This window comes from Dasypus novemcinctus, chromosome 16 (assembly GCF_030445035.2).
Source record: "Dasypus novemcinctus isolate mDasNov1 chromosome 16, mDasNov1.1.hap2, whole genome shotgun sequence".
Taxonomy (NCBI): domain Eukaryota; kingdom Metazoa; phylum Chordata; class Mammalia; order Cingulata; family Dasypodidae; genus Dasypus; species Dasypus novemcinctus.
Window position 1 is genome coordinate 58,299,488 of NC_080688.1, and position 144,179 is coordinate 58,443,666.

A 144,179-nucleotide genomic window follows, 5' to 3' on the forward strand; every position below is an offset into this window, starting at 1 on the left:
TTTAGATAAATAGGGTGAGGGCAGCCTGTGAAATTCTTGAATATCAAGCTACCATGAGATTGTCTTTTAGCTGAAGGAGGATAAAGATGCCTCAAGAAAGAAATGGAGAAGTCAAAAGAGTGGCATTAAGTGAGGAGCAGAATGCCTGAGGAGGTATGATTGAGTCCTGGTTATGAAAATGAAGGAGGTGCGATAGGAAGGAAAGAGGCAAAGGTGAATAGTGATAAAGATGAGTTTTGAGCTGGAAGGGTGAGAAGTAGATGTAGTATTTGGAAATCTGTTTTCATGCTCTTCAATAGCACCCTAGTAAAATGCAGATCCCCTCTGGGTATAAAAGGAAGTTGTCTTCAGATAATAACTTAGTCAGGATTCACTTAACAGCAGCTGAGAGCAAAGTTCTTTGAGAATAGTGGATGGAACAACTGCCTGGAGCTGCGAGGGTGACAGGGAACCCAGGGACGGGGAATGAGAGAGGGAAATGAGAAAGTGATCTGAAAGGAAAAGGAAGAAGGGTAAAGTTCATCTCTACTGATTGCTGTCAGCGCCTCTGAAGAATGATTGGCCCATTAAGCTCTACCTGTAAGAAGCCAGTCAAGATGCTTGCGCACAGAGAGTTCAATAGTTCAGCTTTCCTTTCCTGTGATTTCTACTTATCCTGGGCCTTGAAAATAGTTTCACTGTAATTGGGGAAGCCATGGTACAAATATTTTGGGGTTCTGGTACACTTTGCATAATTTTTGAATATAATATAATTTTGAGCAAAAGATTTAAGAGACTGCAACTCCCTTTATATCTTATGGTGAATCCTCAGAATTACATAAGAAAGAGTAAATGAGCTCATTTAACTAAACATTAGATTTTAGATGATATTAATAAGGAGGAAAAGTTAATGTGGATAGGCTTGACTAATTTTTGAGAGGGCTCTACCTTTGCCAGATGTGTGAGTTGGGATCTTAGTTTTGTCAATTACAGTCCTTAAAAAATTGTTTTTTTGAGGGACTGAGAACTAAATAACATGGTATATCTAAAAAGAAAACATTTGTGAACAGCAAAGATATATATTTATGACACCTTATTAGTACTACTTTTGTGTGAGACACTAAAATATCATGTGCTACCTCTAACACATATGCACCATAAATTGTCAATCTCAGACTTAGAAAAACAGAATTCATAGTCCATATTTTAAAAATCAACTTTGTTATAAAAGTAATGCCTGCTTATTATAGAAAGTTTACTACATAAAAAATAAAAAGTCATGTTTCTATCACTCAAAGCCAAAACATTCAATGTGTTTCTCTTCAGAAATTTCCTGTGAAAATGTGTAGTTTGTTTGTTTTACATTGTTGTGATCATACTTTATATAATTTTCAGTTCTGACTTTTCTATTTAACACTGTAACATAAGGATGTTCTCATGTTATTTTAACCTTCTAGAAGCATCATTTTAGTGGCTTCATAGAATTCCAACCATTGGATGCGTCATAGTTTGCTTATAATTCTCATAAGAAGTGTAGGGGATTTGTGATTTTTGCCATTATTGCTTGCTCTTAGGTTATAGTATTTTAATTCTTATGTTAAAGTACAACTGAGTTTACAGGCACAGAACTAAGAATGAGGTGGATCATTATGTGAAGGGAACAGAAAATGAGGTTCAAGACAAACAGTTTTACTCTTATTATCTTGATAATGCAGAAGAATGAGTTATCTCATTCAGTGGTCAATAAACTTTGCGTGTAAAGGGCTAGCTAGGAAATATTTTAGACTTTGCAGGCCACACAGTCCCAGTTGCAACTACTTGCCACTGATACATAGTAGAAAAACAGCCATAGACAATATGTAAACAAATGGGTGTGGCTGTGTTCCAATAAATCTACTTGTAAGAATAGAAATTGGGCTGAATTTGGTCCTTAGGCAGTAGTTTGCTGACCCCTGCTCTAGATTATGGTTTCAGTTATCTATATCACTTTGAGTGCACTATTTAGACATCAAAAATGTGGATGTCAAGTCAGACAGATGTATCATTTAAAGGCATAACCATGGTCAGTTCCTTAGAGTGATTTTCTTTTCTTGTTAGAAACTCCAGAGAGAGGAGTGTATTTTACAGTCAGGGGCAGTCTTCACTTATTTATTCTATGTAATCAATACTTTGTAGCACTCTTTGTATTCTAGGTACAGTTTTGAATGCGTTAAACATATTAGCTTCATTAAGCTTTGGTAAAACTGTGGCATCCAATGTGGTAAGATTACTTATCTCCTCTCTTCCATCCCTTGAAAGTCTTTCCTTCTGTTTCAGTACATCAGTGTATTTATTTTATCCTCTTTTCCCAAACCTAGGTTGTTGATAGGAGAGGATAGCATGGGTCATTTATACCAGCTGAAGTGAAAATAAGCATCAGGAGATAGCATACTCTAGCTGAGGGATTTGGACCAATAATTCTTTCTTCTTAATCTGCAAAATAGGGGCATTTATTATATGGATGATTCGTAAAGCTCACTATAAATCAGACTCACCATGCGGGCTTTAAAAATATCTCTACAAAACTGGAAATTTTAGGACTATGACCCCGGAATCTATGCTTAATATGCCCACTTGTTAGATTCTCTTGAAGCTAGCCTATTCATTCTCAACCTCGGTTGCCCATTGTAATCACCCAAGAATCTTTACAAATACTGGTACCTTAGTCACACCTGTAAAGATTCTCAATTCATTGGTCTGGGATTTATATCTTACATTGGTATTAGAGCAACACCATGTTCTGTATTGTGGAGAGTAGCAAACTGAAGAAAAAGCATTCCCTGCCTTTGAGTAATTTGTCATCTTACTGGATAAAACTTTAACATGAAACATAAGGTAGTAAATGCCAAGTGTCAACTAATGTTCAAAACAGCAAGGCTGATCTGTGGACAAGTGGTAAACAAGAAAACTTAAGAACAACAGTGCTTTTCAAAGTGTGAACTGCAGGTCACCTGCTTCAGAACCCCTGGAATGTCTGTTAAGAATGCAGATCCTGGGATACATCCAGGCCTACTTAATCAGTCTCTCTGGGGTGGGACCTGGGACTTTGCCCTTTAAACAGGTTCACCAAGAGTATGATATGTGTACAACGTTTGAGCACCATCGATGCAGTAGGTGCAATAGAAGCTAGGCCTTATAAGACAGGTTGGAGCTATGCAATAATAATATTAGTTAACATTTAAGTACCAGATACTATTTCTAATGTTTTACATGTATTGTCTCATTTAACCCCCACAGCAAACCTGTGAGGTATGCACTTCTATTATTATCCCCATTTGACAGACTAAGAAACTGAGGCATTGGAAACTTAAGCAGCTAGTAAGGGGCAGAATCAAGATCTGGAATCAGTCTGACTCCAGACTGTTCTCTTAAAGCACAGGGGGAGAAGAGCACATTAATTCTGACAAACTCATTGATTCATATAAGCACATCTATGGATCACAGATAAGTCATACATGGCCTGGAAGGTAAGTTTTTTGTGTGAATTGCTGTTAAAAAGCAGGAGAGAATTATGATCCAGTCTCTAGGCACAAAAGAGAGTCCAGCTGACCCTGGGGTGCTGCTGGGGGATGGAGGGAACATAAAGAGGTTGTAGTTCAAGGCCCGGCTGCAGGGTAAGGCTTTCCACGACGTAATTATAGGTCTGCCGAAAAGCATCCTGAGTCTGGGTAATACTTAAGAATACAGATTACTGAGAGATTGCGGCTACCCTCTTTGAAGAGGTTAAATGAACAGGCTTCTGCAGTCTAGAAAGCTGAGGGCCAGCATGAGATATGACCAGCTTCGGTATAGATTCAGTGGAATCAAGAAGGTAGACTCACATTCAAACACCAAATCTTGGCACAATTTAATCAGCCACCCCTTCCTCTCTCTTTGGAGGCTAGAATCAGGTAAACTTAGGGTACAGAAAATGAATTTTTCCTTCAGAGGGCTGAAAGTAAATGTTTGCAAGCATTTTTTGCCTAAATATTATATTTTTGTGGGAATCCTGGCAGTCATCAAGGCAAACAATGAAGGGCTGGGACAGGCGGGGCAAAGGCAGAATTCTGAAGAATGTGGGCAGAGCCACAGCAGCAGCAGAAGAGGGGCTGGGACTGTGCCAGCCTAGACGGGCTGTGCTGTCCTGTGCTGTGCAGCAGCATGCAGCCCTGCCACGTAAGTCATCTCTGAACCCCTCAACGAAAGGGGTTGAGGAAGAGCCAAATAGCCTTGACAATGTAGCAGACACATTGAAAACTTTCATTCATTGTTCGGAATGACCCTGGTTCTTCTTGGATGTCACAGATAGACCTCTCAAATTAACCCTCAGAATACTGAGGAAAATCTGTCTTAAAGTCTAGGTGAGAAACAAAGCACTTTAAAACAGAAATTAGATCATTAAAACAACATTAAAGTCGGGGTAAATAAAGTGAGTTTTCCCTTCAGAAGGCAAACTTGGTTTTGTCTCGTCAGGACTATAAACAGTATCTGTAGCCGTGTGTGGTGGATGCTTTATTTTAGGACTTAATGCAAAAAATGAGATTATTTGTTGTGAATGACTGAACCTATGAACACCACCGTAGATCTTGGCTTTTCATATAGATTTGAAGCAACTTATGGAAAGGATGGTTTGTGTTGTTTGTGGAGATGAAATAACCTAGCTGACCATTTGATATCTATGTTTCAGGGTACCTGGGCAGCTCTTCCATCTTCTTTACAGGCAGCAAAGGTGGGAAAACTTGGATAAACTCCAGGTATCTAATTTCATCCCACTGTATGCTCTAAGTGGCCCTTGCTTGAATTTTCCTGATCACGGACATTTATGATGAATACTATTGCTTGTTTTGGTCACAATGTAATAATTTCATAAAATATTTTAACATCCTGAAGAATTATTAAAATTAAGCTGAGAAATTTATATTTAAGTATATAAATATGTAATATAAATCTGTTATAAAATTTAGTAAATTACAATTAAGTCCTATCTTTGTCCTTTCGTTTTTTGATTGGTTTCTAATACTTTTTAACTTTCTAAAACATTGTATTTACAATATATTCACTGTAGTAAATTCTTCAGGTGCCTGCATCACATGCCCTCAGCTCACCTCTGATTTGAGACATGGCTGTGCCTTGTGGAATGTCAGATTCCAACAGATATACACGGCCTTTCTGCCTTCTGTTTCAGTTAATTTTCCAAAGCCTCTGGAATCTACTTGGCTGGAGAGAGGCAATCCTCACATCATGCAAGTGGGAAACAAGGAGGGGGGGCCCCCAGCTTCCGACACTGGGTGGTAAACCCTGGAAGTATATTGTGTGCTTCTCATGGGGTCCAAGGACTTCCATGGCCTTCAGCAGTGACTTTGATATCGCACCATTCTTTTGGCTCCTCTTCCTCTCCTGTTTCACTCTTCCCTGCTCCCTCGCCCCTGCTTCTCATTCCTTGGATCACCTCCCAAATAAGTCTTTTTCTTAGGTTCTGCATTTAAGGGGATGCAAATTATGACCATAACTCTCTCTTTACGTGGGCTCCTGCTGTTAATTTTAAGTTTCTCTTCAGTTTGGGCCAACAAAAAAGTCTTTTGTCTAAATTGGATTTTCTTAGCTGTTGATATTTTTCTCCAGCTCCCCAGCTGTTCTTGCTCAATGTCAAATTTGTTTCATTTTCCTGTAATAATAAATTTCTTCAAATTTGGTGGCTTAAAACAACACAGACTTATCTTAGATTTGTGGGGATAAAAAATCCAAACCTGGTCTTACTGACCTAAATGTAAGGTGTCAGGAGGGCTGTACTCCTGGAGGCTCTAGGGAAGACTCTAGCCTCTTCTAGAAGTTGTCTGTATTCCTTGGCTCTTGGCCCCTAACTCCATCTTCAAAGCCAGCAGCAGAACACATTCCTGCCTCCCTTTTATAAGGACCTTTGTGATTACACTGGGCTCCTCCGTATAATGCAGAATAAGCTCCCCCATTTGAAGATCCTTAACTTAATCACACCTGCTAGGTCCTTTCTGCCAGGTAAGGTAACATAGTCACAGGTTCTGGGGATTAAGATGTAGATCTCTCTGCAGGTGTGGGGGCATAATTCTGCCTATCACACCCAGGTATGCTGAAATTTTTATTTTGTATATCAAGTTCTATTTGTGAAAATTTTCAATTTGTGAATTTTTAAAAAAAGATTTATTTTTCTTCCCCCCCCCCTTCCCCCCCCCCCCCCCCCCCGCCAGTTGTCTGCTCTTTGTGTCTATTCACTGTGTGTTCTTCTGTGACTGCTTCCATCCTTATCAGTGGCACCGGGAATCTGTGTTTCTTGTTTTGCGTTATCTTGTTGTGTCAACTCTCTGTGTGTGCAGCACCAATTCTTGGGCAGGCTGCACTTTCTTTCGCACTGGGCAGCTCTCTTTATGGGGCGCACTCCTGGCGCATGGGGCTCCCCTGCACAGGGGACACCCCTGTGTGGCATGGCGCTCATCAGCACTGCGCGTAGGCCAGCTCCACACAGGTCAAGCAGGCCCAGGGTTTTCTGCTCCTCAGGGGTTTTCTGCTTAAGTACTTCACATCCACATCACTTGCACTTCATGGTTGGGGTGGGGTGGGGTGGGTTTGGGATCTCACTTGTTGACTCAGAATCACAATTTGACTCAGGGTCAATCAAAGTTATTGATTTTATGAGGTCGAATCATGTTCTGCTTTAGGTACACAATAGGTTTAGTCCAGGGAAGAGTCAAGTCAGCAACAAATTTAGATGGAGTGGAATACAGATAAGGAAAGGCAACATCTTTGGACTTGAAGATAAGCTTGAAATCCAGCTCTAGTGTCCACTAGCCTCATTTTTCTCACCTGGTAATTGGGAAGTTACATAATTTCATCTCATGGGGAGGGAGCAATTAAGGAATGCATGAAATAGCATATAGACAATGTGTAGTACAGATTTGTTACATTGGATGAGCTCAGTGAATAGTTGTCATTTTAGAACGTCACTCCAGCAATTCTCCTCTATTCCTTCTATTTCACAAATTTTTCCCTCTCTTCTTGGTCATTTAATTCGACATGCAAAATACCATTATCTCTACCATCGAAACAAGGTTCTCAGTTAAGTTCACTTTCCCTTTAAGATACCACACCTTTCTTTGCCCTGTCCCCCATTCATAATGATGTTGTCCAAAGAGTTACCAATGCTCTCTGTGCCCAACTGTTTTCCTCTTCTCTCTCTCTCCTTCCCTCTTTTCTTCTCTTCCCTCCTTTCTTCCCCTTCCCCTACCTTATTGAATTATAAGTTAAGTATCATAAAAATCACCCTTTTTATATGTACAACTTGGTGATTTTGGTAAATAAATGTTTGGAAAAATGTTTTGAATAGTGTAAAAGACTTGTTTGTTGCCTACCTGGATCACTTCAGATCTCTTTTACCAGGTTTGTGAGTCCCTCCCCCAACTTCAGTGAGCTTTGCTGTTAAAAGTTGGCACCTGTGACCTTGAGAGGCTCACCCTTGGGTTTTGGAGATACCTTACTGTTATGTGATCTCAACTGCTGACTCAGCATCCCAAAGGAAGTTAAAATTTATTAAATTTATGGGGTCAAATCATGTTCTGGGACTTCTATGTCACCACTCTCAACCCTGAAACCTGGGGCAGCACAGTCAGTGGCTGGCTGCTGTGGGGGTATTAAAACCCAACTCCTTCATGTCATGATGGGAAAAACCCTGAGATGTGAGTCATTCTCCATATTCCAGGGCTCCCTGTGGGATCAGGCTGAGGCTGCAACTTGCTTGACTTCTTCCTCTTCTTTATCATTTTCCCTGTTCCTTTTCCACTTTTTCCTGGGAACCTTAATAAATCACTTCTACTTAAACCCTTGGCTCCAAGTCTGCTTCTGGGAGAAGGTGACCTTGACAGATGGCCAGGTGTCACAACTGGTCATAGCCACAGGCAGGATTGATGTTATAGGCATGGCAGTGGCAGACAGTCATCATAGCAGACCTGGAAGCAAAGTTAGACAAGAAGTCAATATGGGGTTGTGAAAATGGGAAACACTAGGGAGAGAGGGGGAAGGCCAGGGTCTGCAGTTACTCTCACCAGGATTGAGACAGATGGCATTTTAGCCCTACGTACCAGCCAGGTCCACCTTCTCTCCAGAGGTACATCATTTTTGGTCTTCTAGGACTGGGCTCTGTTAATGCATAGCAAGATCACTGATGGAAGGTGTTCTGTCCTTCCCTGCCCAGCAACAACATGTGCTTGTATTTGGTTCTCCTCCAAAGCTCACATTTTGCCAGTGCCTAGGGATCTGCGGAGTTTTTAGATTCCCTTCATTACAGTCCTCTTCCCTTTCCCAGGGCCTGCACTCACTGATGTTGGCATTAAGAATTACCTTGTTTTCAGTAACTTATGAATTATCTGGGCAGTATTTAGTAATTACATGAAACAATATACAAAAAAGCAGAGGAATAGCACTGCTGAGAGAAGCACAGCCAACGGGGAGACATGAAAAAATTAAATACCCACACAGCAGGTTGGTGGGGGCTCTGTTCACTTGGATAAAGCCCAAGGGCATCGGATTAAAATGCAGTAGAGGTCAGGGTGGGACTAAGTGGGGTTCAGTAGGTTCTGTTTAACATGGCCTGGCAGTGTATGACTTTAACACATTCCCCTGTAAAATAATTGCCATCAAATTGAGTGAGTAGTTAAGGAGTTAAAATTCAGGTTTATAGAGCACTTGCTCATGGAGAAAATCTAATTACATTAGGATTTTCACTATTTTCTGTCTGTTGAGTTGTACCCAAGAGTATATTCACTAGATTTGACCCTCTAGGTAGTTTACATTTTTTGATTCTCTGCACTATTCCATTTACATTTGATAATTATTCATTACATATTTATTATTAGTCCACCTGTATACATGTAGCATCTTGTGTTCATAAATTGTCAACCTTTGGAGGCAGAGTCCTGTCTGAAGAGTCTCCGACTTGTCAGTTAATAATCATTTGTAAAGATTTATCAGGCACATTTTCAAATTAATGACCAATCTTCATTATGACAATTGGTCCCTCTCCCCACCCCTTTTTCGGTAAAACCCCTCATTTGTAATGAAGTGTTTGGATATTAATGGGAAGGGTGAGTCAGGTGGAGCTCAGCAATGTTGACAGTGTCAGTTCTACCTGGAGGCCATTCTGTTTACTGTTCACACAGAGGATGCAGGGGAGTGTGGGTGGGCAGGTGGCAGGAAGGGGGGCTTGGGCGAAAGGAGAGCGGGCTGATAGATGATATATCAGGCTAGATTGAATCACAGTCATGGTTTTTAATAAAGAGAACCAACCGGACACCTGCCAAGTATTTGGGCAGCATTCCCCTTCTGCAGCTGCAGGCTCCGGAGCAGCAGCTAATCCAGCTGTGGGCAGTCGGGACACAGGGCACCTGCTTGCCTGTGCGGTCAGGTCCTGCAGCATCTCTTTGACAGACCCGGCTTGGCAGTGATGAGAGAACGGCCGTCTGAGATCCATACCTCCCTTCTGTGTCACAGCATCTTTCTGGAGCTTAGGGAGGGATTTGTGAAGCAGTAGAGATTCTCTGACGAGGTCAGGGCAGAGGGGAGTGAGGGGATATATCACATCATTGTGGTTGTGCAAATAAAGAGCCCGACAAGGCCGGGCCCTCATTACTGCTGCAGGATATCAGGGGACTGCCAGCTGCTTCCTCAAGCTCCTCAGCACTGCTCTCCTCAAAGGTCAAGGATTATTTGTTTTGTTGGGTTGGTTGCCTGTGAAAGGCCACGCTTCTCCCTGCACCATCGTATCCACTCTCCCTTTTCGTGTTGCTTTTGTCTTGGCTTTTTCCTTCTTGGCAGTCATTTTCCATGTGGTCTGGACTCTTTTAATGATGCTAGGGGAGGAACTCAGGTAAGACGGAGCAGAAATCAGACCCCGTTTTTGAAAATCAGGGAACAGAGGAGGAGAGGAGCCTGTATGTATTTTGCTTTGTTTTGTTTTGTTTTGAAACTCCTATGTGTATACTCTGCCAGTATTTACATAGGTTAACTGATCTAATTTTTAAAACAGTTAAATATTTCCCCCCATATTAAGGGTGAATAGACCATGACAAGTACCTTATCTATGACCCTCTCTCTTCAGGTCTTTGGGATTAAAAATCCTTCTACTTACCCACTAGTTGATGCCATTTTCCAGTGCTCATGTGTGATACAATCTCACACAAAGGGATTCCCTGCCTGATGCTGGGGAAGCTTTATGATGCAACTGAGTTGCAGTGAAGCAGATGGGACCTAGAATTAGGAGGCTTTGGTTGGAATTCTAGCTCTGCCACTTATTAACTGTGTGACACTGAATAAGATAAAACAAGTAAATGGGAAATAAATGGGTCCATGCAAGATAATCAGTAATTTAAAACAATCTGTTGCTGTATTGCCACAGTAAGTCAGTCAACAGTTTTAAGTTTCAGTTCCATTACCTGTAAAGTGAAGTTAGTTTTGTGTCTGAGCAAACTGAGGTTGAGAGATGCTTGGATGCTTAGTCCTTGGCTTGCTACAGACCTGTAAAGTAGGTAAAATTGAATGTTGGCTTTCTCATTCTACCCTTTTTGAAACTGGCACCCTCCGGACAGTCCAGTATCCCCATGTCCTCTTTCTTGCCTTTCTTTTCCATTTTAAAAAGTTAGATTTTTGCTTGTACTGTTTTTGTTAGCCACCAGTCTGCCTTTCCCCACCCCAGGCTGCCAGAGCATGAACAGGACCACACAGGACCCTTGAAGGCACCGGTTCTGGGTCTCTGGGGGCAACCTGGGTTGGGGATATTTATTTCTGAAGTTGTGGGGGCAGGATGAGGAGAGGGAGGATCAGAACCCCTAAACCAGGGGTTCTTAACCTTTTCTGTTCCATGGACCCCTTACAAAGTCCACACTATACTGTATATTTTAAATAAATATATCACATCTGCACCAACACATCCCCACAAGAATAATGTTTTTTTTTTTTAATTTTTAATTCAAGCTCACAGACCCCCTGAAATCTTTCCACAGACCCCTAACGGGTCCCATGGTTAAGAACCCCTACCCTAGACTCTCTTCCCAATGGCCTTATGCTCACAAGGTACATTTACTTAGCTGGATATGTGGACAGAGGCCAATTCCAGGGCAGGTGAGAGTGGTCAGCTATGCAAATAAGGCCGGAGCTCAGCAAAGAAAAGGGAGAATTAAGTTGCTCTTTCTTCTCACTGGATATTGGGAAATCCCCACTGTGTGACCTCTAATAAGCCAATTTCCTTCACAGGGCTCATTTCTCATCTCTAAAATGCACAAAGTATGGTCTAACATGTTCTAAAATCCCATTGGAGGCCAAGGGTTCATGACTCTGATTTTAATCTACATTGACACATGGCAGATCGTAAACTGATTTCTTTCCCTGTGGGTCATAACCATTTAACCTGGTGATTTTCTTCCAAGAGATCATTGCCCTTTCCTTCCCCACTCCCAAAGATCTATCTATAAAAGAGTTTGGGAATCTGGATTGGAAAATTCTTTGTGACTTAATTTCATACTTCCACCTTTGCCCCTATTGTCACCCTCCAGACCTCATCCTGACCCTCGCTTTGGCCATTCTCAATGCTAAGATGCTGAAGAACCAGAGTTTAAAATCTTGGTTGTTTTGATATAGTTTTGTTAATTTTATTTCTGTCCCATCTACTTCCAGGTACCTTGGAGGGTACAATGACTCGCCGTGTACTCTATCGTGCCTTTTCCCATTCATTTGATGAACATTTCTCCCATGTACCAGGTTCCATCCCAAGCACTGGGGCTCCTGAGATGGAAGACACAGCCCAGTTCCCAGGAAGTTCACTCATGAGTACTGAAGTGTCCCATCAATCTACTTCCTTACAGCAATAAGCTTAGGATCCCTGGCAGAGAACACCAAGAAAGTCACCTAATTCAGCTTGGTTATGTGGATGGGGAGGGGAGGGCCTGCCTGCTTGGGCTCAATATGAAAGGGAGCTACAGCAGGTGCTGTCAGTGCCCATCCATTATCTCCTTAGCCCTCCTTGGATTTGCTCAACCCTGTTCATGGCAAGCCAGAGATGGCAGGGAGTTAAAGCCACAGAAAGAATTCTCAAAATGATGAGGAGCAGAAAGTTTATAAAATCTCAGCTTTAGCCCTTTTTTTCCCCACTGAATTTGACCTTTTCCAAGGATTATGCATAAGAACAAGGGCTATTGTAAAGAAGAACCATCCATGGTCTTTAATAGCCATTGGGGAAGGTGATCTTGGGAGTACCAAGCCCCTTTTGGTGCCCCTGAATCACTACGGGTGACTCAATACCACATGTAAGGCTAAGTCTAATGGCCAAGACTTTGATACCAGGGAATGACAGTTCCTAACAGGTATGTGGTATTCACTGAGTGCTAGGCATTGCTCTCATGCTTCACATGTGTTACCCCATTTAATTATCCTCAGACATCTCCAGGAGATGGGTATCAATATTTATTCTAATTTTTCTGGAAGATGAAACTGAAGGATGGGTAAGTCAATAACCTGCTTAAGATCTTGAGCATTTAATTAGGAACTGAGGCAGGACTTTTTTTATGCTTCCCCAGTACTTGTTATTAACACTTTGCTCAGGATAAAAAGGTCCAAACATAATGAATTTTTAAAAATTTATTGAAGCATATCACTCATACATAAGCATACATAAACAATAAGTGTATAGTAATAGTTGTGAACTTAGAAAACAAACATACATAACATCATACAGGGCTCTCATAACTTACCCTATCATGAATACCTGGCATTGTTGTGAAATGTTTTTAACTAATGATTTAAGGGCATCCTCAAATATTGCTACTAACCAAAGTATCTTACATTTGATATATTTTCCCCCAACCTACCCTATGTTATTATTTTAATATCATTTATACATGAACATACATATAAGTGTACAGTAAAAGTTGTGATCTTACAAAGTAAACATGCATAATATCATATAGGGGTCCCATACATCAACCCACCACCTGCCTTGTTGTGAGACATTTATTACAAATTACGAACAAATATAGTCAAAATATTACTACTAACTATGGTCTTAATTTGGTGTATTTTCCCCCCAGCCCACCGTAATATTCTTTTTAAAAAATATATTTTTATCGCAGAAGTTGTGAACTTATAAAACAATCATGCTTATGTGCAGAATTCCCATACAAGATCCCTCTATTAACATACTACATTGTGGTAGAACATTTGTTTAGATTATGAGATAATATCATCAGACTATTACCACTAACCATGGTCCATAGCGTATATTTGGCACCCTGTTTCCATACTTTCTTATTATCAACACAGTTCATCTTTGGCATAGATGCATGAATATTACAGTATTGTTGTTAACCATAGTCCATAGGTTACTCTAGTTGTATTTTTCCTATGCTTCTTCACATTCCCACCACCCTGCAGTAGTGACGTACATTGCTCTAGTTCACAAAGGATGCATCGGTGCCATCAACCCAATTCTCATCCACCTCTGGGTTTACTGTATTATCCTGTCCGTAGATTATTCTCTAGCTCTCTTTTCAATTGACATTTACATCCTTAGACTATCCTTTCCAACCACATTCTCATTTATAAACCACCTGTTACTCACTATAATGTGTTACCATCGACTCTATACATTTCCACACTTTTATAGTAAAGTTAATTAAAACTTCTACATAATTAAACATCAGTAGTCTATCTCAGTCCTCCTCTTATCTCCTTTAAGAATCCATCACCAACCACCACGTCTTGAAGTTGTTTTAGCACATTTTCTTCTAGACGCTTTACGGTTCCTGCTTTTATATTTAGGTTTTTGATCCACTTTGAGTTAATTTTTATGTAAGGTGTGAGATAGGGGTCCTCTTTCTTACTTTGGCTTTGGATATCCAGTTCTCCCAGCACCATTTGTTGAATGGACTATTCTGCCCAAACTGGCAGACTTGTCAAAAAGCACTTGACCAAAGATGTGAGAGTCTGTTTCTGAACCATCAATTCAATTCCAATGGTTTATGTGTCTATCTTTATGCCACTACCATGCTGTTTTTATGACTGTAGGTAGGTAATATGATTTGAAGTCCAGAAGTAAGAGCCCTCCAACTTTGCTTTTCCTTTTTAGGATGTTTCTGGCTATTTGGGACCCCTTACCCTTTCAAATAAATTTGATAATCATACTTTCCATTTATTTAAAAATTTTGGTGGAATTTTTATCAGGACTGTGTTGAATCTGTATATCAGTTTGGGTAGAATTGACATCTTAATGATATTTAATCTTCCAATTTGTGAGCATGTAGTGTTCTTCCAATTATTAAGGTCTTTTTTATTTCTTTTAACAGTGAATTGTCATTTTCTGAATACAAGTGTTTTACATCATTAGTTAAGTTTATTCCTAAATATTTGATTCTCTTAGTTGTTATTGCAAATGGAATCTTTTCCCCTCGCTTTCTTCTCAGATTGCACATTACTAGTGTCTTTTAAAGTCTATTTCATCGAACAAAGTATAGCTACTCCAGATTTTGTTGCTGTTGTTTGTTTTGGCTACTGAATGTGTGGAGTATCTTTTTTCCAGGCTTTCACTTTCAATCTGTTGGTATTCTTGGGTCTAGGGTGAGTCTCTTGCAGATAGCATACAGGTGGCTCATATTTTCTTATCCATTCTGCCAGTCTGTGTCTTTTGACTGGGGTTTAATCCATTAACATTCAATGTTATTATTGTAAAGACAGTTCTTATTTCACCCATTTTGACCTTCAAATTTACTTATTTATTTATTTATAGATTTATTTTTATTTATTTCTTTCCCCTTCCCCTTGCCCCAGTTGTCTGTTCTCTGTGTCCATTCACTGTGCGTTCTTCTGTGTCTTCCTCTATTCTTGTCAGTAGCACCAGGAATCTGTGTCTCTTTTTGTTGCATCATCTTGCTGCATCAGCTCTCTGTGTGTGCAGTGCTGCTCCTGGGCAGGCTGAACTTTCTTTCACAGTGGGTGACTCTCCTAATGGTACACACTCTTTGTGCGTGGGGCTCCCCTATGTGGGGGACACCCCTGTATGGTACAGCACTCCTTGTGCATGTTAGCACTGCTCATGGGCCAGCTCCACACGGGTCAAGGAGGCCCTGGTTTTGAATTGTGGATCTCCCATGTGGTGGGCAGATGCTCTATCCATTGAGCCAAGTCTGCTTCCCTCAGATTTATTTTTAATTTCATTTATTATGCCTTTCATTCCCATAAGATCTGCTATTTTTCTATGTATGCTTTCAAATTCTTTGTGCTCATCCAATGTCTTCATTCTTTTTTAAAGATTTATTTTATTTATTACTGCCCACCCCCATTCCCCCCATTGTCTGTTCTCTGTGTCCATATGTTGTGTGTTCTTCTGTGTCTGCTTGTATTCTCATTAAGTGGCTCTGGGAACCAATCCTGGGACCTTCTGGAGTGGGAGAGAAGTGACTACTCTCTTGAGCCTCCTCAACTCCCTGTTCTGCTATGCCTTCTTATTTTCTCTCCTCTGTGTCTCTTATTGCATCATCTTGTTGTGCCAGCTCTCATTGTTGGCCAGCACTCCTGTGTGGGCAGCTTTCCTGCACTGGGTGGTTTTACCACGCAGAGGGGCACTTCTGCACGGGGTGTCATTCCAGTGTGGGCCGGCACTCCACTGGGCCCGCTTGCCTTCACCAGGAGACCCTGGGCATCGAACCCTGGACCTCCTATTAGGTAGACAAGAACCCAATTTGGTTCAGCCACATCCATTTTGCCCAACATCTTAATATCCTTAATCTCTTTAGTCATCTCATTGAATTTATTGAGGAGATTTGTTTGAACCTCATGATTAATTGTCTCACCTCTTTTATGTCTTCTGGAGGTTTATCTTGTTCCTGTAACTGGGCCATATCTACCTGTTTCTTGATATGGGTTGTAATTTTTTTGTTGATGTCTTGGCATCTGACTTACTAGATACATATATTCTGTGTGTAGTTTCTCTCTTTAGTTTGGGGCTTTCTTGCCCTTTCTTCCTTGCTGCTTCTGTAGTAGGAGCCAAGGATGTAGTTGGTGCTGTGAGCTGTGGAGCTTAAGCTGCCTGCCTTGCCCTAGGAACCAATGAAGCTTCTCCCACATTTCTCCTTTGCCAGGGGTAGGGACAGAACCATGGCCAGGTGTAATAAACCAAGTCATGCAAACTTAGAGTGTAGTTCCCAAGGGAGACTAATGAAGCTTCACCCCACTGGCCTCCCCTGCCTCGAGCTGTAGGTGTAGGCTGCACCCTGTGCTGTGCAGGTCCAAAATGACTGCAGTTGCCCCAGTAGACTTCCAACTTTTCAGTTTGTACCAGCCAAGTGTACCTGCTGTTACTTGGAGAGACTGGTACAGGGCCAGCCAGGTTCTTCCCTGCTAGAGGTGGGGCTGAAGCCTAGGCTAGGGCTGCAGTACAATCTAGGTGGAAAGAAGCCGGTCCCTACCACCACTGTGATTTTCAATCAGCCTGGCTTCCCCTCATGCCAGGGGTGGAGTCAGAATGGCAGCTATTGGCTTATTTCTGGCTTGGATATGTTCAAACTTTCGCTCTACTTTAGCCAGCTGAATTTAATAATCAGTAGCTGAAGTCAGTTGCCAACTATCACTTCCTCCACCATTTTTGGGAAATGAAACTTCCAACTCCAGCCATAGAATTACTCCTGAGGCTGCTTGCACTGCCAGAATAAGATGAGCACTGGCCTCTGCTGCATGGTCTGTATTTCCCTGGATTGGCTAGCACAGGTCCCCCCAAGTTCCTCCCTGCCTGAGGTGGAACTGGGGCTTAGGCTAGAGCTGCAATCCTATCTAGATGGAAAGAAGCCAGTCCCTACCAGCACTGTGATTTTCAGTCCACCCTACTTCCCCTCCTGCAGGGGACAGAGTTAAAATTGTGGCTACTGGCTTTTTTCTGACTTAGACACATTCAAACTTCAGCTGTTCTTAGGATTATACTTCAGCCCACCAAATTTACTGATCAGTAGCTGAAGTTCGTGCCCAAACATCTCTGTCTCCCCTGTTTTTGGGAAGTGGAGCTTCCAATTACAGCCACAGAATAGTTCTCAAGGAGTCTTATGCCAGCAGTTGAGTGCTCTACTTATAAATCTTCTCTGCAGATAGGCAGTCTTCTCCATTCATTCTTTCAAGGATGTTGCAGGATGCTCTTCCAGTTTTCTGGAACCCCCAAACAGGTGCTTTAAATAGTGATTACTAACTTCCCTATAGCATGAGCTGACTCTAGGAGCTCCTTACTCTGTTGCCATCTTGCTGGTTGGACATTGTATTGAATTTTTGTTGTTGGTGATATCAGCAGAAAACAAAGCTTTGAAATTTTGAAGAAAGGCACACTTACAAGTAGGTAATTTCTCTTGAAAGGAACTTGTGACACATTATTAAATTCTCCATTTGTTTATCATCTATTTCAAAAAGTATAATGAATGAGGACAGACCCACAATTCCTTATCTATGATTCTAAAATCCAAAAAGCTCCTACAGGGAAGTGGATATGTCTTGCTCCTGCCTACCATATAAGGAGGTTCAGGGTTCAATCCCCAAGGCCTCCTGGTGAAGGCGAGCTGGCCCATGCAGTGAGCTGACCTGAGCAGAGAGCTGGCACTACAAGATGGTGTAACAAAAAGACATAGAAGAGAGACAATAAGAGACACAGCAGACCAGGGAGCTGAGATCACACAAGAAATTGAGCACCTCTCTCCAACTCTGGAAGGTCCCAGGATCAGTTCCTGGTGCCACGTAAACAGAAGACAAGCAGACACAGAAGAATCCACAGTGAACAGATGCAGAAAGCAGATAATGAGCACAAAAATGGGGGGGTTGAAATAAATAAATAAATCTTTTAAAAAACAAACAAAAACCCCAAAAAGCTTCTGCAGTGTTTTGAAGCTAATAGTACCCCAGAAAAACATGTACTTAAACTTAATCCTTTGCTGTGGGTGTGAACCCATTATAAGCAGGACATTTTGATTAGGTTATTTCAGTTAAGGTATGGCCTACCTCAATCAGGATCCTATTGCTGGAGTCCTTTATAAGCAGAATGAAGTTTGGGCATAGAAAGAGAAAGTCACAGAGGGAGCAGCCAGAAACTGAACATTAATGGAAACTGGAAGAGAAAGGGAGACACCAGGAAATGCTACCATGTGCCTTGCAATATAACAGGCTAAGGACCAAGGATCACTAGCAGCCAGCCCCAGAATACCACATCTTTGGGAAGAAAGCATTGCCTTGATGATGCCTTGATTTGTACTTTCTTTTACCCTCAAAACCATAAACTAATAAATTCCCATTGTTTAACCCTGTTCATTTCATGGTATTTGCTTGAATATTCAAGGAAATTAAAACATCTCCCAAAACCAAAAGTTTTCAGTTTGTGGCAAAATGGTTTGACAACCATGCCTGAGCTGAACTTGAATGGAACTATTTATGGCTTTTATGTAACTCTGAGTGAATATATATATTTCTGTAGAAAAATTAATATATTTGACTATGGGTTGCTGCCCCAAATCAAACTGTGGATATTATGTGGTATACTGTATTTGCTCAGTAGTATCTTCCTAAAAAAATCCTGAATCTGATACATATCTGACCCAAGGATTTCAGGAAAGGGTCACTGGATCCATATACATAGTATAAATAGTATTGGCTGAGGGATCTCATTGCTTACTGTGTCGTGCTAAGGAGACTGAGTGTATGTATTTTGTCCTCGCCTGGAATGGTGTGGCCTGGTTTGGAATCACTGATCAGATCCTATTAGAGAATGATGCTTTCCTCACTACCCTTCCTTCTTTACCATAGTTCACAATAGCCTTCACGGTGCTGCTCTTTAGTGCTACTGAAATGCCAGATGGAAAATTTTAGTAGCATCTCTAGTTTAATTGGGATGATTCCTGGAGTGTTTTCCTTTTGTACAAAATCATCTATACATAATCTGTTCTAGAAATTTACTAAGGGTTGCAGGCCACCTCAGAAATACGTAATTTAGACTTTGTCTTTTAGACAAACTTTCCTTTTTGATACATTTACCTTTTTGGCCCTGATTCATTTTCTTTTCCCTGCTTCCATATATCCATATTTTCTCTTTACTCTCTCTCTGCTCATTGCCTCTGCTTCCAAAATTTGGGAGGATAGGAAGGATGTCATCCTTTAAAGGAGACAGAAGAAAAATTCCAACTTCAGGAAAGAATAGGGTCAGGAGCTGGGGGATTAAGCAGCACTAAGATGAAATGTGAGGGAGACCTCCCTTGCCCCATATTCACTGTCAGGCTTCTATCCTTTGAGCTAAGTCCCTAATTCCTTTCCAATGGAATGGAAGTATAGAGCAGGAATGACAGGGGTAGAGCCTTAGCAGAGAGAGGATATGACACAAAAGAATTTGGTAACTGCATATTTGAGGAAAATTTACTCACAGAAAACCAGGGAGGGAGGCAGAGCCCGAATTGAAGTCAGAAGACCAAGCACTGTGTTGCTCTGTAAACCTTCAATCCGGTGTGCTTGAAAGGTGTACTCAACTCCTATCGTGCAGGTCTTCTTCAGGTGCTGATATCTGCTTCTCCCCTGAGAATTCCTTGTTATAGGCATACTTTAGTCAGATTCATGAGTTGGGTTCCACATGCCTTTGCTTCACATGTAGGAAATGCAGACACATGCATATGGGCCCTGATTTCTATATCTGCATTGTACAAAGCACAGGCCATTGTTGGGTGAATATATCTGGATTATTGGCTTAGGTATGGTTTCTCGTTGTACATCTGGGAAAAGAGAGTATGTCATTTCATGAATACTCATGGGCATAATGGCCTGTGGGCTCCATGTGTGGGCCTTCATTTAGACAAGTACAACTTCAGTTCAGGTATGATTGCCTGAAGAAAGAAGGTGGGGAATAAGTATGGTATATGGTATTTGAGTTCTTTTTTTTTTCAGATGAGCATGGTAAGGAGACATTAAGATGCTATAATCCTCTAGGTACAGACAGGTTTCCTTTGTCAGATGCAATGATTTGGAAACATGGATCCCAGACTGGTAACTGAATTATCAATACTGAAAAGTCTCTGATTTCTACCACTTTATATTTCTAAGGCTATGGATAGAAGTTTCCCCCTCCCACTCCTTGCCCCCCCACCCCAATTTGAGCTTCTTTTGTAAAATGGGAAGAACTCTAAAATCTTTATGCTACATATTCTAATAATCTAAAATAAAGGGCTTGAAATCTGGGCAGTCAGTTCAGGCAATTAGAATAATTATCTACCCCAAACTTCATCACTATGATGACCTATGTCCTGACTGCCTGGGACAGTCTTGATTGATTTCTGTTATGCTGGTATAATTATTAATAGAGACATTTTATTCTCAGAGGGTTTTAGTTAAGATAATAATTTACATGGTTACACTATTGAGAGTGGACAATTTTCCTGGTCAGATTCTTTCTGAGTTCCTCACAATTGCTCTCTGAATAGGGGCACGTTTTGGATGCTTTACTGAGTCCTATATCCTATTTTGTTCTCTTTTCCTTCCTGCCCTGACAGGTGATAAATAAGTAAAACAAATGGTCCCTCAGGAGCTGTTGTCAAATTTGCTCTTACCCAGCCCCAATTTGAGGTGTTTTTTTGTTCCTATCCCCATAACTCAGGCCTTGAAAGCTGATAGATTTCTGATTTCTTCCTTGAAACATGACATGATGAATAAGACTGCATACTTTACTGCAGGGGCAAAAGGAGAGAACTATAAACAGGAACTATTTTGTACAACAGGGAAATTATTTAACAGGATTGGGGTTTTGTATGGAAAGAAGTAGGTGCCCCCTGTATGATGATTTTAGGAGTTCAGGGAAATTTTCTGCCCCAACATTCTACTGGATGACCTTGAAAATTTCTTGATCTAAGTGTTGAAGAACACTTTCTTCAACAATGAGAGAACTGGTTTGAATTATAAACAATTCTGGGAAAGGAAAATGACATCCAAACTGAGCTTTTACCCAAAGCACCCTAGTCCGATGAAAAAAGAAATAGCTCAGATTTGGGGAAGAGACAGTTCCTCTCTGCTCTGAGTTGGTTAGGGGCACATCTGAAAGTCCTGGAACCAATTCTGGGCATCTCAATATAAATACTAAAAATGTCCAGCAGCAAATTACAATATGGTCCCTTTGGGTATGTGTATTTTATTTTTCTAGCTTTACTAGTCAAGTTGCTACCCTCTTATCACTTAGCAGATCAAGGACTAGGAAGTTTTGAAGAAACAGTGGAGGGGATGTGAGAAGGAAGAAGAGATGAAGAAGAGAAGATAAGATGAAGGTACAGGAGGAGTTTTGCTCCAGGGCAAGTGCTCTAGTTACAGAATTGGGTGGGCTGGAACCAAGAGGTCTGCCTAACGTACTGTATAGACTCTCCCACTAGGACCTCAATATATTTTTTGAGAATATTTACTTTTCTTTTTATTCTACTGTGTTACCCAAATAATACATTTATCAAACATTTTCCATGCAATAATTTACTTAATTCTCACAAAAACTAGTAGGAAAATTCTGTCCACATTTTACAGGTTATGAAACTGAATTGAAGCTCAGACAAGCTAACCTGCTCAAGATCACACCATTAGTTTGCAGGAGAGCCAGGATTCAAACTTACATTTATATATTCCAAGCTGGTACTTTTTCCGCCTTTTGTTATTTTTTTCCTATTAACTGTATATTCTCATGAAGTTCCAGACTTAAAGAACAGTTGCAAGAAATAAAACACCAAAAAAAAAAAAAAATTCCTGTAAACTCTACCCAGATTTCCCAAATGTTAACATTTTGCCATATTTGCCTTATTATTTTTGCATTCTCTATACATAGTCTTATTTTTTCTGAATGACTTGACAGTAAGTTGCAGATGTAATGCCTTTTTATACCCAATACTTCAGTGTTTCCTAAAACTGGATTCACTTACATAACCATAGTAAAATTATTAAAATAAATATATTAACATTGTTGCAATAATATCTACTCTACAAAATTCATTCAGACTTTATAAATGATCTCAATAATGCCCTTTATAATAAAAGGATCTCCTGGATCATATATTGTATTCACTTGTTATGTTTCTTTATTCTCATTTAATTTGGAAAAGTTCCACAGTCTTTCTTGTACATGACGTGAGGTTTTTTGTTTGTTTTAATAATACAGGTCACTTATTTTGTAGAATGCCATTCAATTTGTGCTTGATGTTTTCTTGTGATTCAAGTTTGCATTTTGGACAGCGATACCACAGAGGTGACCTTGTGTTTTTCCTAGTGTGTTACATCAGGAGGCTCATGTGTGGTTGTTGCTCATTATGCTGGTGTTCAGTTTGATCCACTGGAAAAAGACTATTTTTTCCTTTTATAATTAGTAAGATTCTTGCCAGGAGATACTTTGAATCTATATCGATATCCTTTTACTCTTCCAAGTTTCACCCACGATTACTAGCGTCAATTTTTGATTCTTTCCTTAATCAATTTTTATTATGACGGTTGTCAAATGTTAATTTTATTATTCCAACACTCCTTCTACTTTTAATAGTTGCTCATTCTACTCTAAATAAGCACTTTCCCTTCTTCCCTATCATCTAATCTGTTTATATTAAGGAGTGATTCATGGATTCTTATTTTATTTAATGAGTTATAATCCATTACTGTTATTTGCATTTAAAATTTTGAAGTTCAAATTGTCTTAGATTGGCCAGAAGTGTCACTTTGAGGTAACTCCTATGGAATAGGCATTTGTCAAGTCCCCATCATTCTTTTTTTCTTTTTTTTTTTAAAGATTTATTTATTTATTTCATTCCCCCCCCTCCCCTGGTTGTCTGTTCTTGGTGTCTATTTGTTGCGTCTTGTTTCTTTGTCTGCTTTTGTTTCTTTGTCTGCTTCTGTTGTCCTCAGCGGCACAGGAAGTGTGGGCGGCGCCATTCCTGGGCAGGCTGCACTTTCTTTTCACGCTGGGCGGCTTTCCTCACGGGCGCACTCCTTGCGCGTGGGGCTCCCCCACGCGGGGGACACCCTTGCGTGGCACGGCACTCCTCGCGCGCATCAGCACTGTGCATGGGCCAGCTCCACACGGGTCAAGGAGGCCCGGGGTTTGAACCGCGGACCTCCCATATGGTAGACGGACGCCCTAACCACTGGGCCAAAGTCTGTTTCCCCCCATCATTCTTTAAGCACCTGCTTACTTTCAAGATGTTCAAACTCATTTTGTAATTTCCCAATGCCAGCCCTAGAATCAACAATTCTTCAAGAAGTCTGGTTCTTCTAGTGGATAATGTGTTAGAAACCTGGATATGGGCAGTAGGTGTGTAGAGGCTGCACTCATAACCCCTGCACCACCCCTGTCCCACATCAATCTGTTCTCCACACTATTGCATGAGTGGACTTTGGAAAATGCTGCTATGGTCTTATAAACTACTTGCTTATAGGAAGTCTCCTTCGTGTCTCTCTGCAGCAGAAATTAAAGATCCTTAGTATGCTTCCCGAGACCTCTCTGGCCTCTCTCCACTCTGTTTCTACCTTACTCCCACTGGTCTTCCTTTGGTTCCCTGAAAGTTCCATGCTCCTCCTAGGTTGAAATTACAGTGTGTTTTCTGCTCTTCACTATAAACTCCATTTTCACCACTGCATCCCTGAAGGGTCTGGATCATAGTAAGAGTTCTATGTAAATTTTGTAAAATGAATATGTACTCCCAAACCATAGGCATGTGTTGATTTAAATACTTCTACCTTGGAAAAGCCCAGGTTTAGATTCTTTTTATTATTATTTTTTAAAACTTTACTTCAACTTAAAAAAATAAAATAACAAACAAAAGGAAGCTTAACAAAATATGGAAGCATTACTTTACTAAATCCTGTCCAAGCACTCTTATTTTATTTAATCCTAAAAACAAACAATGAATGAGCACAGATTGGTTAATTGGTTGAATGAACTGATCAAGGTCTTCTTGTTAATGAAGAAAATGAAAAAAAATGCTTGATCATATTCACATCTCATAAAACCAGACCCCATATTCTTTTTCTGACTTTTAGCAAAGGTTAAAATTTTTTTTAATTATTGTCTTGTAAAAGCCATGTTGTTGTTATAACAATTAGTTGCAGAAATATGAAAAAAGTCCAATGTAATTTTTATTAATAAATTTAGAGAAATTTGTTGCTTTGTATTTTCAATAATAAGGCAAGAAGAATTTGACTGAACAGGCATTTAACTTGAAAGAGATATTGATAATATAAGTGATAGATCTTTGAGGAAACAATTAGTGACTCTAAAATGAGGTTTTAATGGATAAAACTTGTTTATTAACTTAGTTGAAAATACTGCTTTGGCTTTCATTGATATCAGATTCCCATGATTATTGTTAAAAGATCCTAGCATTACTTTGGATCAATAACACCTTAATTAACCATGTAATAGTCTAAGTAGACTCAGTATCCAAAATTCATTGTGATTTCCCTAATACAATACTTTGCCCCATGACAAAATAGTCATGAAGTTATGCCCATCACTCAAGACTTTATTTTGTTCACTCAGCATGCTACATTGCCCAGCATTATACAACAATTGCTTCTGATTCAGGAGGGGACAGTAGGTCTGTACTATAAAATTGGCAGGAGGGGACAGTAGTAGGTCTGTACTTTACTTTCAAAGGCTTTTTAAAAACTTGTTATGTCAGCACTATCCTTATCTAAGGATTTTTAATTTTCTTCTAGACCAATTTTTAATAAATTATCAATGTACAGATGAGAAATAAAAAACCATATAAGAGGTGATTAAAATATAATGGAACATTTTTCATTTCTACAAGTAACCTGAATTTCCATGGCAAATTACCAAATTTTACCATTTTAAAATAAGGAAATGTATATGAAGTTAGGAAAGAAAAATTTGCATTCGAGATGAAAATTATACATATGCATAATACCCATAAGAAAGACAATTACTTCAGCTTTACTCACTGGCCAGTGGGCATTTGGCTGATGTGCAGAAAACCTGGTTTATTAGCCAAATGCCATGTGATGAGGATAATTTAAGGATTAGGAACTTGCTGAGGCATTTATTTCCAGGCAGTGTGACTAGGGCCTTTGTACTTAAAAGTGTTGGAATTATACTACCTAAATTGAGAAATAGGCTTTCAGAGAAAACCCTGATGCAAAAATGGGAGGCAATTTCCTATGTTTAGAGTTACTGCTACATTCAGATGCTTTTAAAAATTTGTGGCATAACAGTATGTGGTATGCACAATAAAGTGCATAATGTACAACAGTATTATGAGTAAAGTCCAATGAATACATATAATCCTATGTATCTACTACCCAGAAGAAGATATAGAGATTTTCTAGTGTCCTAGAAGGTTCCCTCATGCCAATTTCCAGTTGATACCCCCCAGCCTACTGCATAACCACTATTCTGGCTTCTTTCATATAATGGGATCATGCATTAGACATTTTTTTTAGAAGTTACTGGGGATTGAACCCAGGACTTGTACATGGGTGGTAGGTGCTCAACTACTGAGCTATATCCACACCCCTACAATTTTTTGTCTAGCTTCTTTCATCCAACATAATATCTACGAGAGTCATGTACATTGTTGCATGTATCAGTTGTAGGGTTTTTAAGAATTGATATATAATGTTGCATTTATATGGAAATATTGCAAATTATTTGTTTTCTTGTTAATTGGCATTTGGCTTATTTCCTCATTTGGTCATTATGAATAAAGCTACTGTTAACATTATTATACTGCCCTTTGGTGATTGTATGCATTCATTTTTCTTGTGTATGTCTAGTAGTAGAATTTCTGTGCCCAATGGTAGGTGAATGTTTAACTTTAGTAGGTATTACCAAGCTATCTTCCAAATTTGTTATACAATTGTATATACTTACAGGCAATGTGCAAGAGTCCCTGTTGCTCCAATCATTTGGTATTGACAGTCATTTTAAGCTTAGTCATTTTGGTGTGTGTTTACTGTTATCTTTGGTAAGCTTTGGCTTTGGATGCTCACATGGTCTTTGCCTCTTTACCTCCACCCTCAGATTTAGCATCTCCTAATCTGCGAGCTTCCTATTTGGTACTGGCCACACTCTTTGATATAATTTTTCCCAATAGGTTCTAGTTTATGTTTATTTGGAACTGCATTCCACCTATGGCACCATGCTGATTTTGTTTTTATTACTCTCTAAGCTCTAAAAGCTTTTAGTCATTTGGATGTACCTCAAAAATAAGATAGTACACCTAAGATGTATAATAACCATAAAATAATTACAAACAATATATATCAAAATTACATATAGAAAAAATTTAAATTTGCCACTGCATGCCAGCACCATCTGAACTTGATGTTGCTAATTTGAGGTCACTGAAAGGAATGAGGCTGATGTTATCAGAGCTAAGTTGAATAGGATCTGGGGCTTAAACCTGGCTAGGCTTTGTGCCACTCACCTGAAAGCTTGTCTCAATGACAGGAGATGGGAATACTCCTTTGATATTTTCAGTTCCAGTAGTAGAATTAGAAGAAAATGAGAATGACCGTCAAGACTAAGTCATCTGGGATGTATAAGGAAAATTTGGTCAATTCTATCTCATGGAGAATTGAAAATCTAAACCAGAAAACACAAGTTTTCTTGCTGGGCATTATCTTAGTGTCCACGTTTGTTTTATGTCTTAGTAAGAAAAGCCTATTGAACAGGATTGATTTTGTCTTTGCAGACTGGGATCTTAAAGAGCCTTGGTGACACCTTAATGTTCCTGAATTCTCAGTGTTCTGTACTAAAGATAGAGACAGAAAACACAGAGTTCTCACTGAATCTATAATGACCCTAGAATTCATACTGGATTTTTAAAGTAAAAATTGTTCCACTTTGATTTTCTTGCCTTCTTCTTTCTCTTAACCCATTGAATTGAAGAAAATTTTAAGTTTGCTGGCTCTGGTTACTTGAGTTCCAGTTCATTTGTGGCTTGTCTATCATTTGGTAATAAATGTACTCCCCCAAGGAGAGAGGCAGACTAGAAAAATAGAGAGGGAAATCATAAAATGATATAAGAATAGACAAAATCGAGTATGATTTTTTATGAATCACTGAGGTCCACTTTATTAGGTAAATGCAACAAGTACTGAAGTTGTCTATTCCTGGAGCTGACAGAGTTGGCTTGACCAAAGCAGTGTATTGTTGAGAAAATGATGTGAGATTTAAAATACAAAGGCCTGGGTTCCAATTCTAGACTCTGTTGACATGGGGCATGGCATCAACTTATTTGTGAACCAGTTTCTTCAGCTTAGAATGGGACAAGAATAATGATATTTAAAGATTATTGTGAGACTCAAATCAAAAGATGGATATCAATGGGCTGTGTGACCTGTGAACCTTTATCAAATGGGAGCATGGAGTACATGAGGGGGTGGGGTAGAGGGCAGTGTCCTTACTGTGCTCATTATTGATCATATACATGGAGATGCCATGATATATGTTTTAGTAATTGGTAGGTTATGTGAAGTATCCTTGAGCTATTTGTTTCATAAGAAGCAGCTGGGCTCACCTTCCCACATTCCATCTTAATTACTTTGATTATAATTGCTTTGGTTATAATAAAGAATGTGAAACTCACCTGTTTAGGGGTTATATCCGATGTGGGAAACATTACCTTTAAGTTAATCTGATTAAGCATAATTCAGGTGAGAAAAACTGGCCCTCAGTGACTTGCTCCAAGGGCTGGGGGAAGCCCCTTGTTTGTGCTTCTAGTCTGAAACTGATGAAAATAGGAGGGGCTGATTTCCAGGAAAGGAGCGAGGGAGGTTTGGTGCAGTGGAACGAATGCTGGCCTGAAAATCTGGAATTTGGATTTCAGCAACAAGGAGGCAAAATGGCCTCACCTCCTTGGACGTCATTCTTAGGAGTGAAATGGGTGGGTATTCTCACATCCCCCATCCTTGTTTACTCTCCCATTTCATGCTCTTATGGTGTCTTATTTCCTTCCATTAAAATCTACTGGGAAAGCATTTGAAAGTCATTCACTTTAGGTACAAACGGAGTTTCCCTATAAAGTCAAGGCAATGAAGCCCTTGTAGAATGCCAGACATTAATCAAGGATGGAGGAGTCAATTTGGACGCATAAAGGAACTTTCTGGTAGCCTGCAAGCACTAGCCAACAGTACATAGGAAGCAATGCTTTGTTCCTGTACTGCCTTCTGGCAGGGGTGGAAAGAGAAGTCTGGGAGAGAAATCACAGTGTGAAGGTCTCACAGGTGCCAGGAAAGGCTGATGAGCAGCAGGGGAGAACAACCCAATCTTCCTGCCCAGGTTGGCTGGTTTGTACACTAACTCCCTCCCTGTGGATTTCAGGGTACTTTATTTAGTCTAAATAACCTATTTCTGAAACTCACGGTACTCTGTAATTAAACAGAATAGTACAATTTTAAAAAGCGAGAAGGCTCAAACAAGTATGTGCTGTCTCTGGACCAGCAACCACTGCATCACTTGGGAGGTTTAGAGAAATGCAGAGTCTCAGCCCCCAACCCCCCCGACCCATTGAATTAGAATCTGCATTTTAACAAGATCTCTAGATGATGTGTGTGCACACTAAAGTTTGAAAAGCACCAAATTCATAGACGGAGACATTTATTCCCCAGTAATTAAAATCCCTGGTGAGTGTCACCAGAAGCCCTTTATTCTAATTTAAGCAGTTCTTCTTGCAATACTGTTTTCATCCTCTGGCTACTAATATACAGTTGTCAGATCCCCAGGTCCGTTCTGAATCACTGTGGAGCCCGGCTATACATATTTAGTTCTTTTAATGCTTGCTCATAAATCAAGTCCTCCATCCTCTTAATCAATCCACAACTCTCTGCTGAATTTGCAGCAATTTGTCAACATCTTTCTATATCTGAGAAGCTCTAGACCTGAATGTAATTTTCTATGAGGGGACAGAAGTATTACTTACAGAACTTAAAATTCCTTCAAGACGTACAGTCGAAGCTGATCATTAAAGTGAAGGCAGTGTATATACAAAGAGGAAACAATCAATTAGAAAGCTGATTGATGGTGACGTCATCAGCATGATGGTCATTGGCATAAAGGCCAGTTCAGCAGAGAACTCTTAACTCCGACCACATGTAGACTTGGTTGGTGCTTGGTGCCAAGGATCTAAAAAGGTATAAGGTGGGATCTGATCACTTGGAGCATTTGGATTCTAGTGAGAGAGAAATATTTGCAATAAAATAAGCAATAGAAAGCCACAAAATAGTATATGCATTAACCAAATAAAGGCTATAGACCCAGAGGAGGGAGGGGGATTGCTAGGGACATGGGCAATTAGGAAGAGTTTCAAGGAAACCTAAAGAATTGGTAAAAATCTAGATTAATGCAGAAAAGTAGAAAGGACTTCCTGGGAAGAGTGAGGAGAGTAAAGGCATGATTTCAAAAAAGGAAACATCCATTTTTTCTTTGTATACTCTCCACCCCACTGCACTGAGACTGAACATTTCTTTTTCTCTCTACATTTTCTGTATCTTGCAAATATTCTATAGTAATTGTACCTTACTTTTATAACAATAAAATAAATGATAGCTATGAAGCAGAAAAGCCTCAGTTTATATGTCCTTAAATCATACTCTTTCGTACAAAAGAAAAAATTTATGTTTGCTGAGGAAAAAGCAGGATCCCTTCATTGCCCCTTTCGCCCCCCATCTTGGCTATAGGCAGGGATGGAGTGAACAGTTCCCAACAACATTTTTCCAGTGAAAGTTTTGCAATAAGTCTTAGGAGACCTGGGTTCTACAACTGGATCTGCTGTGATCAAGTTGTGACATGTCAGTATCATGTCCTTCTTCAATTGCTAAATGGGAATTATATGACAATCTCTCCCTGCTTCACAAGGACCTTATTGGTGTGATAAGACTTTAATCTGGGACCTCTGACACCCTGAGTTAAATATGCCATAGACCATATAGTTTATTGTTCAAATCCAGGCCCTTTTGAGATGGAGGGAATCTTTATTAATATGTATGCTAGAAGAGCAAGCATCAAGTGCAATTACTGGGGCCACCTGGCTGTCTGGTCACCCCAGCTTGTGTCAACTAGGTCTTCGCTAGGACTTTGTTCTGTGGAAAAGATGGGGAGTTTTGTTTTTTGCTTTTGTCTACATCAGAATAGCCTGTTTGGCTTCATGAGCAGTAGAATTTTATTTTCCATTTTAAGTGGCTCTGCCCAGAAGCAATGCTTGGTTGGGAAGCACTCCTTAGTGTGTGGGGTGAGAGATGGGGATTTGCTGGAAATAATGATTTTAGGTCTCCTTCTCACCTCTGCTCCTATAGACTGGGTTAGAACTGCTCTCAAGGCCACAGAATAGATTGATGCATATTCTAATTCCTAATGCCTGCAGGGCAATAACTCAGGTTGATTCCTTCAGCTACAATAACAAGGTTTGTTTTATTGCAGTTTGAAGGCTATTTGGGGCCTCAGTAGCGGAGCAGGTCCCCTGGCTAAAATAGGCTAAACATCTGCTATGACCCCCCTCCCCAACTTTCTCCTTAACTTTGCTTTACTGTTATTACCCTCAGGAGGCCACTAAGCATGAGTTCACAGGAAGAAGAATGAAAGTGACATTTGTCCCATTATTCAGCACATGTAGACAGTGTATTATCCAGGAATTCATCCTCCATCCTCAGGAACTTAATGTGAAATAATATTAACACATTAGACACATAATGTGAGGCTGCATTAATTAATATAGTGTCCAGATCTCCTACAAACCCTGGTTCAACTGTGCTTCTGTTACTGAGATCAAACATGGAGGTGAGTAATCCACTGTGGGAGGGAATGTGGCAGTCCAGGGGTCTGGGCTCATCAGATGAGCGTCTGTGCTCAGAGTAGAGAAGAAGAGAAATGTGGGCCTAATCTTCTAGAAGCTGACAGCCTGCCACAGGGAAGGGTGTACATTTGTATTAGTGATGATGCAGGGCACACAATGAAAAGAACATAAACGATATCTTCCAGACAAGTAGAACTGAGGACAGCTTAGCCATATGTGAATTATCTTTAGAAGAAGCTGATTAGGGGTGGAGGAGCTTTATGCACTGGGTGAATATAGAGCTGTGAGGAAATGCCAGTTTAAGGAGTCTGTGGTGCTTTATAATTCTTGGACTGATCTGAAGTTCTCTGGCTCTCCTCAACCAGAAACAGGTTGGAACCAATAGCAACTCCTTGTTGCAAACGTTAGGTTACTATTCTCTAAACATGTATTTTCTACTCTGTAATGTGGCACCTCATTTTTATATAGTGGTATCGTTCAAATGTCAAGAATGTTTCTTGTAGTTATAATTTTAGTGAACATCCATTTCCTCCTTCCTGACTGAGCTCTGGTTTTACTCAGGTTACTCCTTCTCCCTTGTGCAGCTTGTTATCCAAGGGAAGCTGACCCCATCCTCAGGACCAGAGGAGCGCTGACTAGTTAAGCTAATCGTGGGTTCTCTTGCTGGTCATTGATTCGGGAATGGATATACGGCCCAATTCTAGCCTGTGAGACACAAGAAGAAAATGGTTGGAGGCCTTTGCAAAGATTCTTGCCCTATGAGAAAGCAAGAGAGCGGACGACTTTCTCCAAAAGCAAATGAGGAAATTTGGCCTCAGTGATTACCTGAATCCATTACAGGGCCATGAAGAAATCCAGCTTGATGAAAATCCATAGTCAGAAGAGAGACTCACGGAGAACTGGAGCAGGAGTCCCGATTACACCAAATATGAAGGCCTCCCTGACTATGAATGCCCAGAAAGTCAATAAAATTCCTTATTGTTTAAGCTAATTTGAGTTGGATTTCTATTGCTTACACCTGAAAGCAGCCTAACTGATATGCTAATCCTCTGAGAGTTGGTGACTAGGGACTTCATTCACCAAAAACGTTTATTATTGTTATTAAAATAATAAACTTTTACTTTGAACTAATTTTAGACTGACAGAAGAATTTCCCAAAATAGTAGGGTTCCATTAATCCCCTCACCCAGCTTTCTTAATGGTAACATCTTATATGGCTATAGGACAATTATCAAAACCAAGAAGTTAATTTTGGTATGTTACTTGTAACTAAACTACAGATCTTATTTGAATTCTATCGGATTTTCCACTAATGTGTTCTCTTCTCTTCTGTGCCAGGATTCTATCCAGGATCCCATTTTGGATTTAGCTAGAATTTCTCCTTAGTTACTTTCAGTCTGTAACAGTTCCTCATTCCTTCTTGCTTTTCGGTATGTTAACACTTTTAGAGAATACGGATCAGTTATTTTTCATGATCATTGCTCTGCTCAAGTCTGGTTTTCAGAACTGAATATTCTACCATTTTTGATGCATACATGCCTGTAAATTTCTCAGTGTTTTTGTTTACTTTGGTAGTAGCCTCTACTCTACTGGAAGTATTTTCCTTTTCATGATATTTTAAAGGTGTGGCAATCAACACAGTGCAAGAGCTCAATTACAATTGTAATTGTATAAAAAAAGGGATGCTATTTTAGTTATTTTTTATTGCATTTCTAATGATCTTTTTTGGCTGTCTTCAGAAATTTGTTGGCCCTTTAGGCCATAAATATCATACTCAGCAAACTTTCATTTAATACCCACTATGAACAAGGAACTGAATATTTCTTGTGAAGGATACAAAGATGATATACATAGTTCCTGCTCTTAAGAAAAACAAAATATTGGGCTACATCTTCAGAGGACAATAAATAGTGCCTCTTAGATCACTTTTAGCTTATTTGACCAAAAGTCTACAACTGTTAATTTGATAATCAGGGGGTGTACATGGGCCAGTTGCTTAAGGAAGAAACATGAGCCTTGAAAGTAGGGGAGGTGTCTTTAACTTCATTCTAGAAAAACATATACAAGAGAATAAGACATCTCAGCAGTCATCAGAATCAAGAAAGAAGAGGAACACCTGTCTGGCTTTCTTAGAAGATTTAAGCAGATGAAAATGTCTTCATATAAAACTTCACAATTTTTAAAATTTGGTGTCTTGTGGCTAGATGGACAGACTTTCTTTAATGATTATTTTCTATAAGAGTCATCCCTAGACTATTGAAAAAAATATGGAACCAACATTACTATAACCATTGCAAAGGCAAGGTACTAGTGAAATGCACCTTGCAAAAAGATTGAACATTCTAATTAATTAGAATTAAAATGAATATGCTATTTTCCTTAGAACAACTGTCATTTTCTGATGCTCTAAAATTATTGTAGTTAAAAAAATTAGAATTTGTTCAGAAATAGCTAAAGCATGTGAAGTTTGATCTGTAATGCTTTGTAGCCAATGAAACCGTGTCAGGTTGCTGCCATTGATTAAATGTAGTAGCAGAGCTGGAGCATTTAATCAATCATAAAAGCCACTTTAATGCATTGTATCACTCCAAAGCTGGAGCGATTAGTGCAGTTGCACTGCGGGCCAGAATGCAAATCATGGAACAAAAAATAGAATGGAAAAATAATGACTTTCTTTTTTTTTAAAATTTATTGAAATATATCACTCATACATAAACATACATAAACAATAAATGTATAATAGTTGTGAACTTACAAAACAAACATATAAAACATCAAACAAACATATATAACATCTCACCCTACCCCCAATAACTTGCATTGTTTTTAAACCTTTTTAACTAATGATTAAAGAGCATTGTCAAAATATTACTACTAAGCAAAGCATTTTTCTCCTAACCAATCCTATTATTATCTTTATATCATTTATATATGAACATACATAAACAATTAAGTGTATAGTAAAAGTTGTGAACTTACAAAGCAAACATGCATAACATCATACAGGGGTTCCATACATCAACCCTCCACCAATACCTTGCATTGTCATGAGATGTTTGTTACAAACTATGAAAGAACACTATCAAAATCTTACTACTAATCATAGTCCTTATCTTACATTTGGTGTTTTTCTCCCAACCCACCCTATTATTATTTTTTCAATATATATATTTTTATGACAGAAGTTCTAAACTTATAAAACAATCACGCACATGTGCAGAATTCCCAAACAACACCCCTCCATCGATTTGCTACAGATAAAATATTATCATCTGATTATTACCATGTCCATAGTATACATTTGGCTCACATTTTCCATGCTGCTAAGTATCAACACAGTACATCTTTTGCATAGATGCAAGAATATTATATTATTACTACTAACCACAGTCCATAGGCCACTCCAGCTGTATTTTTCCCATGCTTCTCCACATTCCCAACACCCTGCAGTAGTGATATACATTTATTCTAGCTAACAAAGGATACTCCTGCATCTGTACCATCAACCACAGTTCTCACCCACCTCTTGGTTTACTGTCCTATCCAGTTCCTAGATTATTCTCAAGCATTTTGTCAATTGGCATTTACATAACTAGACTACCATTTTCAGTCACATCCCCATTTATAAACTAGCTGTTACTCACTGAGTGTTACCATCCACTCTATACATTTCCACAATTTTACAGTAAAGCTAATTATCACTTCTACATACATTAAACATCAGTAGTCTGTTCATTCCTCCTCTTATCTCCTTTAAGAATCCACCACCTACCACCAGGTCTTGAAGATATTTTCCAATAATTTCTCCTAGAAGTTTTACGATTCTTGCTTTTATTTTTAGTTTTTTGACCAATTTTGATTTAGTTTTTGGATGAGGTGTGAGATAGAGTTCCTCTTTCCTTCTTTCAGGTATGGACATCCAATTATTTCAGCACCATTTGTTGAATGGATTGTTCTGCCTGAGCTGCATGAATTTGACAGGCTAGTCAAAAATCACTTGGCTATACCTGTGAGAGTCTGTTTCTGAACCATAAATTTGGTTCCATTGGTCTATTGTGTCTGTCTTTAGGTCAGTACCATGTTGTTTTTACCACTATGGGTAGGTATTATGGTTTAAAGTCTGGAGATGAGGGTTCACTTTTCCTTTTTATGATGTTTCTGGCTATTCAGGACTCCTTACCCATCCAGAAATTTAATGATCATGTTTTTAATTTTTTCTTTAATGCTGGTGGAATTTTTATCAGTATTGTATTAAATCTGTATATCAATTTGTGTAAATTGACATCTTAATGATATTTAATCTTCCAATCCATGAGCATGGAATATTTTTCCAGTTATTTAGGGCTTTTTTGATTTGTTTAACACTGAGTTACAGTTTTCTGTGCACAAGTGCTTTACATCATTGGTTAAGTTTATTCCTGACTATTTGAGTTTTATCTGTCATATTTTATTTTCACCACTCTTTTGACACTTTCAGTTACTTTTATTGATATAATCTTCATTTCTAGACTCTCTTCCAGGCCCCTCTCTCCTGTCTTTTCTTTTCAGACTCTAGCACACCCTTTAGTATTTCCTGAAAATCTGGTCTGCTTACAAATTCTCTCAGTTTCTGTTTATCTGTTTATCTGTGAATATTCTAATTTTGCCCTCATTTTTGAAAGACAGTCTTGCTGGATGTAAGATTCTTGGCTGGAAGTTTTTTCTGTTGTAGTATCTTAAATATATTAGACCACTGTCTTCTTGCCTCCATGGTTTCTGGTGAGAAATCAGCACTTAATCTTATTGGATATCCCATATTTGTTATGTATTGCTTTTCTCTTGCTGCTCTCAGAATTCTCTCTTTGTCTTTGTCTTTTGACATTCTGATGAGTATGTGTCTTGGAGTTGGTCTCTTTTGAATTTTTTGGATGGGATTACATTGTGCTTCTTGGACAGCGATATATATGTCCTTCAATAAGGTTGGGAATTTTCTACCATTATTTCTTCAAATATTCCTTCTGCCCCTTTTCCCTTCTCTTTTCCTTCTGGGACACCCATGACACATATGTTTGCAAATCTTTTGCTGTCATTTAGTTCCCTGAGACCTTGTTCAATTTTTTCCATTCTTTTCTTCATCTCTTCTTTTGTATGTTCACTTTCAGAAGCCATTTCTTCAAGCTCACCAATCCTTTCTTCTGCCTCCTTAAATCTGCTATTATATGACTCCAATGTTTTTTAATTTCATTGATTGCACCTTTCATTCCCATAAGATATACTATTTTTCTGTGTCTGCTTTCAAATTCTTCTTTGTGCTCATCCAATGTCTTCTTAATATCCTTAATCTCTTTAGCCATCTCATTGAATTTATTAAGGAGATTTCTTTGAACATCTATAATTAGTTGTCTCAACTCCTTTATGTCATCTGGAGGCTTATCTTGTTCCTTTAACTGGGCCATAGCTTCCTGTTTCTTGGTGTGAATTATAATTTTTTGTTGGTGTCTTTGCTTCTGGCTTACTAAAGTATTTTTTCTGGGCAGTTTTTCTCTTTAGTTTAGGGCTTCTTATCGTTTCTCCCTTGCTGGTTGTATAGTAGGAGCCAAGCACATAGTTGGTGCTATAAGCTATGGAGGCTCAAGCTGTTCTCATTGCATCAGGGACCAGTGAAGCTTCTTCCAACTTTCTTCTTTGCCAGGGATAGCGACATAGTCACAGCTGTGTGGAATAATCCACGTGCAGGCCTAGATTGTGGTTGCCCATAGAGACTGATGAAACTTCACATCCCTTTCTCCCCTACCTGGGGCAGGGATGGAGCTGCAGGTATGGGCAGCAATCTATGCAGTGCAGGTCCAAGATGACTACAGTTGCACTGGTAGACTTCTGATTTTCAGTCTATGCCAGCCAAAGTTCCATGCAGTCACCTATAAAGGCTGGTGCAGGGCTCCTCAGCCTCCTCTCTGACAGAGGCAGGGTTGAAGCCTAGGCAGGTGGCAGGCTGATCTGCATGAAAGAAACTGAATAATGACTTTCTTTTATCTCTAGGTCTTCGCATTTCAAAGTGTGCAAATGTATGTAGTCCTGTATGCATAATGTGGTAACTTTAGCTATATAGTTACCACCAAATAACCATCTTTTGCAATGTGTAGCTCTATACCCATGTAAGTGGACATAAACAAGTACAGTAGTTTGAGATAGAAAATAATAATAATGGATTTTTGAACAATGAAGTATATTTTATGGTGTGTTGCTTCTCATGAATGTTCCTTAATCCTGACCAAATGAGAATATCTAATATCGTTCCCATCACAAGTTATAGCAAAGAAAATAAATCACTACCCAAAGAAGAAGAAGGAAGAGGATGAGGAAAATATGAGGGGTAAGTGGCAAGAAAGAGAAGAAAAAAGAAAAGTACTTAACAGGGCTTCTTAACAAGGAGTCTGTGAGCATGAATTGAAATTCAAAAACCATTATTTTTGTGGGGACATGTTGGTGTGGGTGTGATATTTTTATTAAATAATACATAGTATAGTGTGGACTTAGTAAGGGTCCATGGTTTTCACCTGACTGGCAAAGGGGTCTCTGTAACCAAAAAGGTAAGCTTTGTGTATCATAGAGTCTCTGTGTTGATTACTCAACTGCCATTGTAGTGTGAACATAGACAATACATGAATTAATGTGTGTGGCTGTGGTTAAGAAAATTTTATTTACAAAATAGGCAACAATCCAGATTGGTCTGCAAGCTGTAGTTTGCCATCCTCTGCGCTAGAGCATTATATGATTGAATACATAAGAATAGGTAATGCAATGTATATCACAACTTCATCAATTTTTAAAAAATAAAGTGTAGAAAGAATTAAAAACAACAACAACAAACCCCTGACTTAACAGAATATTCATTAGAAGAGAATGAGCCTCTTTAACATCCAGTAATACAAGCTTGGGTCTAGGCAGCAGCACAAATCATAGTAGAGTTTATATAGGCTCCATATCTTCATGTTTGAAACTAGAAGTATTATCAACTGAGGTGCCATGTTATTTGTATAATAGATTTGAGATAACGCAATAATCGGTTGTGTGACTCACCATGTGGCCTGGAATGATCTAAGATTAAGAAAAGTAATATTGATTAGTAATGTTGACCTTATGACAAAAGAAGACAAGGGGATGGTCTATTTGTATAGACGGGTGAGGGTTTTATTGGTTAGTTCTGCAGAAGAATGGTAGTTAATGCCATAACCATATGGCATGCATCAATTGCCCATTGTTTTATTACCTACATACCCAACACACAGATATACATACACACACAAATAGCTTTAGTTAAGAATTTATTAATTTGTTTATATCATATTATGTGTTCAATTAATTCTTTCATTGTTTTTATTAAGCCTTAAGTTTGAAGAACCATGACATGGTTGATGAGGAAAAATTCCTGAAAAGATTGGATCCAAATTGACCTAGAAATTGAGATCATGGCCCCCTAAACTGGCAGAGCAGGCAAGTATCACCCTGACAATAGCCCCTTCTTGCATCATTCTGAAGCAGTTACTGCCAAAGTGTTTACACATTTGCAGAGTCAAACTGAAGGAGAATCTGACGTCCCTGGGCCTTTATCCACAAACCTCCAGTTTGTGTTGGACAATCCTCTTGCTTACCTTTAGCCTTAATGTCTTGATATATCATGGTTCTTGATTATTAATTATACCCTCGATTCTATAATACTACCCTGCTTTGTTATTTTTCTGGGTGTTAGCTTTGATTGGATGATGATAGTCCTACAATAAGCATTGTATAAACACTCTAAAAATAATTCAGATTTGAGGTTTTGTGCAAGTTCTGAGCATGATAAATGATTTGTTTCCAAGGAATTAATAATATTATTGAGAAAGCAAGGTTAATGCACATGACAGTACATTTTAATAGCTATATAATAGACCAAAGACGTGTGAGTTGTGGGATAAAATTGTTGTAAGAGATGAGAGAGAGTACAGGGAAAGTGTGGTCAGTGACACCTGGGGGGTCAGAGGGAATTCCAGGGAGGAGGTGATCATTAAGTGCTGCCTAATTGAAATAACCTGAACAATTGACTCAGGGAATCCATAGAGGCACGTTTGAACTCGAGAAGCCACCCAAGGTTTCCTGTTGAACAACAGGGGAACAAAGACTTAGGGGGTCATCAGGAGCATAGCTGTGCCAGAGGTCACTTTTTCGCCATTTAAGTTCTGAGAGCAGCATCATGGCATGGTAGCTGTTAAGATGCATTTCTGTTGATGGCAAAGGGTGGTTTCGAGGATGCTGAGGACACTCCTGAGAGAATGGGGCCAGGAAGGACACTTTTCTAGGACCTGGGTATACAGGGGGGCCATCCTGAAGGCACAGTTTGAAGATAGTGCGGGGGCAGGGGATGGGCAGGGAGAAGCACCCAGGCTATAGAAGACTGATATCCTCCCCTTGACACTTCACAGAGGCTCTGGCTGTCCCTATGGCAGTGGCAGCTGTTTATTTCCCAATTTCCACCCTCGATCTTTTCCTTTTTGAATTAGATTTTCCACATTTTAGCTAGATACATGGCTGTACAAAATAAAGACTAAAATTTCCAGACTTCCTTGACTTAGGTGCAGCCTTATGACTAAGTTCCTGTGGGCTGGACTGTGGTTGTGATGATGATTTATTTACAAGAGTGAGGTCAAGGACAGCCCTGAGAAAACGCTCAGCCAAAGATGGTTCAGGGTCTCCGACTCTGTTTTGCTATCATGTCAGCTCTCGACTGATTAACTGGCTTTAATATAAGGGAGAAGTACACCACTACTTCATTTAAGCCACTATACGTTATGGCCTCTTTCACTCTGGAGTTGTTGCTGAGAAATTGGTATATTGGAGGGGGCTTACTAAAGACTGGTTGATTATTTGAAATAATTGGGGAAAGCCGTTTCACATAGGTGCACAGCATATGATTTGATCACATTTTGCTTCTGAAGTGTTTGGTTTTGTTCTTGGTCTCAAATATAATTCACTCAGCAGGAAGGAAGTCTGCCTTGTGGGTCCATCTATATTTTTACCTTATTTTTTCAGGTTGATAGTGGAGTAAGGTTCCATAGATATATGGCTTTCTATTTCAAAGTGTTTTGTGTCACTACTTTAGTTATTAGAGGAATGCAGCTGCTTATTTTATAATCCTTATTTTGGAAGCTCTTTTGAAATTGGGTTTTAAAACATTCAGGCAGAAGACCTTTTAAAAAAAGGTTATCATGCTTCTGCTTTGAAATTTCAAAAAACAGGGAGAAGAAAAGCCATCACTTGAAGCAGCTGTTGTGTGGGGCCATCCATGTCAGCCAGGCCATCACAAACGGGTGACACGGAGGCTTGTTCTCGGTTGGGTTCCATAATTTCATTTCCCTGACTTCATTAACACCAAATAATTGATCACTGTGACATTCAAAAAGATGTGGGTGTTAAAATCAGAGAATACAAGGCTGGGTGGTGTTTTCAAGCGAAGAAATGATTTTTGAAAGTCACTTAGTGTTAGCTGCTGCTTTGTGTCCACTGCTTTTACCACCTTCTGCTTCCAGAGCCATTTCTGACTGAAGCAAAGATTAGCAATCTTGTAATACTGTCTTTCCATGTCACCAGGGAAAGCTTTCATGAAAGCTCTGGACTTTGAAGTAGAAAGTGTGATCTCAGTCAGGTTTTAAAACTGCAGCCTCTGAGCAAATCAGGAATGGGGAAAGTCTGAGAGAGCAGTTCCTGGGTCATTGAACTCTATCAGAAGCAAGAGAAGTGGCTATGCAAATAGTTCAATACTAGCAAATATCAAAATTCCCAGAAGAAAACATTTTTCCTTCCCACTTCTCACTGAGCTAATAAAATGCTCTTTTGTTTTTGTTTATTCTCTCACCTTTCTTCCTTTTCTATCTTCCACCATCTCTCCTTTCTTTTGCTAAAGAAACACCACTTGCAAAGTTGCATGAGGCTAATAGGATATGAGGAAATCAGGGTTCAGTGACCCCAGAATGCCGTGGAGTAGAGGAGATATGCAAGCATGTCTCAGAGCCGCCTACTCCTCCTGTCTCAGAAGCAGCCTGGCTCAGTCTCCACTCACTCGGCAAGGTGCCCAGCGAGATTCAGTGACATGCAAGTATATCAAGCAGACTTCCTAATTTATGTGTGTGGGATTTGCAAACTTTGCTGTAATGTATTCTGAAAATTTTGCATCCTTTCGACAAGATATATTAAACCTCAGGCCCTGGGCTGTGATTGATCCCAATGCAGGGGTAATATGTTAGCGTGTCGCACAGTATCTGACAGGCCTTTATTATGGATTTTTAAAGGCTAGCATCCTGGGTGAAAATTCTCAAAGGTCATTCCTGGAAAAACAAGTTAGGCTTTTGGATTTGGGTGTGAATTGGAGAGCTGTTTCTGTAGCTCACAATGTGGGCCATGCATCTGTTCAAATGCATGACGTTGACTCCAGCTGTCTATATCGAGATTGGGGGTGCCTGGTGGAGAGAACTGTCCTACCCAAAGGTCATGAGATTCATTTCCAAGTGGGAGAAATGGATTTTCTTTTTGCTGTACTTGTAACCTAAGCCAGCCCACTCCAAATAAATATCCTTGGAACCCAGAGGGGTGTTGATAGACCATGTTAACATAAATGTCGCTTGGGAGAAAAGATGGGAAGTAGGCAAAACCTAAATTTCGTTTGTCCATCTACTTAAATTCCTTATCTTCATATGTCTAATTGATGTGCCAATCCTAGATATTTCTACAAAGATGTCAACAAGAACACAAATTGTGACTGTTAACAGGGATTTAATCAATGCCTTGAGGATTAAAGGCCTGAAATCTCAAAGGAATGAAACTGTAATGATTGAATGAAAGCCTATTTGGTTAATGTTTTGGGAGAGAAACTAGGACACACACTGATAAATCATACTGCTGAGAGGCTTACGTCCTGGCTGGCTACCGCAATTCCTCCCCTGGGATAAAGAAAACAAAACACTGATAGCAGATCAACTGTGCCAACTGCCTGTGAGGATATCATATGTGTTAAAATTAATTTAGAGTGACTGTCCTGGATCCTTTCACAAATTTGCTGAGTTACCTTAGACATATTATCTCCTCATTGATACAAAAAGGGAGTTAGACTGGATGACTTGATCTAGCAGCTTGAAGTTGATTTCTTTTCTCCCTGACTCTTCTGGCACATGGGAAAACCAATGGGAAAGTGAAGGAGGTAGTGAAAGGGATGCTCTGGAGAACGTTTCTTAGTATATGCCAGGCTATGTAAGAGGGAAAGATGTTTTACTCCAGGCTAGTTAAAAGATGTTGGTCCCCCAAAGCCCTTGATGTTATGACATTCCCACTCAATACCTTGGCAGAACTGATTCTATATTTGCTCATTGGATACAGTTTTGTGGATCTGCTGCAAACTGTTACTCTTTGCAACAGATGGCATTCAGGTATGTGGCAGAATTACCCCATTTTATTTGGGCATCAATCAAATTTCAGGAGAGTGAAATGAAGTGATTTGGAACAAATAAGGAATTTTTCCCTATTCCGTCAGGTACAAATGTTAAAAAATTGTTTACTGGAAAATATTGTTAAAGTTATAGAATATTATGAGGAAACTTTTCACATTGAATATTCACAAACTCAGGAACTGGTACAAAGCTAAGCAGGCATGTCATCATTGTTTAGTGTGGAGGAGGAGAACGCCAGAGCCTGGGACAAAAGCTACCAGTTTTAGGCCTAAAGGAAACCAGCACTGTCCTCTGTAGTGTGGTTTGAGAGGCAACGGTAAGTCCCCTCAGTACAAGAATTTGTGAGTTACAGGATTTTAAGACAGCAAGGATCCAACTGAGTTCTATAAGACCCATGGGATAATGTTATGAGATAAAACACACAAACATACCTTAGAGCATTGTTAGATACATGGCATATGCTCAATCCTTTCTAACTTTCAGCACAGTCTTAGTTTGCCACAGGGATGCTATGAAAACACCACAGAAAGGGTTGGCTTAAAGAATAGGATTTTTTTTTTTTTTTAATTTCAGGCATCTGCTTTATCTTTTTTTTTTTTTTCCTCTCCCCTTCCCCCCTCCACCCTGGTTGTCTGTTCTCTGTGTCCATTTGCTGCGTCTTCTTTGTCCGCTTCTGTTGTTGTCAGCGGCATGGGAATCTGTGTTTCTTTTTGTTGTGTCAACTCTCTGTGTGTGTGGCACCATTCCTGGGCAGACTATACTTTCTTTCGCACTGGGCGGTTCTCCTTATGGGGTACACTCCTTGTGCGTGGGGCTCCTCTATGCGGGGGACACCCCTGCATGGCAGAGCTCTCCTCTCGTGCATTAGCACTGTGCATGAACCAGCTCCACACGGTTCAAGGAGGCCCGGGGTTTGAACCGTGGACCTCGCATGTGGTAGACGGACACCCTAACCACTGGGCCAAGTCCATCACCAAAGAATAGGAATTTATGGTCTCATAGATTTGGAGGCTAGAATTATCAAGGGATTGGCAGGCCATATTTTGTCCAAATTATATAGCATTCTCGTGGTGGCTTAATCTGTGCCACCATTACACTGTGATTTGTCTCTTCTGGTCTCCTCCTCTGGTTTATACTGCCATGTCCAATTTTCTTTGCTTATAAGTACTTTAGTCATTTTGGGCTAAGGTCCACCCTCATTTAGTTTATCCACACCTTAAATGATAACATCTTCAAAGGTCCTATTCACAAATGGGCTTACGTCCACACCTGGGCTCACGTCAACTAATAACATATTTAAAGTTCCTATTGACAAATGGGCTCACACCCACAGGACTTGGGTTTAGGATTTGAACTTGTTGTTTTAGGGCACATGATTCAAACTCCAACAATCATTACTATCATTATCGTTAGATCCACAGTGTTTTATTATTATTTTATTATGTGCCTTTCTCCCTACTTGATTGGAGTTCCTTGAAAATGGGAACTGGGCTTGAAAAAACAAGATATTCCTTAACATTATATGATTATCTAACCTTGGGTATTAACGATAAAATGTAAAATGGGTTTTACTTTACACTTAGAAATTTTCTTCTGCAGATGTTTTTCTCTTGGGCAGTGATAGAATAATCTTGAGGAATGACAGTGGATTACTATTGTAAGGGTAATTAAATAGTGGTTCAACTTGCAATTGCTATTCCAGATGTATTATCTTGACTGGAGCAGGTTTTGGCTTCTGTTTTTCAGCTAGTGAGCTTGAAACTATTAGTTTTGTTTTCTTTCTTATAGCCTAATAAGTAGAGAACACCAGAAAAAGTTTATTTCCACCTGGCAGGGATATCAGTATACCATAAATATCTTGATCTGGGCTATATCAACAGATCAACTATATGTCCTAATTTAGTCCTCAGGAATTTTCTTCATTGTGTAATTCAACAGGACAACGTGCACAATATTTAAAGGGCCTATGTGGATTTTGGGCTCAGCATACACATTAAAGCATACTGTTCCAGATAATTCCCCCATAATGCTTATAGCTTCGAGCAAGAGAAGGGTCTATAAATGGTCCAACTTGTAATATAAGCAGCACTGCTGCTTGGTCCTCATGACCCAAATAATTCAGTGGTGCTAAAAGCATCTGAGGCAGATCAGGGTGCTCTATGGTCTCTGTCACAAATTCAGTAAGAAATCACAGTGGAAGTCTTTAGAGTTTTGGAGCAAAGCCAAGGCCTTTTTAGTAAACAGTTTCCTTTTGAGAAGTAGTTCTTAGCTTGCTAAGGACCCTGATAGAGAAGAAATCATGGGACAACAGATTGCATTTGATGTAAGCATTTGGTGTAACCTGATTTACCATGTCATAAAGTCAGATGAGTCCAAAGGCACTTTATCAACAGACTGTACTATTATTTAGAATATTGTGCATGGTAGAGACCTTATGGCACAAAGCGAGCTGCTGGAAATGATGCCTTGCCCAGCAGTATGACTAAGTGGCTGATGTGGCTCACAACCACTGGGATGGCACCCCAAGAAACAACCATCTATTTCCTTTGGCTTTGAATTTCTCTAAGGAGCTATTAAAAGAAGATTGCCATGAGCTTTGCCTTTCAGGGGCAGATGTGGGGGTGAGTGGGTTAGGGCCTGGATCTGTGATTCTTAGGGAAATGCATGATATGCCATTATTTTCCTATGAGTTTAGACATATGAGGAACTGAGCTTAAAATGGTTAGATGAATTGCCCTAGGTGACAGTATTAGGCTGGTATAGCTGACCCTAAAGTACAAGTACCTCTCTCCTCATTCAATGCACTTTCCACTATCATTCTTCTTCCATTGGGAACCATGTTCTCACACTCCTTTCTTTTGTTTACTTTCAAATGCAGCCAATTGCTCCCAGATGTGTAATCACAGCATTTCATAATTGGAAGAAACTTTGAGCTCATCTTGTCCAAGTAAACTTTTGCTGCTTGAATGCCTTCTGAAATAGCTATTGAAAAAAAAAAAAGATCACCAAGTCTCTGAACGTTTCCAATAGCAGGGAATTCATCACTAACTCAAGCAGAATTCCTCAGTGGAAGAGGTCTGTGAGGGAGGGAAAGGTGAATAATCCTTCCTTGTAGGAAACTCTCTCCCATATGGCAAGAAGTTTTGCACTCCAAGTATCATTGCTATCCTTAAGCACTGCAACAGAAAAAAATTTAACACACACATTAGAAAACTTCACAACCAACTTAATCTAGGACCAGGGAGTTCTGAATCTTAGAAAGTTCTTTTATAAATTAATATTAGATATCAAAATGAGGGAGGACTTTCTTAACAAGACAAGCCTCAATGAGAAAAAATCTCAGTGGAAAAGATTGGCAGCTTTGACTACATAAATTTTTAAACAGTCAGTATGTCAAGACCCTGTAAATAAAATCAAGTGGTAAAACGCATTGCAGGAAAAATTAGGGGTCATGTCTGAACAAGAATTATTATCTTAAACATCTATCAATTTGTGTAAATGCGTGCCACAATAATAATATAGGCCAAGATCACAAACATCTCACAAAACAAAATGTAAATGCAAAAGAAAAAAGTAACGATATCCAGCCTCTTTGATAACATAAGATATAAAAATTAAAACAATGAATTTCATGTTTTTAAAACTAACTTTCAAACTGAGAGAAAAATGAAAACTTAGGATTTGATGCTGATGAGCAGTCCAAGAGTCATGTTCCCTCATGAACTGCTCTTAGAAGTGTGACAATCTCTCTATAAAGCAGTTTACAAATATGTATCTAAAAAGGGTCAAATAGTAATACCCTTTGACCTAGAGATTACATTTATGTAAAACTATCTGAAGGAAGTAATCAGATATGCTGTTAAGGACTTATATTCAAGCGTATTGCTTTCAATAGTGGCATATAGGCTTAATTCAACATATAAAGTAGAGGCATGATTAAATTATGATTCATTCATGTGATTCATCATACTAATATATTTCTGAAGAATACTGAAAGGACACAGTAAAGGTTAAAGTATACTGTCAATTGAATAAATAATACAAAATTCTATATATTAGGTAGGATTCTAATTTTACTATATTTATGTGTATAAAGATTAGAAGAAGATATAAATAGTATTTATTTCTTTTAGCGAAATAACTGCTTATTTAAATTTCATTTTGGTATTTTTCTATATTTTAAATATTTTTTACAGAAATATGATTTACCTCTTCAATAATAAAATGTAAACTATTTAAAACTAAAGTTATATTGAGCACAAATTTACCTCTGAAAATCTACTTAATGATCTCAGTTTTGCCTCCTGGATTCACATGGGAACACATGGAGCTTGTTCCATATCAAAGCATGTCCCTTAGGGACTCTTAGGGACTCACGTGGTCAGATCTAGGACAGAGCTCTCTCTAAGGTAGCGTAGTACAGAGGAATTCTAGGCTTGAAGATCTCTTAGACGATGCCTTTACATAGTTCTCAAGACTTAAAGAAATTCTCCACCCTCTCCCATTTTCCAGGGAGTGATTTACTTTCCAATCCCAAATTAACGTTTCTGTCCTCCTTCCCGCTTAGTCATTGCTCCGTGTTGCTCATCCACATCCCTGGTTTGTCTTCAGATGGTTAGTCTTATGTGTTAACTTGGCAAGGTGATAGCACTCAGTTGTTGAATCAAACACTGACGTAGGTCAGTGCTTTACAAAATAAAGGTATTTTGTAGATGAGGTTACCATCTATGATCGGCTGACTCTAAGGAGATTACCCTTCATACTGTGTGGACTGGCCTCATCCAATCAATTGAAGACCTTCAGAGGTTTCTCAGGGAAGAAGAAATTCTGCTTCAAGACTGCAACATCGACTCCTGCCAGAGTTTCCAGCCGGTTGGCCTGCCCTATAGATTTCAGATTTGCCAGCCCCCACAATCAGGTGAGCCAATTCCTTAAAATAAATCTCGTCATATGTACGTATATATAAAATCCTACTGGATTTGTTTCTCTGGAGAACCCAGACTGATATACTCCTTTTCTCCTCAGAATTTCCCAGCCTATTTTTATCCTTATCACTCTTCCTTTTTCTCCTGCCAGCTTTAGGATAATTGATTTCTGTTCATTACTTAATTTACATTATAAAGCTCCAGAAATTGGGAGATTGGAGAACTGTAGGAAGGTACAAGAAAATATTAAGAAGACAAAACCTGAGTGATAAGACTATGATCCTACAGGAAGTAATAATTTTTATCCTGAGACAGTAGTTCTTCAAATATTGAAGACAGCTTTCATTTCCTTTTTGAGTCTTTTTTTTTTTAACCCCAAACATAACAGTCTTAGTCCTCCCAAAAAACCATCTCAAGGGCTAGTTTTACTTTTGTTTTATTATTCTGTCATCACTTTTAGGGACAGGCTTTCATTTTTTATGTGGTTTTCAGACTGGTCAAACTTTCCAGTTGCACCACCACCAGGTTGGAGGAAAAACATGATCACATATTTTGATCACCACTGTTTTGCTTTGACCTATGAGATGTGCTCCAGGACCACCAGCTTACGAGCCTGGACGTGTCCTCATCTGCCACCTATGTCTGTATAATTCTCCACATGTCCTTGTAAAGGCACAATATCTGTAATCTTGCTTTGCATCTAGAGCTTGCTACTGACACATTTTTATTTTTGTTTTCTTGTGAAGCCATTTTGCTCTTCCTTATCCTGTCTGAATACTTACCAAAGAGAAGTCCTGCCTCCCCCACCCCATGACTTTCAGAGAGTTATTTCGACATTTTGACAGCTATTTTATTAGTAGTACATTTCTTTATTTCCTCCTCCGACTTTTGTAAAACTCTATGGAGCATTGGAGACCCCTGAATCAATGGCCCTGATCTTCATTATTCACCAACTTTGACAACTGTCTCGTATTTTTCCCTTCTCCATCTGGCCCAGAGCTAACTTGCTCCTTGTCTCGCTGGAGCGTGGGGGGCCTTGGTGTTCTGCAGGCTGACAGGTGAGATATACAGTGAGAATAGCGTAGGTTGAAGGAGATGTTGTCAGTTGCAATCACCCCACCAGACCCACACTTGCTCATCAAGGGCTGGTCCTGAACGCTTCACCAGCTGCTGCCTTCCAGTCCCACGGCTGTGCCCTGGCTGCCCTGAGCTGGCAGTGTGGGTAGCAGAGCATGGATGCCATGGAGTTCTTGAGATAATTCAGAGAAAAGGACCAGCAGTCACTTAGCAGAAGGTTATCAAATACAGACTTGGAAGCATTCTGAGGAAAGGTAAATAAGATACCAGGTAATTCTTAACCTCTACTTGAGAGGTGGGGCCCAGGGGAAAACACCTGATTCAAACATTTTGAGAGAAAGTTGTTAGCCTTAAAAACCATTAATTGTTGGTAGCTGCTATTTCTTTTTGATTTTGAAGCTAACATTGCCCAAGGGGAAGATCTTCCTTTCCCCCTCTCCAGTATCCTGGTATCATGTTTACTTGATGTATGCATTATGGTTAGAAAAATAAAGCAAATACAGTTTAAAATATTAAAGAATGTGTGTACACTTTACTGTATCTCTAATACAGTGTTTGGTCAGAGAAGGTGAGTCCATAACGAGTCAACAGAAGAGACTAATAGACATTGTTCCAGGTGCTGGCCCTGTTCAGGTCCCCAAATGTTGCATTTCTCCAACACCTAGTTCAAATACTACCTGCTCTTTGAAACACCTCTCCATTAATTCAATCAGCAGAAGTCACTCTCTGAGCTGGCCATAGAACAGGTATTGTCTGTGATACCTCTTGCCTGGTAGTTTTGGAAAGGGTAGCTTGCGCTTAACTGTGCTTTCAGTCTTGATTCTGCCTCAACTGTCTGTGTGACTTTGGGGAATACAATTGACCCCCTTACTCTGAGTCCTCTTCTCTCAAAGGGATTGAAAAATTTGCCCCACACTTCTGGTAGGGCTGTTGTAATAATTCAGTGATATGATGTTAATGTAATTGCTTTGTAAGCTGTGAAGAATTTCAGAAAATGTTGGTCCTGAGTATTATGATAGGTCATTTCTAAAGTGTGGACATCTCTTCTTGCCAACCATGCAGAGAAGTACATGAAAACGGGGGTTAGACATTCTGAGTTTCTGTGTCTTCAACACCACAATGCCATGAGCATAGTAGGAAATTAAAATGTTTATCGGGGGTCAGACAGGAACTATAATTCCCTTTAAAAATTACCGAAGTATTGAGTCATAGTCATCAACTCCCTTTCTGAAAAATGATGATTTAATTTATAATGTAATTTTAAAGCCTTTATGCTGTAGAATTTGTGAATAGCTGCTCTTTATTGCTTACAATAACAATTCTAAGAAGGGATACTATAAAATAATGGGACCAGTTAAATAAACTTGCCAGAAATGTCCATATATAAATGTTTTACTATATCCCCCTATGAAAGTTATTCAGTTTTTCTAGAAGTCACCTACGTTTACCATACCCAAATATTAGTAAAATTCAAAACAAAACAAATAAAAATTTTTTTTAAATGCTCAGGAACTGTAGCAGTTTGATATAGTTATGAATTCCAAAAATAAATATTGGATTATGTTTGTAATCTGGTCTCTACCTGGGCATGATTAAGTTATGATTAGGGCTTTGATTGGGCCACGTCATTAGGGCATTGAGTCCTCACCCCTTAGTGGGTGGGGGCCCACAGATAAAAGGCATGGCAAATGACAGAGTTGAGGGGTTTTGATGTTGAAGTTTTGATGTTGGAGTATGATGCTGAAGCCTTAAGCTGGAGCCCCAGGAAGTAAGCTCACAGAGGAAAGAGAAGCCAGCCCAGGAAGAAAGGAACCCTGAGCCCAGGAAGAAGCAAGCCCTGGGAAGAAAGGGATCTTGAACCCAGAGAGAAGCAAAACCCTGGAAGGGAGGAACCTAGGAAGCCTGAACCCTCACAGAACTCGCCAGCCATCTTGCTCCAACATGTGAAAATGGACTTTGGTGAGGGAAGTAACTTATGCTTTATGGCCTGGTATCTGTTAAGCTTACTTACCCCAAATAAATACCCTTTATAAAAACCAACCAATTGCTGGTATTTTGTATCAGCACCCCTTTGGCTGACTAATACAGCAACCATAACTCTGCTCAAAAGTCTTCATTTTTGAAGTGAAGACTTCATTGCCAAATTAATCAGTCTTCCAATCAATGGTCCTTCCAAGATGGCCTCAACCCACCTTTCCTCTCTTACTACCCATAAGAAGTTTTCTCATGATGAAGTTAACTCTAGACTTGTCATGAAAAAATGTAGGAATGAAAGCTAGCTTCTTTCTTTTCTAGGACTTTAACAATTGGCTCATGTTTCCTAAGTTTCAATTATTATTCTATGAAAATGGCAACACTGATATCTTCCTGTCTCTGCGTTTTAAGAATTAAACCAAATAATGTATGTTGAAGTGTCACAATTTGGGACACATAGAGGGCTCCTAACAAATGCTGGATTCCTTGCTTTTGCATTCCTTATTTAAACTCTGTATTGCCATCATATTCACTGGTCCTAGCATATTCAGTGTCTACCAGATTTCTCTTTGTCTATCTAAATCACTCAAGTTTCAATGAAAAATTTAAGTTAGATATCCTCGACAAAACCTCTATTGTATGCTCTAGCTAAAGAGGTCTCATTTTCTCTAAACTTCTTTATTTTTTTTTATTTTTAGGACTAGTCAATTATTTGCCCTTTACTGCCTCATATGGTTAAGAAAAATAAAATTATTTTTCCTCCCCTCCCCCCGATGATTGTAAATTCTCTAAAAAAAAGTGATTCCTCATGTATTTATGTATCTCTAGCAAGGTGACTTAACTCATAGGGAGGCAGTACAGTATAGGGGAAAGAGCTTTGGCATGGGACAGACCTGATTTCTAGTTACAAAGTGGACAATACCTCTGAAAGATGATGTGATGGGCAGAAAGACAGATAGATAAATGATAGGTAGATAGATATGATAGATAAGATTTTCAGTTTCCCCTGTTAAGTACATATCTATTAAGTATAGAAATATATTTTTCATTATGTGCTTAGGTAAGCTTTGATACAGCTTGTTGTGAGTTAATCAACAGGGAATTGTGAGTTCAAAACTGAACCAAGAACAGCAAGTAGCAGGCAGCAGCAGTAACCCTTCAGCATAACCAAGATGTTATGCAAGATGACGTGTCAACCAAGAACCACAAGCAAGGAACTATCGCAATGATCTTATGCATCTCCTGGGACACAGATGTCAAACAGTGTCATCTTGGGTTTCTCTCCCATCCTCCCTCCTAATATCTAATTCTACTCTCAGAATATGTCCTAAATCTGTCTACTTTCTTCCATTTCCACAGCTACCACTCTACAGGAAGCCACCATCTCAATAATCACCTATAATCCATTTTCTACAGAGGAGCGAGAATGGCTCTTTTAAAATATAAATCAAACCAGGCCACTAGTCTGCTTAAAATGACCAATGGCTTCTATTTCAAATACAAAATTTTAAATCTTGCCTTACAAATCTGCTTTCTACCAGAAGACAGTCAACTACATGGGGATGGTGGAAGATACTTCTCTGATAAAATATAACTGAGTGCTGGTAATTTGGGAAATGGTCATGGGGGCCAATTGGAGGCCAGTCAAAACTGTAATTTGTATTAAAAAGGAAGATTCATTCTAGACCTTCAGGGTGGATGAATTTTTTTCCATACCAAAGAGCTTGGACATAGTGACTAAAATGGATTGGTGGGAAACGGACTTGGCCCAGTGGTTAGGGCGTCGGTCTACCACATGGGAGGTCCGCAGTTCAAACCCCGGGCCTCCTTGACCCGTGTGGAGCTGGCCATGCGCAGTGCTGATGCGCGCAAGGAGTGCCCTGCCATGCAGGGGTGTCCCCCGCGTAGGGGAGCCGCCCAGCGCGAAAGAAAGTGCAGCCTGCCCAGGAATGGCGCCGCCCACACTTCCCGTGCTGCTGAAGACAACAGAAGCGGACAAAGACACAAGATGCAGCAAATAGATACAGAGAACAGACAACCGGGGGAGGGAGGGAATTAAATAAAATAAATAAATCTTTAAAAAAATAAAAATAAAATGGATTGGCAAAGAGAATTTCACGAGTAGCGTTTAAACCTGGCTTTCTTGCCCCAAGTCCTTCTCACTCTGACTCAGTGAAAGCCTCAACTGTGATTATAAAAAGAAGTAACTGGGATTTTGTGTATGTCTCCAAAAGGCATGAATGAATAAATAATGCAATGTAGAGAGACCTTCAGATGGATGTGCATTGTTGGTTTTGTATAAGATACATATAGCTTCCTGATAATTTCAAGAAATTCAAGAAAACTTGTGAACATTGAGGACTTTTGGTTTTCTGAGCTTGCAAATGCCTGTATTTAGTCATAAATGACCCCTGCTAATACGCGCTTGTGGCAGGAGTTAGAATTCTGTGCCCACTTGACCCACCTCCCACTTCTCAAATACACCAAAAATCCTTCCTTGATGGAAATCTGGAGTTATTGGTTGCTCAGTGACCTGAATGTTCTATCAGATCACTTTCTAGATCTTAATGTCATCAGCATTTAAAAGTTGGCTTCTCTTCTAGCCAGAAACTGCAACTTGGGATATCAACATTTAATATTTTATGGATACTTATTATAATAAAGAATGAGGGAAAAATACAAGCACAGCATTACTCTCCAAGGATCACAGGGTATAAATAAGCAACTTGGCTTACAGGAGGAGAGAAAAATGAAAGTGACATGTTTAGAAAGGAAAAGAAGAGAGGATTTCTCAGTGAAATGTGATCATAAGACCAGAATTACTGACCATATATTACTGAGTGAATCCTACATATCCTTATCGTCTATATATATTTAAAGCAGTAAAGCAGTATAATTAAGTAATGAAGTATTAAAATAATGTAGAGCTGTCACTGTCATTGCCACTGCTGGAAAATAGTCTATTTTTCTTTTAAAGAATTCTTTCACATATTTTTGTTTTGTAAAGTAGACTAAATCATGTTGAGGTAAGGCATATCAATAAATATTTTGAACTCCTACCATGTTTTCTTTTCTTACATATACTTTGTAGTAAATAAAAAATAACAATACACTTTTTTTTTTTTTTTTTGCTTTCTAGGAGTTTGGTGTCTTGGAGAGGAAATAAAGCTTCATAAAACAAGGCAGGGTAGCATCATTTTTCAAAGTAGACTTCAAATACTCTAGCATTTTACCTTTGTTGGGAGTATTATTTGTCTTAAAAGAGAGGAAGAGAATTCAAGGTCTGGACACAATACTAAGGTAGGAGAGAAGTTATCTGTGGGGCACAACAGAATGTTACTGTCTACCTCTCTTCATTGAGCTCATTCCTAAAGCTCAGCTTCCTGAAGGGATTACATTATTCATTTCTACTATTTGCATCTAAAAGTATCTTCCTAAAATATGCTAGGAGGTAATCTCTTGCTCCACTCCATGCCAAGAACTATTCTAGATAGTTTTCTTATTCGATCTCATTTAATCTTCACTATGAAGCTATAAGGATTAATGAGCCCAGAGTAACTCTAGGAAGAAAAGTTGATTGCCTACGATCTCACAGTTAGGAAATATGAAACTCAAGCTCTCAACTAGGGAGGTACCTCTTCTTTCAATATCATTGAATGTATTATTGCACAGATGAATACAATGTCTTTTAGCTAATCCACACCTCTATTTCTCTCCACCAAGAATTGGCCCTTTTATCCTGGTGAGGAAAGCTCATTTACCTTAACTCCTTTACAGAGGGCAGTGGTTCTCAGTGTTCATCCTTGGAGGTCCAAGGCTGCACACTTCTCCCTCTGGGACTGTTTTGGGGAGGAGGGGTTATAGTCCTTTTGTCATTAACTCCTTTTAATCAGAGAAGCTACACTTTTGTTTGTCTTATATATTGGGACTCCTTGAGTTTTTATTTAAATCAAAACAAAACAAAACTATGTAGCTTGAAATGTTAAAAACTCCCTGATATATAGCACCTTTAAATAGTACACCTCCTCATACTCACTGAAACACAGTCCAGACAAAGCTACCCATAAATGAGCAGTTCGATTTTTAATTTAGTTTGGGGACACGTTATGGCGAACCTTTGTGAAAAGCAGAGACAGTAAAATCAAAGGGCTTGGGGTGAAGAATTTTTCTCACTTTCCGGTCTACTGTAGGTTGGCCTTGGAGCCCTGAAGGCAGGGTATTGGTAGGGCCTAGAAGAACTGGACCATAAAGAGCACCGAGAGGATGAGGGAGGGAGAGCTGGGGAAGGAAGCTCCTTTACCCAGAGGCCAGTATGGATTCCTGGGGAAATTGCAGCCCAAATCCAGCAGCTTGAGTGACCTGTCTTGATTTGCTCCCAAGCAGGGCCACAACAGAATGCAGCACCCCTGGCTTTCACAGTGGGAAGGGTCCAGCTCTCTGAATTAGTTTTCATGGTTTCCTCTCTTCTTGCTCTGGAGACTCTTTCTCCTTAGTAAATCTGATGCTACTGAAGTGGTTGTGTTATTTTCCATTCCCCATCAGGAGCTCAGCTCAAGATTTATTCCAGTCCGTGTGGCCAAGCCGCTCTGCAGACAGTGTCAATCGGAAAGGTCACCCGCTGATAAGCTGCCAAGCAGCCAGTTCTTCAGGCCAGATCTGTGGCCAGATCATTGAAATGTATTTGGCCCCTCCTCAGGGGCAGAAGCATTAAAGCTAAATGTTAGAGGCATGGAGGGATGGCAGCTAGCTTGCTGGGCTTGCAAAAGAGCTCAGGTTGGGCATGAAAACACTGCATACAATCACAGAATTAATTTTCTTAGCAAAAGTAGTTTTTAAGAACAAAAAGAAAATGAAATTAGAGTTGAAACTCCTCTGCCTCTATAATCGGACCCATCTTACCTAGCCAACCTATAGTCTTTGCCCTGGGAGCCTGTATACATTTCATTCCAGTTTTAAAGGCAGCCCCTATCCCTTTGTTTACATGAGTGACAGGCTCAGAAAATATTTGTGACTTGACTCGGCACTCTGTATGTTTGTTTGTTTACTTATTTATTTATTGCTTTCAATGGCAAGGCTATAGATTTTTTTCTGATTAAACTTTCTTCCTTTCACTTATTATTATTGCTGTTATTATTATAAAAATAACAACTATTATTTAATATGAATATTTATGGAATCATATGGCCTAGTAAAGATAGAACTACTCAGGTTATGAGATTCGTATCTTAGGACATGCTAAGTCCCCAAGTTGCAAATATAGCTGATATTGTGCAGCTGGTTGGCTGTAGCAGAGAAGTAGTAGTATATGGGATCTCCTTATCAGAGCTGTGAGAGATGGTTGATATCATCTTTTCCAACTGTCTGAGGTGATTAATGAGTAAATGCCTTCATATATGAAAGCAGAATATCTGCCTTTTATTAGTGGGACATAGATTTGAGCTGACTTTCTAATAATGGAGATGGTTAAAACTAAGAAAGCCACAGTCTGTCAAACTCTTCTTGTGATCAATACTTCATATTTGTAAAGTGACTGTTTGGGATTTGCCAGGACAGAGCAAAAGGGAATAGAGGTGTAGTGATGAATCTGAACCAAACTGATGAGGGTCCTAATTTATAGACATTCAGAAAAGGTCTCCATACATGAGAGGTGAGTACAAGGGAGTTTGAAGGCCATGTAGCAGGGACTCAGGTCAGAATACTTGGTGTTTGCAGCAAGTCTCATATTCTTAAAAGAGTGTATGAGAACAAGGCTAGGGTTGAGTACCAAAGAAGTGAGGGCACATTTATAATTAGTGCATCATCGTAAATATATATGTCCAGAGTGATGAAAAAGACACTCTGTTGCTAGGGCTGAAGTATATGAAGGTATTCATCAGTTTAGGATTCCCCACATACTCACTGCTTCTCCATATGCTGGTAAGGTACAGTCCTAGAGATTGTGCTGTACAGTGGTGTGCTTAATTCCACAGAAAAGACAAAGATAATCATTTGACTTTGATTAACCTGATATTTCCCAAACTCATCTTTAACCATGGATGTCATGTGTGTGTATATGCACGTGTGTGATATACATATTAATAACTCACCGAATTAGTATGTAACCACACATACTTTAGAAATGCTGATATAGAAGACCTGTGTTTTAATTAACTTCTGGCTTATATCTAGAAGTCTAGTCCTTGAAGGGAGCAAATAGCTTCAGCTATGGGGATTTTAATGCTCCAGGGGCAAGGGAATAAACAGACTGTTGCATGAAATGAATAAAGGCACACATGCAGGAATAAGTATAATTTCTTGCATATGCTAAGGAGAAGATGCAAATAAGGAAAGTAAAAGGTGATTGGGAGAAGGCAATGCTTCTCTACTGAGTTTGTAAACCTTGTAGTCATGTAGTCAGATGCATAGGAAAGAGGAAGAAAGACGATTTTGAAAATGGAATGATAAGTGTAAAATTGTATTAAAGGGTGATCCATTTGTAATGCCACATAAGACGGACAAGAGGAATGGGAGGTGGAAGATTTGGCAGCCAAATGATAGACAGACTGAACTTGAGTGGTAACATTGGGAATGGAACTGAATGCAAAAAGGAATGGATGTTAGGCCAGATATGGTATCTACTGTGACAGGTCAAGGAAAAGGAAAAATTGAAGATAATTTTGGAATTTAGAGCCACAGCGATGGGAGAATGGTGGGGTTCTGTCTTCTATAACCATCTGGACTTGGAATATGTGTAACGAATAAAAAGAGGAAAAATTATATTTTTGTAAGGAGGCTAGTGAAGGTAAATAGGAATATCATTAAAGTCCAGAGTCATAAACATAATTAAATGTGTGTGTCATCTTTGTAAATTGCCATATAAATGTTTTGTGTTGCTTTTGATTATTCACGGTTTTTTTTCTCCTATTACAAACTATCTGCTTTGACCATATATGTCAGTACCATGGAGTAAGAATTATAGTCAGCCTCTTCATCTTTTATAAAAGTAGATCTCTTTCTCTTTTACCCTTTGGTAAAAGCTGAAGATGAAATTTGAACATTATAATCAGAAATTCTCTGTGCTTTTCTGGGGGTAATGTTTCAAACATGGTAAAGGAATTTATCATCTTTGGGATCTTTAAAGAATTAAGATTCTTCTATATATTTACATCCTACTTATATAATTAATAAACTGAAAGTTTATGAATATAACAAATCAGAATTCCCCAACTATCCAAACATTGATTGAGAACTTAATTAACTATTTCATAACTGAATACATCAGTTAAATGCTTTAAGTGCTAAATGCTTTAAGCTGTTAAAAAGATTCAAACACTCATTATATAACATTTCAGAAATGATCATGGAATTATAGCAATTTTATTTATTTGCTATAGAGGAGTTTTGACAGGAGGGGTCTGCTCCATAGGTAGGAGCTCTGCTTTAGTGAGGTTTTGGGGGCTTCGTGATCTTGACTAGACACTGCACCCCAGGTATTTACCACGTTGGCAAGCTGTTCAGAAGGCAAGGAAATCTTATGCTGTGATGGGGCCCCAAAGTAGTGTGAGAATAAAAAGTATTTGAATTTAGTCAAATAACTGAACAATCAAGAATTTACTTTTTCACAAACACTAAGTATCTGATTGTTTGCAGATACTCAACTTTTTTGCTAAAAATAAATGGTCATTTGATTGATGCAAAGGTACTTAAAAGCACAAGGGAATTTGTTTATTCTCATAAGAATGGGTCTATGACTACGAATTGCATAAATTGAGAATGGTAGGTGAAGAGCAGGTAAAAGTCATCCAGACAAAAGAAAGACAGTTGAAATGATTGTGTGGTGGGAGTCCGATATGCATTCTAGCTCTGCTGCTACTTCTGGTGTGACTTTTGGTATGCCACTTGAAAATTCTGCATCCAAACCCTCATTTATAAGATGGGAAAATACAACGACCTTACACAGCAGTGAGGATGATTATATTAGGTAATAAATACAATAGTGCAAGTTAAATATGTCATAATTCTATGCTTGGGGTAACTAACTTGTAGTAAGTTATGACCAGATTAATAATCATAACAGCTGATGCAACTTCATTTCTCCTTATTCAATTAGAATTCAAAGTGATTAGAGTGAATACTTACAATTATTTGTTATAAAATAAATGACTTCTGTGGAGGTGGAACAATCAGAACTAGCTTCACTTGTTCTTCCTATTTGCTTTTCTAGATGTCATGGACTTTCTAAGAGTGTTCCTTCCCTGAATGCTGTGAGTTTCTATGCATCCCAGGACCTCCATCGAAACTAGAGGAAGTCTGATGAAGGGAAACAATTCTATTCTAAGAAACTCCTCAAATTAAGGCTAAATAAAAACATAAATAGCATTGAAGTTTGCTACAGAATTACAGTAAGAGATATAGTTTGAACATAAGTGCCTGCTCTTACATTTCTATGATCCTATTCCATGTTGAAAATTTGGAATGGAAATCATCATCCATCTTGGTGATTTCCTTAGGAACATTAAAAAGGTATCATTTAAAACAAAGGAAGATTTAAGTCCTTTTAATGATGAGTTCTTGTTTTCAGGAAACAAAGTGGCATGATGATAAGTTACTACAAGTACTTATTCATTTGCCAGTTTGAGGTTTCTGATAATTAGCTGCCATTTACAGTTTTTAAATACTTAAGATTGCAAGTGAGAAGACCTGTGTAGGGCTCAGTGCCTAGTACTACATATCTTTCCTCACATATGCCTCCTGTCCTCCTCTCCCATTGATGCGGTCCACTCTGCCTAGGTTGTCCTTCCAAGAATGTTCAGATAATCACAGAGGTGCTGGGGAAAGACTGTAGAGTATTACAGGGCCTTGTAAGAACTGTGGCTTTTACTTTTAGTGAAAGAGGACTCATTGAATTGAGCAGAGGAATGATATGATCTTGATTCAAAAGTGTACCTTTGGCTACAATGTAAAAAACAGGCTATGAGGAACAAGGTTGGCAATGAAATGACTAGGTGGGAAACTATTGTATAAGCCTAGATGAGAGAGGATGGTAGGTAGAGTTGGGGAGAAGTGATCATCAGACTCTGCATATATTTTGATGGGAAAGCAAATGAATTGGCTAGTAGATTGATTGTGAGAGCAAGCATTGGGAGTAAGGATAAGTCAAATAATTTTGGGTCAAGAAAATTAAAGAGTGGGTTTGCCATTTACTGAAAAAGGGAAGGCTGGGAAGGAGGAAGTCTTAGGAGGAGGAGGATGTCAAGAGTTTGGTTTTAAACTTAAGTTGGAAATATCCATTTTATATCCAAGTAATGTTGTCTGGTAGGCAGTTGTATATGTGAGACTGAAATTCAAAGGGTATGGGGTTTAAGGAGGACTAGGCATGGGTAGGTGGAATGCTATTTTATATAAGGTATTCAGGGAAGGCCTTACATCTAAAGCAACATTTAAGCACAGATTTGAAGAAAAGAGGTAAATTAGAAACTGGAACTGTTAATTTTTACTTTTGCAGGTTATATATGGGATTTTGTAGGCACTTGACTAGATGAGATTGCCTAGGCCACTGGTGTAGATAGAGAAAGAAGATGTCTTCTCTTGGGTTCTCCCACACTTAGAGGTAGGAAAAATGAAGAGGAATCAATAGAGGAAATTGAAAAGGAGGAGCTAGTACACTGGAATGCCAACAAAGAGACAGCAAGGTCTTAGAAACCAAAGGCAGAAAACACTTTAAGGAGGAAGGAATGAGGCACCATGACAAATGCTGGATGATTTTGTAAGATGAGAACTAAGAACTAAAGATGAAACCTGATAGCATAAAGATCATACAGGACAACAGATATTCAGTGATGAAAGGCAAAACATGAGAAACATTTTTTAAAAATATTTTTCATTATTTTTTAATATCTCAACTTTTAAAATTTTATTTTAGTTTTAGTTTTTCTAAATTATTATGCATTTTATTTCTTATGTTTAAACCTATCATTATTATTAATTTTCCTATTAATTGTATTTGGCAATATTCTTGGCTTCACTTTTGAAGAAGTTTTGGATCACAGTAGGGTTACAACTGTGGCAGGGGAGGATCATTGGTGTGGGTGTCAGTGATGGGGGACACATGGGAGGAAGTTCACCTATGTTTGCATATAAGGCACATAAATGCATTCAAGTATTTATGGGACATTGTCAGAGTGGGTGGAGATTCACACAATAACTGAAAGACTATTGAATTCCCATTCTATGGAGCTCTGCCACCTTCTCTAATGGAACAGCAACAGTCCCTCAAGTGCAGGACCATAACTAGTGAAGAAGGATGGTCCATTGATGGGCCTTTGATATTGACAATTATGCTTATGAGCCTTTGCTCTTGAAATTGCAACTTAGCCTAGTGCAGTAGGGTGCCTACGAATTACCTTCTAAGAGCTTCCATGTTGCTCAAATGTGGCCTCTCTCTAATACTATAAATACATTACCTTCCACCCAGCATAGGACATGATTCTGGGGATGAGCCTCCCTGGCACAAAGGAATTATTACTAGGCACCAACTAGCAATGCAACTGGAAAAAGACCTTAAATAAAAGGGGGAAAATGTAAAGACAAATCAGTTTAAATGGCTAAGAGACCTCAAAGTGAGTCGGGAGGTCATCCCAAAGGTAATGATTATGCAGTTCTCAGCAGGATCTCATAGACTGCCAAAGTAGTTATTACTCCAAATAGTGGGGCTCCTGAGGGTTCTGGAGATACCCAGGTCCTATGGTCATGGCAGATAGCTCTGGAGTTTGGTGCCTCACCAGGGGGCCCTACTTTGGAGTTTGTGCTCCCAAGTGTGACAGAGTTGGACTCAGATGTGACTTCTTTCCACATGCCTCTTCTGTCCTTTCTACTGGACTTATATGCTGGAGTTGGTAGGTGTACATCCAAAAGACTTGAATCTTTGGGCTGTCCATGTGCCAGCTGGGCCCTGAGCCTTAGTGGGGTTGCAACACCTACTCTCCAGTTCATTGGACTCACCCAGGACAACTAAAGCAGGTGAGGATGGACAGTCACCATACCAAGAAAGCAAGAGAGTCTACAACTGCAAGCAAGACAGTCCCATTCATCAGCCATATGGGATCAAAACCCCCTCTAAATTAGAGGGGGCGTGGGCATCACCATCCCAGAATCCTCAGGGTTGGGGAATAAAATATGGACTAGAGTAGACTTACTGGTATTCTACTATAGACTTATTTGGATTCTAGCAATGGAAGAAATTATATCATTGATGTGGAGACAGTGGCCACTGGAGGTGCTGAAGGCAGGGAGAAGGAAAAGGAGGTATAATGTGGGAGCATTTTGGGGACTTGGAATTGTCCTGAATGACATTGCAATGACAGATGCAGGCCATTATATATTCTGAATTGAGTGGGAGAGAATGTAAACTACAATGTAACTATAATCCAAGTTAGTGGCAATTCTCCAAAATGTGTTCATCAATTGCAATGAATATACCACACTAATGAAATAAGTTGTTTATGTGGGGAAGGGTGGGAGGTGTGGGAAGAAGGACATATGGGAATCCCTTATATTTTTGTGTGTAAAATATTGTGTAATCTAAGTATCTTTAAAAAAATTAAAAATACATTAAAAAAAAAAAAGATCTTTGTGACCTTGACAGCATGTATTTCTGCGAAGTGGTAGGAATGAAATTTAGACTAAGGACAGTTCAAGAAAATCAAGAAAAGGAATAAAAACAGGAAGTATAGACAACTCTTTCAAGTTTTTCTATAAAAAGGAAAGACAAATGAGATATTAGAAGAGGGATTTACGTTCAACAAAAAAGGTTTATAAGATTGTGTGGTATTGAGTGTACTGGGTTAATGATGGAAATGATCTAGAGGGGTAAACATTGTTGCTGTATTAGAGAGAAGGGATGATTTCAGGAGTTAAGTCCTTGCGTATCTGAGTTGGCCTAAAATAGAAACTAGACTGTTCGCTATTGTTCCTTCAAGGCATAGCACATGGACACAGATGTAGGCAGGCTTGTAGGCTTGGTGTTGGGAGTTTATAGAGGTTCTTTGATTGTTTCACTGTGTTCTTCAGTGAAATATGAAGGAAGGTCATTAACTGAGACTGAGGATGTGGAAGAGCTCTTGGAGAGATATGAGAGGAAAGAAAAAGATGTTAAATACTCATTTAAGAAAAAGAGTTAATTCATAACTTTGCCAGACTCCTCCCTTGATCTTTTAGGCATCTCAGCATAGCATGCTATGGCTGGCCAACCCAGGTAAATACTCCTTTTTGTCTGTGTAGGATGCATGGTAATCATTAGTCTTCATCTTTGGCTCCTGCATTGCAAGGAATAATTTCTCTTTACATCATTTTGTATCAGGGCTAGATTGAGAGATCTAGGCTAGTAATTGGTATCCTTTTGAAATGTTTAAACAGTGAAAGCAAGGAGAAACTTAATTTAATGCATCATATAAATTGGCTCCCAAGCAGCTGCCTGACTGGCCCACTCCTAAACAGATACAAACCCAAATGCCCACTCCCACTGAGAAATGGTTGAAGTAGCATGGAGGCATGGTGTGAAGGAGGTACAGTGGGCCAAGAATCAAGAGATGCATATTCTAACGTGGACTGTGTCACCACCCCCTTCTTCTACCTCCAACTGTGAACAAGTTCCTTGTCATTTATGGTCAGCACAATCTCATCTATAGTTGGATTACATAATCTTTAATATCAGCTCTAATTATGAAACAGAAAAATAATCTGATAATCAGTTGTGTGTTCATTACCCAATATGCTAGAGCTACAGGAAGAGGGAAAATAACACACTGCAGAACAATGGTGCCCATTCCTTGTATCTGAGTCAGGTGCTGGGGACCATCTTTCCAGCTGCTGCCAGCCTCCAACACCAGACACATTAACTCATTTAGCAGATCCAGAGCAGTTAGGTAACTTCAGGTGTCCATTGCCTGACCCCTCTGAGATGCTTACCACCAGTAGGAATGTCCTGGGCTCTTTCTGGGAGAGAGAAAAGTCTCTTCTGTTTCTAGGATGTTCTTGCCTGGAAGGTCAATTTTAATCTTAATTTTTCCATTTTTGCTAAACACAGAAATCTCTGGCTTCTCCAACTGCTCACAGAACTATATATGCGATCACAGATACATACTCCCGTCTGCTCCATGTGTGTCTGCCTCTTTCTCCTCAGTGTTTTGCTGAGGAGAGCTTGCATCTCTAGCCAAATGGATAGAAGCATTGGCTATAGTTGGGACATGACCCAGGTATGACATAAACTGTCTTTTACCTCTTGATGACAGTTGTATACTAGTGTCATAACCTACAAAGGGTATGTAACATATGCTCCATAAACTTGCTGCATTGTAGTGAATTGAACTGAATTGATTAGAATCTCTAATGTCCCACAGGACCAGCCAAGTTCTGGGTAAGAAGCAATAGTCTCCTAGATGATTTTGACAGACCCTAACAGAAATAGAAATGAACTAATATGTGTCAATTGACCTGTTAAATGGAGTTATTGCCACTGAGCCACACTTTAAGCCTTAAAAAATGAATGTCCTATGCCTTAGTCCAGATAAGCATTCTGTGTTAATGTTCCCTTTTATGTTCTTTCTTAACCCAAAACACATGATTCTTGAACAATACATTGTAACAAATAAGGCAATCAACCATCTTCAATTATTTTGTCATTTATGAGGATATAGGTAAGAATGAGTATGAGGGACCAGAGATAATTCCTCAGTGATTATTCTGCAAATGAACATTGGCTACGTTACAAAGGAATTAATGTGAAATTAAATATTACAGTAAGGCTATTATCAGAAGAGGTCACAGTGATGGATGGCCTATTTAAATGAGACCACCAGAAGGAATTAGAACCCGAGACTATTAATCCCAGTCAGTTTGCAATGCACCTTTTTTATACAGATTAAACTATATTTCAGTTGATAAATCAGCATCTTGTACCCTCTGAAAAGAGGCCAATTTCTTTTCCTTTTTTTTTTTTTAATGCATGCATTAGGGCCACTGCTAGGTGGACACAGCTTACAGAGAAGATCCCAGTAATGGGCACAATGATCAAGACTAGAGTGATGGTTGATCGTTTGGTTCATATTGCCGGAACTCTAGCCTAACACTCTTTTCTCTTAGGATGAAAGCCAGCAAATTTAAGACTGCCAATAATTGCAGAATTATTTATGAGTTGATTGTGTTGGCACCAGATGCAATCCTTGCTCCTGCTTCTTTTCCTTAGAAATTCAATTGCATTTTCCAGATATGATTTTCAGTGAAATATTTCTGGAAAAATTATTATAGTTTATATAGAACTTCCAATGAAACAGTGGTAGTTGTGTACCTAAAGCAGATAAATTCCATGCTATTTGCACAATTGAAAATGGTTGGCTCCAGAACATGTGATGGAATAGAATGATGGATTACACAGCTGGGAGTGTGGGCAGGTAGTTTAGCCTGACACTAACCAGCTCTCTGACCTTGGACAAATCACTAAAATTAAAACATACAGCATAGTACATCTTGTATGATAGGCTCTCAATGAATATTGAGTATATGGTAGAATGAATTTAACTTCTGTGATTCCAGACTGCCTTCTAAATTATATGACATATCTTGCATGGATGAAAAAGGTGACAGCTAGAGTTGATCCATTTGCCTCCAAAAGTGAGCCTGCTTGTTCTCAGCAGTCTCAATAAACGCTCTAGATGCACAACTTCCTGACTTCATTCAACATTATTTAGTGCTTTAAAGCTTTTCAAATGCTCCCATCTCTGAGTCCTGGGAAGAGTAGGCTGCATCAGTATTTGCAGCCTAGGAAGAGTGGGCTGCATCAGTATTTGAGGAGGAAATACAGGAGCAGAGCCTAGTGGCTTCTGCAAAATCAGTGTTAATCAACACACTTCTGGGGCTAGAACTCAGGTCTCTAATACCTAGGACTGTATTCTATCTTGTAACCCTACTTATAGGGGTTGTAACTGTTTTCTTGCACAGGCAACTTAGGGGCAGATACTATTTCATGAAAAAAGCAACCAAAGGGCATTATGCTTCTACCTTGAAGGCCATGGACCCCTGGAAGGAGTACTCCTTGTCATCACTATTGCTTGGATGTGTTCTGTGTCATTTACCATACAGTTGACTGATCCACTGAGCAGTGAATGGGCTGGGGGAAGGAATGGAATTGGCTTAGTCCCAAGAAGCACCACACTGTAGTTGTGGCATGACCCAGTTATGTCATGAGCAGCATGTCTCAGAGAGGGAAATAATCTGGAACCTGGCCAGGGCAGGAGAGAAGCCACATGGTCAGTGAGCCCTGGATGCTCTGGTTGCAGCAGGAAGCAGCTTCCTAGCCAGGTACTATCTTGGACACTTGCAATATTGCCAGAGCTAAGGGCAGGGCTAGCTGGTACAGAGGAGGTGACTCTAAAAGGACTATTATACCTCTCTCCACTAAATAAATATGACATCCACCTGAATGAATGCCTGAGATTCCTTTGTCAGGGAGAAATGGCTATTGAGTCTGTAGATGAAAATTAGACTTAAAGTACAAAACATATAGTACAAACAACACATTGTAGATGGAAGTTAGACTTAATGTGCACAACCTGTAGTACAGAGAACATCTGGGCAATTTACAGGACTGATAGCTTTTACTTCAGAAGGGACATCGGAGTTGGGATTCCCAGGGGAGTTTGCACATGCTTGCAAACACACACACACACACACACATCTATATGTTCTCTTGCATTTCTTGTTTTGTTTCCTCTGCTTAGAATATTACCATGGTTAATTTCTAGTCATCATTCAAGATAGGGATCGGGGTTTACTCATCTTGTGAAGCTTTCCCTGATTCCCTGTCCTGGCTTCTGGGCTGCATGTTGCCTCCTCTGGGCTCCTAGAGCACCCCACACATGCTCTACTGTAGCACATATTATCTATATTTTCATATTCTGTTCTTCTCAGTCATGCTCATTCATACCATGAATAGGGAGCATCATTTAAAAAGAACTTCCAAGTTTTTAAAATTAGTATTTGATTTATTAAATTTACAAATTCAGAAGCCTAGTTCTGGGAACATCTTCTTTTTGGTACCAACTATCCTACTGCTCATCTCCCTAAGTCAGCTGGGTCCATGTCCTGCAAGTATATGAATATAGCTGCCCTATGAGTGGATACCAACCCCTTCCCAAATTGTGATTCTGAAATTCCTAGGATTCTAAGGCCTAATCCTGACTACTTTACCCATGCTAAAGTAACTATTCAGTATTTAGATCTGCTAGATCTCTGTCCTTATACCAAACACAGCTATTCCAGTAGTGAACTCACCACACTGACTACCCTCACTCTTCTTCTCTGGTTAGGTAGGCACTGTATCCTCTCTCAGATTAATCATAGTCCAGGGGCTGAGCTGGTTCTAGAATGGTTGTATGAAACTAGCTCTTTGTCTCACACATGATAACAAAAGTCCCATTCTTGGTACTCACAACACTTGCCTGTCATGGGACCACAAGCCCAAATCCTGGCTCTGAGTCTTTGTTTCCTTATCTCCTAAATTGAGCTTCTGATCTATGTCAGAATACTTTTCTGGACATCATGACCAGCCTATGTGACATACAGGTCTTTTAAACTAATCTCAGTACCTTAACAACCAGTGAAGGAGAGAGAGAATTGGTGGGAAGGACTGGTCTCATGGTAGGGAGGCTAATTTTCAATTGATTACCATATTTCCTTGATTCTGAAAAATACACTTGTTTTCTACATTTTAACATTTCTGGAATCAAGATGTCCTGTAATGAATGATTATATTCAATGTGGAATATTTCTTCTTTTCTTTCCTGAAAAACATTTATTGAATCAGTTGCATGCTTTACAAAATTGTTGGAGTCTAAGAATGGACAAGTACATGATGGCAAATATTTAATTTATGTTGATTCACTAGCCCTAAGAACATCAGAGGATGTTGTACTGGTGGGAAAACTAAAATGGGTAGAGATGAAAAAAAATCAGGGATTAGCTAGGAGCCTGGGGCTGTGTTTTCATTTTGACTCCCAATTCTGTTCTAACTATTTGCTCAGAGTATCTTGCTTTCTTCCTGATGCAACATCTTGCATGCCCCAGGGTACTTTCTTGTGTTTGAGGTTGAGGTTCCAGGCATCTGTGTCTGAATTCAATATCCTGCATTTTTCTTGTGAACTGAGCCTTCCAAAGCACAGGTAATTGAGCAACAGCTACAATTTTTACAACATTTTTTGCATACTTCCCATGTGTCAGAAAAAGGGCTTTACCTAGATTTTATAATTTAATTTTCACAATAATCCTATGAAGTAGTAAATATTTTCTCAGTTTTAGAGATAGGGTAGCAAGTCTAGAGATTCTAAGTAAATTACCTATTTTCCCACAAGGAATTTGTAAGGAATTTAACTATAGGTCAGCCAGGCTCTGAAGTCCATCTTGCTGAATGATCATTATCCTTACTCTCAATAGATTTTATACCACCTTAATTAGATCTTGTTAAGATGGATATAGTCTCAATCACTCCCATATATGCACACTATATAAACCATTTATTAGCAATTTTATTGAGAACAAGCTTAAATCAGGAGACTGGAGGAAAGAATAAAGAGCACTTGGGCTGCGGGGAGGCAGAGAGCAACCCATAGCGAAGGGAAAGGGTTCAGGCAGAGAGCCTGTGACCACCAGTGAGGACCTTCAGCATTGGGTCAAACCCATATGTGTGTTAACAGAGAGGAAAGCCATCGCAATGCCTAAAGCCAAGGAATAGGGAGGGATTCTGGGAGGTCATCTAATACCTTCCTTATCTCAGACAGCTCCAGAGTTCAGCCATTCTGAAAGCATTTGTTCAGAATTTGAAATGAAAATGTAGCTGCTTAGTCTTTAATAGAAGACAAACATAATGTAGGAGCCTGCGGGTGGCTTCTGAATGAGGTATCTTTTTTTAATGCATCGTACCAGGGGGTGAACATATGTTTAAAGGGGCTTAGATGCACACAAAGTCTCTTGTTCTTTGACCTTGACTAATGCTAGAGAATGCTAATCCCTACCACAAGAAATCATCACCCGGATCTATAAATAAAGGAAAGGGAAAATGAGAAATATTTTGTGGCAAATCCTTCAGATTGATGAGAGAATAACCACTTGAACTCAAGATGGGATGCTGAAATCCATAAAGTATATATAAAATGCAAAAGCCATTCTTCCTACCCTTCCTTTATGGACTGCTTGTCCATGGGGTTGCTGTGAGAGAAAATAGACTTAGGGAAAACAAAGAGGAGCTTCACTCTAGGCTTCTAGCTCCACAGGGCTTTAATTCCTTCTCACAGAGACCGAGACCAGAGTGGACCCTTTTGAAGTTCAGATTAATCTAAGAAAAAAACTTGAAGCTTTTAACAAGACCTCTAGATGGAAAATCCTGTATCAGGAATTTTTTTCTCTTCTGAACTTCATTGCACAAAGCATTTGGAGACAGGGGAAGCAGAGAGCATTATTAACTGGAGGAAAAGTGATGACTTTACCTTTTTTGTTCATTCTTAATAAATTATGAGCTTTCAGCTAAAATAAATGGTGCTTGATATCATAACCATCTTGCACTTCATGTTAACTCTCTTTTCTTGTTCCTTAGCTCCTTATGGCCAGGTTCTTTAGTGAAGACTAGCTTGTATTTTGCCATGAGGCAATTAGGCAATTTAGAGTTCTAGGCAACGAAGATCATCCCCTCAAACCAGGAATGAGGAAATGGATAGAAGTGAGGTAATTGCTTTTTCTCTGGTCCACTGAATATAACCATCATTGACTCTAGTCTGGATTGCAAGTTTTGGAGGAGATTTTGCCCAGTTGTGTTTGGTAAATCTTTAACAACTAGCTTTCCAGAAAAGAAAGAAAGAAAAGGAAGGAAGGAAGGAAGGAAGGAAAGAAGGAAGGAAGGAAGGAAGGAAGGAAGGAAGGAAGGAAGGAAGGAAGGAAGGAAGGAAGGAAGGAAGAAGGGAGGGAGGGAGGGAGGGAGGGAGGGAGGGAGGGAGGGAAGAAAGGAAGGAAGGATCCTGATTATTGTGCTTGTTAATTTCCATGATACAGTATACCTCACTAAAGTTTATTTGAAACTATCTCTAGTTTAACAATTGGCTCAGTAAGTCCTGAAATTTTACCAATTATCAAACCATTGACACTCTTTTATTGCTTATCAGACTTTCTTGTCAAAATCCTGTCAATCAAAATTGGATCATTCTAATAATCAGCAAAACGGGCAAAACATTTGAAATGACACCTTGCTAAAAAAGATAGATGGCAAATAAGAATGAAAAAATGCTCAACATTAATGTTATTAGGGAATTGCAAATTAAAACAACGAGATACCACTACACTAGTTTTAAAATGGATAAAATAGAAAGCACTGACAGCACAAACTGCTAGGATGTGGAGCAACAAGAACTCTCATTTATTGCTGGTGGGAATGCAAAATGACACAGTCACTTTGGAAGACGGTTTACCAAGCTCTTACAAAGTTATATGTAGACTCACCATATGCTCCAGTAATCATATGCCTAGATGTTTAACCAAATGAATTGAAAGCATATGTTCAAACAAAACCTGTATATGAATGTTTATAGCAGCTTTACTTAAAATTACCAAAAATTGGAAGCAAACAAGATATCCTCCAATGGGAGAATGGATAAACAAGCAGTGGTACATCCATACAATGGAATATTACTGAGTGATTAAAAGAAAGGAACTATCAAACCACAAAATAAAAAAGGTCAGTGGTTGCCGGGGGTTCACGGGCTAGGGGTGGGAATGAAAGGCCAAGCATAGGACATTTTTAGGTAGTGAAACTATTCTGTATGATGCTGTGATGTACATGGACCTGGACAAAAGTGAACCATAATAAAACTATGGATTTTATTTAGTAAGAGTGTTTCAATATTGGTTCATCAATTAAAAAATTGTGCCATACTAATGCAAGATATTGAAGACAGGAGAAACTGTGGGGGGAATATAAGGGAATTTGTACTTTCTGCACAATTTTTCTGTAAACCTAAAACTGCTCCCCAAAATAAAGTCTATTATTAATAAAAAAAGAAAAAAAGGTAGTTAACATACAGAGTGACAAGAACATTGTGGAACCTTGTGGAAAGAATAGATAAGGATTTTTGGACCTACCGCTAGCCCCCCAAGGATGAAGCAGCCTCTAACTTGAGAGTACAAAGGTGAGTAGAATTTGTTCAGTGCAGGGTGGCTGGAAAGCAATCAAGGCAGAAGTTTCAGAGTTAGTAAATATATGGACATAGAAAAGAAATTTAATCTTTTTCAAGACGCTCATTATGGATGGGACATAGGAAGTCAAGAGTGAGTGGAGGGATATGAATGGAGATACATTGTGAAGGATATTTTTAGCCTTATAAGTTTTTTTTTCCCCCCTCAGGGAAATCATTAAGGGATTTTTGTTGGAGAAGTATCAGATCTGAGCCTCAGAAAAGTCTCTTAGTCTGTGTTGAGAAATGCATTAGAGAGAAATAAACAGAAATGAGAGAGCCTAAACAGGAGGCAGTTATAATAAACTAAGAAGAAGAATAGTATTTTGAGTTAATTAGGGGCTATAATTAATAGAATTGGTGAATGAATAGATGTGAAGAACAAGGGAAAAGGGGGACTCAAATATGACACACAGGTTTGTGGCTTGGGCAACCAGAAATTGATGGGGCCATACCAAGAAATAGTAATACAAATAGTGGAAGAGCAAGTTTGGGGAGAAGAGTGAAAACGCTACTTTGGCCACACTAAGGCGGAGGTTTCTGTGCGAGAATCACATGCAACAGATTAGATACTTGAATCTGGAACTTGGTAGAGACATAGGATGAAGTAAGGAATTGGGAATTATTAACATCTAACTGTTTTTTAAAGATACAAAAGTAGATGAGATCTACTATGAAGGACAAGCAGAGTGAGGAATGAAGAGGGCTTCAGTAATAACCTTGAGGAACAACAAAATTGTAGGCTCAGGTAGAGAAAGAAAACCTATAGTGGAGGTAGAAGAGTCTATTGAAGGAAAAATCCAGGAGAATGTGGTAAGAATAGTATGGATATAGAAAAGGAGGAAGTGGGCAGCCGAATTCCTCCTAGGCTGAAATTAATATTGGGTAGATATATTAGGTAATAAGGATATAAAGGAAAATAGGGCAACAATTACTGTAAGATGGTTGAAGTGATGGGCAAAAGGATATAGGATGGAGAGTCAAAGAGGAAAGTCAATGAGAAAATAGGAGTCTAAGAAGTAATTCTCAATGAGGTCAAAATATATAGGTCAAGAGGGAAAACTGAGCAAGTGCTAGAAGGGTGAGGCCTGCGGTCAGGGTGGAAATTTTCCTCATGTTTACAGATCTAAAAATTGCACAACTCATTCATAAATGAATTCTTATTGAAAGCAATTCAGGGAATACAGAATTGTAGCAGATAAAACATTGAAGTATCTCCTCATCCCCATTATCAATCCTTTTCCCAAAGTAATCACTTTTGGCAGTTTAGTGTTTATTCCTCTGAAATTTTTTCTATATATTTAGATATATACACATGGCTGGACGTCATTTATTTTTACACAAATGGATCATAGTATTATGACTTTTTTTCAATGAATAATATTTATTAGTGAACTTTTCACATCAGTATACATATATATATAATAATAAGTATATTTACTATGTATTTGTTTAAACAATTGCACATTTGTTTTAAGGTGAAACAACCTGGGTAATGATGGAATTCAGGATGAAAGCATGAGAGGGGAGTACTGAAGATACCCTGGGGGTAAGGACAAGATTCGGATGGGCCAAAGAATGGTAAGTTCTGAGTTAAAGGTTTCAATAAATTAGGGTAACTATCAGGAGCATGGTAGATACCAGTAGTGAAGAGGCATTGACGATTACTTGATTTTGTCTCTTATATTTTCACAGTGATTTTCTGGAAGGAACACTAGAGAGAGTAGAAGGAGGACATTAACTTCACCACAGACCCAGAGGCAAAGGTGATGAAGAAGGGGAAACGTAAATTTGCAATGTGTGTTTTGCAAATGTCCTCCAAGCAGTGAGAGGCATCTGTTAAGACCTGGGAGGGTCAGAACAGTCATGAAGGAGTTGAGGATGATGGGGTTTACAATGGATGAGAGGCTTCAAGGAAAGGCTTGGGGTTGGGAAGAAGAAGCTCCAAGCAGCGAGAGGTTGAGAGAAGAGACAGGATATGAGCAGGAGTAAGAGAAGTATGAAATGGAGGGTTTATTTGGCTTCCTGATTTCCGCAGTAATTAGTTCAGGCCTATGTCCTGGAAACTAATTAGGGAGAGGGGCTTCAGTTTTCTCAGGATTTATGCATGACCTGGAGTAAGGATGCTCTTTAGGAAGTTATGGTCCCAGCCAAGAGACTGGCAAAGGAAACCAGTCCCTGAAATATCACCATGCATAGACAAAACCCCTCTCTCCAGTGGGTGGCAGCAATGAGAGCAGCACAGCTTCCATACTAGGGTTGAGTGGATCTCCCTTTCCAGGCTCAACTTACTTATTTAAAATGAATGGATACACTACATTATCTGTAAAGTCAAAACCTATGATTCTATGTATGTGGCAATTTGATATTATTGATGAATACCAAAAAGAAATACTAATTATGTTTGTAAACAGGTCTGTTCCTCTGTTCTAGTGATACCCTTTGATTGTATTAAATTCAGAGGTTTCACTTTTACTTGATTAAATTATGATTAGGGCTTTAATTGGGCCATGTCAGTAGTATGTTGGGCTTGGACTCACAGAGAAAACTACAAGGCATAGGAAAGAGTTGGAGCTTTGTTGCTGGAGCCCCAGGAAGTAAACACGCAGAGAAGAACACAGAGAAGCCAGATAGGTGAGGAAAGAGAGAAGGCTCACTAGATAGAGCAGAGGGCCTCGGAAGAGAGATGAACCATTCATTCACCTGGTAGTTTATAGCTGGCCTTGTAGAGACAGTAGAGAAGTTGAGCCCAGGGAGAAACAAGCCCTAGGGAGAAAGATGAACCCTCTAACCTACAACTGAGAACAGAAGGAGCTGAGACACCAGAGCCTTAGGAGGAAGAGGAAGGCTGAACCCTTGCAGATGTTGGCAGCTATCTTGCTCCAACACATGGCAACAGACTTTAGTGAGGGAAGTAACTTAGGCTTTATGGCCTTATGACTGTAAGCTTCTACCCCAAATAAATACCCTTTATAAAAACCAACTGATTTCTGGTGTTTTGCATCAGTACCCCTCTAGTTGACTAATACAATATATCATACTTCTATTTTATAGCATTCTCTTTTCCTTCCTTATAGAAAAATTATATCATTAACTGGCATTTGCCAGTGGTTCTCAGCATTGGTTCTGGGTTTCTTAGGATTTTTATGAGATATAATATTTACTTAAAGGGATCCTTTTCTTTGCTATCCCCATTATATACTGGCTAGACAGCTCTCCTTGGGGAATCTCATCTATTTCTATGTCATTTCATTCATCACTCAAAAAATCATTAATTTGCCCATGCAGTGTCACCTCCTGAGGTTTCAAGTTTCTTAGTCAATAGAGCTGAGACAAATGTTCATAGATACTGCTGGACACATACTCAGTGGTCACCGCCAACCCCATTTCTATTTTGAGCAGATGTTTCAGTCTGTTTCCATTCCACAGCCCAGGGGAGAGATTAGGTCTAATGCAAAGGCCTGAACAAACTGGGAACAGGCAGCCCCAGCTGCTTACCAAGGCAGGAACTCTCGATGGCAGGACTGCATGCCCCTGGGGTGAATAAATACTTCACCACCAGGTCTCTCCTTTCCCATGGGAAGTGGGGTATGTGGGCTTATAAAACTGCCATCCACCAATGATGACCTGAGCAATTTGGCCTCCCAGGAGACTGGCCAAGATGGAACTACTTCCTCTGCTCTTTTGGACCCTTTGTGCCATGTAACTAATAAAGTGGCTCATTTGTTGAAAGTTTCTTTGTGCCTGAGCCTGTGTTCCCGTGATATACCATATAGTAACTTGCTCCACAGTTGGAGAGAATTTTTCTCTTCTTGAAAGGATGTATCTGAAGAATTCATCTCTTTTATATGAGTGTTGAAGTAGGGAAAGTCTCATATTAGAGACAAGATCATCCAAAAAAAAAAAAATGTCTATGTGTATTAAGTCACACAGAGTTATGTTCAGATCAAATCAAATCACACACAGTTATTGAGTGCCTACTGTGCCAGGCACTGTCCTCAGCTGTGCAGGAGAAAGGAAGAAACATGAAACATTGTTTTGCTCTCAAAGTATTTACAACTCACTGGGGAGACCAAAAATAAACATGAAAACAAGAAATAAGAATAAATATTAAATGCTAATTCTTGATGATGAAAGAAAGTGTATTGCAAAGCAGAATTTGATTAAAGGACAAATAAATTATCCAGTTAGCAACTGCTATAGATTTTGAAAGGAAAGTGAGATAAGTTTGAGTTCTAATAAGCAGAGAAGACTTTGAGGAAAAGGCTGATTTGATCTTAGATCTTAGTGTCTTAGATGTTAAGATATATACAGGAGTTGAATAATTGGACAGAATTAAGAAGGCAACATGTAACGTGACTATTTGGCAATGGTCTGAGTGAAGATATGAGGGTGGCAAAATGCATGCCCTGGCTTTAGCACAGGACATATGAAGGAAAGGAATAAGAGGTAGGAGTCAGAGCCAGATGATGGAGGTAACAAGCTAAGCTTGATGGGTTTGGACTACTCCATAGGCAAAGTCTTGGTGAAGGACAGATGGATGACATGGTTAAGATTCTGATATAAGAAGATACTTTTAGCAGCAATAAGAAAAGAAGAGGGCATGAAAGCAAGGAGACCACAAGACTGATGATGATGCAGAAAAGTCCAAGCAAGTGGTCCTGACAGATGGAGTACAAATACACCAGGAAGAAGAGAGTGGACTGGCTCCCAAATAGCAGACCTTCCTCCTCTGCCCTAGACATTCTCCTCAGAGCCATTGTACCAGCTGAGCCTCCACCCATCATGCTCTTCTCCCACAACATTTCAGAGTTGGTTCTTTCTTGTCTTTCATCCTCTCTAAATGCTCTCTCCATAAATGCTCCTTATACTACCATATTACACTATCTTATTTTTTTTCTAAAATTGTTTACTCCCTTAAAGTTGTCACTTATTCATTGCTTATAATCTGACTCCTTCAATAAAATATAAGCTCCACAGGCAGAGGCCTTGTTTATGGTGGTTCATGACTATACTCTGTAGCACACAGAATAACGATTAGCATACAACAGGTGCTCAATAAATGCTCGTTCATGAAAGAATGAAAGTGAGGGAAAAGGTGCAGTGATGTAAGCATAATTTCTGGAGACTGTCACCGATGTAATTATCAAATTTAAAGTATGATAATGAGTTTATGCTTAAGGGATTGTAAAGTAAACTTTTGGTGCCACAGTGTAGTAGAAATGTTACCCTCAGGAAATTAAATGTTGTACCAAAGAATAGATACGAGAACCTTTGTTCCCTTACCCTAAGCACCCTTAGGACTGATTGGCAATTCCTTCAGATCTATTGAAAGAATATTCTTACAGGTTCTAATAAACCAGAACTATCTCCAAGGTCTTCTTCTTTCCAATACTTACATTATGATTTTAAATTACTGAATCATAATCAAAATCAATATTGTTTTCATATAAGTTCTCAGCTTGGGCAGCCACACTCATTCCACTGAAACCTCCAATATCCAAAGCATTTATGGACATTACCATAGGGACCAATATTCAGAGACTGATTCAAGAACCACATAATAAAATGTGTGTCATAACTTTATGGATGCTTCAGGTTTTGTTTAAAGTTTTATGATAGAAACCATTAATTTTTAAAAGTAAGCATTGAGATGCTTGCTAAGATTGAATCAGATTTCTCCTCTCAAATCAGACTTTGTATTGTGATGCATAAGTCAGAGTGTAAACTGACCTTCCTATTAAGCTATTCATTTGTGATCAATAAAGGATTTGGCTGAGGCAAGATAAAAGTCTGAGATTTGTTTATATAAGTCGTGCAGGGTAAAAGTAAAATTTGAATAAAAGGTGTGTGAAAGATTTCAGTGTGCTTGTTTTTCAGTCTGATGAGCAACCCCAATAGAACCCTATTTGGAAGGAATAGAGCTAAAGGACATCCATACCCTCTAAGAGAAAATGAGGGGCCTAAGTTGTTCTGTCTCTGCCATAGGTGGAATAGCAGAGGAGAGGGGGATGAATAATTACTTGAGATAACTAGTTGTGATGAATATTGCCTCTTTGGCTAAGCAGTAATCATTTGTGCTTCGGTAGAAAAGCCAGAAACCTACATTTGATTGCAAAGGGATATGGTTTCCTGCTCCAAAAACATTTTGCTCTTATTAATTCATTTATATAAAAAATATTTTTAGCAGTGTAAGCAAGTTATGATGATGTTAAAAAGACTTTAAAGGTTCTTTTAAAGTGATAACTGTGACTCAAATTCACAAAAAGCTGAAGATGAGCATCTCTACTGGGAGCATATTTTGAGGCATATGGGGAGCAGGGAGGAAGGAAGAAGGGAAGAAGGGAAGGAGTAGCTCAAGAGAAAACAAATGTGGAAGAAGCAGACAGGGTTTCAAAGAAGAACTTGGTTTACATTCACAATTTTGCTGCTAAGCCTGGCTTAAAAGGCACTTTCTTCTGAAAAGAAATCCTGGACACCAAGACAAGTGGCTCTAGCAGCGGTCTGATTCTCCTCTACAAAGGTCCAGCAGTCCAGCTTGAGAAAGAATCCTTGGTCTGGAAGCAAGTTAGATAAAAATCCCATGAGGTAAAATTATAGTGACATGATTATGACCTTTCTGTCCTAAAAGGACAAGGCACAAAACAGTGTACAATAGCCTATCAGTTTATCCATTGTGGGTTGCATCAAGTTTATTGAGGTCATAGGAAGAATTGAGGTCCTTTAGACAATGAAGCCTTCACAGCCTATTTAACGTGGGCTTGAAGAGAGCTACAAGACAAAAGAATAAGCTTATGGGTTGATTTCGTTATATGATCTTTTGAGCTATTTATATACAACTTAAGTTTTCTCTCAGTGACAAATCTAGGATTTTTCTATTTTATGACATTAAAGGGAATTGATTCTAATTCTTCCTGTGGAGTTTTGGCTTAGGACTGTCTGGATGATGCTGACAATACCGTAGAGACATATTCAAGGAGTGCCTCTTGCCCCGCCTCCTTGACAGATTTCTCATCATATTCTATCAGGCCCTGGGAAGGTGAGCACCATCTGGCCCACTGAACACATGATAATTTGTGTTTGATAAGTAGTAGTTGATATAGATTGGGATGATGGTAATGAACATATTGATGAAGATAATCATGGTGATGGACTTACCTTGATTAAGAAAGAAATACTTCTCTCTGCATTTCTGTGTGTATACATACATACATATATATATATATTTAAAGAGAGAGAGAAAGAGAGATTTCAAATTATATTCATCTTTGTGCTAGGGACTTCCTTGGAAAAGATGTCATTTTTTTTTCACACTATGAAAGAGTGCTCTTTCAGTTTCCTATTTTCTATATAAAATTCTAGAACAAGATTGTATCAACCATGCTTTTATTTAGTTTTTTTTTTAATTAGGGAAGTTGTGGGTTTACAGAACAATCATGTATAAAATACAGCATTCCTTTATACCACTCTATTATTGACACAATGCATTGGTGTGGAACATTTGTTAAATTGATGATAGCACATTTTTATAATTTAGCACATTTTTATAATTGTGCTATTAACTATAGCCCAGAGTTTAGTTTAGAGTTCACTGTATAGTGTAGTTCCACAGATTTTTAAAAAAATTATTGTTACCATATATGCAATCTAATATTTCCCCTTTTAATCACATTGTGATCTATATTTCAGTGTTGCTAATTATGTTCACAATGCTGTGTTACCATCACCACTATTCATTACCAAAACATTTCCATCATTCCAAATAAAAACCCTGTACATTTTAAGCCTTAACTTCCCATTCTCTCTCCCTTCCCTATCCTCTGGTAACTTATATTCTAGATTCTGACTCTATGAATTTGCTTATTCTCATTATTTCAAATTGGTATAATATTAGGTTGGTGCAAAAATAACTGCAGTTTTGCATTGTTGAAATTTGTTGTTTGATATTGGCAAACATTCTTAAATACATGTGGCTGTGTTATACATCTTTTTAATGTGCATTTTTTGCTTATGTTTTCTTGCTAATGGCTTATTACTTGCTGTTTATTTTATATTTAGATTATGGAAATGAGGTTAGATAAAAAGCAAATTCAAGCAATTTTCTTGAGTTCCAAATGGGTTATAAAGCAACGGAGACAACTCACAACATCAGTATCACATTTGACCAAGGAACTGCTAAGGAATGTGCAGTGCAGTGGTGGTTCAAGAAATTTTTCAGCGGAGATGAGCGCCTTGAAGATGAGGAGAGTAGTGGTCAGTCATCGGAAGTTGACAATGACCAGTTGAGAGCAATCATCGAAGATGATCTTCTTAAACTACATGATATGTTGCTGAAGAACTCAGTGTCGACCATTCTATGATCGTTCAGTATTTGAAGCAAATTGGAAAGGTGACAAAGCTCGATAAGCAGGTACCTCATGAGCTGACCATTAAAAAACTCAGCCTTTTAAAAGGTCATCTGCTCTTATTCTATTCAATAACAGTGAACCATTTCTCAATTGGATTGTGATATGTGAGGAAAAGTAGATTTTATACTACAACTGGCCATAACCAACTCAGTGATTGAACCAGGAAGAAGCTCCAAAGCACTTCCCAAAGCCAAAAAAAAAAAGGTCATGGTCACTGTTTGGTGGTCTCCTGCTGGTCTGATCCACTACAACTTTCTGAATCCCAGTGAAACCATTATATCTGACAAGTATGCTCAGCAAATTGATGAGATGCACCGAAAACTGCAACCCTTGCAGCCGGCATTGATTAACAGAAAGGCCCCAATTCTTCTCCAGGATGACACCCAAACACACATCACACAACTAATACTTCAGAAGTTGAACAAATTGGGCTACAAAGTTTTGCCTCATCCACCATATTCACCTGAGTTCTCACCAATAGACTACCACTTCTTCAAGAATCTCAACAACCTTTTTGCAGGGAAAATGCTTCCACAATTAGCAGGATGCAGAAAATGCTTTCTAAGATTTCATTGAATCCTGAAGCACGGGTTTTTACACTACAGGAATAAACAAACTAATTTCTCATTGGCAAAAATGTGTCGATTGTAATGGTTCCTATTTTGACTTATAAAGATGTGTTTGACCCTAGTTATAATGATTTAAAATTTATGGTCTGAAACCGCAATTCCTTTTGCACTAACCTCGTACTCTATTTCTCCTTTTGTGTCTGGTTTGTTTCACCCAATGTGATGTCTTCAAGGTTTATCCATGTTGTCGCATGAATCAGGGCTTCATTCCTTTTTATGACTGGATACTATTCCATTGTATGTCTATACCACATTTTATTTATCTATTCATTGGTTGATGGACATTTGGGTTGCTTCCATTTTGGCAATTGTGAATAATACTTCTATGAAGATTGGTGTGCAAATATGTGTCTGAGCCCCTGCTTTCAATTCTTTTGGGTATATACCTAGAAATGGGATTGCTGGATCATATGGTAGCTCTATACTTAGCTTTCTGAGGAACTACCAAACTGTCTTCCACAGCAACTGCACCATTTTACCACACACAGTGAATGAGTATTCCTGTTTCTCTGCATCCTCTCTAATATTCGCTATTATCCATTTTTTTTTGTTTTGTTTTTTTAATATCACCCATTTTAATGGATGTGAAATGGTATCTCACTGTGGATTTTTTTGTCCTCCCCCCCAGATGGCTCCCTTGTCTGTTTTTGCTGGTGGTTGTTTTTTTGTTTTGTTTTGTTCTGTTTTTTCTTTCTCATTGTCTGCTTGTTGTCTGTTTGTTTTTTCTCTAGTAGGCACGGAGAACCGAACTTGGGACCTCCCATGTGGGGGGCAAGTGCTCAACTGCTTGAGCCACATCTGCTCCCTGCTTGCTTTTTTGTTTGTTGGTTTTGCTTATTGTCTGCTCATTGTTTTTGCTCCTTGAATCCCCAAAAAAGAAAGATTATATTAATAAACTAATCTATTCCTCTAGATATAATACCCTTTGATTGCATCAAATTCAGGCAAAAGGTCTTTGTTTAGATTACTTGATAGGATCAGTTTAGGGCTTTTGACTGGATTAAGTCGGTGAGGTGTGACTCAAGTTGAGTCTCCACTCTCTTGCTGACTCTGATTTAATCCAGAGACACAGAGAGGAAGAGACAGACAGAGGAAAAGGAAGCTGCCATGTTTGATCCTGCCATGTAAGACAGAATACAAGAAGAAAGCTTAAGCCTAAACCCCCAGGAGTTGTTTCCACAGGGCAGCTCATTAGAAGAAGAAAGCTTACAGGTGAACTCGGGGAAGAAAGTAGAACAGCTGAGACTGATATAGGAGGCCCAGAAAGAGACAAGCCCTGCATCTGGTTGCCCTCACCTGAGCTAAAACCTTGGCAGAGATCCGTGGCCATCTTGCTTCAACATAGGCAACTGACTTTGGTGAGAAAGCATGATGGTGCCTTTGTGTGGACTTTTCATGGCCTTTGAACTGTAAGCTTTTACCCCAAATAAATTCCCTTTATAAAAACCAATCAACTTCTGATACTTTGCATCAGCAGCCCTTTGGTATAATGAAATGTGGTTTCCAAACATTTTCTTCTATTGTATAGATTTTTCTTTGCTTTCATGATAAAGTGCATTGAGGCACAAAAGTTTTCAATTTTGATGAGGTATCTAGTTTTCATTAGCAGTAACTTCTGAACTGTGCAGGAAAATGTTTCAGTAAAAGGAATAGAAAAATTTTCTTAACTTGTCAAAGTTGGTGCAAAATGATTTTTTTCAAACAGCAGAGATTAGAGAAGTATGCTGAAATGTAGATTTTTAGTTTCTGTTATCCACTCTCTCTCTCCCTCTCTAGGATTCTTCAATCTTTAGTGTATGTTGGGTGTGCTCTTGAATACTCATAATCACTGTTATACTCCTCTGAGCTCTCCAGGTCACAAAAAAGGTAGACAGTTTTCATGTGTTTGGGCAATGTCCTTTCATTGGCTGGAGTTATGCAGGCTAGAAAAAAACTTGACACAGCAGTCTGGGAAATGCTTCTAAAACTTGGATTGAAAGAGAGGTATTTGAGGTTATATAGTGGGGTATCTTTGAGATATACTGGACTAAGGAAGAGTGGTACACAAGCATATCATTTTACCTTAGGAAATTATAAAGTCAGTTTAGTGAAAATATGTTCAATATTTATTCAAGTATATTTAAAAATAAACTAGGAGAAGTAGAAAACGATGCCTTATAGTTAAAAAGCCGAAGATTAAGACTGTAATTTTCATCTCCTTCCAGTCAACCTGCTTATTAGGTAGCATTATCTCCATTCATTCATTCATTCAACATCTATTAATTAAAATTAAGTGTCAGGCCCTGTGATAAGATCTTCTGTTTAAAGGCAGAATCAAACACTTTGAGCTCCGAGCTTGATGAGGAAGAGCTACATAAATAAGCACTTATGGTAGTAAGATAAGTAAGGTAGTGGTTTGTAAAGACCCTAGGAAAGTACAAAGAGTAAAAGCATCTACCTGTAAGGTGGGGCATAAAGTATCCATGGCATCTGTCCAAAGGAGATGATAACTGAATTGAGGGCAGAGTAGGAGTTTATCAACCAGGGTGAGGGGCTGTTTCCCCAGAAAGACAGCTTCACTCATTAGATACTGAGCTCGGGCACGGGCATGGAGCAACAAGGATGATTCAGGAAGCTGTTGGAAGTCTGCTGTGACTGCAGTAGATGTTATTTTGGGGACCATGGTAGGTTTTAAGGATAGAAAGGTAGGCAGGCCTCAAGTTATGGAAGACTTTTTGTGTAAGACATTTGAATTGAAAATGATATAGTTCTCAACTATTATCTAGTATGAGATCTTTTCTTAAAATCACATTTTTTTTGCAGACTCATAAAGGACAAAATAGTTGCTAAGTGAGAAAATGTATAATGACACAATGCTATCATTAATTCAGCAATGCACTTATAGGAACTTGTGTTTTACTAATCACTACCAAAACATTTAGTGAACATTTCCTTTGTGTCATTCACTGTACCGGGAAAGAGAGATGCACAGATCAGAAAAGATGACCCTGTTTTTAAGTTGTTAGGTATCTAGTGAAGTAACCTAATGTTAACAGACCAAAACAACACATTGTGTTAATCCTGATAACTGAGGTCTCTATAGGTGCAAAAGAAATTAGAAATATAGGAGGAGTTTAGAAAGGTTTCTTGGAGATGTCTGTGAAGGCTTAATTTACTTTTTGGAAATGGAGTAGGAATTTTCCAGAAAGAAGTATTGTCATGAAGGTGGAGAGAGGGCATTTCAAGTGAAGGGGACAGCTTGTGCAAAGACATGGAAGTAGAGAGTGGCAAAATGTGAATTTACTGGAACAGCATGAAGGTCACAGGCTCAGAAATTATGATTGGGAAGAACTTCTTTTATTTCCTTTGGACAATGGAAATGAAAAGTAGGGAGTTCAACAGTGTAAGGAGTGGGCCAATCTTTGACCATCTAGTTTGGTATTAGGACCTCTTGGCATAAGATCTTTTAATTAGAATATCCAGTTATTACTGGAATCTACATCAAATCTCTGCTTGGTTGGAATGTCACATTAAAACGACAGAGGAATTTGTGTAATTAAACAATCATATTAAAACGAGAATAAATGTGAAATTATGTACATTACTAATTTGAAAATGTAGATCTGAAGGAAAATATCAAACCAGTAATATCTGCATTTTAAAAGTACTGTTTAGTACTAATTTGCAACCTACTATTATTGCACTATTACTTTAATGATTAAACCTTTCGATTACATGTTGCTTTGTATTAGGCTTTATATGATCATGAATTAGTTAATTCCCATAAAAACCCAGTCAGGAAGCAGGGGAATTTTATTACCCACTGTTTCACAGATGAGCAAATAAAGGCAACAAGGTTAAGTGGCTTCCTGAGTTCTTCCTCTCAGGGCTGGGCCAGCAGGGTGGGAGGCTGACCCGCTGTGTCACCCTGCCTGCTTCTCTCCCTCAGTTCTTCTCCCAGCCTCACACTCTCCACTAATTGGGAATGGGTGCCCCTGGTGTTCTTGAAAATTAATGATATTCAGAGCTACAAGATGTATCTGTTGCAGCCTATGTTTGCTTACTTGTGGCAATTAGCGACCATCTGCTCTGGAAATGACGGAATAGGCCCTACTTTGGAAATATTGATTTCTAGGAAGGAGAGAGTTTTCAAAGACCCAGACGATGAGGGAAAGAGAGATGACAAATGACCATGGCCTTGGCTCCTCTTCAGGGGTCAGGGAGGCTGTATCCCCTACAAGTTGTGATAAAAGCAAACTGAGTTGTGGGTCTTCGGCTCTTGTTGCCTCTCTTTTTTTTTCTCTGTCTCTGTCCCTCTCTTCAAACCATGCTTCCTTTTCCTAGCCAGGATTCCAAGCAGACTAGGAAAGAGGCTGCTGAAGAGGCAGCATTGTCTCCTGGAACTCAGCCCTTCTACCCCAAGGACTGAGCGTGGTAGGGTTTATAGGGCAGGGGAATCTTAAGGAGGTTGTGTCAATGGTTCACTTGCTATTCACTTGCTATTCCTGCACCTGCCAACCTGAAACCTGACTCAGGTGAAGCTGTGCTGCTCCTCAGACTTACTCTGCATCTCAGGCCAGGATTTTGCACTGATTCCTTATGTTTATGCCTTTCACTCTCCTTTCTGAATTTCCCCTTCCATGCTCAAGGCTGTCTGTTTTGGCCCCTATGCCTGGGGTCTGCTTTTTCAGCCTGAGCACTGATTTACAGATGAGTAAAGTGCACCTGCCCTGTGACTCCTACCCTCAATATCAGGGACTCTTTTCTTTTTTTTCTCAGTTAAGTGATTTATTGACTAAGTTATACACAGTAAAAATTAGGAAAAGCAACATTATTTATTTTTCTGACATCAGGTCTTTTATGTCCTTCTATAGCAGGGGTTCTTAACATGGATTAGAACAAGGGTATGAGAACTTGAATTCAAATTCAAAAAAACATTATTCTAATGTGGATGTGTTGGTGTGGGTGTGATATATTTTAAATAACACACAGTATAGTGTAGACTTAGTAAGGGATCCGTGGTTTTCACCTGACAGTCAAAGGGGTTCATGGAACAAAAAAGGTTAAGAACCCCTGCTCTATAGTAACTCCTTTCTTGGCTCTGGAAGAAATATCAGGCATAGTCCACAATTCTTTGGCCACTCAGATAATGAATGTTTACTTCATTGAAATAGGAAATTCAAACTGCATCCAGTTTAAATCTCTTTTTTTTTTTCTGTGGAAATAGCTCAAGACTGCAATTTTTGTTTTGGTAGCATCTAGAATCTACAGAGATGATTTTCAATTACTTGGAATTCCAAAATAGAGGTTCCCTCTTGCAATGTTCTTTTTTTTTTTCCTGGCTAAAAATTTATTGGAGATTGAATAACATCTCTTACAAAAGACATGTCCAAACCTTAATCCATGTTCCTAGGGATGTGAATCCATTTGCAAATAAGACCTTTGAAGATGCTGTTATTAAAGTGTGCCTTTGAAGATCCTATTTAGATGAGACCAGATTGAATCAGCATGGGCCTCGTTCTATATGACCGAATTCCTCATAAGCAAAGGAAATTTCCTTATGTAGAAGCCAGAAGACAAAAGTCAGCAGAAATCAGAGGGGCAGACCCAAGGAGAGAGAGTGATCACCATGTGATGCTAAAGATTCCAGGACAAAGAAATTCCTGCCATTACCTCAGTGTTGCACTTCCAGCATCAATAACCATGAGACAATAAATTCCTGCTGCTTAAACCAACCCCTCATGTGATATTTGTCATAGTAGTTCTGGCAAACTAACACATAATTATTCTAGGTTCTTTCACATGGTATTTTTGCAAGGCTATTTTTTTTTTACATTTTTTAAAATTAAAGATAATAGATCAAAAGAATGTTACATTAAAAAACATAAAAAAAAACAAACCATGAGGTTTGTGTATATCTTGCTTCCCACTTTCACCTCATCATTTTTGTAAACTTTATTTTTTTGAAGATATATACATCACACAAAAAAACATTACATTAAAAAATACGAGGTTCCCATATACTCCCCATGCCCCCACCCCACTCTTCTCACACCAACAACCTCTTCCATCATTGTGGCACACACATTGCACTCGGTGAACACATTCTGGAGCACTGCTGCACCACATAGATAATAGTTTATCCTGTAGTTCACACTCTCCACCAGTACATTCAGTAGATTAAGGCAGGATATATAAAGTCCGTAATCTGACCCTGTAATATCATTTAGAACAACTCAAAGTCCCCAAAATGCCCTCACATCACATCTCTTCTTCCCTCTTCCTGCCCTCAGCAACTACTGTGGTCACTTTCTCCTCCTCAATGCTACAATTTTTTCTATTACTAGTCACAATAGTTTTATAGTAGAATATCAGTAAATCTACTCTAATCCATATTTTATTCCTCTATTCTGTGGACTCTGGGATGGTGATGTCCACTCCACCTCTAGATCAAGAGGGGGCTTAGATTCCACATGGATGATGGATGCAATTCCTCTGCTTGCAGTTGTTGGCACTATTGATTTCCTGGTGTGGTGTTTGACCATCTTCACCTCCCTGTTAGCTGACCTGGATAGGTCCAATGAACCAGAGAGTAGGAGCTGCAACTCTGCTGAGGTTCAGGGTCCAGCTGGTATATGGGCAGTCCAGCGATTCAAGTCCCCTGAGTATGCACCATCCCTGGCACCAACCACAGGGTCAGTAAAAGTGACAAGAGGCATGTGTAGGAAGGTCATATCTGAGTCCAGCTCTAGCACACTCAGGAGCACAAATTCCAAAGTAGGGCCCTGTGACATGGTACAGAACTCCAAATCCATCTGCCATGACCATATACCCTGTGGATCTCCATAGCCTTCAGGAGAATCAGCACCTAGGGTTTTATCTACTTTGGCTCTCTCTGGGGTCCCGTTGAGGTGTACGTAAGCGTGACCCCTCTGATGACCTCCTGACTCTTTTTGGAAGACTCTTAGCCATATAAACTCATTGTCTTTGCCCTTTCCCCCTTTTATTTAAGGTCAAAAAGCAGTTTTTAACACTTAATCCAATATGTAGGCAGGGATATTCTGCTGGTCTGAGTTGACCCTTTTATTCAAGGTCTCTTTCTAGTTGCATCACCAGGTAGTGATTGGTAGTAATCCCTTGGCACTAGGGAGGCTCATCCCCAGGAGTCATGTCCACTCTGGGAGGAAGGTAATGCATTTACATGCTGAGTTTGGCTTAGAGAGCAACATGGAGGCTTTCAGGAGGTAACACTTAGGCACCTTGTAGCTCAAGGCCTAGTTCATATTTCAGGAACACAGGCTCATAAGCATCAGTATCAAGGGCTCATTATTGGACCATCCTTCCTTGTTCTTTGCTGTTGTACTTGGGGGATTATTGTTGTTCCACCGGGGAATGTGACAGAGCTCCCCTGGGTAGGAACTCAGCACTCCCTCAGTTGACGTTTGTAACTACTATAAAAATACCCAGCATATATCACATTTTTATGTCCCCTATATACATGCCCTGGAGAACTCCCCCCACTCATGTGCTTCCCATCAATAACACCCCTCACAGCTTTCCTCCCCTGCCATAGTTGAACCTCTCTGTGGTCCAAAACTTCTTCAACAATGAAGCCTAAAATATCGCCAAATTCAATGAATAGGAAATCGAAATATTGTGATCGGTTTAAAGTTTAGAAATAGAATACATAATAATTTAGAAATACTAAAAGTAAACATAAATTGGTGTATTAATAAAATGAAAAATATTATAAAGCTTTGTTTCAAACATTTTGCCTTTCATCACTGTAATAGGTGTTGCCCTATATGTACAGCGGCAAGGCACTCTGTTTCATTTCTTCCTCAGTGTCTACATCCTTTCTTTTTTTTTTCCTAATTTTTAATTTTGCCTTCAAAAAGTTTTAGATCACAGTAATTCACATATATACTACATGGGACTCCCATATATCCAACATCAAATCCTTTTCCCCTTTCCCCAGCTGCGATGATCTTTTTACAGGTTCATGTTATATTTGCTGCAGCTGAAGTACAGATTTTGAAACATAGCTATTAAACATGGTTCCATTTTGGCTTACATTATGGTTTATATTTTAGACTGTATAAATTTCTAAATTTTTAGCTTCCTTATGTTTTACATTATGGTTTACATTTGGCTTATAGACTTTCATACACTTTTGGTGTAAGTTAACATGTCCTATATCCATCATTGCATGATCTTGTGGAGCACTTCCATTGCTCAGGGCTGCTTTTCTAGCTCCCTTTCCTCCATTTGTTGGAATGAAGGAACTAGCACCAAGGAGAATACTGACCTCAAGCTTAATATTGTAAAAACTCTGAAACCAGTACCTCCCTTTCCTACTTTCTTCCCAGGACATTTGCATTTGTAAAGATGATGGCAATGGCTGACACAGTGAGATGCTTCCTTGTAAGATGGATTCAGAATTGTTGGTTATATCTGGTGTGCTGGGCTTGGTTTTCACTGGCTTGCAGGAATCTAAGGTACACAACTCTTCCCAACTCTGGGTTCACCCACCTCACATTACAGCTTGAAGCTTGCCATGGAGGAATATTTACACTATGGAAATTGGCAAACCCTACACATTGGGGAGTCCTTTTTTGGAGAGCCAGTTTACCAGCACACCATTGCTTTTAAGCCTTACAGTACAGATGATGGTCTTACTGTGTGGGCAAGTAAAGGTGGTCTTGTCTGATCTCCTCTATTTTTCATGACTCAAAGCTGCAAATGTTTCAATGCATTGAACTGTGGAGTGCAGTATGCCCCTAATCTGATTTTACAGGAGGCAGGAGGCAGTTTGCAGAGTGAGCCTGAGGAGCATAGCCTGATCTGAGTCACATTGCAGGTTGCTCGTGCTTTGCAGAGAAGGGGGCTCAGACTTGGACCAGGGAGCCTTGGGGATTTGTCCCTATTTTTCTAATAGGCTACACTATCTAGGGCAATTATTTTATGTTCAGCTTTCTTATTTGCCAGATGAAGACAACAATCTGCTCTCACATATCTTACTTGTCTGTTCTGAGAAACAAATGGAACAGCATATTGTAAATGAAGAGCTGGTATTTGGCCAGGGTGAAAAGCATGGTATTGAGAATGAGATGGACTTGGTGCAAAACCTAGTCTTGCCCTGATGAGCCATGGGGCCAGCTCCAAAAGTTCCAAAATGTTGCTAATGACACCATCTCATCAATGGGGTTGTAATGATTAAATGCTTATGACACCATAAATGGTTGATACTATTGTTAATAATGCTTTGAAATGCTATGCACACTTGAAGGCATTATTATTAATTTAGCACATGGACCATATTTATTGATCACTTGGTCTGACACCCAGCTTATAGTAAATGTTCAGCAATTTTTAAAAGTATTTGTGAAATCAGGCAAGGTTATTTTTATCACTTTTCAAGTACAGATGATTGCCTTACCTGTCTAACCACACTCCTCAGAAGAAAAAGAATTTTTGCTCAGATAAAACATTTTTGGCAAAGTGACTGAAAGTGTCCTTCAAAAAATCTAAAGAACTTGGGTAAGTGAGCCAAGCTGGTAATAAATTGCCTTAATAGATTTAAGACATTGTAGATTTTATCCTGGGGACATGAGAGTTGTCATAAAAATAGCACTTACATTCTAATTTCTTTGGGGGTTGTTTGTAAGATTCTTCTAAGTGCTCCTTTAGGAATTAAACTATTCACATTCAGGCTGTGTGCAGGAGTGTGCCTAGTAGATTTCTCTTAGAAATGTAAATTGAGGCAAGAGTTACACATTTATCCCATACCAAGAAAGCACCTTCCCTACCACCCCTAGCTTGAAAGTAAATAGGGATTTGATTGCTATTTTGTGGGAATACTGTTGGGGAGTAGCAGGGCTTACCTTGTGAGAAAAATGTTTCACCTTTCAGTGAATTCCATTCTTTCAGGCTAATGTCTGACTCCTGAGGAGAAAGCAATCATGACAAAATTTATTAGGCAACCACCCAAAAGACTCTGGGAGACACTGGGTCTTCCTTTGAAAGCTTAATGAAAGGAGCTTTGGCTTGGAGTATCCTATGTCCACTCCATAGGATACTAGGTTATCTTGGCAAGTTGCTTAGCTTCATTGAACACCAGTTTCCATATTTGAAATACAGAGGACATTTACTGCTTTCTGGGGGTAATGATAAGGATTGAATGAGTTTTTACATGGTAGTAGAATGGCAGGCACAGCTTCTAAACTAATGTTAACCTCAACTCCCAAAGGTACTGATTATCAACACCCTAGGGAATATTTGTTCCTCATTCCCAAGGTAAGAGCAGATTCTGAAAAGAAGGACAATGGTGAAGCAAGGCCCTGGCCTAAAGGCATTGCCCTATGGGGTGGGCCTACAGGATGGACCTGCAAGGCAGGGCTTGAACCTCCAAGTGTCCTACTTGTGGCAGGATGGAGGAAGAAACCTGAGGAATCCAGGGCAAACCTCACCTAGTTTGCAATTTTCCTGGATCAAGTCAAAGAACTTGGAGACTTCCTGTCCCTGGAACAGCTACAAAATTTCTTAGAATTTTGGGGATTTCCCTGGATTATTTTTTTAAAGAAGTGGTCCCACCTGGACCACTTAACAGAGAAAATAAATCTTCTGGCTGACAACTCCATTCCCCAAATTGAGCACATAAGGAAACAGTAGAACTATGAAAAAGGTGCCCAGGAAAATAAAATTGGTGCTTAAAAAAAAGTAGGCCAGGCCAGCCAGAAGGATAAAGATGTATGGGTTAATTGCTGAATCCACATCTCACCTGCATCGTTTATGTGGCAGATATGAATGCTTTAGAGGTAATGAGGTCCTCAACAGGAGAGTTATGGTCTAACAGCCTGACATTTGTAAAGCTGTAAAATGTAGGGGGAGATTTAACAAGCAGGATGAGCTGCCTTCCTGCATATTAATACAATTAGGCACCTATGCTCACACATCTGGGAGTAAATATTGTGTTTGTAACATTAGGATTCTCCCAAGGATATCAAGCAGACACTGCAATTTTTATTTTAATTTTCTTACAAGAAAACCTTTCTATCTGTCTTAAAACTTCCCGGGGCTCTAAGTCTTTTAGCTACTCCATTGATCTCTACCTCTGTGCTGATGTTTTGCGTCAGGGCTAGCAGAACTGACGGTATGCTCAAGTTCTAACCCTTACTGTCAGGGAGTGAGACTGGGGTGGACAGCATTTTAAACTCTCTGTCATGGAGATGCTACTGCACTGGGAGGTCAGAGGTTCTGAAAAATCCATGAGATGTCAATGCAGAGCTGTATGTCACTATAAGTTTTATAAGTTTGCTTGAAATATTCAGCTTCTCCCTTTCTTGCCCAACTTTCTTCCCTAAAGTCTTTGGTGTACCTAACAACTCTGACAATCTGTTAGGATAGCCTAACTCTTTAAAAGGTTTTTTTGGTTTTTGTTTTAAAATCTAAAGTGCGAGAAGGCAGTACCATTGTTAGGCCACCAGTTTAAAGAGGGAGGTAGCATCTCAGAACCATGTTTCTCTGTCAAGAACCACAAACTCAAGTCTCCCTGAGATGAGCTCTTCTGAATCGCAGAAGCTTATTTGTCTCTTCTTAATTTTTGAAACCCTCCATGTCCTAGTCTCCATCTCCTAGCCAGGCTGCCACAGCCCTTTGGGGGTGTTGAGGGGTTGAAGATTTTTGGTTCATTTCTGAATTGGGTAGATCAAACCAGAGTTCTAGTAGTAATGTTGTGATTTCAGAATTTTCTTATGTATTCCTGCTTTTCAGATTGCCCTTCTCACCCAATTTCTATCTTTCTGTAGAAGCTAAGCTTTTCTAAACGACCCCAAGTGAAACTTATCTCCCCTCACTGAGTAGCCACAGCACAATGAAACAGGTAGTGTTCATCTTAGTGAACACTAAGTGAACATCTTAGTGAACACTTAGATTGTAGTGTTCTACAATCTAACACTTACCAAATTTTAATGTGTATAAGAAGCACCTGGGGAACCTGTTAAAATGCACATGTTGGTTCTTGGGTCTGGGGTGAGGTCCAAGATTCTACATTACTGGCAAATTCCCAGGGAATGCTATACCTGATTCATGTGTGCAGGTCTTGACTACCCTACTATGAATTTACTGAGCATGAACTATAATCTTGGCCCTCTACAGCCTGTATGACATGTTAATGAGCAGCAAGGAGGAACCACATGCTCAATAGGTGGTGGAGACAGGAGGGAAGGTGGTCAGGTACTGGGTGTTAAAGCACAGAGTATCGATAACTCTGATAGGTTTGAGATTGTACCCTATTTTCAAGATAAGAAGTAGGTCTGGCACAGTTTCATGTATGTTGGCAGAAGACCCAGGAGTCCTGGGTCAGAAACAAAGGCCAATTTATTGCTCACAACATCAGTGGGCAGAGTGTCATTATTTGTGTTTATTCTCTGAGTCCCAAATCCCTCAAGGGCAAGGTGACCTCTGAACATGCAGTGGATTACAATATAGGAGAATAAATTGGAGTTTAGGAAATTCCAATCCTTTATAAGGGTCCAAGGCCTTCTGCCTCAGGGAGCTAGTATCTCTATCTGCCAAGGTTTTGCTATCTCGAAAAGATAGTCTCGAATAAATTTGTCAGTGCCTGTACTCATAATATGTGCAGAAATATGAGAGACCCATAGAGAATTGTCTCCCAAGACAGAGGTGGACATGTAGATAGACTGGAGGGTACTTGAATAATAGAAATAAATTCACCATCTACTTCCAGTATGAAATGAAAAGTTGTGAACATATGCCCAGATGAATACTAAGCATTGTGTAACAGCAGCCAATTTAAGAGAAGATGGATATGTATTGTGCTAAGCTCTATGCTGTTTCAGCAGGTATTTCCTTTGTTAGGGAACAGTTGCTTACAGTTGGAGAAATCAAGAGTAAAATAATTCTGCAGTTCTTGCTAAATCTGGACTTGATCCCCAATTTCTGTTTCTTTTCTTTTTTCTCTATAAATAGAAATCCTTCTATCCAGTCACTACCCAACTGAATTCCTAACCCCATGAATTTAAATTTCTGGTTTGCTCCCAGTAGTAATTTACCATTTGAAGTCCTGTCTCTTATGGGAGGAAAGACTCTGTCCTTCCTCAAAAGGAAGTATAGGTGTTAGTTATCATTGAGCATATTAGGAAGGCATTTTGAGGTTAGATGCCTATTCTGGGTAACATATCATCATTGGGAATTCAATCTCTGATTAATGAACCTTTGCTAGTGAGTGGATGCCACACTCAAGATGTGTTACTGGACTGTCTCCTTTGCCTGAGTGTCTGTATCCTTTGCTTTTTTTCATCTTGCATTTATTGGAGGTGAGCCCCAAGGTGCACAATGGAAGGAGGGCAAAGCCATAAACAACCCCATAGTTACATGCTTCCAGCTCCCTCTTGTTTCTCAAGACAGCTTTTCTGCTACCAGGCACACTGAGGACAATGGATGAATAAGTATCCACTGGTTAAGCAAGAGCATGGAATAGAAATCTGCACATTTGTCCTCAAGAATCCGATATAGGGTTGGTACAGGGAAGAACCATACATCCTCTTATACATTAAAAATTCCAAGAAAGCAAAGGCCATTCTGAAAAAAGTTCCATATAACAAAGCCATGTCTTTGTTTCAGGCAAGAAGCCTCTAGTGGAAATTTGCTGATCTAGTTATAGCACATTCACTATAATAAAAAGGCAGCATGACAAATGATCCGAGGATTTTATTCTTGATCCAGCCCATGCAGCAGTTACTGTGTCTAGCACAAATCTCCGCCACACATTCTTGGCACTGTTTTAGGACAGGGGTAAAATATTCATCAATCTTCTCCCTCTTTTTCAGCAATCATGTCCATTCTTTTCAACCCCTCCAAACCCAATAGAAAATGTACTCTAATCCACTACCTCTACAAAATAAAAATCGAGACCCTAAGTAACCTAAATTTTGGCTGAGATAACTTTTTTCTACTTTATTCATAGAATACTTACTACTCCTTTATTTTAGAAAGCACTTACTGTTGGCTAAGCACTGTACTGACAATAGAAACATGATATTGATCTGCTGTCCCTTGGGAACTCAGGGTGTGTGTGTGTGTGTATGTGTGTGTGTGTGTGTTCATGTACAGGCATATGTGTAGGGTATATAGAAAGTATGCAGAGGAAAGCTGAAAAAAAAAAGACATAAGTAGGATTAAGCAAATGCTGTAATGAACACACATAGTGGAGGAAATTTATTGAGTACTGAATGGGCTGAGAAGTGGTATGGGAATTCTAGAAGAAATGGAGGCCTGAAATGACTTATAAATGATCTCTGACATACAGCTGGGCCTTACTGTAGGAGAAACTTTTAGAGAACAGCACATGGAAAGGGCAAGAATCTGTATCCAAGAAATGCCAAGTGATACAGTTTGGCCATTACTAGACACCCAATTTATGGATTGATGTTTAGCAAGGTCCTCATTCTAGTCCAATTCCAGCTCAACAAAAGAATGTGAATGAATGCCCAGTGGAGTTCATTATAATGGGTGTGAAATATGTTGCACGTACAAGTGTAAATGCACATTACTGCAGGCTCTAAATACATTCACCTAAGGTAGAGGAAAAAAAAGGAAAGGAGAACCTGGTCTTCTGTGATGAGCTAGGTAACTCTCCCATTTAACGTGGTTAAAGGTGACATTTAATAGTTCCACAAAGCTTTCTGTGCTGATCTGTATCTCCTGTGTAGCAACCATTTTTTTAAAGATTCATTTTATTTCTCACCCCCCGCCCCACCCCGTTACCTCGTTGTCTGCTCTCTGTGGCCATTCACTCTGTGTTCTTCTGTGTCTGCTAGTATTCTCATTAGGTGTCTCCAGGAACCGGTCCTGGGAACTTCCAGAGTGGGAGAGAGGTGATTACTCTCTTGTGCCATCTCAAATCCCTCTTGTGCTATGTCTTCTTATTTTCTCTCCTCTTGTCTTGTTGTGCTATCTTGCTACACCAACTCTCCATGTCAGCTGGCACACCTATGAGGAGCAGCTTTCCTGTGCTGGACAGCATTCCCATGCAGGGCTGACATTCCTGCATGGGCTGGCACTCCACATGGGCCAGCTTGCCCTCACCAGGAGGCCCTGGATCTCCTATATGATAGACAGGAGCCCAATTGGTTGAGCCAAATCCATTTCCCCATTTTTAAAAAATTTTACTAATTGTGGTAGAAGACAATACAGCAGTATGATATCAGCTATAAAAGAGAATCTGAGTAACAAACCATGCAGTACTGTGATTCTTTGATTTCAGGACTATGAGGTATGTTTAATATGTGTGTCTCTCTTTGATTTCTTTCTTTGTGTGAGAAGTCCCCAATATATCTAGTTAACAAAAGAAAGCACTTGGGTGCTAATGGCTGCATGGTGCTCTGTCTCTAAGTTCAAAACTGAATGGTCAGCAGCAATGTCAGTGGCCAGACCCCTCAACTGCCCACTGTCTGAGTCTTCTAGCATTTGGATGGTATAAATGAACTGCAGGGATATGTATGTTGTGGAAGTAGCAAATACAAGGTTTATTACCAAATGAACCTGAAGGAGAGGTCTTTGTGGATTTAATTGCCCGTGTTGAATAAGCCAGTCAGACTTAGACCTGCTAGATGGATAAAAGATAGAAGGGGAAAGATGGCATGGTGGGTGAGGGGAATTACCAGAGGAACACTGTAAAGATTAAGAAAAAATACCCTGTTCATAAAAGAGAGAAAAGATCGCCTAATGTGTAACTACATCTACTTTATTTTTGGTATTGATTCTGGTTTGTATATTTGGGAGGTTCCTGAAGAGATAGCTGTCTGAGACATTTATATGCATATTGAAGAGGCATGTTCAAGTTTAAATTTAATACTCTATGCACTTATTAAACTTCTACTATGTGTGTTTCATTATGCTGATGGAGACACAAGAGCAAAAGTCTCTCTTGGAGCTCATGGTATTGTTGGGGAGAATGAAAGCATAAACAGGCATGGGTGGTTAGTAAAATTCAGTTCAACATGCCCCAATAAATCAATTAGCTTTAATTAAGCACTACACAGTATGCCAAAAGGTACATGTGAAAGACTATTGCTTTGCTACTTTCTACCTGGGTATCTCGAGATCGTGGAACCTATGTTTTCTTCTTCATTAACAAAATGAGGGTGCTAAGAAGCATCTCATCACATTGGTATGATGGTATCATAGCACCTGGTTTAACACATGGCAAAAAGTAGACACTTAATGAATACTAGGTGATTTCCTTCCAGACATTGCCCCATGACTAAGTTCTTATATGAAACTCTAGACTTTCAAGGACTGGATTTCTTTACCTGAACTCCAGGCTTGCTGGGAAAGGTTTCTAAGATGCTGCTGTGGAGTATTTTATTGGGTGGGTCCTTGCTCCAGCTTCTATTTGAAGACACCTTGGATATTAAGTCAGTTCAGAGCTTTGACTAACTGTAGTCGATACAGAACTTTCATCATGCTTATCATTACTCCTCAACAATCAACTGATCTGTTAGTTTCAGATAATTGTCCACATCAAATCCCCTTTCTCGGGAAACGGACTTTGCCCAGTGGTTAGGGCGCCTGTCTACCACATGGGAGGTCCACGGTTCAAACCCGGGGCCTCCTTAACTCATGTGGAGCTGGCCCATGTGCAGCGCTGATGCGCACAAGGAGTGCCGTGCTACACAGAGGTGTCCCCCGCGGGAGGAGTGCGCCCGTAAGGAGAGCCGCTCAGCGCAAAGAAAGTGCAGCCTATCCAGGAATGGCGCCGCCCACACTTCCCCTGCCGCTGACGACAACAGAAGTGGACAAAAGAAACAAGACGCATCGAATAGACACAGAGAACAGAGAACAGACAACGGCAGGGAGGGGGGGAAGGGGGGGATTAAATAAAATAAATAAATCTTAAAAAAAAATTTAAAAAAAATCCCCTTTCTCACTTCTTAAATAATCTACTTTCATCTTGCTTCACATGCCCCACCCTTTCCCCACATGGTCCTCAACATTTAGTAACTGCCTGCCAAATCCAGTGCCCAGATGTAATGAATGTATTACTAGCAAAATGGCTTCTTGCAACCATTTCAGGAAGGAGAGGGATCAGAAGGAAAGGAATATAATTTCCTGGGGTCAATATTTGCCTCCAATACTTGATAGGTGCATTTGGAAGGTTTGGCTCCAAGATCTCTACCACTCTACATCAGTTCCTTTCCTAAGGTACCAACTTCCAGAAGTTTCTCCTAAATAATGCTGTTTCTTATTGCTTATCCTCTCAATCCTAATGTTAGCTACTCAATGACTTCTTTTTCTAACTTTGTTTACATTCAAAGGTATTGATACTAGTGCATTTCAGTGCCCATGTGTGTATATGTGTTTAATTTATTGGAACAGTACTAGCTATGTCATTTGTTTATGTAGCAATTTGAAATTTTTAATGTTTTCACCACAACCATCTCATCTGATTTTTACAATGCCTTTAAGAGTTGGGATATCAGAATTTTATTCAGCTATGAATAAAGACACAACTCATATAGGTGAAGTTACTTGGCCAAGGTCACATAGTAAGCTAGATTCAAAGTTTAGATTCTATATATTATAATTCTAAATCTAGTGTCTTTTTCTCCACAATTCCTTAGTTAATTGAAATAACTTTCAACAAGGCTTTAGTAGATAGGTAAACTTCCTTGGGGATGCTTACATTTTAACAAAGACCTTGGAATCTTTAAACCATAGGAGTCATTTTGTGCATGAAGTTCCAGATGCCATAGCAACCTATAGATGGGGGGCTGGTGACAGAAGGTCCTGTCCTCATACCCTTGAGCTGTTGCTTAAACCGGACTATAAGCAGGCTAGACTTGCTTATAATCTCAACTGATGTCAGTGTGTTCACAAATATTCCATTAAAAGGCAACATACGGTGTTAGATTTGTAGACATGATTTCAATTAAACTACATAAGCAATTTACATGCATGATTTTATTTAAAGTTAGAAGAACTCTGTGAGGCCTGTTAGTGTCTCCATTTCTAAGTGAAGAAAACTGAGACTGAGCACTGTTAATTAACCAGGCAGTCAGCAGCTGGCAGATTAATCTTCATGTCCAGGTCTGGCTGGACCAATGCAAATAAATGTTTCTGTTACAATTGTGTCGAGTCCTGGCCTCAGTCATTTTCTTGTGGTAGCAAGCTGGGGTACATTGCATGAGGTTGTATAAGAATCTTATTTTTCCCACTCTCTCTGTAGGTAGCCACCATCCTCTTTCACCTTCCTGCTGTCTTTCTCTGTTGTCACCTGAACAGCTGTCTTGTTGGGAGCCCCTGACCAATTCTGAAATGTGGCATGATGATCTGGTCTCGTGGGACTGGTCTGTGATGTGACAGTGACCTCATACTCCACAGATCCAAAGCAGCGCATTTAGCATCTGGTACTTTAAACCAAATTCAGACAGCCATACTTGGCTGATTGTCTTTGACAGCAGATTCTGCAACTAACATCATACCTCCCAATTACTTCCAGCTTTTGTTATGCTTAAAGTCATATTTTTTTCCATGTAGAAGAGTGACATCCTCATGGTGAAGTCTTCTGTCTCCAGCTCCACCGAAGCATAGCAACCTTTAGTTAGAGGACAGGACTTCCATGGATTGCTCAGCTGCAGTGCTCAATTAGCCTTCCAACATTTTTCTTTCTCTTATTTTTCCCCTAACACGCTGTCAAACATGTCAAACACAGAGCAGCTTTCTGATGTGGACACCGGCTCATTAGGCCCCAGCTGAGATGATTAAATTCTGTTTCTTTAAGGCCAGATGGAAGGGTGGATTTATGCTTCCTTTGATAGAGTTGGTCTTGAATTTCCTCCCTATTGTGAGATGGATAGTTGGTGAAGAATCAGTGGTATTTTAGACTCCATTGGGGGCAGCGGGCTTCTAGGGTTTCTAGGATAGAACAAAAACCAAGGAACCATTGGCTGCAAGCACACATTTCTGATGTTGCCTCCTGCCACGGGCCAATTTCATGGCATTATTTTGTTCCTTTAAGACAGGGTTTCTCACTATTGGCACTACTGACATTTGGGCAAGGTTATTCTTTGTTGTGGGGGGCTCTCCTGTGCATTGTGGGATGTTAGCAGCAACCCTGACTTCTAGCCTCCAGTAGGACATCCCCTCTACCCTATGTGAAAGAAACTGCATCCCGTGGTCTAGATATTGATTCATGTATGACCCAGATTATATTTATTATAAAAAGAACTCACATCTTCCTTCTTCCTTAGAGCATGCTCATGCTGAGGACAGCCTACGGAGCATTATGGCAGCACCTTAATGCTCTCCCAGAAGCCTACCCACCCACCCCCTGGCTGACAAAGCTATGTTGTTCTTTTATGTGTTGGGTATCTGGGTGAGCTTGTCTAAACACAGTTTGGGAACTACTGATTTTGTACACATTGTCATTACACAGAGGGGGAGAGTGCTCCATCTCTGCTCATTTCCTCACCTCTATGGTCATAAGGAATTCAAGGTCTACTTTCCCATTAAGTCCCACAACATTTCTCTGTTGTTGTTTTCTATTTTCAATTGAAGTTATAGAATGGGTTTATGTCCTGGCTCTGCCACTTTCTAGTTGTGTGGCCTGGAACAAGTTACTTGATCACCTCCCCAGTTCAGTTTATTCATCTGTAAGTAGGGATTGTAATAGAACCACATCTTGGAATTAAAGTGAAAAATAAATGAAAACATATGTGTACACACAGACATGGACGTACTCATTACCATTCAGTCAATTAATTAATTCAACAACTGGTGATTGGGCATCTACTCTGGGGTGGAACCCTCTTCTAGGCTCTGGGGAAGGGACAACCCAAACACTTATGGCACTTATATTTGAGGTGGGGAGGGGCAGGCAGATAACAAGCAAACATTTAAATAAATGATATAAACTCAGGCAGGGTTCCTGAATATAGAGCCAAGGGATGAGGAGAGATGGCTCAAGTTGTCTGCAAGGGTTTATTTGAAATAAGTGGTCAGGACTCTGAAATGTGCAATTGAGCAGAGGCCCAACTGGTTGGATGGAAAAGTCCTGGTGCCTTAGAGTCTTCTAGGAACTTATAAGGCCAGTGTGGCTGGAGTAAAATGAGGCATGGAAGTGGGTCAGGAGTAAATATGAGACTGAAGATTGTAATAGGTAAACACCCTTTACAAACTTTAAATAACATGGAGTTGCAAGCCATGAGCTTAAAGTAGCCATTTTTTTTCCCAAACCCTAGCCATGGAATATAGACTCTCTGAATTCCTTAAATTGTCCTCTTCCATACTAACTCCAACTGGAAGAATGTATTTTGCTAGACTTGCTTAAAAGTGGAGTCATGAAATAAGAACAAAGAATATTTCTTCTTCACCTATTCCTTCTCTTTATTCCCCTTCATCCTCTTCTTTCTCCTCCCCCTTCTCTTCTTCCTTCTTCTAATTTGTGTTTTCTAGAGTAAGAAGAACCATATATAGAAATATTAATGCAGGTACTATTATAAGAGCCAAGACTTTGAGCCTAAGGATCTGATTGTATGAGACATTTGGATTCTTCTTTGGGAGGGGGTGAGTATATTTGTGTGCTAAATGAATGGAAGAAATACTTGTGAACAAGAGAGCAGACTGCAATAGACTGTCTTACTCAACAAATACTCATCCCCTCTTCCCAGGAGGAATACACTTCCCTGTTTCTTTGATATTGCACTTCACCATGGGATTTATTTAGTCCAATGTAAGGTAGTAGACAAGACATATTTCAATCCTGGGTCCCAGAATGAGAAAACACATAGTAGACTTGAGTCTGGCCTAGCAGGTCTGAGGAGAGTGATGTAAAGCCACACAAGCCCATATGTGCACAAGCAAGAAACCAATGTTTGTTGTTATAAGCCAATGAATGTTTAATGCAACATAATGCCAGCAAAAGCTGATGAATATAAGCATTTACATTGTGTCAGCCCTGTTATGAATGACGGGGATAGAGTATTGAACAAAACAGTCAAATATTTCTCTCCCATGGAAATGATATTTTCTTTGTGCATGTAATATATGTTCGTAAGTGAGAGTTGCTTACAGAATTTATAAATCTGTTCACATGAATAAGATATGCAAGAAACCGTGTTCACTCACATGTCAGGAGTGGTTAACTTAAGGTGGTGGAGGGAGAACAACTTCAAACATGAGTAGTTTCTACCCAGGTCTGCTGATCTCCAAAGCCCTTTCTTGCACCTCCCTGAGAGTAGCTGCAGATCCTTCTATTCCCTATACTGATCAGGCAGGTTTCTGCCCATCTGTATTTATTTACACAATCTCAGACTTGCCATTTCACCCATGGGAGTACAAACATCACTTGTGCCCTGACAGAAAACACCTGGGGTGACTGATCACAATTATGTAAACACTGTTTCTGCATTGGAATGATATTTTTCTCACACTTCAACATACTCAAAACACACACACACAGGTAGGTCTTTATCTTTATAGAGCTTATTATATTTTACAACCGTTTTCACATGTATTAATTCCCTTGTTCTTTACAGCTGCCTTGTCATGTAGGTGGGGCAGGGTTTAGTTCATAATTCATAAATGAGTGCAGAAAGTTTCAGTACCCTGCCAGAAGTGACACAGCTACAGAGTACAAGTTTAGGATAGAAACCCATTTTCCAACCTAATTGTCTGATATTCTTAAATTTAAAAATGGTTAGTGTCCCCTCCTGTTCCATTTTATGAATATCTGAAGACATTAACATTTTTTAAAAAAAACACAGTTTCCTAACAGAAAATGAGCATTGCAGTTTTATAAGTGAAGGGTACTTACTGCTGAGCAACATTTCTGGAAAGAAAAGGGAAGGAAAGGAAAGGGAAGGGAATGGGTAGGGAGAGGAGAGGGGAGGGAATTTACAAAGGGTCAAAAATAAAGGGAAGGGGAGGGAAGGGAAGGGCAGGGGAGGGGAGAGGGAAGGGAAGGGAAGGGAGCTTACATAGGGTCTAAAATAAGAGAGCCAAAAGAGGGGGCCCTAGCCTTGAGGGTGGCAACCCTTGTTCTTACATTTCTCTGTGGGTACCTAGCGTAGAGCCTGACACAGAATGAACACTTTCCACATTTTTGTTGGGTGAGTAAATGAATATATCCATGAATAAATTTTATAATGTAACAACACATTTTGATAGCTAATTCAATCCAAGTCTTGCAGAGTACCTGCCTAAGAAAAGCAAGGTGCTATTCAAAATAGTGTGAAAACTTTTAGAGAAACAAATTCCTCCAAGGAGTGATCCCAAGCATCCTCCCAACTTTCTCACAGTGCTCTCCTCAGCACCTGGCAATCTTGCTGCTGAAACTGCCTTTCTGTGTAAACAGGGCCTTTTTTGACTTTGGGATTTTTGCATCTGCCTCATTAAGCCATAGCTGAACCACTGCTGTAGGCGACTTAACCAGGCAGCCCTCTAGAGTTTGTGAGTTACTGCTGCCTGTGTATGAAGGTTGTACTTCAGTACAATGTATTTGCATGGTTTAAACATGTTTGTGAGACATTGTTCAATCTACAGATGATGCTTTTCTATATCTGACCCACCATGGTGATTCAGCCAACAAACAGGAGGGCAGCACCGGTGTGGCAAGTCAGGGCACCCAGGTGCCAGCTCAGTTCCGTCCATTTACTAGAGATCCTTCTATGTACAGCTAATGACCTCTCAGGCTCAGGTTCTTGAGAAAAAATTGAGATTAGTTTTATGGTATAAGAAAAAATATTTCAGCCCTTTAAAAAATGTGAAACTCTAAATGTAAAGTAAAAGCTACTATCCATTGAATATTGACCATGCCTGGTAGGCAGTTTTGATTTTAAGTCTATGATCCTCATAAAATCCTAAAAGAGGATTCCATTTTACAGATGAGAAAACAGAGCACTCTCATAGGGAGCTCATTCAGCTCTAGAATATTTGGCTCTAGTGATCACGGTGTTCCATTTAATGAATACTACTCAGGAGTTTCAGTAACTCAACAGCTGATCTAAGCCAGAGCTTTGTTTAATATTCCAGAACCTCACATCAACTGGCCCAAAGCTTTCATTCCTGACTTCCAAATATTTCAGGACTTTTCCCCTGATTCCTTAACTTCTACCCTTTGTTGTGACTACTACAATTTCTTTATTTTTCCTTTTTTCTTTCAGTTCAGTTCAGAATCCAAACATATTGTAAGCCTCTGCCCAAGACTTACCTTCTTCCTTAAACCACCACAGAATAACACCTAGTCTGGTCTCTTACTCATAACAAATGTGCCGAGGGAATTCACACCAACATGCTGTGTTTAAATAGTTCTTAGAATTGCCCTCTGTTTGTTTTACATGTTTATTCACATTTTCCAAACTAAACCATAAACTCTGAAGAACAGGGGAAATAGCTGCTCTTTTTAAAGCTTCCTCAACACTTTGTAGAGAGCTTCCAATTTTAGACAGCCTTGCTCAATGAATTATTTATTTGAAACATAACTTGAAAGGTAGATTTTCCTCAGAAATTACCATCTTCCTCAACCCCTACTTGCTCCCTAAAGCTGTTTAATAGTAACACAGCCTGTACAGAATATTTCACAGTTAACCTCCTTTCTTACATAGTTGCTTAACTCAAACTCACAATCACCTCATAAGGATTCTACTATTATCCCTGTTTTGCAGGTGAAGAATCTAAAGTCTAGTGGCTACAGGGAGTGCCCGGGGATAAAAAGCATTAGTGAGGAAGTTAGAACTGGAATGGTGGTCTCCTGAGGCAAGTCCAGGTGCTTTCCTGCGTCATGACATCATTCTATACTCATTGTGCTGTACCCAGCATGGAGCTCTATAAATCTACACCTTCGCATCATGGTGTTCTGTGAGGACAACAGTAATTATTCCATACATATTAGCATCACACAAGAAAAAACTGTATGTACAATGACTTGACAGATCCCAGGGATTTCCTAGTGAGAAGGGCCTAGAGAGTTGGGAATTTTGGTGGGTGAAACCATTCTACCCTTTGGTGTGAAACAAGGTTACAGGAAATGTTTCCTGACAAGCTTAGCAAGCACAGTCACCTGACAGCACATATGTCATCTGACAGCTGTGACTTCTAGCCCTGAGGCCAATCCTTTTGTCCCTAGTCTCCCTTTGTTTATTAAGTTAAAGCTTAATGATGAGAATGCATTTTCATTCCTTTAAGCAGATCTATCAACTCACTCAAGTGCAGTCAAAGACCTTTCACTCTCATGTATACGGATATTTGCAGGCCGTGAGTGGAACCACTGGAAAATTATAGGCCTCAATAAAACTCACATATCCCTGAATTTAGCCCATGTTCTGCAGTTTTCTATTGGCTTCACCAATTATTTCTTGCAGGAAGGCTCAGGGTTACTAGATTTGGCCACATTATACTTTAAAAAATTTCCCATCAACCTATCCTTACCAGATATGTCAAAGATAAAGTGTTTTCATGTGTCATTTAATACTCAGGAGTCTGGAAAGTGATGAGAAAAGTTTGTGTGTCTGTGTCTGTGTATTCAGATCTTTTTGTTTGAGGGTGGAGCACAACAGGATACTTGTCTGGATCATCACTTTCTGAATTATTTAAGCAGAATAAGGATTCTGGAAAATTGATTTTAACTGGATTTTAGTCAACAATGTAACTAAAAATAGTGTCTTCCAATAAAATATTTAAAATATTTAAAAAATGTATTCGTTTGAAAATTAAGTTCTAGATCAGTGCTGAAAATAGAAATATAATGTGGACCACATGTAGGTAATTTTACGTTTTTTTGTAGCTACATTAAAAAGGTAAAAAGTAAGTCGATTAATTTTAATAATATACTTTATTTAACTCAATATATCTAAATTATTATGATTTAGTATAAAATATTAATGAGGAATCTAAAATATTAATAAGAAAATTTTTATTTTTTTCATAGAAATGTAGTGTGTACTTTAATGTAAAACACATTTCAACGTGGGCTAGCCATTCAGTGGTATGCTGGAGCCAGCTCACACTGGATTCCAAGAGCTGGTTATTAAATTTTCAGGATTCCATGAACTGGCTGAAAATAGATGAAAATTCTCTATGGTGGTAGTATTTAGACCACAGAAATGGAAAAATGCTAATTTTTTTTGTTAAAAGGGCGATCTTGAGTTGTAAACATTTGCCAGCACACAACTGCTCAACAGCCACCATGGCTAGTGGCAAAGATATTGGCTAGCCCAGCCCTAGATAATAAAAATAATTATGTTTGTCTTTTATTATGGAAATTTAGAGCTATGTTCTAAGTATGGTGACAGGCTGGAGTTTTCCATAGTGGGCACCATCTGGGGCAATACCAAACCCAAGGAAGAACCATAGTAACGGGACATGAGTGCCCTACTGTCCCATACATCTCTGCTTGAGTGATGGGTTAGAGGAAGGATGGCCTCTTCTGGACCTTAAAAATATCATGAATGCTGGCAAAAGTGAGAAGAGAATCAGTGAAGAGAATTAGCATAAAAACATGAGCAAGTTAAGAGCCATCCCATGAATGGCATAAATAGCAGTTTTGTTTTGTTTTATGAGAAAATAAATTCTATGTTAAGATATCAATTTATATATTTAAACTCATTTAGAGTCATTAAACTTATTAAAGAGCACATAATTCATTGGGTTTTAAAAGTTGCTTGCTAAGCTTCTAATCAATTAAATTTAAATAATTAAATCTAATTTTAGTGAAACAGGATCATGAGGTAGGTATTCTAGGGTGTTTTATTGTAAAAGTCTCTGATATATATATAACAAACATATACACTTCCAAAAAAACAATAATAGCTTGCATTTATTGGTTATATAACTATTGTCAGGCACTTTAAATATTTATTTCAATTGATTTACACAATGATCCTAAGTCGGATTATTACACTGATTCTGAAGAGTAGGAAACTGAAGCTCAGGAAAGTTAGTGGGTTCAGTCAATCAGCTGGTAAATAGTAGATCTGGACAGGGAACTAAGCTCTGTCTTATTTCAAAGTCTGTGAGCTTTCTCTAGGTCCTCCTGGCTCTCTAGAACTTTAGTTCAAGCTTCCTGGAATTTACCGAATTTCCCATACTGAGAGGATAGTACTAAGGGAAAGCTGAAAGCACCGTGACCTTAGAAACAACAGCAATTCTTTCATTCTAATGTGCATGGAGGGAGCTGAGAACAGTAAGAGTGCAAACATTTTACTAGAATGTAAGCTCCAGCAGTGTTAAGTTCTTTATTTTGTTCATACTGCTATTCAAAGTCAATATACCAGTACCTGTTATACTGTGTGTACTAAATGCTTATGTATAGAATGAATGTGTACTCTGAGGGAAAAAAGAAAAGAGCCAAAACAAAACCCTCATTTTCCAGGAAGATAATGAAAGATGGAATTTCCTGAGCATTTCCCATGGGCCATAAAATGTTCTAGGTGCTTCACTTGCATTTTCCCATTTAACACTCATTACAATTTTATGAGATAGGTACAATTATTCTTTCCATTTTACAAATAAGGAAAGCTGAGGCACTTAGAGGATAAGAAACTCTCCCATGGTATGAATAAGTAGCAGAACTTGGATTTGAACTTAAGTAATTAACTCTATAATCCCCACCAATAGCTACACTAGTATTTGTTTCTTTTATTGGCTAGATGGCAGATGACTCAAATTTAAAAACCATTAAATGATGGGCCTATGATAAAGAGATCTGTGTGATACCATCAATCAGTTCATCAGGAATTTGCCAAATTAGAAGTAAGAAATAATTGTGGAGAAAGAAATCATTTCCAACTCCTGAAATATGGAAGATAGAGGAGTTGAGATTCGAACAGGTCATTGAAGCATAAGCAGGATTTGCATAGACAGAGAAAGGTTAAAACATTCTAGCCAGAGAAAACAGCCTGAGCAAATACATGTGGACAGGTTCTAAATCAATATATTGATAAATCTGGGAATATGAGAGTAGTCAAGAGCAGAAGAAAGGTGGTTAGAGGTGAAAGCAGCCTGTCTCAGGTGCTGTGGTATTTTCCATACATTTTATCATGACATTTCCATCATAGGCACTGTGAAGATGCAAAGGTGAGTGACATAAAAGCCCCTTCCTTAAGGTATTACTGTTTTAGTGTACTGTAAGAGCAAAGACTATAACAACCTATGGTAAGCAAAGTGCCATGGAGGGAAAGAAGAGGATTACAGAATTGAAGCAAGAAGAGGTGATGTAGTTGACCGAAGACTGTAGGAAAGGCTTCATGGGTTATGCTATATTTGGAGAACCGCATTTGGTTTGTTTAGTGCACCACAAATTAAGTGATGGGGAAAAGTGGGAGGTTAGGCTAGCTAGGTCATTTGCGGTCATAGTGTGGAGGGTCTTGAATGTCAGGTGTGCGGAATTTAAACTTCATCAGTAGCAATTGTTCAGTAGGCAGCCCTGAAGGGTTTTGAGCTTCAGTGCTAGAATTACATTTCCACTTTAGGAAAATAAATCTGACAGTTATGAGTGGGATAAAGTATAGTAGAGGGAGCTATAGGCCAGAATGCATGTTGGTAGTGGTTGTAGCAGGTTGAGCTAGAGATAATGATGTTCTGAGATGGAATTGTGACAGTGGACATGGAAAGAAGAGGACATGTGAATGTGCTTTGGGTACAAAATAAATGTAAGACTTTAGATTTGAGAGCAGGGAAGTGGTGAAATCAAATCTATGTGCCTTACCAATATCCTTGCTTTCTTTCTGACCATTAATATGTGCTTAGACTCAAAGGAAAACAGAAATGGTGACATTTTAAGTAAGGGTTTAGGAATTACAGATAGTACCTATATGATTAGGTTCCTTTTGAGTAGGTGGAAAGTCAATTGATTAAGTATGGAAAAGGGATGGGGACAAGGGAAAAGCATTCTCCAGGGAGATAGTATGACAATAAATTGCACCACTTATTTCTTTAAAAGATGATATCACCATATATACTAGGAAATGCTAGAAAATGTTAGATTCTTTTTTTTTTCTAGGCTCAATCTAGCCATCAAAATATTTTTAAGAGTAGATCTCATGTCTAAATGTCAGTAATTCTCAAATTATCAGTAGTGAAAGATCCTTTCTTTTTTAAATCTCCTGTCAATCACTGACCACTACTAGAAATTAGTAAAAAAGTATAATGAATAAAAGAAAAACATGTAAATACAAGTCTCAGTTTTTAATTATTTTATTCAACAGATATAAAATTACTCTGACAAATTGTTATAAAATTTCCAAATGCCTATACCTAAATTTCTGAGCTTGTCTTGTACCAGAAACAAACAGCTCACGGACCAGCACCTGTCTGCACTGCCAAAACATCAAGTAACATTGATTGGTATGGAGGATATTTCCACAACGATATTTCAGAGATTTCACAAAGGCTCCAAGGCTTTCTTTTCTCCCTTCTAGTTATTCTTTATCTATCTCTTGCAGATTTGGGGGAATGACTAATATACTTTTTAAAATCATCTATATATTTTTTTAAGCTTCAGGATTTTATCTCAGTGAAACACACATGTATTTGCAATGGCACATACTTTGTGCTACTCTCATACATTCCTTACTGAGGAGAGCTTAATTAATGCCTGGATAGGAAGAAAACAAAACTGTGCTACTGCAATATGTAAACCAGGGGTTCTTAACCTTTTTTTTTGTTCCACGGACCCCTTTGCCAGTCAGGTGAAAACCACGAACCCCTTACTAAGTCCACACTCTACTATGTATTATTTAATAAACACATCACAACTGCACCAACACATCCCCACAAGAATAATATTTTTTTGAATTTCAATTCAAGCTCATTGACCCCTTGTTAAGAACCCCTCACATAAATGCACTTCCCAAGTCTGTGCTGCTTGTCCACCACCTCCAACATTTTCCATCAGCCTTTTCCTTCTTTTGCCCCTTTCATTTAGAAAATCCCTCCTTCTTTCCCACTTACTACAATTTTATCCTTCTTCAATGCCTAAATCAAGTCCTGGCTCCTTCATTAACTGATTGCAGCCTGTGGTCATCTCACCCTTCCCTGGCATTTTTGGATTAATAGACTATAACCTCATTTGGTGTTTTTATAATTTATTGCCTGGTGGCTTTTGTTGCTTGGACACTGTTTTCCCTATTTTAAAAATGTTTTTTACTGACAACACTACTGTGCATTTCTACCCTCCACCACCACTTCTGGAGCCTAGAGCCTGGTTTTCCTTGCTTGTTTCCAAGTGGGTAGGGGTAGGATTGGAACAGCTTCAGCCAGTAAACAACAGATTCCTCTCGTATCCAAAGTTCTAGTAGTATTTTTTTTAAAAGATACTTAGATTACATAAATGTTACATAAAAAAGGTAGGGGATTCCCATATGCCCCACTCCCTACCCCTCCCACACTTCCCCACATTAACAACATCCTTCATTACTGTGGTACATTTGTTACAAATGATGAACAGTAAGCATGGATTACATTTATTTATTTTTTTCAAATTCTACTCAATTTATTCATTTTTAAAAAAATATTACATTAAAAAAATATGAGGTCCCCATTCACCCCCACCAACCCCACCCCACCACTCCCCCCACAGTAACACTCTCCCCCATCATCATGACACATCCATTGCATCTGGTGAGTACATCTCTGGGCATCGCTGCACCCCATGGCCTGTGGTACATACCATAGCCCACACTCTCCCATGTTCCATCCAGTGGGCCATGGGAGGACATACGATGTCCGGCAATTGTCCCTGGAGCACCACCCAGGACAACTCCAAGTCCCGAAAATGCCTCCACATCTCATCTCTTCCTCCCATTCCCTGCACCCAGCAGCCACCATGGCCACTTTTTCCACACCAATGCCACATTTTCTCGATTCTTAACCACAATAGTTCATGAATAGAATATCATTAAGTCCACTCTAATCCTTACTGTATTCCTCCTTCCTGTGGACCTTGGCTTGGTTGTGTCCATTCCACATCTATGTCAAGAGGGGCCTTAGATTCCACATGGATACTGGATGCAATCCTCCTGCTTTCAGTTGTAGGCACTCTAGGCTCCATGGTGTGGTGGTTGACATTCTTCAACTCCATGTTAGCTGAGTGGGGTAAGTCCAATAAATCAGAGTGTAGGAGCTGAAGTCTGTTGAGGCTCAGGGCTTGGCTATCATACTGTCAGTCCAGAGATTCAAATCCCCTAGATACATCTTAAACCCCAGCACCAACTACAATTCCAGTAAAGTAGCATGAAAGGCTTGTGAAAAGAGATCCCATCTGAGTCCAGCTCCATCACGCAGAAACACCAGCTCCAAAGAAGGGCCAACTGACATGGCAGTGAACCCCATCTGCCATGACCATAGAACCTGTGGGTCTCTTTAGCCCTCAAAAGGACCAATACCTGGGCTTGTATCTACTTTATCTGTCTCTGAGACTCTGCTCAGGTGTGCACAAGGGCAATCCTTCTGACAACCTCCAGACTCTTTTTAGAGACTCATAGCCATATAAACTTATTTGTCCTTTCCATTTCCCCCTTACTTTAGGTCAAACAGCATTTTTAACTCCTGTTATTATATGTAGACAGGGATATTCTGCTGGTCCACGTTGAATCTTTAATTCAAGGTTATTTTCTAGTTACATCATCAGCTGGTACTTGGTAGTGATTCCCTCGGTGCCAGGGAGGCTCATCCCTGGGTGTCATGTCCCATGCTGGGGGGAAGACATTGCACTTACATACTGAGTTTGGCTTTGAGACTGGCCACATTTGAGTAACATGGAGGCTGTCAGGAGGGAACTCTTAGGCACAGTGCTGCTCTAGGCCTTGTTCTTATTTCAGGTGTATAGGCTCACAAGCATAGTCATTAGTATCAGGGGCTCACTGTTGGACCCTCATTCCTTCCTGGTCCTTACCGTTGCATCTGGGGGACTGCCGCTGCCCCGCTAGGGACCACGACACAGCACTCCCCCGGCCAGGAAGCCAGTACCCCCCCAGCTGTTGTTTTTAATTGTTTTCACTATGAGTATATCCAAACATTTCCATGTGCCCTTGACACATGCCCTGTATAACTCCCTGTCAACCATATATCGCCTGTCAATAACATCCCATACCAGTATTCCTCCACTACCATTGTTGAACCACTCTATGATTCAAAACTTCCTGAAAAGTGAAGCTCAATATAATGTCAGGTTCCCTTACTAGTATAATGGAATATAGTGATGAGTTTAAAGGTTAGATATAGAATACATATTGATTTGGAAAAATTCTACATCCTATCTTTTTCTTTTCTTTTTTCCTAATTATTGAGCTTCTCTTCACAAGAACCCTAGATCACAGTAATTCATATATACAATATACAGTACTCCCACACATCCACCATAAAACCTTTTCCCTTCCACAGCAATAATCTTTTAACTTATTCATATCATATTTACTGAAACTGATGTACAGACTCCAAGACAATAGCCTTCAAACAAGGTGACATCTGTGCTTACATTGTGGTCCATACTTTAGGATATACAGTTTTCTAAATTTTTTAGTTATCCTATGTTTTACATTATGGTTTACATTATTAGTCTGTTGTCCCCTGTATGGTTTTGGTGTAATATTACATGTTTTATATCCATCCTTGTGTACTCTCGCGAAACTCCTCTCTTGCCCCCACATTTACCTTGGTTCCAACCATTCAACATCCATTTTCTCCTCCCCTTGGGGCCCACAGTGACAGCCAATCTCCATTTCCTGAGGAGCCACGTCCAGAGATACTTGCAACAGTGTTCAGGGCCTGACTTGCTCAACTGCCCTAATGCCCTGGGAGCCACCCTTCCTCTCGAGAGATACAGTTCCCTCTAATTGATGGCATTAGTCCTCCCCAGGATGTGGGTCCACCCTCACTCTCACTACTTGGGTCTCTACCCAATGGTACAACCCACCCTGGCAAAATGAGCATTCAGACATTCCCCAGGAGTCCGTCCCGCATCAGACCATCCCCTCCAAGCATCCTAAACAGGTAACCCTCCTAATTATATTTTGGTACGATTTTCTCAGCATTTTACTCTCCACCAACACCTGACACTCTCCTATGTTCGTATGTTGCCCTTCCCTCCCCCCAATTTTTTGGCAATATTATCCATCTGCCCATCCCCAGCCCCCCTCAAACCCGCAAAGCCCCACCCAAAGGCAACCCTTTGCCCCCATTTTATCTCTTCTTTGTGCTCATACTTACTGCCAGCTCATCATAGATTCCACCCCTGCAGATGTCAGCTCACATCCTTCCTCCACCCCCTGATTTCCTGTAGGCCTATCTTCCAGTCTCTAGCTCTCTGAGGCAGCTTGCTTATTTCATATCATTGAGGTCATGTAGTATTTGTCCTTCAATGCCTGGGTTGCTTCATTCAACATAAGGTTCTCAAGATTCATCAATGTTATCACGTGTGTTTGTAGTGTATTTGTTCTTAAAGCCGAGTAGTATTCCATTGTATGTATATACCACATTTTATTGATCCACTCATCTGTTGATGGGCATTTGGGTTGATTCCAACTTTTGGCGATAGTGAACAATGCTGCTATGAACATTGGTGTACATATATCGGTTTGTGTCCTTGTTTTCAGTTCTGATAGGTATATACCCAGCAGTGGTATTGCTGGGTCATATGGCAAATCTATGGTTAGTTTTTTGAGAAACGTCAAACTGTCCTCCAGAATGGTTGGATCCTTCTGCATTCCCACCAGCAGTGCATGAGTGTTCCCATTTCTTCACATCCTCTCCAACATTTGTATTCTTCTGTTTTTTTCATAGCTGCCAATCTTATGGGAGTAAGGTGGTATCTCATTGTAGTTTTGATTTGCATTTCCCTGATAGCTAGAGATTTGGAGCATTTTTTCATGTGCTTTTTAGCCATTTGTATTTCTTCTTTGGAGAAGTGTCTGTTTAAATCTTTTTCCCATTTTTTAAATGGGTTGTTTATCTTTTTATTTTCAAGATATAGGAGTTCTTTATATATGCAAGTTGTAAGTCTCTTATCAGATATATGGTTGCCAAATATTTTCTCCCATTGTGTGGGTTCCCTTTTTACTTTCTTGACAAACTCCTTTGAGGTGCAGAAGGCTTTAATTTTGAGGAAGTCCCATTTATGTATTTGTTCTTTTGCTGCTCATGCTTTTGGTTTGATGTTCATGAAGCCATTTCCTATTACAAGGTCCTGTAGATGTTTCCCTACACTGCTTTCCAAGGTCTTTATGGTCTTGGCTCTTATATTTAGGTCTTTGATCCATCTTGAGTTGATCTTTGTATAAGGTGTGAGATGGTAATCCTCTTTCATTCTTCTACATATGGATATCCAGTTCTCCAGGCACCATTTGTTGAATAGGCCATTCTCTCCCAGTTGAGAGGGTTTGGTGGCTTTATCGAATATTATATGGCTATATATATGAGGTTCTATATCAGAACTTTCAATTCGATTCCATTGGTCTGTGTGTCTCTCCTTATGCCAATACCATGCTGTTTTCACTACTGTAGCTTTGTAGTATGTTTTGAAGTCAGGTAGTGTGATTCCTCCAGTTTCGTTTTTCTTTTTCAATATGTTCTCGGCTATTCGGGGCCTCTTTCCTTTCCAAATAAATTTCATAGTTAGTTTTTCTAGTTCCTTAAAGAATGCTGTGTTGATTTTTATTGGGATTGCATTGAATGTGTAGATCAGTTTTGGTAGGATAGACATCTTAATAATATTTAGTCTTCCTATCCATGAACAGGGAATATTCTTCCATTTATTTAGATCTTCTTTGATTTCTTGAACAGTCTTGTATAGTTCTCAGTGTATAAGTTTTTTACGTCTATATTGTTGTTTATACTCTCTCCCACCCAATTCTGTAGGTTATGGCAAGGTATATAATAACCTGTATCTGTCATTGCAATGTCATTCAAGACAATTCCCTGGTCCCAAAAATGCCCCCACATTATACTGCCAGTGGCCACTGCCTCAACATCAATGATATAATTTCTTCCATTGCTAGAATCACAATAAGTTTATAGTAGAATACCAGTAAGTCTACTTCAGTCTATAGTTCATTCCCCAATCCTGAGGATTCTGGGATGGTGATGCCCACTCCACCTCTAATTGGGAAGGGGCTGCAATACATTAGGGCTGATGGATGGGACTCTCTTGCTTGCAGTTGTAGACTCTCTTGGTTCCTTGGTATGGTGGATGTCCATCATCACCTCCTTGTTATTTGTCCTGGGTGAGACCAATGAACCGGAGAGTTGCTCTTGCAACTCCGTTTAGATTTGAGGCCCAGTCTAGCAGTATGTTTTAATGAATAGATATCTCTCAATTAGTTCTTTATCTTTGGTTAATTACAAAGTGGCAAAAATGGTTCTTTTGACCATTTTTACCTATTTTATGTTTGTTTTTTAGGGAGAGGATTCACCAAAATCTTCATTCCACTGTACCTCTATATCTAATATCTGAGTTGTAAAACCAAATAGTTATTTATAGTCTCTGTTTACTAGTTTCTGTATTTGAAATATTTATCAGTTTCTTTCTAATCTATACTGGTTTCTGCTGGTTCTGGCTCCTTGAGCCTTGTATATTTTTCTTTTGAAACATTATTGGTAGGAATTTTTTGAAGCCTTGGATGAAGAATTTCCCCTGTAAAAAAATTTGCTTTTGCTTTTGTAGCAGATCTGAAGGTACTACAAATCTAGTGCCACTCAAAGTACATTTTTGTCCTGAGGTTTTATGCCTTATGAAGGTGATATGAATTTGTGCTGTACATCTAGGCAAGGGTCAGCCATATGTATGCCACAGTTTTCTGTGGAGGTTTTCCACACTTCACGCTGCAAAGTTGAAAAAGTCTATTTTCATGAACTCCAGGGTGGATGGAGAGAAGAACTTATTTATGGTTCAAACTCACATCAAGGTAGTAGCCATTTGGGCCACCAACTTCAAGGGATAAAGATCTCCTTTTAGAGTCCCTTTTTTCCCTTTTCTCTCTATTCTATAGGCTCTTTAAAACCAAAATGAAAATTCAGCAAGCTTGCAAATTCCCTTAAAGTCAAAGCAAGTCCCTTTAAATCTTTGAGTTCTTTTTTTTCCCCCTTGCCTTCCCTCCTCTTCCCTCCCCTTCCCTTCCTCACATCCTAAGTGTTTCTTACTCTTTGAAATATGTGACTTGTATTAAGATGCCGTATATGTTTTTATACTTGTAACTGTAATGCAGGATTTTTTGTTTGTTTGTTTTGGTCCTAGGATTGATGCAGATCTCCAACCCAAAGGTTTCAATGCTTTGACTTTTCTATTAAAAACAGTTTTCTCAATGACTGGGCTATATATTTTTAAACTGTTCACGTATAATGCCTATCATAATATTTTACATGTCATTGACATTCAGTATATATTCTTTTTTTAAAAGATTTATTTGTTTATTTATTTCTCTCCCCCCACCCCCAGTTGTCTGTTCTCTGTGTCTATTTGCTGTGTCTTTGTCTGCTTCTGTTGTTGTCAGCGGCACAGGAATCTGTGTTTCTTTTTGTTGCGTCATCTTGTTGTGGCAGCTCTCTCTGTGTGTGGCACCATTCCTGGGCAGGCTTTACTTTCTTTCGCGCTGGGTGGCTCTCCTTATGGGGTGCACTCCTTGCGTGGGGCTCCCCTACGCGGTGGACACCCCTGTGTAGCAGGGCACTCCTTGCACGCATCAGCACTGCGCATGGGCCAGCTGCACATGGGTCAAGGAGGCCCAGGGTTTGAACCGCCAAACACCCATATGGTAGATGGTCACCCTAACCACTGGGCCAAGTCTGCCGCCCCCCAGTATATATTCTTAAATAAACTTTTTATCTCTTCTCCTGTTAGTGAGTGAAATATATCTTTGGTAAGTAAGGGTTATGACTTTTTAAAAAAATATGTTTATTTATTTTTCTCCCTTCCCCTCCTGCTGTTTTTGCAGCTTTTATCCATTTACTGTGTGATCTTCTGTATCTATTTCTCATTTTTTCTCCTCTAGGATTCACTGGGATTCAATCCTGGGGACCTCTGATGTGGAGAGAGTTACCCTGTTAGTTGCACCACCTCAGTTCCTGGCTTCTGCTGCACTTCACCATAACTCTCCCCTTTGTCTCTCTTTTTCTGCATTATCATCTTGCTGCATGACTCACTTGCATGGGCACTGGCTTACTGCACAGGTCTCAGCCCACTGTGTGGGCACTTAGCTTGCCACCCAGGCACTGGCTCACCACACAGGCATGCTTTCTCTTCTTTTTCACCAGGAGGCCCCAGGGATCGAACCCAGCTCCTCCTATATGGTAGGCAGAGGCCTTATCACTTAAGCCACATCTGCTTCCCAATTAAGACTTTTCAATAACATTTTCTTGCTCCATACAATGCTTGAATTCTCTCTGTACCATTTCTATCTTACAGCCTCTGCTTCTATTTGTGAATAACTTCGGTGAACTATAACTACCTCCCTCCCTTGAGGGCCAATTCTGTTTTGAGTTAGTTATACTTATTGGGAAATTCTATCTCACACCGAATTGAAAAACCTAGTAAGAAAGACATGATATCCATAAATATTTGTTCTTCAAAGCAAAGTATAGTTGATAAGGTAAGAACTAAGTCAGATGCCAGAGAAGGTCCATTCTAGCTGGGATTATCAAAGAATGCACAGTAGAGGAAGCATGAAACTTGGTCTTAAAAGATGAAAAGAACTTCAATAAGAAAGAGAATTGCAAAAAGGGCAGGTCAATGACTGAAAGCAAGCAAGAAAGGTTATGGTGGCAGAAAAATCTTACTTTTGTTGGGAATAATGCAAGTCATGTAAAAATCTTGGTATAATATTAAAAGGCAAATTTGGGAAGATAGTTGAGTCAAATTAATAGAGGAGTTTGAAAAACAGACTAGAGTATATTATTTTTTTTTCTGTTTACAGTAGGGGAGCTAATTTGGGAATATTAATTAACTATTGAGGTGTACAATTGATTAGATCATAAAGGGTTTGATAGGTAAAAATATTGAGAAGCTATTTTAGAAATTTGGGACTGAGGTGATCAGGAGCTGATTTAGGGCACTTAGAATGGAAATAAAAGAATGGATTCAAGACATGCTATAATGAAGGATATGTCTAGAGTCCTGATTAGATGTGGAAAAGATAAAGAGAAAAATAACAAAATTTAACTCTGGGATTTTTAGGGAGAGTAACTTAAAATACATGTTGTTTCAGAACTGGAGAACACAAACTTGGAAATATTTTGAGGCTGGAGATGATGAATTCAGTGCTTAGATATGCTGAATTAAAGACATACAGACAAAAAAATACCATTTTTAAAATAAGTGGGCAAATGAGAATAAGACTTATGAGAGAGGTAAAATATAGGGGAAACACTTGAGAATCATCTGCTTCACCTGACAGATGAAGCCACAAAGAGCAAAGAGGCAATCCAAAAAGATTATGTGGCATGAATTACTGTGATGGTTAACATCGTGTGTCAATTCCTAGGTTATGGTGTCCACTTGTTTGGTCAGGCAAGCACTTGCTTGGCTATGACTGTTAGGGTATTTCATGGACTTAATCATTAGTCAGGTGATTGCATCTGTGGCTGATTACATCTACCATTAATGAAGGAGATTGCCTTCCACAATAATTGAAGTCTTATCCAATCAGTTGAAGACATTAAAGAGAGAACCGATGATTTCAGCAGTCAAAAGAATTTCTATCTACTTCAGCCAGTCAGTTTCTCCTGGAGAATTCATCAAAACCTGCATCAGAGTTCCCAATTTGTGGCCTGCCCTATAGAATGTGGATTTGCCAATTCCCATGGTTGTGTAAGTAAATTCTTACTCTGGAGAACCCCTGCTAATAAAATTATCATATGAACCAACAATTCCACTCCAAAGAATTGAAAGCAAGCACTCAACTGGCTAGTTGTACAACAAAATTCATAGCGGCATTATTCACAATGGCCAAAAGGTAGAAACTCCAGTGTCCATAAACAGAAGAATGGTTAAACAAAATGTGGAATATTCATACCATGGAATATTTTTTAGCTCTAAAAAGAAATGAAGAAATAGAAAGTAGAAGTTATGAGGGACTGGATGGAGGGGATTTGGGGATTAAGGGGGTTTTGCTTAATGGTTATACAGATCCGTCTGAAGTGAAGAAAATATTTTGGTAATGGATGGTGGTGATGGTAACACTATATTGTAAATTTAATTATGGCATGGAATGGTTAAAGAGCAAAATTTTATGTTTTATATATGTTGCCACAATAAGAAATAAGGACTAAGAATTTGGATTAGATGAAAAAAATGTATGTGTTTTAGTAGCATATCCATATGTGTTTGGGCATTCTGAAGAACAAAAAATCTTACAAGGATTATTTGACTCTTCAGGGTCAACTGGGAGCACTTGGTGTGGGGAATTGTGATGAACATATTTGGAAGTAAAAGGTATATTTAAGGTTTCCAAAATCTTTAGATTTTCATCTTGTGGGTTCAATTAGATCTATTTAATCTAGTCTCCTATCGGCATAATAGCTCCCTGAGGACTTTTTGCATCTAAATGCACACTTCTTGATACCAACAAGGTTTTTGAATTCCTTTTATGCTGTTCTTCCTTGAGGATCTGTTTAAAGAACTAAAACCTCAGGAACATCTACTCTTTTCCTTTACAGTGAAGACTGAAGCCAGATCAGAGCCTCCCACTGCAATGATTCTTCCTACAGATTTTTCCCTGACTTCATTAAGCTTTTCATAGTAGGAAGTTCTTCTCAAGGAGAAGGCAAGCCTAGTCCTATTGCACTGCATAGAAAGAAGGCACAAAAGGAACAGAACAAAAAGGAAGAAAGTAACCCAAGTTTTTTCCTCTCTCGAAATGGTCATATTTTCCAATTAACCTAATTTTGCATATTTGCTGGGTGCATTTTGTTCTTGATAAAAAATAAGGTTCTCAGCCCCCAGAAGTAGGAAATAGAGGGGACAGAGATAGATATAGAGAGTGAGAGAGCAAGAAAGGAGGGTGGGGGGAGAGAGGGGGGGGGAAGGAGGGAGGGAGAGGGAGAAGGAGAGGGAGAGGGAGGGAGTTTACCTGTAAGAGCGTCTATTGGGAAAATAACAGTGTTGAGAAAATAGTGTTGGTCGACGCTCTGACACTCTCTGGGTTAGTAGGTGACAAACTGGCTCCTATCAAAATAATTTTCACACTCTTAAACATGTACCACACTTCTGGAGAGTCTAACTCAATAGGCTCAAAACACATGCACACAAAAATAAGCCAATCAAACAAATAAAAGCTTCCCAGGTGATTCTTAGGATCAGGGCCCCTGCTAAGTGGCATCTTTGTGTGTAGTAGAGAAAGCCATCCTCCCATCTCAAAGACAGATGCAGCCTTGTGCCAAGATGTGGGGCTTGGCAAATGTAGCATTGATTGGGTTTCAAGCCTCATCCACCTCCTTCCCAACCAGGTGCCTTTGCACAGTGCACACATTTTACGAGTGAGGGTAACAACTTATTCATAGAGTAGCCAGCATAGGATCTGCTTCAGTAGGGTCACTAAGTGTTAAGAAGTCTCAAGTATAAAGGTTTCCTACATCTTGCCAAAGTGTCAGCCACAGCCCTAGGATTAAATTCCCATCAGCAGCAGACAATGTCCTTTTCCCTGTCACTGTACACCGTTTCCCCTAATCTATCTTCATCGTTTCTCATGGGCTATTTCCTCCCATACAGTTCTCCGACTCCTCCAATTGTTTGTTCATACCACCTGGGAATGCGCCCACATTCCTGCCAGCCATTTATCCTGAGATTAACCTCTCTCTAGAGATAAAGAGGAGTACATTGACATTATTTAAATGGACTTATCCATTTGGATAAGCCAAGCCAACTTATCATATTTTGTTTTATTTGTAGTACAATATCAATGGATGCACAACATTACGGTGTCTCATTACTTTGTCTAGTGTATGTGAGCTCAGCAGGAATTATACCCCAAGTGATTTACTTGCATTGCCGGGACAAAACGAAAGGGGGGTGGATACTTTGCCAATTTCAGCGAGTGATATGTTGCTGTGCTTGAGGGAGATAAAGGTGGCCTGTGTATCAACCAGGTAGTTATGTTGCTAAGTCATGGAATACTTTCAAGATGATATTAAAAAAGGGATTATTTCTTATCTGCAATAACATAATCCTTACAGTTCCTTCTAACCAAGCCATTCTTATCTACAAGAGAATAGGGAGAATAGTGAGGCCAATGATATTTGGGAATAAAATTAGTTTTGCTCAGGTTTCTCCAAGTGTGCCCATATTCTTTTACACTGAGGCCTGATATTTGGCTTTAATGATTGGTTCCTGTCCTGGATCATAAAGAATCCCTAGATAAGTTTGCATGTGAGAAAACTAGGGTGCAGAGAAGTAAAGTAAATTGCCCAAGACCACACAGCTACTTGTCCACGAAACTAAAGGAGGACTCCTGAATTCCAGTTCTTTGTGCTTTTATCGTGTACTATTGCATTTGGGTTAGTCTTGCTCGTGTCAGTATTTGATTTAGCAATCAAATAATTTAAGAAGAGACCGCTGTAATATAATAATAAGTGGCATCATGATCCAGTTTTGAGGCAATGACTAAAAAATGTCAATTCCACTTCGTGGGCAGTTCACTAACCCCACACACCAACTGTTTCCTTTATGGGGGTCTAACACTCCTGGGTTACAACACATACTCTAACTGCCAGAGGCTCCTGATGAGAAGCGTCCAGGGACAGCCCCTTCTTCCTCAGGTCTGCAGAATTATTCAAAATACCCAATTTTGAATTGGGAAGCCTGTGGAAACCTAGCTAACACCTTCCACTTCCTAAGGTTCCAACTTGCTGTTACCCTCTCCCTGGGCACAAGCCCCCTGTGGCCCTGCAGGGCAACCTTCTCTTATTTGGAGCTTTAAGTAATAAAGACTTATGCCTTTCATCTACCTGAGTGTCTCTGTATTGTGTCCCACAATCCAAAGAAGCTTTAAATAGGATATAATTATAAAACAACCATGCAGTAAGTTCTGAATACTTCAGTGTGGTTGAGTTAGAGGCTGCAAGGCAGAAGCCAGAGCAAAATACTTATTGGATCTTAAGAAATAGAAAGGAGATATTCACTAAATGAGAAAGAAGGCTGAAAAACAGGAAGTTAAAAGTGAATCCTTGGAGTGACAGAGGGAATTTGGGGCCAGCTTAATTTTCCATTTTGCCTTGGATCAAGCTGGCTTTCTGAAATATAAGTTTCTTCATTTAACTGCCCACTTCCCAAGACCATTATCTTATTACTGTGCTTATTATCTGTGCAGCTTTGTGTTACCAGTTCATTTTATTCCTATCCCTTTTATTGCAAAGAAGACAATTGTGCTATCATCCAAGTAGGCAGTGCCATGTATGAAAATGTTCTGCTCCCATTAGCGGGGTATTGGTACTCTCTTAAAAAGATATTTAAGTCAGAGGGGACTGTCACCCAGCACAAAGAAGAGTTCTTTATTTCCTTGGTTCCTCACTACCCTTTCTAATGTGCTGCTGCAATCTTCCTATGGAGGAAAGAAGTCAGGCATGAAATGGTGTTCTATTTAGTTTAATGGCCAACAGACAGCTTCAACGGCTGCATTCAGCACATTAGCCTTATGTTGAAAGACTTGATAGTTTTTAATAAGGTGAAAAACTATTTGCTGTTTAACCTTATTTATGGGGGAAGTATCTTGACCCTCTCTTTCTTTTCATTGTCACAAAATATATTGGAGAGTGATGCTTCATAAGAGTGTTTTTCCAGCTCATGGCTCTTTGGAGTTCAAAGAAAGAATTAAAATTGCTGAATTTCCTCTGCGTTTTTAAGAGAGATTAGCTATCCTCTAATCCAAGTCCTCTGGTTTTAAAAATAAAAATTAAGCCTAGAAAAGTTAGGTGACTCCAGTAATTCAGATTGTCAATGAGTAGCTGCCTTGCTGCTTTCTTTCCCTCCTTCCCTCCTCTTTTCTTTCCTGTCTTCCTTTCTCTCTTTCCCCCAAACTTCCCTTCTCTGATTTTCTTTATACTGTGAGAAAAATATTTTTAATACTTTTTTTTTTTTTTGAGGTACCTAGGGCTAGGGATTGAACCCACTGAACCTGGGACCTTGTATGTGGGAAGCTGGCACTCAACCACTCAGCTACACTGGTTCTCCGGAGTTGGGAGTTATTTTTTTCTTTCTTTGTTTGTTGTTTGTTCTGTTTTTAGTAGGTACCAGGGATCACACACAGGACTTCATACGTGGGAAGCAGGCACTCAACAACTTGGAGCTATATTTGCTCCCAATACCTCTTTTTCAATTTCATGCTTATAAGAATATTTTTATTTCTCTGTGAAAGATTAACCCTCTCTATACCCACACAGTTGGTTTGTGTCTGATAGGTAAAAACACTTTTTTTTTTCCTGGAAAAAAGGAAAACACGTGATCATCACCTCAGTTTCTAATTATGATGTGGCCTACCCTCAATAACCTGAAACTTCAAAGTCCTAATTGCAGCATAGCTGTATTTTAATATTCAATAATTTATCACGTGAAGAAATCGTTTTACCTAAAATAGATTAAAACTTCACCTTCTGGCTCACAGGATTAAGAAGTAAAAACTCAGAGAAAGTTCATAAGTATTGATTACTTTGGCTAAAACGTAAAATATCTAGCGCGTATGGATAATTTTACATTTTTCCCAGGGTTGTTCTACTCTGTCTCATTTGTGCCTTATACTTCTCCTTTGTGGTAATATCAAGAATGTCATAATCTCAACTCTATAGATGGTAAAACAGAATCCTGAGATCTCACGAGTTGGTCAAGATCAGAAGGCTCATTAGTATTAGAGTCAGGACTCAAAATCAGAATTTCTAACACCCAGCCCTGTGTGCATCCCACTGTACCAAATTGCTTCCACTCTTGATAGTAGTTGCTTTATGTGTGTGTGTATCTAAGTCAGGAGCTGTGACTGGAAAACTGGGCTGAGAAAGAATTGTGGAGAGGGTTAAGACTTGGGAAAGCATGGCAGAGGGGATAAGCAGGAGGTCAGGACTAGTACATTTACCCATGGGCCCATGCAAGGAGAGCAGTAGTGTGCCAAGGTGGGCAAAGAAGCAGCTGGTTCATGAACGATGACTCTTCATCTCAGGAACTCATAGTTGGTTGAATCAGTATGGTCCAGAAGGCCAAATTTCAGGTCTGAGGAAAGCACCAAGAACCACTCCAAAATAAGCTATGAACTGAGGCAAAGGCACACAGGGTATAAAGAAACTGCTCTGATTGAAAAAAATAAATGAATACGACAAATAAATTGTACAACTGACAAATGGGATCTTTCTGATTTTTATCTTAAAGAAACAGCCTATTCAAACATATTTCCTTTTAAAATACTTGTAGAGTGTATTTTCTTCTTTTGCATAACCAAATGCATTAGTGAAGTCCACTTAAATTCTTAAAGACTCAATAAGGTCAGCCCCATGATCTCCTTGCGTTGTCCATTATCAGGTTATTTTCATTCTAGGGCTTTGGCTCAGGAACTGGTATGTGAACTAAGAATCACTAGGTTGGGATTTATAAGTATTTACCTGGTTTTGGACTGACATTTTATGGGCCTGCATCTTGTGGATATAAATTTGCTTCAAGAACTATGGCGTGTCACAGAACAGCTAAAGATGCTATTGGCAGTTCACTCGGAGGGCTCATGCAACTAACTGGTCTAAAGGATGTGAGTTGAGTGTGCACTCCCATGAGCTATTACTGTAAGTTCATGTGACTAATTTTTATTGAACATAAATTATCTTTCCAAAAAGTTATATCCCTTTTGAAATAATTATCATAAGAAGTTGTCCACATGTCCACATGTCCACCTAATATTCTCATATTTGGAACTCTTCTGTATACTTTAAAAAGTTACCATAATGCCTTTCTGGGGACTTGAACTAGAGTAAAGTACCTCTCAAAATGTTTGTTGATGGATATCATGAAGATCATGTAATTGTGATAATAGGGAAATGGAAAATGGAAACGATCTCCCCAAAGAACAACATGGCTTTACACTAAATAAACTATACTTGGTTTCTTTATCTAAAAGACTAATATACATGGCCTTTAAATTTCATGCTGACTCCATTGGTCTGTGTTTCTAGGATCCACACAAGGCTAAATCCAACAACAGACTGTCTTAGGGAAGGTGTGGTCTATATGATCTATGTATCTGAAATGTCACTTAGGCTCACAGATTTGATGGAATGCTGCCATGCCCTGGGAGCACTGTTGGTGATAGCTAGGTCACTTCATAAAGTGCAGATACTGAGTCAACTGATAAATTTTTGAAATATAATAGTACTTAGAATAGTACTTCTTTATTAGTTGAATTATGAGCAATAAGGGACATTTGTAGCTTCAATTTTAGGTGGCAGTATTTAGTCCAAAAGTGGCTATATTTTTATATATTTATATATATTTATATATATTTTTATATATTTATCTTCAATTTGGACTTCAGGAAAGAGCTCTGCCATGCCTCAAGCTTTAACTGAAACAAATGATGGAGAAATAAGAAGTAAAAGCAGAGAAAAATTAAATGAATAGGAATGACAGAGAAATTGAAGAGTTGTATATCTATAGAGGAACTATTCGAACAAATGATATAGGCACATTGTTAAAGTTGTGGGTAGATTCAAGTAACATAAAGGAGAAAACAATTTCTGTGACAGTTTGTACATTTTTTGACCTAAAACATCATTGGAATGTATGCCATAAAATGGAATATCACCTAGATAAAAGCAGTGGTCACCATACCCAATGAGGCTGGAAAACAACAGACCCAAATCTTACCCACATTCTGTGGCAAGCTTCCAGTCCTTTCTAAGATTTTAGTAAATTCCCGGGTTCTTGCATTCTCTGAGCATTTCTTCACCCAGGCCCACCCTCCAGCTGGCTTGGACCACATTCCAGCTCTCCCCGTGTGGTCGCCTTTTTTCTTGTGATCTGTGCTGATACTACATGGAACTCAGTTTCTTACTGTGTCCACCAAAACCTCTCTGTGAAATGTCTATGACTTTACAGAGTATTTGGGGGGTAATGTTAGGCTTTTATAGCAAAAAAAAACAACTTATAATTGAAACTTGGACATCCTTGTAGTGGTGCTTTTTGGCCACCTCTTCTTCTATCTCAGGTGTTCTTAAACCCTTTCCCCTTCAGGTAAGAACTTGCCCTACTCAATTCTCTTCTAACTAGCTCCATTGAGGGTGTATCTTTCCTTTAAGGAGGGTACAGACTGTTCACTTCATGAGGTCTGTGGTCAGGTTTACCAATATTAAAAAAGCTTAGTGCTTTGCTTAGAGAAATTGATCAATAATGGCATTAACTGAGAAAACGAAATAATATCCAAGGCTGTGGAGTCAGGGAAATGATACTTGAGTTTACCTCTTGCTCTTGATTTTCAAGTTCTCATGATCACTCCTGTATATTTCTCTAGCATTATCTGTCAGGATGGTCTCACTTCTCATATTTCATCCAGTACTTGAAACTTCCCATATTCTCTTATTTCTGAGTCATTACACCTGCTAATTCCTCAGTTTAGAACATTTTGCCACAAGCCACCATGCTAGTCCTTTTGCTCCAGTTACCTTTTACCCATCTTTCAGATATCAAACCAACTTCCGTTTCTTCGGGAAACGTTTCTGGATACCAGAGCTTGGACTGGGTGCCCATTCACATGCTGCCATATCATGCTATTGGGCTTTTATCATACATTGACATGTTCATACTTCATTGTAATTGTTCCTAATGGTTTGCCTTCCCATTCGATTGTAAAGGGCTAGGATCATGGCCATCACATTCATTCTCGCATAGTGCCTGGTTTACAGCATATGAATAAATGCAGTTTGAAAGTTGAAGCTATGAAAGATAAAGGAATTTTCTGAAAGCAGAAAGAAGCAGTGAAACCCAGGTGACATACATAACATGCCCAAAAAAAGCAAAAACTGTTTTTGAGTGGAAAATGTGGGCCTCAGACAAGGATCTGAAGCCAAAGGCGATTGGGCCAGGAAGTCTTGTACTCTTCCACCAAAGTAAAATGGGTCTTATATTTGATCTAGTTATTTGGATCACTGTCATACAATGATAGGAGATACCATCTACATTCTTTGCTTTTTTTCTCCCTAATTTCTAATGTTTAGTTCTCTCCATTTATCTGAATCCTGCTTTCAAAACCATATCAGTTTTAGTTCTTACTGGAAAACTTTTCTGATCACAGTTTTGGTCCCCACCTCCCCAAACTTAAACTGCTGTCCCAGTATCAATTTTATTGTTGGCATTATTATTATCCCTGATTAGATCCTGTGCTCTCCCAGGGCACAAAAAAAATGCCTTGTTCATTTTTGGGACCCTCCCTAAATTATTGTAAGTGTTGTCTAGCACATGGTTGGAATTCAGTATAGCAGTCTCCTGGACTGGTGAGTTTTCCTTGGAGAAGGCAGTCATTTGGTAGGAATGATGGATATTTTACAAAGATTCATAGATGCATAATTTCTATGCATGTATTTTTGTATTGATTATATGATTCATCAGTTTATACTCACTCATTTTAACAGGATGTGAGGTGGGTGAGAAAGTATGGTAAAGTCAAAAGTACATTGGATCTAATCAGAAGATTTGGTTTAGAGTCTATAAGCTGTGTATGCATAGGAAAATCATTTGAGCACCTGGGATTCAGTTTGCTCATTTACAAAATTGCATCAGAGAATTTTGATGTCTCTTCTAGCTAAAGCAATCTTATGAACATCTCTGTTGTACAAAGGGAGATCTTCACATCTTTTAATAGCACACACAGCAATTTTCTAACCTGAATCTATTTTTATCCATGGATAGTTTTTTTTTAAAGTCCATTGGTGGTAAAATACTTTCGTTTCAAAAATATTAATACATTTATAAGATGGCAATATTTATTATCTTATAGTGTTCTGGTAAATAATGCATGTGGGAAACACTGAGCAATGCAAATAAATCCATAGAAACCACCTCCCCACATCACAATGTTATAAACAAAAACAAATCAATCACCAAAACTCTAACATTATCATGTATCTGCAACTTGAATTGGATTTTACGTTGCTGCTCCAGTGAGTTCTATAAAAACATGCTGTGCATGGCTAACCCCTGGACATACAGTGACACCTATTTAATGGGGAGGAGTTTGCAAGTACTACTTTCCAAAGTGGATTGAGGTAAAAGCTTTCAGAAAGACATGTCACAGCTAAATGTGTCCATGAAGATTAAGGACCACTCAGATCTTTTCAGCTTTCTAATACACAATGGCATTAAACATAAATTACCTACCTCCTGGCTGCATGGTAGATAGTGGGTAAAGAACTTTCACCTTTATGTCTTTGGTTTGACTCTATTCCCAGCTTAAGACTGACTGAAAGTCATTACTCTTTGTCAACTGTTCAGTGACTTATGAAATGAATTATTGGTCTTAGTTAAGTTTCTAGCATATCCAAAAGCACCTTCACAATTGAGGGGTACCTTAGCCTGTTGAAACGTGAGAAAGAGGGTCCGAGTTCGAATTGGTCATGGAAATTGAATAAGCATCTCCCTGGTCTACCTTCTAAACATACATTGAGGCTTATTAGAGTTTGCCCTTCTATGGAAGGGAATGATTTAAGTCTTTAGGGTTGCTGACTGGACATCTTTAATTAGCATAACATGTTAGAAACAATTTATGTTTTTTTCTCATTGCTGGGGCAGCACAATTATCCTCAATTTCTGCCTTCAAATAATCAGATATCTGCCGGCTCAGTCATCTGTAGAAACAGTTTTGTTTTTCATTTTTTTTGTTTTTTTTTTAATTTAAATCTTGCAGAGTACAAAAATGTACTGAGATTCCATACCCTTTTCAATAGCATTGTTGTTTCTGTGTGGTCAAAAGCATGTTATCAGATTGCCATTTTCTATCTGTCTAAAACGACACTAGTTAGGAGAAAGGGTCTTTGTAATGTGAAGATTTTGTTACCTGTTTAGTTTCTGCTCTGCATTATCTGTCAAACATTAAATGCAGTTTGGAGGCTCAGTTTCCCCACCTTTCAGGGAAAGGATATTAGATTGGATATCTCAAAATCTTTCTTACTTTATAGGATTTGAGGACTGACAACTTTTCTATTTCCTAAAAGGGCTTGTGGTGGTCCTTTGGATAACTGGAAGCCAGAAGCTTCTTTCCTAAAAAGAGCTTATTTTAATGGATAATTATTAGGTGAGTGACAGCTGTATATGGAAGTAACTAGCTGAGTAAAAGAAAATTTCACTTTGAATGAACAGTAGGGATCATTGAGAGCAAAACCAGAGAACAGGTAAATAGAAGCTAGAATTTGACTTCAAATGGTCAAGAAGAGCCTTTTATAATATCCTAGGAGGGTGAGAATGGAATTTAGGAGAACTGGAAACACCAGCCAGAGAGGCAAGAGGCCTAGTTTAGAGAAGACCGCTAGGTCTGAAAAGGTCAGAGGCCAACAATTGGTGACACAGAGTTCATGGATTCCTGTGTGATAAAAGCTTTTCCTAACCCTCTCCACCTCTCCTCTCCCCTCTCTTCCAGTCTACTCCCTTCCATTCCCTCTTCTTCTCACGCTTTCTTTTTAGGTTACTTCCTCAATTATCATCAATTTATTCTGATGATTCCCATATATTTTTCCTCATCTCAATCCTCTCTGATTTTCAAAGTCACACACAAAACTAATTAATATCAATCCTTGGCTTTGTCATAGACAAAACGTAACATATTCCAGTAGAATTCTGGATCCTTCCCTAACTTCTCTCTTAGTCTTTCTCATCCCAGTAAATAACACCATCATAAATGAATTATTTAAAAACTTCGGAGTCATTCTTGATTCTTCCCCTTTCCTTCATTCAGCATATGTAAACTACTATCAAGCTCAGTGGATATAATTGGGTTTGCCTTTTATCCTCCAGCTTTACTGCCACCATTTTGTTCTGGGCATCTACCATCTCTTAACCAATTTAAAGAAATAAGTAATTTCCTTTCTCCCTAATTCAAATTAGCTCTCTTCCACATCTTGACTCTGTTTCCCACAGAGCAGCATAATTGATCTTCTTAAAAGTTTAAGTTAGAAAACTACTTTTCTCTACTTCCATAACATCCCATTTTTATTAAGAAACATCCAATTATTCCCCCTGACTTATTTGAAAGAACAGACCATGCAGGGAACATCTCTCCACTAATGATTTATGTCATTGTGGTAGGCAGAAGAAGGGCCACCAAAGATTTCCATGCCCTGATCCCTGAAACCTGTGAATATTTTACCTTATATGGCAAAAGGGACTTTGCTGATATGAATAAGTTAAGGATCCTGAAATGGGGAGGTTTTTCCCTAGGTGAGCCCAGTGGAATCACAGGGTCCTGATAAGAGGGAAACAGAAGGTCAGAGTGAGAGAAGATGTGTGATAATGGAAGCAGAGGTCAGAATGATGGACTGATGGACTGATGGAAAGGGGTATGAGTCAAGAAATGCAGATAACCTCTAGAAGCTGAAACAGGCAAGGAAATGGCTTCTCCTCTAGCACCTCTAGAACACAGTTCTGGTAACACTTTGGCTTTAGCCTAGTGAGACCCATTTCAGACCTTGGACCTCCTGAACAGGTAGAGAATAATATCTATATTGTTTTAAACCACCAGGTTTGTAATGATTTGTTATAACAGCAATGGGAAACTACTTTCCCATTCACTAACTATGCCCTAACTCTTCTATCTTCTTTCAGTTTTTGGAATGCAACATGCTCTTCAATGCTGCAGGGACTTGCAGAAGTTGTTTACCCATAATTGTAGGGCTGGTTACTTTTGTACCTTCAGATGTGAGTTTAAATGATACCTCCTTTGGAATGTCTTTCCCAATCTCCTCTTTTACTCTTTCTTTTACTCCTTGTTTTTTGTTTGTTTGTTTTTGGGTTTTTTTCCTTCTTCTTTGTTTGTTTTTTTAATGGAATGTCTCAGTTCTGGCAGTTGTTTTGTTTATGTTTGTTTTTGTTTTGTCCTTTTTTCATTTGCTTTTATTTTTTCTCATTCTGTCACTTTCTGTAGATTCTAAGTCCCATGACAGAAAAACTATAAATCATATTTATCATCCTATCTTTATTATGGTTTCTGGCACATAACTAAAAAATATCTGTTGCTTGCCTGACACACTGAAAGAATTATTTAGGGAAATGGGACAAATTAGAAGAAGAATCTAGCTCTAAGAAAGCTAATGGGTTATGAAGAGGACTTGGCCCAATGGATAGGGCATCTGCCTACCACATGGGAGGTCCAATGTTCAAACCCCAGGCCTCCTTGACCCGTCTGGAGCTAGCCCATGTGCAGTGCTGATGTACGCAAGGAGTGCCATGCCATGCAGTGGTGTCCCCCGCATAGGGGAGCCCCATGCACAAGGAGTGCGCCTGGTAAGAAGAGCCGCCCAGTGAGAAAGAAAATGCAGTCTGTCCAAGAATGGTGCTGCACACACTGAGAGCTGACACAGCAAGATGACACAACAAAAAGAAACACAGATTCCTGGTGTCGCTGATAAGGATAGAAGCGGTCACAGAAAAACACACAGCGAATGGAAACAGAGAGCAGACAACTGGGGGGTGGGGGGGAGGAAGGGGAAAGAAATAAAAATAAATAAATAAATCTAAAAAAAAAAAAGAAAGCTGATGGGTGCTAGTCAGGAATCCTCAGTCATTAGTAAGTTCTAGGCTTAACTTTGGTGCCACATTAGAGATTTGGCGTCAAGGAAGACAATAGAGCAAATTACAGAGTGGTGTAAGGTGTCATGGAAAAAGCCCAATATCGTGAACAGGGCAAGCATTAGTGGGGACCTCAAGATTATGACAGGAATTTGTCCCTGAATCCTAGATCCCTGACCAGGTGGTGCTCAGAGATAACACAGGAATCCAGCAGATATGACCAAGGTATGACTCTCAGGACTGTGTGAAAATGAATATATGCTGAAGAGATGGAAGGGACCATTACTCTCTTGTCCACCTTTGAATCCAAAAAGTGTGGTTTAATGCCAGGCACTTAGGAAGTGCTTAATAAAATAGGCAAGACAAGTATGAATGTCAAATGGATGAATGAATGATTAAATAATCAAGGTATATAAAAGTAATTAATGTAATGCCTGATATAGTAGATATTTGGTTTCCCTCTCCCTCTTTCCTCTTGTAAATTGTAGTGAATGATGGCACTGATTGATGCTACCTTCAACCTGGTTAGGACTGTGTGCAAGACTGGGATGGGCTTCTGTTGGGGAAGTGGCAGATCCCACTGTGGAGAAGCTGGGAAGGACAAAGTCATGGAAATGAGGCAGGGTTGACAGCACAGCTTCAGTGAACAGACACCCTAAAGGGAATATTAATATTGACAGTACTCCAGCCACATTTCTTCCTGACTTTCCCAGTAAAGCAAGTTTAGATTAACCTTTGTATAATTAACTCTAAGAAACTAGCTTTAATCGAGTATTCAGTTCCATAATTTCCTTGTCCCCTGCTCTCTCTAGTCCTTCTGGATCCTTTTGACATGCAAGCCTATTTTATAGTAGATTGATATCTGTTGAATCAATTTCCACAGCTACCTAAATGACATTCACTGTGTGAGAGAAATAATGGGTCTTAATGTTCTTAGCAAGGAAGAAAACTAGTGTGGTGGGATAGGCGCAGATGCTATTGAGGAAGGTCTGTGGGATTTTTCACGGAAGGTAGTTTGCAAATATTCTTTTTTTGCAAGGGACTATGCTATCTTTATATTTTCCATTTTTAAAAAGTGTTTTGTTCCCAATGAGTATTTTTTGAATAATGAAAAACAAACTTAAATAGCTGTATGCTAATAATGGCCTCACTAGCTGTGTACCTCCATGGTGCTCTAACAACTGACAGAGCAATGGGTTGACTCAGTGCTGGGGTGGGCAGGGCCTGGATTTGGATGTCTTGTTCTCTTGCTACCTCCAAACTTTGTGCCATGTCTGTCCATCACAAGTTGATGCGTTTCTGACTTCTTTTGATACCTGAATTTTGAGGCAGTTCTTAGAGAAATCAAGCCTGTAGGATGAGGGACTATCTATTTAATATTGTTACTGAAAGACTGGTCCCTTAAGTTAACCGTTTTAATGTAATATTTGTACATACAATGAACTTAAAATGAAAATGTTCACTACAAATAGCCACTCTTAAATTGATAAACATGTTTGGCTAAACTCAATTTAAAAAATTTTAATATATAAATAGTACAAATCAAAACTTTAAACCAAATAAGCTTATAGATAGATACAATCTAAAAAGTTTTACATTTGCATGCTTCTTTCTAATTATCGCATTTGATCCCTACATGGTAGGCAAGACAAGTATTATTGCTCCTACTTGACCAAAAAGGAACTGATGCTTAGAGAGGTTAAGTAGCTGTATTAAGGAAACAAGGAAAGGCTGAGGGTGGGGGCATGGCTTCACACCCTTAGTTTCCTGATCTTTCCAGGACAGCACTCTGCTTCACACAGCCTGGAGTATCTGATCAGTCTAACTATCCAGTTGTTTTAGTAAATGTCTACTTGAATAAGCTCCAGCTTATACCTGCATTTAACTTGGCCATACTGTGGGTTTTATTTAGGGCTTACTGGATTCTTTTCTTCATACTCAATTAGTTTTTAAATTATTTTCTTTTTTCAAAATGTTATTTTATATAATCATGAGGAAAAACATAAAATTAAAGAAGAGGGAAGGTTGTGTAGTTGAGTGAAGAGTACCAGATCCATAGGCTAACAGCTTGGATTTCAATTCTGTGTGATTTTGGACAAGCTGCTGCACTTCTATGGAGCCATCTCTAAACATGCTCAGGTTCCCACACTTCCTGAGTCTTCAATATAAACATTGGGATGTGAGGGAGAGAATGCTGGTAGGAGGAATTTGGAAACTTATCAGGCATTCTGGTTGCATTGCCAATTAGACACTGCCCAGCGAGTGAATGACTTTGGGCCTATTGATATTTGCTGTGACACTTAAATGTTCAGCACAGTATTGATTCTGAATGTCAAGTTCTCTGTTTAGATGCTGTTTCTATGTAATGAGCAGATTATCACAGAATACTAATTGAGCCCTTTAAATACATGCGCGCACACACACACACTCTCACATGCAGAGTCAACAAACAACAATTTAAGTGGACAGCTAATCGGAGTTCATTCCCAACTTTTACAGGAGACAAATAACAGTGTTTTAAATTTTGCTGAATAGTTTGTGTTTAGCATGGTATGAAATATTTTTAAAAGATGAATCTGTGTTCAACTGAATATATTATTTATGCCTATAAAAGAAGGTTACTTGGTTCAGAATCATACCTAGGACATTTAATAACTAGATCAGGACAATCTGTTTCATCTGTTCCTGATGAAACAGAATACTAACTTGAGAGAAGAAAATTATCAATGATTTACTCACACTTTGAAGGGAATTAAAAAGTGAAATCTAATTGGTTTGGCGAGGTTGAGAAAAACAAGGTTTTGAAGAAAACTTATAAATTTTCCTAAAGTATTTACAGAAAACTTGACAAGAGTATTTCACAAATATAATTTCATATACTTGTAAGACTGTTTATTGATAAATATCTGAAATTAGACATGTAAGTTAATGTTAGTCTATGTTGTTTTGAAAGCTCAATTTTAAATGGTTTGATTGAAAGCTCTGTCAAGAAGTAAGCTGAACTGAGAGCACTGAGCTGCCAGCTGCCAGAGTAGCCAATTAAGACAACATGCCAAACTTAAAATAACTGCCAAGTCTTTAATCATGTACCACTATTATATAAGCAAGAGGCTAAACTGGAGAAAGCACTATTCCATGGAACTACCCTGCTAGGTGAAGGTCAGATGGATCAGGTGTGGGGAAGCATCTCACTGATGAGGGAGCCCTGGAAAAAAGTCTGCAGTTTTATGAATGTGTGGCCAGGGTGTAGGGAGAAGAGGAAGGGTTAGAAGTGGAAAAATACTGTGTATTGAACCAGAGGGGAGGAAAGTCTTAAGAAGCCTCCCTCTCCTACATTTGATAATGATGTCTCAGCAGAGATGCCTGAGGAAGGCCTTGGCTTTGAGCTCCTTATAGGGAAGCCATCCAATGGCAGCATCTGGGCTAGGAATGTAGCTACACCTAAGAGCTTGACTGGTCTGAGTCCTTGACTGAAATTCCTCCAAAGACTGCAGCGCACTTGCTGTGCACCAAGACTATGTGGGGAGGGCATCTTTCCCCTGTGAAGTCTGCCAGGTGAATCCTGTATAGTTGCCTGTGTTTGGATCTGAAGATCACACAGGCTTGTGGCCAGGATCTGCACTCATCTAGCTCATTCATCTTTTTTAAGATATAGAGACATACATATAGATATATAGTTTAAACTACATACTTCCAGAAGTTCAGTTTAAAATTAGCAAGAAAATATTTAATCCTTAGCCTCCTGAGAAATGAAGATCATTATATCAAAGAACCAGAAAAATCTGATCAAAGTTAGACCAATCTATTTTAGGATTTAACAAATCAGCTGTAGAGTTCTACCTGGTCTACAGATCCTATGAGCAGTCTTTTTTAGTTCATACATATATTCAGGCTTAGAAGGGTCTGTGTATATGAAATGAGTTATTTAGCACTAGCCTGCTTTGCTTTTCAGACAGATTGCCCTATGCTTTCCCTAAACACAGAATCACAAAGAAGGCTTGGGCTGCTGGGAAGTCATACATCCTGGGTAACTATTGTGCAAGGACAAAAATAACTACCTAGGAATATACTTTAGGAATGTAAGTCAAAAGTCACATAAGGGAAATTATCATCTCTGTTTGTTTGATATCTACTTCCATAAATTATGTTTTAAAGTTTCTACTTTCTCATAGCCATTTTAAAATCTTCAGTGGATTTGATATATTTTTTTAAATTGCAGGCATTTTATGGAAGAAAACTGCCTTGTTTTTGTGGCTAGGGGAGCATCATTTGGAATTGTGATGTGGATGAGTTTCATCACTGTGGCACCAAATTTACCCACTGCAATAACATACACAAAACCACGAGCTGATACTGAGTGTTAAGAATGTCTCTTCATCTTCTCTCATGAAGATGAGGATTAACTATGGCTTGCCAAGCACTTACAGGATAATCTTGTTTTTAACTTCAGAAGGCACGTTAAATGTGATAAAGCCAGGAAGCCCAGAGCTCTTATTTGCAGTGTTATCTTCTTCGGTGCAGACATGCAGCTGATGCACTTATGCCATCAGGGCACTTTAATAGGTCATATTATGAGAAAAAAGATGGCGTTTTAAAGGCTGAATTGGAGCCTGCTAAATGTAATCCAATACAATCGGTCTGATCTAGTTGAGTGCATGAGCTCCTTTGGAGGTTGTCAGACAATTGTTGGAACCCAATGAGCTACCTTGCTTCTGGACTTGCGTGATTGTAGGAACCCAGGATAGGGACATCCAGTCCAATATGCACCAAAAATGTGCCAACAATGCTATCAACAGAATGAGGAATTTTTTTCAGTTCTAGAGGGATGCTGTTAAGTGACATTCCTGTGATTTGTAAAAATATTTACTGACTTCAATTTCAGTGCTTTTTTAAAATTTCAAATGAATGTGTATGTAATCCAGCTGTCACAAAAATACATCCTTTGAATGTCATTAATATCTGGCTCTCAACTCAGAAAAAATGGAACTCTTTCCTTTTAGTTTCTGCATCCCTCTCTGCAATAGATACAATTCCACATCTACAAACTTGCAAGAAATAACGTCTTTATTTATTTTCTTAGACCAATTTCATTTCCAATCCAGAGGGTCCGACTTCTTGAGGTTGGTGGGAAATTTCACCTCAGCTCTTTGGAGGCTTCCACCTCCCACCCACCCCCTTGCTGCCCAGAGTCATGCCAAGGTTCCAGGATTGCAGGCAGAGCCAGCATTCTAGGGAGCCAACTTGCCAGGGAGGCCGCCTGGTCATGGGTCTTTTTGTTCATCGTGGCATCTGGGGAAATGCACATTGTTTTACCTCCCAGTATCCTTTAGGTCTTAAATCACCACACTTTCCATGCCTTGAATGAGATTTGGCATTTTTCTGAGGTCTTGGATGTGCCCTGACTCGGCGTACCTGAGACTTTAAAGGCTGTCCCAGTTCCCTGCAACACTGCCAAGGAATAGAGAACAAGAGCCTGTTTTCTCAGACACCCAGGGTGCTTTATCTTCAGTTTCCTCAGAAGTAGGCCTTCTCTCCTCAATTCCTAGTTTAGAAGTCACCAAACCAAATGGCACTTGAGGTCAATTAATAAGGGAAAAGAGCCCTCCACTGGGCTCTGAGTCGTGGCCACAGGAGATGCCTACCCAGTATTTCCAGACTGCTGATGTTCTCAGGAGATATTAGAAATATTAGAGGTATTAGAAATGGGTGTTTGCTTGAAATTTATTAATTTTTAATATCAACAACAAGTTCAATTAAAAAACGACAGACTCAACTGGCCAATAAGACCATTTGCAAACTGCCCTTTTTGTACCTCGGTCCAGGACATCCACGATAATCTCAATGAGGGTTGGCTTTTGGGGGAAACAAAGGATAGAGAGTAAGGGGTCCTCCAGATGGTTTCTGCCTTCTGCCCAGTGACAAATCTCCTTGGCTACAAATCCATCCCCCATTCCCAGAGGATTGGGGGATGCCAGAATCTGAAACCATTCTGTGGAGAAATGAATAAGGAGCCGTATAAGGATAATAGATACAGGACAAATATAAGGGATTACAAACAACATTGATATTTCAGCAATTTGCCCTGCCACTCCCTGGGATCTAGGAATGCAGCCTTGGAGTTTCATTTTATTTCTTTAAGTCTTCCCAGGTGAGCTTCTGCCAGAGGTTCCATTTAGAGTTACCACTCCCCAAATTTTACCAACTCTTTCCCCACACCCACTCAACATGGCCTCACAATGCTTCAGTTCCTTCTAGACTTGAAGCTTTTGCAGTCAAACTGTCTAAAGGAGAAGTTTGGGTCTAACAATCCAACTGTAAATCCTTGACAGGTGCCCTGAGGGTAGGCACTTTTCTCTTTTCCCCTGAGGCAGCCCCACTGCAGGTCTCTCTTGTTGAATGTAATGGATTCTACCACTTCTCCAGCTGTCAAGATGGAGGGTCAGCATGAGCCAGTGGGGTTCATAATTTCATGTGGCACTTTTGACATATCTTTACAAAGTCCATCTTTTTAAGTTCACACATATATATAAATTTTATATCTTGAAGGCAGTGTTTAATTAAAGGCAATGTTTCCTAACGTCCAGTTAAGAGCTTGCCTGTCTCCCAGTGGCAGCTGGGCTCTAATTGCTGCACGAAAACAAACATCATCTGGAACAAAATCATCTTATGACTCTGGATGCAATTCATTTTCAAGACTACCAGGGTCATTTATTACTAATGACAGAAGTTTGTAGCTGACTAGAGTTGGCAGAGCCATGTTTCCATGCAAGCAGCATTTCGGACTGGCTATGCAAAACCTGAGAAAACAAACAGCCTGAACTTATAGTCCTTGTGTCTCAATCTAATTTCTCTGTTCTGCCTGGAGTCTCCCCATGTCACAGTGGCCTCTCTTTTCTCAATATGAGGCATTTATTGTCCATGTGAAAAATTCATGAGAATTTTGTATTATTGTTTTATACTGCTATTTACCTTCTCATATGTCTATATCATGCATCTTTGGGGGATAAATGAGGTCCTTTACAGAAACAACTGTTTCATATTTAAATTATTCACATCTGTAAGCAGAGAAATTTGACATTTTTCTATGCTTAGAAATAAAAAATCACTGAACCATATGAGTAGGTCATTCAGTCAAACCTCTGAGTTGACAATGAGAGGAGAAGGAAGGGGAGAGAGTAAAATTCAAAAAGGCAAATCATCTCAGTTTGTTGGATCCCAACATCTCTACCTTCCCAGAAGTCAGGGATAACTGGTCTGTGGTCACACACTCAGTCCTACCATTCACAGGGATAGGATCCCTATTTCAGATTAGAAGAACTAGAAGGAAAATTATGGCAAGGAATTCAGTATTCTAGCAGGTTAGCCTTAACCTGGACACACTCTAACCTTACATCCAGATTTTAGTATTTAAAGTTTTATTTCCTATGCTTTTCATGCCAAAGCCTCTTGGTTTGTATGCTAGATTCCATAATCAATTTCAATTTATTTTCTTTTACATTTTCAGGGGGCTCTTACTATGTGGCAGGCACTGTTGTAAGTGTTTTGATCCTCCCAACAGTCCTGTGATATAATGTTAGGGCTTTGAATCTTGTGCCCCACTAAAGCATTCAGGTCCCAACCCCTGGTCTTGTGGGCATGAACCTATTCATCAATAGGATCTTTGAAGATGTAATTTAAGTTATGCCCAAACCAAATGAGGATAGGCTATAATCAAATATGACTGACATCCTAATACTCACAGGAAATTGGACATGAGAGAGAAGCCATGGAAGCAGTCAGAAGCTGAAAGTCAATGGAACCCAGAAGAGAAAAGAAGGCATTACCATGTGTGTTGCCATTTGATAGAAAAGGCAAGGCCAAGGATCACCAGCAAACAGCTCCAGAAAGTCACAGTCTTTTGGGAGAAAGCATCACCCTGCTGATGCCTCAATTGCAGACTTTTCTTAGCCACAAAACTGTGAGCCAATAAAGTCCCCTTGTTTAAACCAACCCATTATATGGTATTTGTTTCTGCAACTAGGAAACTAAAACACTGCATTACAATTATTTAGCATTGACGAGCTCTCCACATTCTCTGGTATTATATATAATGAAGACAGGAGACAGGCATGTTTGCAAAGTCCCTTTCAAAATGCTGTCATTGGGAGTAGCTTTGTTCCCTGGTATAAGCTATTTAGGAATCCTATTTACTAATGTGTTATTTTATAGAATGCTCACTAAAGATGGACATATATTTAACTAGTATTTTCAGTGAAATATTGAAAACACAGAATTAAAATTTTAATGGGTTAGTTTATTCCACTTATGTATTTGTGACATGAAGTTTATAATACCACATTCTTTCTATTTGCTAGTCAAACATAATACAAACTAAAGCTTCTCCTTCTCCTTCCTACCCCAGGGGCCTCAATGTTTTTCATTAAAGAAAAATCACTCTTACAGGACTGTGCTGAGGGTACAGGATTACAGATGCTGCTGAGGAACACTCTGGAAGACTCTAATGGGAAAGACCAAGACAACGCAAATAGTCATTTTTCCAAGAGATGGGCCTCCTGTCATGAGGAAGCTCATCAGTATGCCTTTCCTTTTGTGTTTTTATTTGACCTTTAATAAAGAATGGTAAGAGTGTGAGCTGCATGCTCCCCTCAAAACCGCAGTCACACACTTATATTTGAGAGGCTGGAATGAGGCAATGATACCCCCATGGAAATTGTGGTGTCAGGAAAACAATATGCAATGAACTTCTTACCACCTGCTCCCTCTCTCGAGGTACAGTGAAAAGAGGTTGCCTCTTATTAAAGTGTTGCCTGCTATAGGGGGGTCTCATTAGAAATCTGGGACTGCAATTGGCCAGCCTGTGTGGATCTTATTGATCTATTATTGATGCCTGATTGTCACCTCCTTCCTTCTCAGAAAGCTTCTTCCTTCGCCAGTCCCAACCCCCAACTTCTTTTCATTAGACAACAATCAAAGCTAAAAAAAAGAAAGAAAACTAGACCCTGTCAAAAAAACAAAAACAAAAAAACACAGAACACTATGCAGCCTTACCTACTGTCATTTTTTTAATCAGAGAAAGTTAATGACTTAGTAGCATTTGGATGGCTTACTTATCTGCTTTTACATTTTAATGAGTGACTCATATGAAAATTTCTGAATTGTAATATTTGGACTTCTCTCTTTTGTGGAGAAATAGAGATGGAACTGTTTGATGATCATTGAGTGGCAGTGTCAGTAATGTCTGTCTCTGTCCTACATGCCTTCCCTCCTGCTTCCATTCCCAGTAAGAGCTGTCTGGTCTGTCTGGTCCAAGGAAGAACAGCCAAACTTTGTAAGCCACTTTCTTAGGGAAAGGGCAACTGCTCCTAAACCTTTGCCCAAACCTCTTTCCAAAACACGTCATTTGATAATTGATACCAGCAATTTCATAAATCACAATTTCCTTATTTTCTTTTGATGGACAATTTGCTTAACCAAAGCTACCCTTAGACTTACACATTTTAGTGTAAATGTATTCCTACAGCTTTGTAATGAGCAGATCTTTGAGTGGACAGAAAGAATAGAATCTGTGAGTACTGACCACCATAAGAAAGTGGAAAGGACAACAACCCAAGGAAGAAAATATGAGAGATAAGAGGGTTAGAGAAGTGAGAAGCTGAGAGTGCCAATAAGAATGCTGCTTAATATGCAATTTTGCCAAGGGCCAACTCTTCCTTTATTCTAAAATTAAAATTGGGAAATTGCTGCAAGAACCTTTTGTTCAGTGCTGTTGTTTGAAAACCATGCTCAGGGATTACCCCATGGCTGCTGCTGACTAGCGTGGAGCCAAAGCAGGAAGGAGACAGTGAAGGACACAGCAGGAGATCCGTTATAGGATGATAGATAGTGTGACATTTGGATTTTGTTTTTAAATAGATTTACAATGCTCCAAGTATTTTTTTCCTCCTCGCTTCCACAATTTTCCCCACCAGATATGCTTACACATTCTTCTCCAGGCTTGATCTCCCGATCTGTTAAGGTGAGTGCATAAAACCAGAGATTATTTTTTTATAGTCTGTGATGAATGAAGTTTAGGAACAGACGCCAGAGAAGTGACCAGATAATCAGGCTTTGAATAGCTCCAGTCTCCCTGCAGCACTGCTCATGCTGCTCTTATTTCACACTTCAGTGGCTGTAACAACACCCACCTGTTTCCAGTGCCAGACTTGCCCCCCACAGCCGCAGAGCCTGAGCGACCGTGCCCACCAGAAGGGTAGTGAGATTCACTCCTCAGTCAGGGCTTGATGCTAGGGCCTGCTTTAAAAGAACACTGAAAAATAACTCTCAAGCCATCAAAGAGTTTTCAAGTGAAAAATAATTTAATAGTTGATGAAGAGAATAAAGTTTGCCGGTAGCGTTGACCAAGGCATTGAGGTGGCTGCTGTGTTGAGGAAAGAACACTGGATGTGGATCCAGTCCCTCAAGTGGTCTTGGGGTAGTCACTTAATAGGGAGGAGTGTAGTTAGGCTCGTGTGCTCTCAGGAAAGAATAGAAGGGGATAAATATCCTCGATTGTATCTTCCTTTTTATGATTTCAGGAGTTTGCATTGTAGAATGAAATACACTTGCTGTGGATTCTCACCTGGCACACATTTTTACCCACCTTCCTGCCTGCATGTTGTGGGATAAATTCTCCAAAGTCACTGGCTATTACAGCTAGAAGGCACTCCAGTAATGAAATACAACCAAAAGAAAAGCTGGTAGCTTAAAAGAACCCCTGCTCATTAGGATTTTTACATTGTGTCTTGGTTCTTAAACATGGTCCTGAGGAATGATTTTTCAGACACATTGATAAATAGTGGAAGTTATTTCTGATCGGAGACCATTTCCCATTAAATCACACTGCATTAGCCACCACCTGCTCCGCTTGCTCCTAAAGCTATGCGTGATTCAGCTAAATTCATCCCGTGTAGCCTGTTCTTCTTTCTTCATTAGTTCATTCATATGCTTTTATTGGCTACTCATGGTGTTCGCAGCCAAGTGCTTGATACCTAGAAAGGAAGATACGATTTTTTTCTTTGAAGAGACTAAAGATTCCCAACAACTAGCCTCCTCTGAAGGTGAGAGGGGGATGCACTATTTTCCTCCTTGGTCCCATTGCTCCTCAGAATTATCAGGAAAGGGTGATGGAGGTTGGAGAGAAGTTTCCCCTGAGGGGAAAAGAAAAAGAAAGGAGATTTGGAAAAATTTTTTAAAAAGCAAAACAAAACACATTTTATTGCCTAAGGCAGAGATTTGTTTGCTGGTGGTACTTTCCCACCTCCTGTGAATGAACAAGCAGTGACTTTGGTCAAAGGTCCAGCTGAGACTAACCTTGGCTCTCAAGATTTTGGAGCTTGATCAAGTACTAACATGTGGTGTGACCTGAGTTCAAAAGAAAGAAAAATCAGAATGGACTTTGGTGGTCCACGAAGGCTCTGTGTCCAAGGCACTGAGAAACAGCAGGCAGAAGGAGGGCGTTTCCAGAGAGTTAGTGGAATCAGGGAACGCAGGATTAAAAGTTGCACATATGTAGGATGAGCAGTGATGGCTCTTTGGGGTCTTGGGAGTGAAGAACTTAAACCTCACAGGGATCAGGCAGATAATATAACTGATTGAAGTTTAGGGGGTGAGAACTGGAAGCTAATTGCACCTACTGGAATTTGAGCCCAGTGTGGAATGCCAAGAGCAATTCTATTGGTCAAGAGAATTTAGAAACCAGCTTTTTGTCTTTGTGTATGTGTGTGTAGATGTGAGAACTCTCCCTGTTTTAACTGTTGACAAAGTGGTTATGTTTTAAAATCCTTTGTGATGCCAATGGAACTCATCAGCATCCTCTTCACCAAGATACTAAAATCAGACTGGTGGACTTCTTGATATTTTCAAGAGACTTTTTAGGAGTGCGAGGAGGGTGGTAATGGGGAAACTCCAAAAAGAGAGGCCAATAAGAAAGATACTTCTATAATCTATACAGTGATAAAACCCTGAGAAAAAAGGCTTCTATCAAAGATGTATTTTATATGTACTGTGGGTGTTATTTCCACAATCCGCTGTGATTAGCTTTGAGGTTGAAAACAGAGACCATAAGAAGACTATCTGGGTATGTTAAACTGACTGTTTTCCTTTAGTTTTCTGGAAAGTACCAAGTAATTTTATGTTATCAATAACTCTTGTTTATTCATTTCTGAACAGTGACCTCTTGGGAAAGATAACATTTATTTCGGTGAAGTTGTAAAATGCACAATTTGTATCTGAAAATCAAAACTTGACAGCAAGTTGTTTGTATCATTTTTTTAATCAAACATTTCTGGGGGAAAAAAAACCATTTCTCATTTTTATAGCTAGAAACAGGGTATCACATAACGAGGATAAAGCTTTTCAATTGTGCAAAATGATGCCAAGAATGACTGGAAAAGATAAATTCTCCACACACTCTCACCAAATATTACAACTTTCATGTCATGTATATCTATTCTTCTAAGATGGCCTTAAGCTACAAGAAAATGTATGTTTTCCCATAGAGGATAGGGTCCAGACTGCTTGAGTTAAATATCAGGTTTGCTTTCTACCAGTTATAAGTATTCACCATAATGCCATGAAATCACATCATAAATCTGTGTAACCACTTCCTTTTACATTCATTATTTGGGAGCAGAGGCAACTCTTAGAATTAGAAGCAGCAAACACAGTCTGTCAGGAAGGAAATGCTTGTAATACTACTTTTTATTAAACAAACTTGATTTTGTCATATTGTACAAAAATAAGCATGTTTTATTTAAATACATGCTAATAACCCTAATGTGAAGATGTTTCTTATCTGACAAAAAGTTATTTAACCAATAATTGATTTATCCACAAATTCACATAATATACTTTATTGTTATTCAATACCATACAAATTTAGCTGCATTCATTTTATCAGTCAAATATTGAAGTTTGAGATATTGTAGGCTTAGATAAGAAACTAAGTGCAAGATGCAATTGCCACCTCCAGTTCTGGCTTCTGAGCAAAATCTTAGTTAGGCAAAGTTGCCCTTAACTATCCAGGTTCTCCTCTAAACTAATTTTTGTGTGTCTTTGGGCTAATTCCTGATGCATGCCAGCCTTTTCTCAGATCCCCTTTAGGAGAAAACCTAACCTTTTGTCCATTCCCTTATCCAAATAGGCTCACAAACTAATTTATGATTCAATGGGAGTTTGTCACTCCCATTTTTAATGTGTATTTCTAACTATGTAATAAAGAGCTTTGTTTCATGGAATTGGAATCTCAGGCATTTAAATAAAAAGGAGGAGAATATATGGGGGGCAAAAACAATACTTTTCACAGTGTCCTAAAACCCAAAGAATTGGGTTTTAATACACCCTTTTGTATTACAATCATAGCACCCCCTTGTCCTCAGGGAGCATGCAATTCAGAGACATGGTTGATACATGTGAAATGATTGCTAAACTATTAATATATGTTGGTCTGCAGGCTGCTATGCTGGAGGAGCCAGAGAAAAAGGATAAGGGGTGGGGTGGGGAGTCAAGGAGCACTGGAGAAAGAGCTGGGTACCTATAAAGAATTAGGAAAGAAACTTTGGCTATTGAATTGGCTTTGGGGCAATTTTGACACCTCCCCCAGCTTCCTTAGGAACCAGGTTCTTCTTGATATCTCAGTTTTCTCTGAGATACCAGACTTACCTTTGAATTCACAAGCTCTTAGAGTTAGTTCTAAGTGTGGCCATTTCTCACTTAGGCTGTTGCAAATGAATCCTATTAACTCATCAGTGAATCTTTGTACACCACGAGGCAAGTTCCATCCCATCTGAGAATTAAATGGAATCGTTCAGACACTAATACAGATGTAACAAAGATATCCAGAGTCAACTCTTTATTAAAAATTGTATTGTCT

The 144,179-nt window shown here is 39.2% G+C and overlaps 2 long non-coding RNA genes across 2 annotated transcripts; one reads left to right on the forward strand and one right to left on the reverse strand.

The window, feature by feature from the left end:
• Positions 1-33,502: 33,502 nt before the first annotated feature.
• Positions 33,503-94,495, reverse strand: LOC131273681 (uncharacterized). Its single transcript, XR_009180959.2, has 3 exons — positions 94,318-94,495; positions 89,415-89,475; positions 33,503-45,468 (listed from the first exon to the last, which is right to left on the reverse strand). It is a non-coding gene; the product is annotated as an uncharacterized lncRNA (long non-coding RNA).
• Positions 71,994-73,497, forward strand: LOC131273682 (uncharacterized). Its single transcript, XR_009180960.1, has 2 exons — positions 71,994-72,095; positions 72,210-73,497. It is a non-coding gene; the product is annotated as an uncharacterized lncRNA (long non-coding RNA).
• Positions 94,496-144,179: the final 49,684 nt, after the last annotated feature.